The sequence below is a fragment of the Mustelus asterias genome, chromosome 6 (genome assembly GCF_964213995.1).
Source record: "Mustelus asterias chromosome 6, sMusAst1.hap1.1, whole genome shotgun sequence".
NCBI classification, from domain to species: domain Eukaryota; kingdom Metazoa; phylum Chordata; class Chondrichthyes; order Carcharhiniformes; family Triakidae; genus Mustelus; species Mustelus asterias.
The window spans coordinates 126646657-126790835 of record NC_135806.1 but is presented as its reverse complement, the minus strand read 5'-3'; the positions used below and the strand labels follow the sequence as shown (position 1 = coordinate 126790835).

General features: G+C 43.9%; 3 protein-coding genes across 4 annotated transcripts; 1 reads left to right on the top strand and 2 right to left on the bottom strand.

Annotated features, from left to right (window-relative positions):
* Window positions 1–2471: 2471 nt before the first annotated feature.
* Window positions 2472–49122, top strand: neil3 (nei-like DNA glycosylase 3). 2 transcript variants are annotated; one of them, XM_078215452.1, is made up of 10 exons: window positions 2472–2650; window positions 8996–9120; window positions 15785–15919; window positions 21034–21247; window positions 24456–24530; window positions 32456–32622; window positions 34695–34864; window positions 37307–37751; window positions 40567–40738; window positions 47350–49122. In XM_078215452.1, the coding sequence occupies exons 1-10, from the start codon at window positions 2558–2560 to the stop codon at window positions 47512–47514; spliced, it is 1761 nt and encodes a 586-aa protein (XP_078071578.1). In that variant the 5' UTR covers window positions 2472–2557; the 3' UTR covers window positions 47515–49122. The 2 variants fall into 2 exon arrangements, with proteins under 2 accessions (XP_078071578.1, XP_078071575.1); XM_078215449.1 differs by having other exon boundaries at window positions 2558–2650; window positions 34692–34864.
* Window positions 49123–58066: 8944 nt separating this feature from the next.
* On the bottom strand, window positions 58067–80965 carry LOC144495346 (N(4)-(Beta-N-acetylglucosaminyl)-L-asparaginase-like). The gene is given in 10 exon segments (XM_078215448.1): window positions 58067–59315; window positions 64065–64198; window positions 68516–68623; window positions 69692–69767; window positions 69894–69971; window positions 69974–70013; window positions 70151–70263; window positions 76140–76252; window positions 77143–77296; window positions 80830–80965. Coding segments are annotated over 10 exon segments (1029 nt in total). The 5' UTR covers window positions 80948–80965; the 3' UTR covers window positions 58067–59220.
* Window positions 80966–84330: 3365 nt separating this feature from the next.
* aga (aspartylglucosaminidase) lies at window positions 84331–117746 on the bottom strand. Its single transcript, XM_078215103.1, has 9 exons — window positions 117498–117746; window positions 113159–113312; window positions 104489–104601; window positions 97990–98102; window positions 97739–97856; window positions 96629–96704; window positions 94269–94376; window positions 88438–88571; window positions 84331–86204 (listed from the first exon to the last, which is right to left on the bottom strand). Exons 1-9 carry the CDS (start codon window positions 117613–117615, stop codon window positions 86110–86112), a joined length of 1029 nt encoding a protein of 342 aa, XP_078071229.1. The 5' UTR covers window positions 117616–117746; the 3' UTR covers window positions 84331–86109.
* Between the last annotated feature and the right edge of the window lie 26433 nt (window positions 117747–144179).

The window sequence follows — 144179 nt, the reverse complement described above, 5'->3', positions numbered from 1 at the left end:
GAATTTTGATGAGTGCTTGGAGCTGATGAGGTGCAAAATGGTTTTGATTGTCCTCAGAAGGTGTTCATCGCTTTCCCATTGAGATGGTTTTGCAAGACACAGCCTGGGCCCAAACCTGTTGAATTTTGCAAACAACTTGGAGTCTAAAATGTGTGCTGTCCATAGTGTTGTAATGGGTGGCTTTGTTAGCCAGGTCTAGCAGGGCCAGTTTTTGCATAACTAGTTTTGCCAAGACACATCGTCCTTTGTCTGCTCAAGCAGCTCCCAGATGGATTTGATGAGGCTGTGTATCTCTTTGTCTGTCAATGTCGTGATGTCTCGTTTGCAGCCATTTTAAGTCCATGTGCTTTGAAGCACAGAATTTTAAGTTTGTCTGTATTTCAGCCAGTTTTGTCCATATTCCACATATTGTCTTAATGTCCATTAAAAGGTGGATTTACCTCATCTTACAACTTATGACTGTGTGGCAAAATTCTGCTCCAACTCCACTTTCAAGTTTGCTGATGACACCACCGTAGTGGGTCGGATCTCAAACAATGACGAGACAGAGTACAGGAAAGAGATACAGAATAGGTGAAATGGTGCGACGACAATAATCTCTCCCTCCATGTCAGTAAAACGAAGGCGATAGTCATTGACTTCAGGAAGTGTAGTGAAGGACATGTCCCTGTCTATATCAATAGGGATGAAGTGGAAATGGTCGAGACTTTCAAGTTTCTAGGTGTCCAGATCACTAACAACCTGTCCTGGTCCCTCCATGCTGACACTATAGTTGAGAAAGCCCACCAGGAGGCTAAGGAGATTCAGCATGTCGGCTAGAAATCTCACCAACCTTTACAGATGCACCATAGAAAGCATTCTTTCAAGATGTGTCACAGTTGGGTATGGCCCCCACTCTGTCCAAGACCGCAAGAAACTACAAAAGGTTGTGAATGTAGCCCAGTCTATCACACAAACCAGCCTCCCATCCATTGACTCTGTCTACATTTCCCACTGCCTCGGAAAAGCAGCTAGCATAATTAAGGACTCCGTGCACCCTGGACATTCTCTCTTCCACTTTCTTTCATCGGGAAAAAGATACAAAAGTCTGAGAACACGTACCAACTGACTCAAGAACAGCTTCTTCCCTGCTGTTAGCAGACTTTTGAATGAACCTACTCGCATTAAGTTGATCTTTCTCTACACCCTAGCTGTGACTGTAACACTATATTCTGCACCCTGTCCTTCCCTTCCCAATGTACGGTATGTTTTGTCTGTATAGCGCGCAAGAAACAAAACTTTTCACTGTGTATTAATACATGTGGCAATAATAAATCGAATCAAATCAAATGATTTTTGTAGGAATAGTTGTGTTGAAGGCTAAACTATAGTCAATAAATAGGAGTCTGACATGTGTCCTTATTAAGTAACATGGGTGTTTGTATTGTTGGGTGGTTGCTGTGGCATTTTGCTTCTTGTTATTGTCAAGAGAAGTGTTTCTCAATTGATCTAGCTGCCTAAATAAAGGTTTAAACAAACAAATAAAAAAAAGTTTCATCTCATTCATCCATTTTTATCATCCTTCTTTTTCACTTCCAAATTTTTCCACATCTCCATTCCTGATCTCCATCTAACCTCCGCCCCCCCCCCCCCCCCTTTCAGGGACAATTGCCTTAATAATATGTACCTGTTTTGCCATTCACACATTCTGATCACTTAATGGACATTTTTAGCACCTACCTCAGCCTTCTTCATCCTAATTTACATTCCCTTTATCCAATTACAGCCCCCACCCCGCACGTCCCCCATACCATAAATCTCAGCTGATTATCTTTGTTCCTGGCTCTGACAAAGGGTGTTAACTGTCAGTACTGTGTTTATATTACAACTTGCTGGTTTACAGTCGTTATGAATCGTTTGCAACCTTGGAAGGCCAGTTGTGGATAACTTGCAATGCACATCATCTGTTTGTTATTGTGCTACGTTGACTAAAGATGGCATGTTAATTGTTGATATTGTGTTATATCGGGTGTTATTTTTATAATTTATTAGGGTGAGATTGTATTCTGGTTTGTAATTTGAAAGTGATATGTATTTTGTATTTGTGACCTGTTTAAATAAAAAGAATGGTTGAGTCAAAAGAAGGGTCATCTAGTCTCGAAACGTTGGCTCTGTTCTCTCTCCACAGATGCTGTCAGACCTGATGAACTTTTCCAGCAGTCTCTGTTTTTGTTTTCAGATTGCAGCACCCGCAGTATTTTGCTTTCAAAGTCCCGCCCCGCGCGCGCTCTCCCGCGAGTCCGTTACTTTCAAATCCGGCGGCGTTCCGAGCAGGAAGCACATGCGCAGATTCGCACTCTCCGGCAGCTTACTCCTTTTGCGCACGCGCATTGCCGGCACCCGCTCTGAGTGATTTTGGCTGTGCCTACGCGCACGCGCACTGCCGGCACCCGCCCTGAATGATTTGGCGGGTTTTTTCTCCTGGCGCAGGCGCAGTGCCGGTCTGCCTCCAGGTTGACTGTGTTTGTGCCGGGGTTTTTCTCCCCCTTCCTCAGCGCTCACCCAGTGAACCGTCGCAATGGTGGAGGGGCCTGGCTGTGCAATAAACGGCGAGAGAATCAGGAGCAATGTGAAGGAAGGACAGCGAGTTGTGGAGCTGAGAGGGAGTGCGGTGAGTCAAGATAGCGTTATAGCAGCACTAACACCATATAGAAAGTACAGATTCACACTGTCCATGTAGGAATTGTATAGACTCACACTATCAATATAGCCATTGTACAGGCTGCTCACAGAGCAGTTGCCCAGACTGCCAGCAGAGCAGTTGCCCAGACTGCCCGCAGAACAGTTGCCCAGACTGCCCGCAGAACAGTTGCCCAGACTGCCCGCAGAACAGTTGCCCAGACTGTCCGCAGAACAGTTGCCCAGACTGTCCGCAGAGCAGTTGCCCAGACTGTCCGCAGAGCAGTTGCCCAGACTGTCCGCAGAGCAGTTGCCCAGACTGTCCGCAGAGCAGTTGCCCAGACTGTCCGCAGAGCAGTTGCCCAGACTGCCCGCAGAGCAGTTGCATGGATTTATCCCAGTACCAAAGAAAAACCAAGCAGCGTGTCTTAATGACTATTGCCCAGTGGCTCTGACATCCATCATTATGAAGTGCTTTGAAACGTTTGTCATGGCACAAATCAATTCCGGCCTCCCAGATTGCCTGGATCCACTATAGTTTGTCTATCGCAGCAACAGGTTCACAGCAGACGTCATCTCCCTGGCCCTCCATTCAACCCTGGAACACCTGGATAACAAAGACACTTATGTCAGACTCCAATTTATTGACTACAGCTCAGCCTTCAACACCATTATCCTTGCAAATTCACCTCCAAACTCTGTGGCCTAGGGCTTGGTGCCTCCCTCTGCAGCTGGATCCTAGACTTCCTAACCCACAGACCACAATCAATAAGGATAGCCAAACTCCTCCACAATCATCCTCAGCACTGGTGCCCCGCAAGACTGTATCCTCAGACCCTTTGTACCCTCCTTATACACCTTTGACTGGCCAAATTCCCCTCCAACTTGATTTTACAAGTTTGCTGATGACACCACCATAGTGGGTCAGATCTCAAACAATGACGAGACAGAGTACAGGAATGAGATAGAGAATCTGGTGAACTGGTGCAGCAACAATAATCTCTCCCTCAATGTCAACAAAATGAAGATTGTCATCGACTTCAGGAAGCTTAGTGGATGATATGCCCCTGTCTGCATCAATGGGGATGAGGTGGAAATGGTTGAGACTTCCAAGTTTCTAGGTGTCCAGATCACCAATAACCTGTGCTGGTCCCTCCATGCCAACGTTATAGTTAAGAAAGCCCATCAATGCCTCTATTTTATCAGGAGGCTAAGGAAATTCGAACTGTCTGCTACGACTCACCAACGTTTACAGATGCACCGTAGAAAGCATCCTTTCTGGATGTGTCCTGCTCTGACCAAGACAGCAAGAAACAAAAAAGGGTTGTGAACAAAGCCCAGTCCATCACGCAAACCAGCTCCTCATCCATTGACTCTGTCTACTCTACCGGATGACTTAGAATAGAAGCCAGCACAATCAAGGACCCCACGATTCCTGGACATATCTTCCAGCTTATTTTGCTGGGTAAAAGATGAAAATGTCTGAGGTCACGCAACCAACTTAAAAGCAGCTTCCTCCCTGCTGTCATCAGATGTTTGAATGGACCTACTTTATATTAAGTTGATTTTTCTCTGTACCCTAGTTCTGACTGTAACACTAATTCTGCATCCTGTCCTTTCCTTCTTTTATGAACTGTATGCTTTGTCTGTATAGTGTGCAAGAAACAATGCTTCCACTGTATATCAATTTATGTAAAAATAATAAATCAAAGGTGCGGCATCTGGCTGGGACATAGCTGTATCCTGGGATCCAGCAGATCTCTGACTGTCCAATCCTTGGGATGTTCTTGTCTTCTGATGTGTAATAGGAGCAGTCTAATGCTCACCAGATAATGACCCAGAAGGGGAGGCGATGGCCTAGTGGTATTATCGCGTGACTATTAATCCAGAAACCCAGATAATGTTCTGGGGACCCGGGTTCAAATCCCCCCATGGCATTTGAATTCAAGACTGGACTTGCTCAAGTAAGGACTTGCCCAAGACTGCAAGGAACTATAAAAGGTCGTGAATGTAGCCCAATCCATCACGCAAACCAGCCTCCCATCCATTGACTCTGTCTACACTTCCCGCTGCCTCAGCAAAGCAGCCAGCACAATTAAGGACCCCACTCACCCAGGACATTCTTTCTTCCACCTTCTTCTGTCGGGGAATAGATGCAAAAGTCTGAGGTCACGTACCAACCACTCAACAACAGCTACTTCCCTGCTGCTGTCAGACTTTTGAATGGACTTACCTTGTATTAAGTTGATCTTTCTCTACACCCGAGCTATGATTGTAACACTACATTCTGCATTCTCCCATTTCCTTCTCTGTGAATGGTACGCTTTGACGACACAGTGGTATACAATCGGGAGGGAGTTGCCCTGGGAGTCCTTAACATCGACCCCGGACCCCATGAAGTCTCATGGCTTCAGGTTAAACATGGGCAAGGAAACCTCTTTCTGGTTACCACGTGCCGTCCTCCTTCGGCTGATGAATCAGTACTCCTCCATGTTGGGTTTAAGGTTGTAACTTGACTCCTCGTTGTTAACCTTTAGTGCTGATTAACCTAAAGTGCAACTAGATAACATTGGGGTTCCAAATGCTTGGAAAATGTTAACCTGTGCGAGGTTGAGGTGTATTACAGACTAATTTAAATATAGAGTGAGTATGTCAGGCTGTTGCTTGACCAGTCTGCGAGACAGCTCTCCCAATTTTGGCACTAGCCCCCAGATGTTAGTAAGGAGGACATTGCAGGGTGGACAGGGTGGCAAGGGCGCAAAATGTACTCTGGGTGGGGGATTTCAATGTCCATCACCAAGAGTAGCTCGGCAGCAGCACTACTGATCGAGCTGGTCGGGCCCTAAAGGATATAACTGCTAGGCTGGGTCTGCAGCAGGTGGTGAAGGAACCAACAAGAGGAAAAAACATACTTGACGTCATTCTTACCAATTTGCCGACTGCAGATGCATCTGTCCAGACAGTATCAGTAAGAGTGACCACCACAGTCCTTGTGGAGACGAAGTCCCATCTTCATGTTGAGAATAACCTCCATCGTGTTGTGTAGCACTATCACTGTGCCAAATGGGACAGATTTCGAACCGACCTAACAACTCAAGACTGGGCATCCATGAAGCGCTGTGGACCATCAACAGCAGTGGAATTGTACTCCAACACAATCTACAACCTCATGGCCCAGCATATCCCCCAGTCAACCATTACCATCAAGCCAGAGGATCAACCCTGGTTCAATAGGGAGTGCAGGACGGCATGCCAGGAGCAGCACAAAGCATACCTAAAAATGAGGTGTCAACCTAGTGAAGCTACCAAACAGGGTTACTTGCATGCCAAACGGCACGAACAGCATGTGATAGACAGAGCTAAGCTATCCCACAATCAGCGGATCAGATCTGAGCTCTGCAGTCCTTCCTCATCCAGTGACGAATAGTGGTGGACAATTAAACAACTCACTGGAGGAGGAGGAAGCTTCACAAATATCCCCATCCTCAATGATGGAGAAGCCCGGCACATCAGTGCAAAAGATAAGGCTGAAGTATTTGCAGCAATGTTCAGCCAGAAGTGCCAAGTAGATGATCCATCTCGGTCTCCTCCAGTGGTCCCCAGCATCTCAGATGCCAGTCTTTAGCCAATTGATATCAAGGAATGGTTGGAGGCACTGGATACTGCAAAGGCAGTGGGCCCTGATAACATTCCGGCAATAGTACTGAAGACTTGTGCTCCAGAACTTGCCGCTCCCCTAGTCAAGCTCTTCCAGTGCAGTTATAACACTGGCATCTACCCAACTATGTGGAAAATTGCTCAGATATGTCCTGTACACAAAAAGCAGGACAAATCCAACCTGGCCAATTACCGCCCAATCAATCTACTCTCGATCTTCAGTAAGGTGATGGAAGGGGTCATCTACAGTACTATTAAACAGCACCTGCTCAGCAATAACCTGCTCAATGATGCCCAATTTGGGTTTCCCCAGGGTCACTCAGCTCCTGGCCTCATTACAGCCTTGGTTCAAACATGGACGAAAGAGCTGAATTCCAAAGGTGAGAGTGACAGCCCTTGACATCAAGGCCACATTCAACCGAGTGTGGCGTCAAGGAGCCTGAGCAAAACTGGAATCAATGGGTATCAGGGGGCAAACACTCCACTGGTTGAAGTCATACCTGGCACATAAGATGGTTGTGGAGGGTCAGTCATCTCGGCTCCAGGACATCTCTGCAAGAGTCCCTCAGGGTAGTGTCATAGGCCCAAGCATCTTCAGCTGCTTCATCAATGACCTTTCCTCCGTCATAAGGTCAGAAGTGGGGTTGTTCGCCGATAATTGCACAATGTTCACCATTTGCAACTCCTCAGATACTGAAGCAGTCCACGTTCAAATGCACCAAGACCTGGACAATATCCAGGCTTGGACTGACAAGTGGCAAGTAACATTCGCGCCACACAAATGCCAGGCAATGACCATCACCAATAAGAAACACTCTAACCACTGCCCCTTGACATTCAATGGCATTACCACCACTGAATCCCCCACTGTCAACATCCTTGGGGTTATCATTGACCTGAAACTCGACTGGACTCACCATGCAAATACAGTGGCTACAAGAGCAAGTCAGAGGCTAGGAATATTGCGGCGAGTAATTCACATCCTGACTCCCCAAAGCCTATCCACCATCTACAAGGCATAAGTCAGCAGTGTGATGGAATACTCCCCACTTGCCTGGATGGGTGCAGCTCCAACAACACTCTAGAAGCTTGACACAAAAGGGGATGATGCGAGCTGGATGCCTAGTGGGTGATGACACCTGGCATATGTGCACCCAAGCAGGGAGGGGTTCTGTTGAGGGAAGGGTGAGATATGGTTTGAAGATGCTGAATCATAGAATCCCTACAGCGCAGAAGGAGGCTATTCAGCCCATCGAGTCTGCATTCACCTGCCTCTCCTCCACAGCATCCAGCAAGTGGCTGAGGGCTCCCTCCGTATATTTAGCAGCTAGTTCCTTACTGCCATTCTCCTGGCTTGAATCAGATCAAGTGCTGATTAGATCTGAGGTTGGCCTGAGAGGTAAAAGTGAGGTAAAAATACTCAAATTGGCTGGTTTTGACTCATGGTTCCTCCCCAAGAATCAGTATTGGAGTCTCAGCTTCTCACTGTGTTTACAAATGGCTTGTACAAAAGCAAGCTTTTTATCCAAGTTTGCTGATGACACACATTTGATGGCACGATAAAGATTCTAGATGCGCTCAGCAAAGAGACGTTGAAAGATTGTGACTCGGCAAAACTGACGAGTTCAAAGTAGGGAAGTGTGTGATCATTCCACGTTGGACCTCGACAATGGGATCGAAGTTAAATAAAGGATGGGATACTGCAAATTGTGCGAGACCAGAGAGATTTGTGCTACATAACTGTGTATAATTGAAAAGACTAATGGGATGTTAACCTTCATTTCAAGGGGCTCGACTACAAAGAGGGAGAATTTGTGCTCCAGTTGTGTAAAACTCTGGTTCGACTCCAGCAGGAGTGCTGTGTTTAGTTCTAGAGTATTTAAATAATTAAAGGATTTGGTAGCATAGTTATAGAGAAATTATTACCCTGCCCAGTGGTGCAGTTGAGGCTACCTCGTTGAATGTTTTTAAGGTAAAGATAGATTTTTTTGAACAGTAAAGGAATTAAGGGTTATGGTGAGCGGGCGGATAAGTGGAGCCGAGTCCACGAAAAGATCAGCCATGATCTTATTGAATGGCGGAGCAGGTTCGAGGGGCCAGATGGCCGACTCCTGCTCCTAGTTCTTACGTTCTTATGTTCTGCAGTGGGGAAGTCAAGAACAAGGGAAATTAGAAGTGGGCTGTTCAGAAAGTGTCAGGAAGTGCTTGCTCACAAAAGTGAATAAAAATCTGTTACTCCCTTCCCCTAAAAGGCTTTTGGGGGCAGGTAAATGGAAAATTCTTGAACAGTGATTGATAGATTTCTGTTTGACAAAGATAATCAGCCTGGAATCAAGGTGGAAAAATGAGGTTAAGTTTGTGATTTTAACTTGAAGGACTGCCACACCACAGTCCCTGTGTTCAAAAACCTTTGTTCTTGACTTTATAATTGAAAAATCATTTAAACATTAGGACAGATGTATACTTTTGAAATTGGGACAGCGTTAAGTTGCTTCATTCAAATGATAGGATAATTCAAAATATAGCATTTTGGAAGATGGATATATATTTTACTTCTAATATGGCAAATACCCAGCAGATCAGGCAGCATCTGGAGAGAGAAAGAGAGAGATTAAAACTTAACTTTTCAGGCCAATGATCTTTCATCGGAACTGAAAAAGATTTTTTTGCATTTCTCCAGGTCACTCAAGTAAACGGACAGGTTTCCTGTCAGCATGGAATCCGACTGCTCAAAGGAAAGATTTACACTGGGGTGAAGACATTGGGCAAGGAACTTTTTATATGTTTTGGCCTAACCACATTAAGGTAGCATATCTTGTTTTTTTTTCTTCATGAAATACATTCTTGTTGAAGAGTACATTTATTGTGGCAATTGCGTTCTGTAATAGCAACATGGGTAGAAAATTCAGGTTGAACGTTTCCTTGGCTAACTTAATTTTTAATGTCTCCACTAAGCCCACTGTGAAGGACAATTATTCGCTGATGGCTGTTGCTCCTGTTCATCTCCTAACCTGGAGGAGCCATAAGTAAGCAGCTGGACGTTTCAAAATGAGATATACAATTGTCTATACGCTGGCCCCATAAAATAAACAAAAAATGCTGGGGATTATCTAGTGAACAAGACATTTAAAATTGATATAAATGTTGCTGTGATGGATAGACGATAATGCTTGATGTGTTTGATTACTGAGCCATTAGGAATCCTAAATCAATGAGCATGTATGTGCAAGGTATTGCTGATTGTCGCTAGCAATAGCATAGGCATTTGTTGTTTGCCTCTTGCAATACCATAGGCATTGTTTTACTTGCAGTGAGTTAGTAAGAACCTGTTGTATCACTGAAAGAAACTTTGATAAAACCGTTCTTTGACGATGTACTTTAACTTCAGTGCCTACTGCAAGAACTTTTCCACAGTGATGCTGCTGATAGATGACATCTGGAATGTGTTTGCCGGCTAGTGCTTTTGGCTTATATTGAATTTAGATCTTAAATTTGCCTCTGGAACACCTGTAAGTAAAGTACTGAGATGTAGGTCAAACAGCATCAGTTCCAAAAGTTACCTAGCGTGTCTTTGATGTTGTGTGGTTTTAAGAACATAAGAATTAGGAGCAGGAGTAGGCCATCTGGCCCCTCGAGCTTGCTCTGCTATTCAATAAGATCATGGCTGATCTTTTCGTGGACTCAGCTCCACTTACCCGCCTGCTCACCATAACCCTTAATTCCTTTATGTTCAAAAATCTATCTATCTTTGACTTCGAAACATTCAACGAGGTAGCCCCAACTGCTTCACTGGGCAGGGGAATTTCATAGATTCACAACCCTTTGTGTGAAGAAGTTCCTCCACAACTCAGTCCTAAATCCTCCTTATTTTGAAGCTATGCCTTCTAGTTCTAGTTTCACCCGCCAGTGGAAACAACCTCCCTGCTTTTATTTTGTCTATTCCCATCATAATTTTATATGTTTTTATAAGATCACCCCTCATCCTTCTGAATTCCAATGTGTATTGTCCCAGTCTACTCGGTCTATCCTCATAAGCCAACCATCTCAACTCTGGAATCAACCTAGTGAATCTCCTCTGCACCCTCTCCCGTGCCAGTATGTCCTTTCTCAAGTAAGGAGACCAAAACAGTACTCCAGGTGTGGCCTCACCAGCAACTCACACAGCTACAACATCGCTTCCCTGTTTTCAATCTCCATCCATCTAGCAATGAAGAACAAAATTCCATTTGTTTTCTTAATTACCTGCTGCAAACCAACTTTTTGCGATTCATGCACAAGGACATCCAGGTCCCTCTTACCATTTAAATAATAGTCCATTTTGCTGTTATTCCTACCAAAATAGATGACCTCACATTTACCAACATTGTTCTCCATCTGCCAGACCCTTGCCCACTCACTTAAATTATCTGTATCCCTTTGTAGACTTTGTGTCCTCTGCACATTTTGCTTTAACACTCACCTTAGTGTCATCTGCGAACTTTGACATACTATACTTGGTCCCCAATTCCAAAACACCTATTAAATTGTGAACAATTCTGGTCTCAACACTGATCCCTGAAGCACACCACTAGTCACTGATCGCCAATCAGAAAAACACCCATTTACCCCCCCACTCTTTGCTTTCTGCCTTGTTCCACTGGACCTTGATAGTCTCCAATTGCAGCCTCAAACTATAAGAACATAAGAACTAGGAGCAGGAGTAGGCCATCTGGCCCCTTGAGCCTGCTCCGCCATTCAATAAGATCATGGCTGATCTTTTCGTGGATTCAGCTCCACTTACCCGCCCGCTTACCATAACCCTTAATTCCTTTACTGTTCAAAAGTTTCTCTGTCCTTGCTGTAAAAACATTCAATGAGGTAGCCTCAACTGCTTCACTGGGCAGGGAATTCCACAGATTCACAACCCTTTGTGTGAAGAAGTTCCTCCTCAACTCAGTCCTAAATATGCTTCCCCTTATTTTGAGGCTATGCCCCCTAGTTCTAGTTTCACCTGCAAGTGGAAACAACTTCCCTGCTTCTATCTTATTTATTCCCTTCATAATCTTATATGTTTCTATAAGATCTCCTCTCATTCTTCTGAATTCCAATGAGTCGGATTGCCGTTGTTTTGGGTTGCAATGTTTATTTAGGATGATATGACGATTAGTAAATATGAACTTTTAAGGCAACTTCTAACTTGGTTTTGTCTTTATAGAAAGGCAAAATCTACATTTCTAATAGACTGAGCCAGTGAACTGTTTCAGACAGCGGGGTGTTAAATAAGGTGAATTTGACCTTGGAAGGACCTTGGGGTCCGGGTCCATAGGACTCTAAAATCAGCCCCGCAGGTGGAGGAGGTGGTTAAGAAGGCTTATGGTGTGCTGGCCTTTATCAATCGAGGGATTGAGTTTAGGAGTCCGGGGATAATGATGCAGCTATATAAGACCCTCGTCAGACCCCACTTGGAGTACTGTGCTCAGTTCTGGTCGCCTCATTACAGGAAGGATGTGGAAAAGATTGAAAGGGTGCAGAGGAGATTTACAAGGATGTTGCCTGGATTGAGTGGCATGCCTTATGAGGATAGGCTGAGGGAGCTTGGTCTTTTCTCCTTGGAGAGACGTAGGATGAGAGGAGACCTAATAGAGGTATATAAGATGTTGAGAGGCATAGATCGGGTGGACTCTCAGAGGCTTTTTCCCAGGGTGGAAATGGCTGCTGCGAGAGGACACAGGTTTAAGGTGCTGGGGGGTAGGTACAGGGGAAATGTTAGGGGAAAGTTTTTCACACAGAGGGTGGTGGGCGAGTGGAATCGGCTGCAGTCAGTGGTGGTGGAGGCAAACTCAATAGGGTCTTTTAAGAGACTCCTGGATGAGTACATGGGACTTAATAGGATGGAGGGTTACAGGTAGGCCTAAAAGGTAGGGATATGGTCGGCACAACTTGTGGGGCCGAAGGACCTGTTGTGTGCTGTAGTTTTTCTATGTTTCTATGACCCTCCGCTCTCCATGACTCTTATAGCGGATTTCCTCCCCTAAAGGACATTAGTGAACCAGATGGGTTTTTCGAATAATTGATGATGGTTTCATGGTCACCAGTAGATTCTTAAATCCAGATAATTTTTGTTGAATTCAAATTCCACCATCTGCCGTGGCGGGATTCGAACCCACGTCCCCACGTCATTAGCTGGGTTTCTGGGTTAATAACCTAGTGATAATCTCTGGGCCATCACCTCCCCTAAATACAGTTAAGGGAAAACTAGATAACCACATGAGGGAGAAAGGAATACAAGGGTATCTTCAAAGAACACAGAAAAAAATCGCCGAGCAGAAACTGATAGCCAAGTTCCACATGCATGAGGACAGCCTCAACTGGGATCTTGGGTTCATGTCACACTACATATAACCCCCACCATTTTACCTGGGCTTGCAAAGTCTGACTAACTATCCTGGCTTCAGACAATTCACACCTCTTTAACCTGTGATTATCCCTCTCTCCACTCGCATCGTCTGTACCTGTAAAGACTCGCATTCCAACCATTATCTTGCAATTGCATCTCTGTCTACATATGCCATGTTTGTGAACTCAAATCTCCACTCACTTGAGGAAGGAGCAGCGCTCCGAAAGCTCGTGATTCCAAATAAACCTTTTGGACTTTAACCTAGTTGTGTCAGACTTCTTAAAGAAAGGTACAGCACAGGAACAGGCCCTATGGCCCTCCAAGCCTGCACCGATCATAATGCCGTATGCACTAACGGAATCCGTATCATTCCATTCCCACCCTATTCATGTATTCGTCAGGTTGCCCCTTAAATGCCGCTATCGTACCTGCTCCCACCACTTCTCCGGGCAGCGCGTTCCAGACATTCACCACCCTCTGTGTAAAAAAACCATTTGCCTCGCACATCTCCTCTAAACTTTTCCCCACGCACTTTAAACCTATGTCCCCTAGTACTTGACTTTTTTACCATAGGAAAGAGCATCTGACTATCCACTTTGTCCATGCCACTCATAATCTTGTAAACCTCTATCGTCACCCCTCAACCTCCATCATTCCAGTGAGAACAAACCGAGTTTACCCAACCACTCCTCCAGACCAGGCAACAGCCTGGTAAACCTCTTCTGTACCCTCTCAAAAGCATCCGCATCCTTCTGGTAGTGTGGCGACCAGAATTGTACACAATATTCTAAATGAGGCCTAACTAAGGTTCTGTACAGCAGCCGCATGACCTGTGAATTTTTATACTCAATGCCCTGACCGATGAAGCCAAACATGCCGTATGCCTTCTTGACTACCTTATCCACCTGCGTTGCCACTTTCAGAGATTGGTGGACATGTACGCCCAGATCTCTCTGCCTATCAATACTCCTAAGGGTTCTACCATTTACTGTATAATTCCTACATGAGTGACCTATCTCTGTGCTCTAAATACACTATAGTTATTAGCTCATGGAGGCATTGTCTTATGAGGAAAGGTTAAACAGGTTGGGAATCTACTCATTGGAACTTAGAAGAAAGAGAGGTGATCGCATTGAAACATAAAGGATTCTTAAGGGGCTTGACATGGTAAATGGTGACAGGATGTTTCCCCTCATGTAGGACCAGAGGGCATAGTTTCTGAATAAAGGGTTGCCAATTTAAGGCTGAGATGAGGAAGAATTTCTTCTGTGAGTGTTAAGAGTCTTTGGAACTCCTTACCACAGCGAGCTATGGAGGCAAAGTCCTTGGGTATATTTAAGGTTGAGATAGATTTTTGATCAGTAAGGGAATCAAGGATTATGAAGAAAGGGCAGTAAAGTGGACGGGAGGAACGTCGCAGACCTATTAAATGGCAGAGCAGACTCGTGAGGCCAAACAACTTGCTCTTTTTCCTATTTCTTAGTGTCTTATGATTTTATTGCTGTTTGTGGGAACTTGCTGTGTGCAAACTGACTGCTGCAGTTCCCACTTTACAATGGTATTGTTGGTTGTGAAATGCTTTGGGATTACTTGCATTCAAGAAAGCAGTGACAGAAATACAATTCTTTTTATATTTATCGTGCATCCTCTGAATTAGCAACCACATCTCTATCTTTGCTTCTCTCTCAATCTACAAATAAAGTTCAAATAATTGTAGGAATATATAACAAAATGTCTCCAGAATGCTTCATAAAATGAATTACTCTTGGAAATAGGATGATAATTATATGGTCTAAACTTGGAACTATGTCTGAAATACTTCTGGTTCCAGCCACTGAGGGAAGGGTAGAGCTTAATTTCACAAGTGAGACTAACCAACTAATTTACAAATAAAAACACATGACTGCAGAAGCCGCAGTAACAAAATAGAAATAAAAATATAAAATGTTGGATAAATGCAACAGGTCTGGCAGCATCTGTGGAGAGAAACAGAGTTAAAGTTTTGAATCTAAATAACCCTTATGCGGAATTACAGAGTAATTTATAAATACTGTTTGAACAAATGAGATGTAGGGTTAGTCCATAAATTAAGATTTTTAGATCAATACCTTTATATTATAAGTCAGTGTTTATAAATTACTTAACTTCTCCTGTGAAATTTCTTCAGTTGTTAAATTGAATGAGGTACTGTAATTATTTTGCTTGCTATTGGTGTACAATATAATCTGTCCCTTTAATGTTACAAGTAAAATTGTAAGAAGGCACACAATTTAACCAATGACAGGATAACTGAACTGTTGTTAAATTGGAACTCTACAGATCGGTAAATGTTTGCTATAGGTTAGAGGAACCGACATGAAATAAGTAATGTACATTAGATAGAAGAATGCCCACCTTTGAGGTGGAAATCAGGCCACTTTTTGGGGAATCTGAAATACGGGGACACATTCTCAGTTTAAGAGGCCAAGTATTTGGGACTGAGATGAGGAAAATTCCTTCACTGAAAATATATTGAATCTCTGGAATTCTCTCCCCCAGAGAGTTGTGGATGCTCCAACGCTGAATACATTTACGGCTGGGATGGACAGAGTTGTGGTCTCTCGGAATTGAAGGTATAGGGAGCGGCAGAAAAGTAGGGTTGAAGCCTTAAGATCAGCCATATTCATGTTGAATGGCAGTGCAGGCAAGCAATAGTCCTTCGCCTATTTCTTGTGTTCATGTGATCTCAGTGCCACCTTGAGGGCAACACGTGTGCACATGCAATTCCTTTAGTTCCTGCTTGATGTCCATTCTCCCGTGTGAAGCCTTCTAAAATGTTCCTCTGTATGTTGTTTAGCTGTTTTGGTTGGGGAGAGATGGGAAGAGACATGCAGACTAACTCCATTTAATTATCATTTCAAAGTTAGAGGACCATTTTTTTTTCTTTTTTGTTGGCACCAGCTACCCAGAATATAGGATTGCGATGAGCAAAGATTTTTGATATGACTTTGTCTTTAACTTTTGCAAGATCATCTGTAGCCATGTTCAAGGACAATTCTGGTGCACCCTTTGTTTGAAATAACTGTAACTATCTCATTTTAAATGCCATTCCAGGGTACATTTTGGTATGCACGGTTCAATGTGTATCAACTCATCTGGGAGAAAGCACAAAGATGGAGCCGCAGCAGTTCTAGAAATCCAGCTGACCAATGATTTGATTTGCTTCTTTGACTCCACAGTGGATGTCAGGTAAATGTGTATGAATTAATTTTCTGGTTCATTTCTGTGCTTTCTTTTTCACCAGTTTCTGTGTTGCCTTAATCTCTGGAAATAAATTACAAATGTGTTTTCAAAATGACTTTACTTCCAAGATTGGATTTCAAGTATGTGTCAGTACGTATTTTAATTTCTCCACATGTAGTGCACAGTGGCACAGCGGTTAGCACTGCTGCCTCGCAGCGCCAGGGACCTGGGTTTGATTCCCGGCTTGAGTCACTGTCTGCGCGGAGTCTGCACTTTCTCCCCGTGTCTGTGTGAGTTTCATAGAAACCCTACAGTACAGAAATAGGCCATTCGGCCCATCGAGTCTGCACCGACCACAATCCCACCCAGGCCCTACCCCCATATCCCTACATATTTTACCCGCTAATCCCTCTAATCTACACATCCCAGGACACCAAAGGGCAATTTGAGCATGGCCAATCAACCTAACCCACACATCTTTGGACTGTGGGAGGAAACCGGAGCACCCAGAGGAAACCCACGCAGACACGAGGAGAATGTGCAAACTCCACACAGACAGTGACCCAAGCCGGGAATCGAACCCAGGTCCTCCGGGTACTCCGGTTTCCTCCCATGCTGGTTAACTGCATTGACCCGAATAGGCGCCGGAGTGTGGTGACTCGGGGAATTTCATAGTAACTTCATTGCAGTGTTAATGTAAGCCTTACTTGTGACTAATAAATAAACTTTAACTATTTTGTTTCCTACATCCGGGTCTTAGTATGATCCAACAAGTCAATTTTGCAAATGTATGTCTGGTTTCTAAATAGTTATGCAGTAATTTGCAGCGTTAGTTAGTACTAACAACTGAGTGAACAATGGCGGCAGAATTACGTAGAAGTTACAACACGCATTTTTCCTCTGCATGTGCCATGTTCCCATTGTCCTGTCTTGCAATCACCTATTTGTCCTATTCTTAAATGTGTGCATTCCAAATTAGTGCATTCCCATAGCTCAATTGTTTTTAAGATTTTTTTTCTCTGTTTAAAGCTCTAGTCTTTAAAATTTTATCCAGTAATAGATGTTCCTTTGTTCTAGCCCTTCTATTAGTTTAAATCCCGGCTCGGGTCACTGTCTGTGCGGAGTTTGCACATTCTCCCCGTGTCTGCGTGGGTTTCCTCCGGGTGCTCCGGTTTCCTCCCACAGTCCAAAGATGTGCAGGTTAGGTTGATTGGCCAAGCTAAATTGCCCTTTAGTGTCCTGGGATGCGTAGATTAGAGGGATTAGTGGGTAAAATATGAGGGTTAGAGGGATTAGCAAGTAAATATGTAGGGATACGGGGATCGGGCCTGGGTGGGATTGTTGTCGGTGCAGACCCGATGGGCCGAATGGCCTCTTTCTGCACTGTAGGAGTTCTATGGTTTCTTTTCTAAATTGTCTTGTTTCTATTTACTATGCTCATATCGGCATAACTTTAAATGCTTGTCAAATCACCTGTTAACCTAGAAACAAATTCCTTCATACCTGGCAGTACCCTAGTAAACCTGCACTGTGAACAAAGAACAATACAGCACAGGAACAGGCCCTTCGGCCCTCCAAGCCCGCGCCGCTCCCCGGCCCAGGATTGAATCCTGAATCCAGGATCCCCGCCCAATTTTCCAGCCTATCTACATCCTAATATCCTATCCACCGAGCTGTCCCTCACAGCTACGATGCTTTGTTCATCACAACCTATTAACTCACCCCCACCCCCCCATTCCAGACCATGTGATCTCCAGGGAGAGGCGAAAACCCAGAGTGAAAACCCCAGGGCCAATATGGGGAAAATAAAATCTGGGAAATTCCTCTCCGACCCCCTGAGGTGATCGAAACGAGTCCAGGAGATCACACTGGCCCTGATCAGAAAATGCTTCCCAACCCTATTCATTTCCACTTCTGCTTTACGAACACCATCTGAATTCCCTGCTCCCGAGACAGGTTCCCAACTATCCGCAGTCTCGCTCTGTACTGGCACCAGCAAGATGATCATAGAATGAAGCCTTGAAACGAGAAACAAAGAACAATTAGCCCGCGCCGCTCCCTGGTCCAAACTAGACCACTCTTTTGTATCCTTCCATTCCCACTCCGTTCATATAGCTGTCTAGATAAGTCTTAAACGTTCCCAGTGTGTCCGCCTCCACCACCTTGCCCGGCAACACATTCCAGGCCCCCACGACCCTCTGTGTAAAATATGTCCTTCTGATATCTGTGTTAAACCTCCCCCCCTTCACCTTGAACCTATGACCCCTCGTGAACGTCACCACCGACCCGGGGAAAAGCTTCCCACCGTTCACCCTATCTATGCCTTTCATAATTTTATACACCTCTATTAAGTCTCCCCTCATCCTCCGTCTTTCCAAGGAGAACAACCCCAGTTTCCCCAATCTCTCCTCATAACCAAGCCCCTCCATACCAGGCAACATCCTGGTAAACCTCCTCTGTACTCTCTCTAAAGCCTCCACGTCCTTCTGGTAGTGTGGCGACCAGAACTGGACGCAGTATTCCAAATGCGGCCGAACCAACGTCCTATACATCTGCAACATCAGACCCCAACTTTTATACTCTATGCCCCGTCCTATAAAGGCAAGCATGCCATATGCCTTCTTCACCACCTTCTCCACCTGTGACGTCACCTTCAAAGATCTGTGGACTTGCACACCTAGGTCCCTCTGCGTCTCTACACCCTTTATGGTTCTGCCATTTGTCGTGTAGCTCCTCCCTACATTATTCCCACCAAAATGCATCACTTCGCATTTATCAGGATTGAACTCCATCTGCCATTTCCTTGCCCAAATTTCCAGCCTATCTATATCCTTCTGTAGCCTCTGACAATGTTCCTCACTATCTGCAATCCTCACCTTCTCCATTTTCTCCACAGTCTGTAATGTAGAGCCCATAACTCTATGGAAGTTCTTCAGCTGTGGTCTAATGAAGATTTTGTATAGATTCAGCATTATACCTTGGGCTGTAACTTCTGAACTCCCTAGCGTTGGATTTAAGAGATGTGCTGGGGAATTCCTCTTGAAACTTTCCAGATAAGGGCTTGCATGACAATTGCCCACAAGTGCCAACCTCTTCTGGGCAATTGCCCTGTGCTGGGAACCATTTGAAATTGCAATTTAAATTGCTCTTCTCTAACTCCACCCTCCCCCACCCCTTGCAGGCCTGACACCCCCCCCCCCCCCCCCCCAACCATGCACACACTTTATCCATTTACCTTAGACACTTACCTTCTCATTGACCTGTCAATTTGAATGGGACCTTTCTACTCACCTGGTTTACAACAGCTAATGTCCTAAAAAAAAAAGATGTGTCCTTCAATCCGATGCAATTGGACTTTGACGCTGGACAGCTGCGCTGCTTGGATCTCGCCCGACCTTCCAACTCAGGCCAGGAGAGACAGGCACGGAAGAAAATCTACACAGGTAAGTGGGCACAGAGTGGCAATCCCATGATGACTGCCACTCGGGGGAGGTTACAGCCCTTGTCTTTTTATATTCGATTTTTCTTCCCATAAAGGCACTAAACCATTAACTAAACCATTAGGGTGAACAGTTGGAAGCTTTTTCCCAGGTCAGAAATGACAAAGACAAGGGGTCACAAGTTCAAGGTGAGGGGGGCAAGGTTCAATACAGATATGCGGGGGACGTATTTTACACAGAGGGTGGTGGGGGCCTGGAATGCACTACCAAGCAAGGTGGTTGAGGCAGACACGCTAGGATCATTTAAGACTTATCTAGATAGCCACATGAACAGACTGGGAATAGAGGGATACAAACGGATGGTCTAGTTAGGAACACATGATCGGTGCAGGTTTGGAGGGCTGAAGGGCCTGTTCCTGTGCTGTATTGTTCTTTGTTCTTCTTTTGTTATGATCTTATTGTCTTAAGACACTGCTTTTAATATATTGCAAACATGAGCCCTAGATCTATCTGCTCTTCTGCATCATCTGACTTTCCAAGTGTAATTATTCCCATTTGAACCAAACATATTCCAATCACAAATAAGAATCTAAACTTAAACAAAGCCAATTATATAAGTATGAGGAGAGAGCTGGTTGAGGTTAATTAGATAAATAGACTATAAAAGATATGGTGGTAAATAAACAGTGATAAACACAAAGAAAAAAATCAATGTTCAACACAAATACATTTCATTGTAAAATAAAAACTCAGGAAAAATAGCTTATTTGGGCAGTTAAAGATAGTATTAGATTAAAAGAAGAGGCTTACAATGTATCAAAGAATAGTTCTATGTTTGAGGTTTTAATGTGTTGTAGAAACTAGCAAAGGCCAGTAGAACATGACAGTAAACTAAGCAGGAATATAAAACCAATTGCAAGAGCTTGATGTTCAGAGAGACTTGGGTACACTTGTACAAGGGACGCACAAAGGTAACATGCAGGTACAGCAAGCAATTAAGAGAGAAAAATACTTGTTGGCCTCAATTGCAAGGGCATTGGAGTACAATAGTAAAGAAGTCTTGCTACCATTGTACAGGGCTTTAGTGGTGACACCTGGAATACTGTGCAATTTTGGTTTCCATGTGTAAAGAGAAAATACTTGCATTGGAGGCAGTGCAATAAAGGTTGTACTAGATTGGTCCCTGGGATGAGAGGCTTATCCTGTGATGAGGAGCTCAGTAAATTGTAACTATGTTCTCTGGAGTTTAGAAGAATAAGAGGCGGTCTTATTGAAACATGTAAGTTTCTGAGGGGGCTTGCGAGGGTAGATGCTGAGAGGTTGTTTTCGCTGATCAGGAAATCTAAAACATGGGGGCACATTCTCAGATAAGGGGACAATCATTTCGGACTGAGATGAGGAGAAATTTCTTCGCTCAATGAGTTGTGAATCTTTGAAATTCTGCACCCCACAGGGTTGTGGATGCTCCGTCACAGAATATATTTATTTTGGTGTCTCAGTGAAACGGCAGGTATTCAGAGCGAATGGGAAAATGGAATTGGGAGGGCAAAAGGAACATTAAGTTTGAAGGAATTGAAAACTTGCTGAGATTGCAAGATTGTTATGCAAAAACACTGAGGCAATAAACACTTGATGTACGTTGAATGAAATTTAACGTTAATGTTTTCTATTATTTATCAGGAGCACATCAGAGTGCGAGCAGAAAGTAAAATTATTGGAAGAACTGGATGTTTGTTCAGCGAAATTCAATTGCTCCCGAGCAGAGAATGAATTGAAGCAACATGGTGCTCGTATGATCTGTGATGTGCTTTTGGATCAGACTGTGCTTCCTGGAGTGGGAAACATCATCAAAAATGAATCAGTGTTTGATAGTAGCTTCCATCCTGCAGTGAAGGTAAATGCCTCGTGTAGCAGAATCCATTTGAAACTAATCTGCATGTTTTAGGCCAAGAAAAATTAAATGAAGTAGTGACTTCATTTGAAAAGTCTTTTAAAGGCACAACTTAGTAATGCTCTCCCCTTACATATCTATGTATATTTGATTTTCTCTACTATTTCCTCCTTCTGTTGTTATGCGACAGGTATAGGGTGCCCCACTTTGAGTTTGAGGTTAGTGAGGCTCTGACCCTCAATTTTTGTGGGAGTCATTTTGAATTAGGCTCTCTGAGTTTCCAAAGCTAGGGAAACCCAGCACTTAGAGAGGCCGGAACAAACGGACCGAGTAAGTAAGTGCTTTGTGACAACATTGTTTGTGGGGCAGGAGGGCTGTCGTTAAATTTGGCAAGATCTCTGTCCTAAAGATTTATGGGTTTCACCCCACAAACACTGTTTCCCTGTAAGTATTGGCCATTGAGTTCTGTTGGGCAAGCAATCTTCCAATAGCTTGCTGAAGTAAGCTTGCTGCAGGGGCAGCACAGTGGTTAGCACTGCTGCCTCACAGCGCCAGGGATCCAGGTTTGATTCCTGGCTTGAGTCACTGTCTGTGTGGAGTTTGCACGTTCTCCCTGTGTCTGCGTGGGTTTCCTCCAGGTGCTCCAGTTTCCTCCCACACTACAAATATGTGCTGGTTAGGTGAATTGGCCATGCTAAATTCTCCCTCAGTGTACCCGAACAGGTGCCAGATTGTGGCGACTAGGGGATTTTCACAGTAACTTCATTGCAGTGTTAATGTAAGCTTACTTGTGACTCATAAATAAACTTTACTTTAAACTTTACGTAATCTGGCTTCAGACAACATTTCAACAGAGCTCCATGCATGCACTTTTCAGCCAGGGTTACTGGACAATGATCTAGTGTGACTGAGCATGGTAATCTATCCTCCTCATTCTTCTTGTTCAGTCTGCAACTTTTGGTATAATTTACTTATCCCTCTCCTTCAATTACTTTCTCTGTCTTAGCTGTCCAGTCATAGCCAAAGAAGCGCAAAGTATTCCCACTTACAACCCCCCAAACTTGATTTCTTCCCAAACTCTGCTACCCATATCTTAACTCGCACAAAGTCCAGTTCACCCATCACCTCTGTGCTCGATTACCTAGATTGGCTCCTAGCCCGACAATGCATCAATTTTGAAATTCTGAACCTTGTATTCAAATCCCTTGGTGCCTATGTCTCTTCCTATCTCTGTAACTTCCTCTCGCCCTACAATCTTCCTATGTTAGCATGACTTCGGATGCATGTGACATTGGCACCATTTCATAACCGCTGACCCAGATCTTAATTTTCCATCTTAGCTCTTCTCTACAGAAGCCCCAAGAGCTTCAAAGCTTTGGTGTTGGAATTATTCAACACTTCAAAATCTCCTTGGATGATGAATGTTACAGCCCTAGTTATGTATTCATTACAGTTCAGCAAAAAATGAGCCAGTTCCATTTGCCTTTTAATTAATTTGTTAATTCTGTGTCTCAAATGCAATTATCAAGAGTGGCATTCACATGCCATTTGTTAAACTTTTCAGTGTTTGGTTAACCACTTGTGAAGTCCTTCATGCACAAGCATGTTTGATTTCAAATACAAGCAAGCATTCTTGCCTTGGAAACTTGTGCAGACCTGTTTATAACCCAATTTTAGTTGATTCTAAAGTTTATTATTTTAGTCGGTCTTGACTTAATTCTGTATAGGTTCACGGAATTGAGGTTAAAGAGATTGTGAAACAAATGACGTTCCATATTTTTTAATACTTAGCAGTCAAGAATATTGCCAGCATGATCTTTTCCTTCTGAGTTCAAGTTGATTGCGGTAGACTATGTTATGGTTGTATAGATAACAACAACTTGTATTCGAGTAACACTTTTAACATAGAAAATGTCCCAAAGCAGAGCATGAAGAGCAAAGTTGCTTGTGGGCTCCGTGGAGGGGTGTGGGGCATAGGTGATGATGGTGGGAGGGAGGTGTGGCGGGGGAGGTGGGTTCCTTGGTCAAAGACACTTGGTGCGTGAATGAAGGACCCGGTGTCGGAAATGGGGGTGGGGGTCTCCTGCTGAGAGCCACCCCCCTGCCCTTGTGCCAACACCCTTCCTCCCACCCCCATTCTCCTCCGCAGACCCCACCTTGCACATCTCTCCCCCCCCCCCCCCTCCCAAAACCCCACCTACCATCGCTCACCTTTGGCCTGGGATCCAGCAGCGATACTAGGCCTTGGGTGGATGTCTTTCAGGTAGTAGCCAGGTGGCACTGGCAGTTCTCGGTGGGCAGGACTTCCACCTCCAGGGTCCATGATCCCAAGAAGGACCCACCTCTGAACAGTCAAGTGCCTAAATGGTGCTTCATACAGCCTTCCTTAAAAGATCCCGCGAGGCTCTTGCCAGATCTCCAGCCAGAGGGTGAAACTTCCGTTGCCTCCATTAAACACGCCCATTGTACAGATTTACCTGAGCTGAAAACCAGTTTATTCAGTACCTTTTAAAAGTGCACAACTACTAAATATTGCTTTTTATAAACTCAAATGCAAAATAATATAAACTTACAAAAGGGTGACAGTTAGAAACTAGAAACAGAAGTAGGCTATTCATCCCTTCGAGCCTGCTCCATCATTCATTATGATCATGGCTGATCATCAAGTTCAATATCCTGATCCCCCGCATCCCTTGATCCCTTTAGCCCCAAGAGCTATATCTAATTTCTTATTGAAATCAGACAACGTTTTGGCCTCAACTACTTTCTGTGGTAGTGAATTCCGTGCATTCACCACCCTCTGGGTGAAGAAATTTCTCCTCACCTCAGTTCTAAAAGGCATACCCCTTATCCTCAAACTGTGACCCCTAGTTCTGGACTCCCCCACCCATCGGTAACATTCTTTCTGAGTTCTACCCTGTTCGAATTTTATAAGTTTCTATGAGATCCCCTCTCACACTTCTAAACTCCAATGAATATAATCCCAAGTGACTTAGTCTCTCTTCATATGACAGACCTGCCATCCCAGTTTACTCACTAATTTCTGTATTTGACTTCTATCACCTTTTTTGCAAGGGTAGTCTCTGACCACTTTAGGTTGAGCTGGGCAGTGCAGTGTACATCCAGATTTTCAAAAGTGTAAAATCAAACATGACTTCTCACTGATTTCAAAAATTAAACCATTATCTGAGATGTATGTTCTTTCTCATAGATTTGGCGGTTATCAGATGAGCAAATTCACCACCTTGTAAAAGTGACACGTGACTTCACGATTCTGTTCTATAAAGTAAGAATGTGCATCCTTATTATTTGCAAAAATCAACTAAATTGTTACATTGTTTAACTCAGTTGCTCCCTGTAGTTGAAGTTGGCAAAACCTTCACTTCCACCTGAGCAACCTATTGCACAGTTTAAAAAAAATATTATTCAAGCAGAAAGCTCGGGCGTGTGTTGTAGTACGATTGAAGCAGAAACAATGTGACGGTTCACGTTTTTACTTTTCCACATATCTTTGCCAAACCATTTAGGTCAGAATTTAGCATTATTGAATCTTGCACAATGTAGGAATGATTTAGATAAAAAATGTTGAGTCGGCCTTGGGATTTAGATCTTGCCAAACAGCTGTTAAGCTGATTTCACGGACAAATTATAATCAATAGCAATAATTAATCATTTTGCTTAATTTCCATGGTTTTTGTTTGAAGCTTGGCAATTCAGAAGTTTATTCTTTCCTGATTTTCCTTCAGCTAAGATACCTAAATCTGCTGTGGAACATCTCATAACTAGATTTAGTAACCATAAGACATAGGAGCAGAACTGGGCCACTCGGCCCATCGAGTCTTCTCCGCCATTCAATCATGGCTGATATTTTTCTCATCCCCATTCTCTTGCCTTTTCCCCATAACCCCTTATTAATCAAGAACCTATCTAGGGTTAAGAGCCGCAATTACTTAACAATCTGATGGTTAGGGGACGTTATAGTAACAAAATATGAATTTGTTGATGGTTTTGAGTCCGGAGCAGGCAGAATCACTGATCACAGTTTTAAATTTAAGTAAGGCAAACTTCAAAAGGGGTGAGGAAATAAATGAATTACGGTAATCAGGGCTGAAAGGTTAATGAGTAAAATTGCAGCTAAAAATTAGGCATTATTCAAAGAAGTATAGCATAAAATATCCATTCATGCCCCTAAAATGCACAAGCTTCACTTATAAATATAGTAAGAGTTAACAGATCATATCTAGGTCAAGGGAAAGGATAGCACAATTGTACAAATAGTAGAAATTCAACATATTGGGAGAGTTATCAAAAACAACGCTAAAAGCTATGTGGAAATTGACTGTGGCATTTCCTGCACTGGCATAGTGCCGATGCTCCAAAAGTACCCTGTATGATTGCCTAAGGTTGCGAAAGGTTGTAAGAATGCAAGATTCTTTTTATTTTTTCAGGTGAGACTATAAGGAGAATAAGAAATTGGCAGAATTATTAAATTAATGCTTCTGTCACGGACCAGATCAAAAATTGTGAAGTTAGCCTAGACCCCAAGTTGATTTTTGGCATTAGTGCAAGAATAAGCTCCTGGTGTGATTCTGTTAACTCACTAGGAAGCTTTTATTAAAACAAATTTTATTTAACAACATAGTTAAAATATAACAAAAAGAATTAGCATAACTTTTACCAATTGAAATATTTAAACATGACAAGATATAATTCTTAACAGCTAGCTATCGCTATAGTTCCAATTTAAGCGATATACCCACAGACATGCCTCTTTCAGAATCAGTTAGCACAAAAAAAGTTTAGGTTCACATGGATGTTAGATTTCCAGCCTTTTAATCCCTCTGGACCGATATATAGCAGCCATAGAACCATAGAACATTACAGCACAGAAACAGGCCTTTTGGTCCTTCTTGGCTGTGCCGAACCATTTTTCTGCCTAGTCCCACTGACCTGCACCTGGACCATATCCCTCCACACCCCTCTCATCCATGTACCTGTCCAAGTTTTTCTTAAATGTTAAAAGTGAGCCCGCATTCACCACTTCATCTGGCAGCTCATTCCACACTCCCACCACACTCTGTGTGAAGAAGCCCCCCCCTAATATTCCCTTTCAACTTTTCACCCTTAACCCATGTCCTCTAGTTTTTTTCTCCCCTAGCCTCAGTGGAAAAAGCCTGCTTGCATTCACTCTATCTATACCCATCATAATTTTATACATCTCTATCAAATCTCCCCTCATTCTTCTACGCTCCAGGGAATAAAGTCCTAACCTCTTCAACCTTTCTCTGTAACTCAGTTTCTCAAGTCCCGGCAACATCCTTGTAAACCTTCTCTGCACTCTTTCAACCTTATCAACATCCTTCCTGTAATTAGGTGACCAAAACTGCACGCAATACTCTAAATTCGGCCTCACCAATGTCTTATACAACCTCACCATAACATTCCAACTCTTATACTCAATACTTTGATTTATAAAGGCCAATGTACCAAAAGCACTCTTTACGACCCTATCTACCTGTGACACCACTTTTAGGGAATTATGTATCTGTATTCCCAGATTCCTCTGTTCTACTGCACTCTTCAGTGTCCTACCATTTGCCTTGTATGTTCTACCTTGGTTTGTCCTTCCAAAGTGCAATACCTCACACTTGTCTGCATTAAACTCCATCTGCCATTTTTCAGCCCATTTTTCTAGCTGGTCCAAATCTCTCTGCAAGCTTTGAAAACCTTCCTCACTGTCCACTGCACCTCCAATCTTTGTATCATCAGCAAATTTGCTGATCCAGTTTATCACATTATCATCCAGATCATTGATATAGATGACAAACAACAATGGACCCAACACCGATCCCTGTGGCATACCACTAGTCACAGGCCTCCACTCAGAGAAGCAATCCTCCACTACCACTCTCTGGCTTCTTCCATTGAGCCAATGTCTAATCCAGTTTACTACCTCTCCATGTATACCTAGCGACTGAACCTTCCTAACTAATCTCCCATGCGGGACCTTGTCAAAGGTTTTCTGAGGTTTGAAGGTGTAGAGCCTTCAGAGAAAGATCTACCTTCAAACCTCAGAACTTTGGAATAAGAGATCTATTTTCTGGCAAGTCCGAGTCACCAATCTCCAGAGAAAGAAAGAAAGGGACAGAGAGCTACTTCATTCTAAAGATCCCAGCAAGTGAGCTTGTTGTCTTTCTGTGAGCCTAATTCTGCCCAGTCACGTGATTTTCTTGTCAATCAACCTAATCAAACCCTACTGTTGAAAAACACTAAAATAATAACACTGCATTAGCCCAGATTAAAACACACACTCCAGCAATTAGGATCAGTTATGCTTCTGCAGCATCAACGTGTAGGTTGCCAGTTATAGACAAAGTGGCATCAATAAATAGAATTGACTCCTAAAAGAATCATGCACAAGAAACATGACAAATATGTTTCTTAAAGGCACAGTATCGTCATATTTGGTTTCACTGTAGAGGAAAAGTACAAGAGCTTAAAAGAATGTCAAAAGAAGAAACATTTGAGATTTAACATAAGTAAACAAAATCACAATGGAACTTAAGATAGAGAAATCTCCAGGGCTTTATGGTTTACATCCGCAAAGTATTAAAAGAAATCGGTGAAGCAATTGCAAAATATACTAGGTATTATTTTCCAAAGATTCAAGAATTATGCAGTTATGTTAAAAGTTGCAAACGTCAGTTCAGCGTTTAAAGAGGGAGAAATCTGGAAACTGCAGACCTGTCAGTTTAACATTAGTTATGGGGAAGTATTAGAGGCAGCATGGTTGAGCCCTTAGACAGGTCTGAGATGATAAAGTGAACCAGCATGGATTTAAGGATAGGTTCTGCTTGATTAATTCAGTTGAATTATTTTGAGAACACTGATGTAGTAGATTTTGACTATTTTGGCCTTCAAAAGACATTTGTTCAGGTACTTTGGGAGGTTATTAGCAAAAGGTGAAAACACACAGATTTGAACCTAATCTTGTGACATGGGTTGGTAATTGATTGCAAAGTCCGAGGCAGAAAGAATGAATGAAGGACTCTGATTAATGTGATGTAATGTTGGTGTTGTGCAAGGATCTGTATTTGGGCCTTATATACTTGTCTAATCATAACCCCTGAGCCAATATAATCAAAGTAAGAAGTCTCACAACACCAGGTTAAAGTCCAACAGGTTTATTTGGTAGCACAAACCCCTAGCTTTTGGAGCGCTGCTCCTTCATCAGGTAAGTGGGAGTTCTGTTCACAAACAGGGCATATAAAGACACAAACTCAATTTACAAAATAATGGTTGGAATGCGAGTCTTTACAGGTAATCAAGTCTGAATGGTACAGACAATGTGAGTGGAGAGAGGGTTAAGCACAGGTTAAAGAGATGTGTATTGTCTCCAGCCGGGACAGTTACTGAGATTTTTCAAGCCCAGGCAAGTCTTGGGGGTTACAGATAGTGTGACATGAACCCAAGATCCTGGGTGAGGCCGTCCTCATGTGCGGAACTTGGCTATCAGTCACACCGATATAATCAACTCAGATTATCTAGTCATTTATGTCTCATCCTGTTTCTGGTAGCTTGCTCTGTATAAACCATGGTTACTGTACCAAAAACAAAAATGATCAGCTGTAAAGTATTTTAGAATAATCTGTGGATATGGTAGGTATTAAAATTTCCAGTTCCCCCTCTCTTTTTCACTGCCCGAGGGTGGCTTCACCTTTAGCTGCCACAATGCAGCCAACTCATCCGGCAATGATTTTCTTGGTTCCACTTCAAGCTTGCCCAATAGCTCCACTTTTGATTTCCCTTCTTCGCCCTGCCAACATTCAATGTAATAGCAGCCTGTGCTCAGTGATGGCACTGTTGGCTCTGAGATGGGCAGTCATGGGTTCATGATTTACTCTAGCAATTTGAGCATGTAATCCTGACTGATAGGAAATATACAGTAAATGGCAGAACCCTTAAGAGTATTGATAGGCAAAGGGATCTGGGTGTACAGGTGCACAGATCACTGAAAGTGGCAATGCAGGTGGAGAAGGTAGTCAAGAAGGCATACGGCATGCTTGCCTTCATCGGCCGGGGCATTGAGTTTAAAAATTGGCAAGTCATGTTGCAGCTTTATAGAACCTTAGTCAGGCCGCACTTAGAATATAGTGTTCAATTCTGGTCGCCACACTACCAGAAGGATGTGGAGGCTTTGGAGAGGGTACAGAAAAGTTTTACCAGGATGTTGCCTGGTATGGAGGGCATTAGCTATGAGGAGAGGTTGGAGAAACTTGGTTTGTTCTCATTGAAGCGACGGAGGTTGAGGGGAGACCTGATAGGAGTCTACAAGATTATGAGAGGCATGGACAGAAGCTTTTTCCCAGGGTGGAAGAGTCAATTACTAGGAGGCATAGGTTTAAGATGCGCAGGGCAAGGTTTAAAGGAGAAGTACGAGGCAGATTTTTTTACACAGAGAGTAGTGGGTGCCTGGAACTCGTTGCCGGGGGAGGTAGTGGAAGCGGATATGGTAGTGACTTTTAAAGGGCGTCTTGACAAGTACATGAATGAGATGGGAATAGAGGGATATGGTCCCCGGAAGGGTAGAGGGTTTTCGTTAAGTCGGGGCAGCATGGTCGGTGCAGGCTTGGAGGGCCGAAGGGCCTGTTCCTGTGCTGTAATTTTCTTTGTTCTTTGATATTTCAGTACATTACCGAGTGAGTGCCACACCATTGAAATTGCTGTCTTTATATGGATGACAAGGTCCTATTGGTCTCCTCAAGTGGACTAATTAAATCCCTTCACATTATTCTCTGGTGCGATGACAATCGTTTCCTCAATGTCAACAAAGCAAAGCAGATAGTCATCGACTTTAGGAAGTGTAGTGAAGGATGTGGCCCTATTTACATCCACAGGGACGAAGTGGAAATGGTCGAGAGCTTCTAGTTTCTAGGTGTCCAGATCATGAACAATCTGTCCTAGCCCCTCCATACCGATGCTGTAATTAAGAAAGCCAACCAACCTCTCTACTTTCTCAGGAGGCTAAGGAAATTTGGCATGTCCGCTATGGCTCTCTCCAACTTTAACAGATGCACCATAGAAAGCATTATTTCTGGTTGTATCACAGCTTGGTCTGGCTCCTGCTCTGCCCATGACCAAAGAAACTACAAAGTGTTGTGAACGAAGCCCAGTCCATCACACAAACCAGCCTCCCATCCATTGATTTTGTCTGCACGTTCCACTGCCTTCGCAAAGCAGCCAGCATAATCAAGGACCCCACGCACCCCGGACATACTCTCTTCCACCTTCCTCTGTTGGGAAAAAGATATAAAAGTCTGAGGACACGTGCCAAGTGCCTCAAGAACACTTCTTCCCTGCTGCCATTAGACTTTTGAATGGACCTATCTCGTATTAAGTTGATCTTTCTCCACACCCTAGCTTTGACTGTGACACTACATTCTGCACTCTCTCGTTTCCTTCTCTATGTACAGGATGCTTTGTCTGTACAGCGCGTAATAAACAATTATTTTCACTGTATACTAATACATGTGACAAATCAAATCAAAAAGATCAGGGTACTTCTCATGTTGTAGGCAATATTTATTCCTTATCCAACACATTGATGTTCTTGGGATCTTGCAGTAGATAGAAATTGACTGCCATTTTTGCTTTGGGACATCTCAAGGATAGTTAAGGTGTTGTATAATTGCAGAGTTGATTTTTCACAGTTCACATACCCAATCACATCATCTACAAATCTCTCATTTGGCCTATCTTCTCGATCATAAACACTCTTGTATTCAGGGATGTGGCCTCCTTTATGTCCTCATTTATCTTCGCTTCATTTTTGGATTCAGTTCCTGCCCAAACCCACGGCATCCAAAAGTCCTTCAGTCAGTGGCGTGTATTCAAGTATGGTCACTCTTGCGAAGTGAGCAAAAACGGCAATGAATCTGCAGACACCACTGTCTCATAAACAGCAGTGAGATAATAACCAGATCACCTGTTTTAGTGACGTTGGGCGTTAACGCGGATACACAAAATTTCCCATCCTTCCTTCAAGTCATGCCAGGGGATCATTTGCATATAACTGAGAAGAACAATTTCCCACTTGAAGGATAGCACCTCCATATTGCACTGGCATGTCAACCTCGATTATTTAAGTCTGCAGTGGGATCTCAACCTGCAATTTTCATCTGAAACCGATGTCTGGAGTATTCTATTCAAGTCCCTCTGTCTTACTAACTAATCCCTTCAGAAACCTCTTCAAAACCTTTCTATTTGCAATTTCCTCCTCATTGTCACCATGGCTATTTCTTGGAACTCCATGGGTTGGATTTTGTGTTTATTGGAGGGGGTAAGGGAGGTAGAGCAGAAAATGAATGGTTCATAATCATCCCTGCCCCCACCATCTCCGTCCGTTCAATCGAGCATCAGATGACCAAATAGTGGCCGTTTGGCTGGAAGGAGGCCGGCCGATTAGAGGAGGGAAGTTGGAGGTGGGCTGGGGCTCCGCACCCGATTGGCATTGTGGGACAGGATGTCATGCTGCAGAGGGACAAATGCTGCATACTGAAAGTCGGTCACAGCTGGAATTGTAAAGCCCCTTGCTCTCTGCATCAATCTTTATTTTTTGTTGAAGGGTCCAAACGAATTGTTCAAAAAGACTTTTAGTAAATGACTTTAAAAAGCCTTAAGATTGCTGCCACCTTCCCAACCATTTTTGCTGGTACATCCAGCCATAATCCCTTGACAGGCCTTTTATCCACCTTTGTGCTGCCTTCTCATAGCTATTGTAAAATACTCCCAAACTTCTTCACAACCTGCACCCGAAAAATGCAGGAGGAAATGAAAATTGAAATTGATTGGGTTGTTGACGAGCTTAATAGCTTGTTAATTAGTAATTTCAAAATGGCCAATTTAGGCATCCGTTTTCCTTCCGGGAGACTGGTGGTGTAATGTAATATTGTGTGGGGTGGGAGGGTGGTAATGCTGTCTTCAGGTGTTTACGTGAGAATCAAATATGAGAAAAAAGTGAAAGCTTTAATTATGTAGTGAGTATTAAAATCTTCACTTCAGATTATAGACTACTATCAAGCAAACCCACTGGAGGTTGCATGTAATTGGTACAATTTGAGCGCTTGTATTAAACACTGGAAAGAGATTTGGTTTTTCACCATCAGACAACTTATACTCTGTTCTGATATAATTCTTTTTCCTGCATTTTAGTGTCGTAAGATGGGCTCAGCCTTGTTTAAGCATTACAAAGTATACAAGCGTTCCTCATGTGGACAGTGCAATGGCAACATCACTGTCTGCCGCCTGGGTGAGAATAAGCGAATGACATATTTCTGCTCGCACTGTCAGAAGGAAGATCCCTGTCAGGTTGACATCAGGTATGCATTGCTTATGTACAACGTTTATGAAAGTGCCATGTATGTCAGACACACGTTTGGAAAGCTAAGCTAAAACAAGGCAATGTGAACTTCCTTACCATTGTGAAATTGTATTTTAGATCAGAACACACAACACTTTGTGAGCTTGGCTAATTTGAATTTTGTTACAAATTTATTTTCCCTTTTGACTTTGAATTAAGAAAGTTAGAGCATTCCTTCAATTTATAGTTATCTTCTGAACTCAAATTAACAGATCAAAATCCTGGAATCTTCATCCATATTTCTCGTTCCCTACTACTTTGTCACTTTGACTGCACTTTTTTGTCTTCTGGTTATTTCTGGTCACTCCCAGTCTCTCTCTCTCTCTTGTGTACTCTATTGTTTCAGGCCAGAATTGCCTCCCTTAGCCTTCTATCTTGTCTTTTATCCAACATTAATCTAGACTTGTTCTGACCATATTTTGAGGCCTGTCCAATTGTTGCAAATTTCAATTTATGATATAAAAATTTGATTGTGACATCACATGGGGACAGTCTGACCAGACCAGCTTTATCAATTGTTTTTCTTTCCTTTTTCTCCTCCCTCCTCAGTTTAATTATTTTCCTCTTGCTATTCGGTTATCATCAGGGGCTGAATTATTACCTAAATCAACGGGGTGAACAGGTTACACAATTATTTTTCATTTTCGGTCTGCTGTCACTGGCACAGTAAGGTACAAAGTCACATCACAAGATAAATATAGATGGGATGTTTCCATTGTCCTATTTTAGTTCATCAGAAAGAGCCTATTGTCTCCTCTCCCCCTTCACTGCAACATCTGTTTCTTAAATGCTTCAAGTTGCACTTCTGCTTCTTTACCTGGTAGAATATTCGATATATTGATCGCACCGTGTGAAGAGAAACTCACTGAACTCTCTGCTGCATTTAAAGTTAGCTATGTATTCTATTTCTGCATATAAATGGGTGTTGCTGGTGTCTGTGGCACGTTTGGGAAATTTGCAGACAACACAGTGAGGGTGGATAGTGTAGAGGATAGCTGTAATCTCAAACGATATTGTTGGGTTGGTGGAGTGGGCAGTAAAGTGGCAGATGGATTTTAACACCGAGAAGTATGAGGTAATGCATTTAGGGAAGTCAAACGGTTATAAGGAATACACAATGAATGGGAATATACTAAGAGGGGTAGATGAAGCAAGAGATCTTGACATAGGTCCCTAAAATTCAAGTCGACAATGTTATAAAGAAGTCATATGAAATGCTGTCCTTTGTTGGCAGAGGAATAGAATGTAAAAGTAAGGATATAATATTGGAATTGTATAAAACAGTGGTGAGGCCACAACTGGAGTATTGCGTGCAGTTCTGGTCACCACATTGCTCTGGAGAGAACAAAGAACAAAGAAAATTACAGCACAGGGACAGGCCCTTCGGCCCTCCAAGCCTGCACCGACCAGTGCAGAGGAGGTTTGCAAGAATGTTGCCAAGGCTAGGGAACTGTAGGTTGGGTTATTTTCCTTGAAACAAAGAAGGCCGAGAGGTGATTTGATTGAGGTGTACAAAATTATGAGGGGAAGTGATTGAATGGGCAGGATATGTCCTTTCCCTTGAAGGAGAATTCTAAAATCTGGAGACATAGATTCAAGTGGCAGAAGGTGCAGAGGGGACATGGAGAAGAACTTTTTTATGCGGAGGGTTGTGGGTGTGTGGAATTCGCTGCCCAAGTTGGTGGTGGAGGCAGAGACCCGAAACTCTATGGGTCAGATAAGAAAGGGGACCTGAGTGTCCTCAAGCTGGCATTGACAAGATGGGCCAAATGGCCTCCTCCTGTGCTGTAGCTTTTCTATGGTTACCGTAATTTTATCTTTATCTTAATTAGCAGTTTGTATATATATATATATATATATATTTATGTGTGTAAAAGCAACACATACATTTAGGATATAATTCTAGGAAATCTTGATTCCAATTACCTCTACATTGTAAGTGGCATATTGTATTTTTATTCTGAAAAGTTCTCATTTGATTACAATTAAACTATAATTTCTCATTCTTTCAATTATCTTATTTTTAAGTAGTAATTTGCCTAAACGGAATAGCCTAATAGGCTGGGCACATGGCTTTGGAAATCATTCTACTGACACCGTTGCCAAAAAAGAGGAGGAAGAATGGACATGTCCACTGTGCACATTAATAAATGCAGCGTCAACCATGTCATGTAATGCTTGTTTGACACACAGGCCTGTCGGTAAGTATGGTCTTCAGCAAGTGGGCCAAAACAATATCACTTAGTATCAAGTTCATTTAACATTTGTGATTTTTGTCTCAATTTCTTAAGTCCCTGTGGCATAGTCAGTGTATGTCGAGAAAGATATATTACTGTTGGAAGTATGACACGAAACTTTGCATGAACTTGGCCACAACGTTAAAAATGTCAATTATATTTGTGTTGTCGAATTTTATTTACTCATGAACAAAATATTAATGACTGTTTATGTATTAATGACAATTTCCTCCACCTCTGGGACCTAGATTTACTGCTCCGCTCCCAGGACTGAGCTCCATTGTGGATACAATAACAGTTTTATTAGTGTATGGTACAAGAACGTAAATTAACATTGTAAACTGTTCAAATTGCAACTAAGGCTTTTTCTTACCTTTTGTTGAACTGAGTTTAACACTAGTGAGCATCTTGCTCACAACTAAATTGATGCATTTATACAATCCTTTTGCCACCTCATAAGTAAATACAATGTTCAGCTTGCAGAAGAGAGCTTAAAAAGCTCACTTTAATGATATTTGTTGATGGACAAAATTAACTGTCCAGTTGCTTTTGGACTTTGTCCCCTGCAAGTGACCAGACAAAGGATTTAGATTAAAATCGGCCTTTGTTACGAGCTATTGCTAGGGCTCCAGTACACTAGGTGGTGGTGCAACCAAGAGCCCTGAATACTGCATCATACAGACAGATACTTCCAGATTCAATTACAAGTAATTAGCATATACCAATCTGAGATATGTGTTTGCATAGAAGTTACCTATATCCATTCACAACAATCGATTAGGATTAAATAAGGCATAAAGTATGAATACAACTAACCAATTACAACCTGTGCACATCTACTTGATTATAATATCCAATCAATCAGTAATTAAATATTACACTGATTGGAGAGCATGTACAAGCTATCGTCCATGCTATCTAGTCTGATTTACCACTGGCTACAGTTTGTTCTTAACATAGCTTGCGTCTGACTTGTGGATATCAGTTATTCTCCTGATCTAAGGCTCCTGGTGCTTAATGAATTCTCTCAAGCTAGGGACAAACAAACTCTTATGTTCAAACAGTAGATAGGATTGCCTCCCCATATTATCTTTTGACCATTGGTTGGCAAGGCAAATGGTAGAGCAATCTCACATTGTTTTTACGATCTCTGAGACTTAACTACAGGTTGCAGTTTGGGTCCTTGCTCATATTTGGGTCCTTTTTGTTCAGCAATGTTAACGCTGCGTTCTTTATAAAATATTAGAGTCATAGAGGTTTACAGCATGGAAACAGGCCTTTCAGCCCAACTTGTCCATGCCGCCTTTTTTTTAACCACTAAGCTAGTCCCAATTGCCCATGTTTGCCCAAAGCCTTCTATACCCATCTTACCCATGTAACTTTTTAAAAGACAAAAATTGTACCCGCCTCTGCTACTACCTCTGGCAGCTTGTTCCAGACACTCACCCCCTCTGTATGAAAAAATTGCCCCTCTGGACCCTTTTGTATCTCTCCCCTCTCACCTTAAACCTATGCCCTCTAATTTTAGACTCTCCTACCTTTGGGAAAAGATGTTGAATATCTAGCTGATCTATGCCCCTCATTATTTTATAGACCTCTATAAGATCACCCCTAAGTTCTCTACGCTCCAGTCTATCCAGCCTCTCCTAATTCAAACCATCAAGTCCTGGTAGCATCTGAGTAAATCTTTTCTGCACTATTTCTAGTTTAATAATTTCCTTTCTATAATAGGGTGACCGGAACTGTACATAGTATTCCAAATGTGGTCTTACCAATGTCTTGTACAACTTCAATAAGACATCCCAACTCCTGTATTCAATGTTCTGACCAATGAAAGCAAGGATGCTGAATTGCCGCCTTCACCACTTTGTCCACCTGTGACTCCATTTTCAAGGGGCTATGAACCTTACCCTAAAATCTCTTTGTGCTATAACTCTCCCCAGCACCCTACCATTAACTGAGTAAGTTTTGCTCTGGTTTGATCTACCAAAATGCATCACCTCACATTTATCTAAATAAAACTCCATCTGCCATTCATCAGCCCATTGGCCCAATTGATCAAGATCCCGTTGCAATCATAGATAACCTTCTTCACTGTCCACTGCACTGTACCACCAATCTTGGCGTCATTTGCAAACTTACTAACCATGCCTCCTAAATTCTCATCTAAATCATTAATATAAATGACAAATAACAGTGGACCCAATACCAATCCCTGAGGCACACCGCTGGTCACAGGCCTCCAGTTTGAAAAACAACCTTCTACAACTACCCTATGTCTTCTGTCATCAAGCCAATTTTGTATTCGTTTGGCTACCTCACCCTGGATCCCGTGCGATTTAACCTCATGTTAACTCTGCGTTCTTTCGAAAATGTTAACTCTGCGTTCTCCATCTTTTTTTAAAGAGGAACCTGCTCTTCAGTCTGATTTTGGCACCGATCTCATAAAATACCCATGCAATAGTTTTGGTAAGCCGCTGGTGGAGTGGAAGGTGAATCGGAAAGCAGCATTTGGTACGACAACACTGGTTCTCACGTCACTCAGGAGCCCTGGAGAGAGTGACAGGTCCACTTTCTCAGCAGGCAATGAAATGAGAAGGAAGACGCCGTCAGCACTTAGAAATCCTTCACGTCAACCCTTGTCTTCGATTAACGATAATTCTGCAAATGGAGTGAACTCAAACCTCTGGATGAATGGTCCCTCTGTTAACAATGCAAAACAAATGGCCAGCAATCCAACGTCATTTGGTTGTACCAACCAAAGTTTATTTCATCAACCTCCCAAAAGAATGAAGAAGGATCATCATTCATCACTTGATTCCAAATCAAGTACTACAGTTTCTGTTTTCAGGTGCGCCCGTAGACTTATCTGTTTAAAATGGAACTGCAGGCGGCAGAAAGTTGATGCGGAATGTCAGTAGTAAAGTAAGCTGCTTGCTTGGTAGGAGTGGCTCGCTGTTCACACCTTCAGCAATATTCTTTTGAAGATAAAAGGCTGCCTGTCCTAACAGAGCTTTTCACTGCTGCCTTTGATCAGATACAATGGTGGCTACGTGATTGCATCTATCCTTTCGTAACTTGATTTTGTGAAAAATGAATCAAGATAGTGTCCTTAATTAGCAAACTTAGCTAATGTCTGAGCAACTTTTAATTTAAATGGCACAGAATCTGACAAGCTGACTTTCGTCCTTCCATACACGCACATTACCTGCATGTCAGATTTTAGCAACTCTTGTGTTTTATAAATGGGCACTTTTAATTGCAGATATATTTCATATGTTGGCAGACGTATTGGATGTTCTGTCGGCCGTATGTTAAAACATTATTACTCTTTATTAAAAGTACATTTAGAAAATGACAGTTCTATGCTTTAAATAAACTGAAGAGCAAATTAAGAGCAGTTTTCAATTGTGCTATCGTAGCAGAAAAGCTTATACAATCTTCATTTTCAAGATAAATGTCTGTTAAATGAAAGCTTGCTTGATTAGCTCAGACTAAATGGACTACATGGGAGATGATGAAAGAGCTTGCAGTCATACCACAGCCTTCTGGTGTCCAAAGCACTACACCAGAAATAGATTACTTGTAATGTTCTCTTGCAGTTTTGCAGGTAAATGTGAGCTGATTTCAATACAGCAAGGTCGCAGGACAAAAAATTAAATAAACATTTCTTTTGGGGAGTCTGAGGAAGAAAGATGGATCAGGAAACGAGGAGAATTCCTGTTTTCAAATAGTGATGAATATAGAGAGTCTCAAAGCAGACAGACAGGTCCTTTAGTTTGTGCCTCATCCAAACGATGGCACTTCAGGCAATAGTGGGGCCCCATGGTTTGTAGTGTGACTTCAATCCATAATCCTCTGACTCAAACTGAATCAAATGGACTCTTGATGCAGATTGGGTTGTTCCCAGGTTTGGACCCTGGTCTGTGCAAAGATAACTGATCTCAAATAAACAGCTATTGAAGAACTTGACAGTTGTTCTTGGATATCTCTTGGCAAATAGCAAGAAGGATTAATACAAAGGAACATCTTGACCTAAACTGAGACAATCGTCACAGTTTTACAATGGAGATATCATGCTTATATAATTTTTTGGATTATTTTGAGGAGGCAACAGAGTCATTGATGTGGGCCCAGACAGTGGATGTTATCTATGGGATTTCAGGAAAACACCCACCTGACAGACTATTACTGAAGGGGGAGATGGGAGAGTAGTGGCAATGTTACTGGACTCCTAATCCAGAAACCCAAATTAATCATCCGGGTGGGAGCGGAGGGTTCAAATTGCACCATGGCACCTAATGGAATTTAAAATCAACTTTAAAAACAAATCTGGAATTGAAAGCTGGCCTCAGTAATGAAAGTATCATTGATTGTTGTGTTTTAAAAAAAATTGGTTCACTAATGTCATTTAGCGAAGGAACTTTGCCATTCTTACCTGGGCTGATCTACACGTGACTCCAGCCCCACAGGGATAAGCAACAATTGCTGGGCCTACGAGCAACATCTACATCCCATTCCTTTTCACTAAGATCAAGTGTGTTGGATCAAGCCCAAGGTGGGGTGCAATGCCTTATCTAGTCAGCTTGGGTCTTGTTTGCCTCTCTTCTGGGGGCCATGAATTGGATTCAATTTGAATTTGGTTTTTGGAGCAAGCAAGGAATGGATTTGGGTTTGCCCAGTCCACTCTGAGCACTGGCTTTGTAACTTTAAGGATGGAGTAACAAAAATTGTTAAAGTTGATGGCAAATGGTTGGTAGCCAACCATGATTAGCAGTACCTGGACAGGTTATTAAAAGTACATCAAGGGAATGCACAGAATAAAAGCAAAACTACTGCAGATGCTGGAATCTGAAACTAAAAAAAGGAAATTCTGGAAAATCTCCGCAGGTCTGGCAGCATCTGTAAGGAGAGAAAAGCTTTGACAAAGGGTCATCTGGACTCGAAACTTCAGCTCTTTTCTCTCCTTACAGATGCTGCCAGACCTGCTGAGATTTTCCAGCATTTTCTCTTTTGAATGCGCAGGCTAGCTGGACTAGATGGGCTAAAGATTCCCTGCTTGGAACTGTTCCTATGTAAAAGTCTGACTAGGCTCCAACCCCCTACTGCAATTTATTGATCTCCAGATTTATGTGGCTATTGCTCAAGGACTGATCAAACCTGAATGTGACTCAGCTCAGGTATATTGAAGACATCATAGATACTGCAATTTTATGTTATTTCAGAATTAATGTTTTACATCAATCTCCAAGCATTATGATTTCAATAGCAGAGATATGGATGAAGATTACTGAGAGATCTGATATTTTCCTCCAGTTACAATTGAACTAGTTTTAACAGGCAGGAGAGAAATGACTATCGGAGTTGCTTTTAACATCAAGGGTTTGCAAAACAGAAGATGAATTTGTTTTCTTTGCCATCACCTATCAGTAAATCTGAATGACAAAGTAATAACTTTGGCTGAATAGTTCTATAACGACATATCATTGCAGAATTATTTGCAGTCCAGTGATTTCATACTGCAAATAGTGATATTTATCAAACTTCCACTTGCAGTCTGGTTGCCCAGCGGACATTAAGCCCTGAAATCACACAGAAAGCAGTTTATGTCGTGATTTTGATAAGCAATGTGGTTGGATTAATAACAGAGAGTCTTGTGTTCATAGGGACTCTGTTAAGATGAATGACGCTGCTGCTGCTGCAAATCCTGAAATCCCAAGTTGCAAAGAGCACGGTCGACCCTGCGCGTTGAGAGTGGTCAAGAAAGAAGGTGACAACAAGGGGAGGCAGTTCTATGCATGCTCCCTACCTCGACAATCCCAGTGTAACTACTTTCAGGTGTGTATGTTACTGTACTCCAGTGGAGTGGTCATTACCTGACATGGAAGTGACATACCTGGGTGACTGAGACCCCAAATAATCTGCTGATAGCTGCGATCATTAAGTATGCTGCCACCATCCACTTTATTATTAGTCACAAGTAGGCTTACATTAACATTGTAATGAAGTTACTGTGAAAATACCCTAGTCGCCACACTCCGGCGCCTGTTTGGGCACACTGAGGGAGAATTTAGCATGGCCAATGCACCTAACCACCACATCTTTCAGACTGTGGGAGGAAACTGGAGCACCCAGAGGAAACCCACGCAGACACAGGGAGAACGTGCAGACTCCGCACAGACAGTGATCCAAGTGGGTATTGAACCCGGGTCCCTGGCGCTGTGAGGCAGCAGTGCCAACCAATGTGTTAGCCCGAAGGTTTCCTACATAATCGCCTTGTGACTCGAGTCACTGGATCCACCATCATTTGAAGAATGACACCAATATGCTTCCCACAGTGACAACCACAGCCCCACTTTTTCAAAGCTGGTACTGCATTCAACGTGCGCTCTGCCGAGCAGTACAGCACCTCAGTTAAACAAGTGGGTGCAGTGCCGATTTTCAAATCAACTGCTCCACTAAGATCAGCACTGCAGAGGCTGCTCACACAAGCTTGTTGCACGTGAGCATGCACTGCTTTTAGCACTCCTTGTAGCTCTGGATCAAGGTGTTGGCTACTGAGAGGATACTGCAACCAATATATGGCTGATGTTCTCAGCTTTGTGTCAGATTTGACTTGTAATTGCAGGGACAAGTTAATTAAAATCAAAAAATGCTGGATAAACTCAGCCTGTCTGACAGCATCTGTGTAGAGAAAAAAACAGAGTCCGTATGACTTCTTCAGAGCTAGGGAGGGAGAAATGTGGTGGGTTTTATACTGTTGGAGAGGCGATGGAGCAGGTGGAGAAAAATAAGTCAGGGATAGGTGTATGGAGAGCTTTCAATTGTAAGAACAGGAGAGCTCGGATGAAAAAATGCCACTGATTCTCAATCCTGCTGGCCATCAATTTTCTGTGAAAATCTTACAAATAATCATGAATACTAGAAATGAGGTTTCACTGTATGGCATCATCAATTTGAGTAATGCAGTCAGATAAATAACATTGTCACATCAAAGCAATAACCATTCTAATATTAGCAGTTTTGTTTCATTAATCTAAATAAACATGAAAAAGAGTCTATTAACTTTATCAATAATTATAGATGTCCTGAACTGAGTATAGAATCATAGAATTTTACAGTGCAGAAGGAGGCTATTCAGCCCATCGAGTCTGCGCCAATCACAATCCCACCCAGGCCCTATCCCCATAACCCCACGCACTTATCCTAGCTAGTCCCTCTGACATTAAGGGGCAACTTAGCATGGCCAATCCACCTAACCCGCACATCTTTGGACTATGGGAGGAAACCGGAGCACCCAGACACAGGGAGAACGTGCAAACTCCACACAGACAGTGAGTGACCCAAGCCGGGAATCGAACCTGGGTCCCTGGCGCTGTGAGGCAGCAATGCTAACCACAGTGCTATCTGAGTACTGCCTGAAACTTTTCAAAATAAACGTCCATATATTACCATGTTACAACCCTAATTCAGTTTAATCTCAGTTTAACGCAGATTCAGCCTTGATGTGTTCAATAGTTACCATTGTACTAAATGGCCTCAAGAGGGCACTTCAACACCGTCCAAACACTTGAAGGCGAATCACTGCAATATTCGGATTTGCTGTGACTTGTGTCCTCCATTAGACACATTTCTACACCATTTGCTTTAAACATCAGTGGCACTGTAGTTTGACTGTTGAATTGAACTATTTAAAATGATTCTGAAATTGCAGTAATTGCTATCTCCCTGCTTGGTAATGAATATAGTTGGATAATAGATGACAGTACATGGGTGTGAAGCAGTGTTTCAACTATTTATAATTTAATTACATTTGTTCAGTTTAGTTGCACATGATTTGTATAATAAGCCTGCAAATCAAAAGGATTTTACTAATTAGCTGAACACAATAATTATAATTGTGCACTTAAGAAGATGTTTTGATACATTTGGGATTGTGCTGTAATCAGCTATGTGGCTGTATCAGCCGTTATGCAGAATACTTCCTTGGACCCCAAAATTAAAAATATAAAGAATTGATCAATTAAAAATAGTTCTCTGCAAAACGTAATTATTAATATGTTGGAGGTACAGTAACATCATAGAACATAGAACATAGAACATTACAGCGCAGAACAGGCCCTTCGGCCCACGATGTTGCACCGACCAGTTAAAAAAAAACTGTGACCCTCCAACCTAAACCAATTTCTTTTCGTCCATGAACCTATCTACGGATCTCTTAAACGCCCCCAAACTAGGCGCATTTACTACTGATGCTGGCAGGGCATTCCAATCCCTCACCACCCTCTGGGTAAAGAACCTACCCCTGACATCGGTTCTATAACTACCCCCCCTCAATTTAAAGCCATGCCCCCTCGTGCTGGATTTCTCCATCAGAGGAAAAAGGCTATCACTATCCACCCTATCTAAACCTCTAATCATCTTATATGTTTCAATAAGATCCCCTCTTAGCCGCCGCCTTTCCAGCGAAAACAATCCCAAATCCCTCAGCCTCTCCTCATAGGATCTCCCCTCCATACCAGGCAACATCCTGGTAAACCTCCTCTGCACCCTCTCCAAAGCCTCCACATCCTTCCTGTAATGTGGGGACCAGAACTGCACACAGTACTCCAAGTGCGGCCGCACCAGAGTTGTGTACAGTTGCAACATAACGCTACGACTCCTAAATTCAATCCCCCTACCAATAAACGCCAAGACACCATATGCCTTCTTAACAACCTTATCTACTTGATTCCCAACTTTCAGGGATCTATGCACACATACACCTAGATCCCTCTGCTCCTCCACACTATTCAAAGTCCTCCCGTTAGCCCTATACTCAACACATCTGTTATTCCTACCAAAGTGAATTACCTCACACTTCTCCGCATTAAACTCCATCCGCCACCTCTCGGCCCAACTTTGCAACCTGTCTAAGTCTTCCTGCAAACTACGACACCCTTCCTCACTGTCTACCACACCACCGACTTTGGTGTCATCAGCAAATTTGCTAATCCACCCAACTATACCCTCATCCAGATCATTAATAAATATTACAAACAGCAGTGGCCCCAAAACAGATCCCTGAGGTACACCACTTGTAACCGCACTCCATGATGAATATTTACTATCAACCACCACCCTCTGTTTCCTATCCGCTAGCCAATTCCTGATCCAATTTCCTAGATCACCCCCAATCCCATACATCTGCATTTTCTGCAGAAGCCTACCATGGTGAACCTTATCAAACGCCTTACTAAAATCCATATATACCACATCCACTGCCTTGCCCCCATCCACCTCCTTGGTCACTTTCTCAAAAAACTCAATAAGGTTAGTAAGGCACGACCTACCTGCCACAAAACCATGCTGACTATCACCTATCAATTCATTACTCTCCAAATAACTATAAATCCTATCCCTTATAATTTTTTCCAACATCTTGCCGACAACAGAAGTGAGACTCACCGGTCTATAATTCCCGGGGAAGTCTCTGTTCCCCTTCTTAAACAATGGGACAACATTCGCTAACCTCCAATCTTCTGGTACTATACCAGAGGCCAACGACGACCTGAAGATCAGAGCCAGAGGCTCTGCAATCACTTCTCTTGCCTCCCAGAGAATCCTTGGATAAATCCCATCCGGACCAGGGGATTTATCTATTTTCAGACCCTCCAGAATATCCTGCACATCCTCCTTATCAACTGTAATACTGTCTATTCTACTCCCTTGCAACCCAGTGTCCTCCTCAGCTATATTCATGTCCCCTTGCGTGAACACCGAAGAGAAATATTGGTTCAATGCTTCACCAATCTCCTCCGGTTCCACACATAACTTCCCTCTGCCATCTATAACTGGCCCTAAACTTGCCCTAACCAACCTTCTGTTCTTGACATACCTATAGAACGCCTTAGGATTCTCTTTAACCCTATCCGCCAAAGTCTTCTCATGTCCCCTTTTAGCCCTTCTAAGCTCGCTCTTCAACTCCCTCTTAGCCAATCTAAAGCTTTCTAGTGCACTACCCGAGTGCTCACGTCTCATCCGAACATAAGCCTCCTTTTTCTTTTTAACCAACAAAGAAACTTTTTTGGTGCACCACGGTTCCCTAGCCCTACCAATTCCTCCTTGCCTGACAGGGACATACCTATCACAGACTCGCAGTAGCTGCTCCTTGAAAAAACTCCACATGTCGGACGTTCCCAGTCCCTGTAATCTCCTAGTCCAACCTATGTTTCCTAATTCTCTCCTAATAGCCTCATAATTACCCTTCCCCCAGCTAAAACCACTGGCCCGAGGTTCATGCCTATCCCTTTCCATCACTAAGGTGAACGTAACCGAATTGTGGTCACTATCACCAAAATGCACACCAACTTCCAAGTCTAGCACCTGGTCTGGCTCATTTCCCAGCACCAGATCCAATATAGCCTCACCTCTAGTTGGCCTGTCTACATACTGAGTCAAAAAACCTTCCTGCACGCTTTGAACAAAAACTGACCCCTCTAACGAGCTAGAGCTATAACAATTCCAGTCAATATTAGTCAAGTTAAAATCCCCCATAACAATTGCCCTATTACTTTCACTCCTAAGCAGGATTGACTCCGCAATCCTTTCCTCAACCTCTCTAGAACTTTTAGGAGGTCTATAAAAGACTCCCAACAGGGTGACCTCTCCTCTCCTATTTCTAATCTCCGCCCATACTACCTCAACAGATAAGTCCTCATCAAACCTCCTCTCTGACACTGTGATACAATCTCTGACCAATAATGCTACCCCTCCCCCTCTTCTACCTCCTTCCCTACTTCAACTAAAACATTTGAACCCCGGGACCTGCAGCATCCATTCCTGCCCCTGCTCTATCCATGTCTCTGAAATAGCCACAACATCGAAGTCCCAGGTACTGATCCACGCTGCAAGTTCACCCACTTTATTGCGAATACTCCTGGCATTGAAGTATACACATTTCAAACCCTGCTCCACCCCACCTCTGCAATGCCGTGCATTGCAGTCCCCATCCATGCATCCCTCACTTTCAGCCCCACTACTCAGGATCCCTCCCCCCCCCCCCCCGAATCAGTTTAAACCTCCTTGCATGGCCTTAGCAAATTTACCCCCCAGGATATTGGTCCCCTTCTGATTAAGGTGTAGACCATCCTTCTCATAGAGGTCACACCTTCCCCAGTACGAGCCCCAATTGCTTAAGTACCTGAACCCCTCCCTCCTGCACCATCCCCTCAGCCATGAATTCAAACCTTCCCTCTCCCTATTCCTCTCTAAACTATCCCGTGGTACAGGCAAGAGTCCAGAGATAACCACTCTGTCAGTCTTGGCCTTTAGTTTCCACCCCAACTCCATAAATCCCTGCCTAATATCCCCTTCCCCTATCCTCCCTATGTCGTGTGTCCCCACATGTACAATAACTTGTGGTTTATCTCCCTCCCCCCTAAGAATCCTGAATACCCTGTCAGACACATCCCGGACCCCAGCCCCTGGTAGGCAACACACCAACCCTGAGTCCCTACCTTTAGTTCCGACCCTCCTATCTGTCCCCTTAATTGTGGAGTCTCCAATCACAAGGCCCAGTCTTTTACAGCCCCTAACCACCTGAGCTTTCTCACTCGGCTCACCCCCAGAGATCTGCTCTCTATGCTCAGTTGATTCCTCCTCAACTGTAGCCTCCAGCACCGAAAACCTATTATGGAGGGGAACCGCCCCAGGGGATTGTCTTCCCGATTGCTTCTTACCCCTCCTCCTGGCATTGACCCAAGCCTCATTTCTAGGAGTTACTATTTCTCTATAACTCCTATCAACTTCCACCTCCGCCTCCCGAATTATGCGGAGTTCCTCTACCTCCCCCTCCAGCTCCTTTACACGCTCCTCCAGAAGCTGCAATCTAATGCACTTCTTACAACTAAAATCTCCTGAAACACTACTGGATTTCCTCACCACATACATCCCACAGGAGATGCAGCATACTGCCTGAACTGCCATCCCTGAAGCCATTACCAGCAAGAAAAAAAGAAAACAAAAAAAAAAAAAATCAGGATAACAAATGCTATAAATATTCTAAAATTGGGATGAGAATTCTAAAATAGATGCATTGTTGAAACTAGTGCTATTGTAGGTCAGCAAGCATTTTGGGTATTATTTGTTAAATGTTGATGGTAATCGTAACCTTTGCAAAATCCCATGGGGCTGCTAGTACTCGGAATGACTTGTGTCTGTGGCATGTTTTTTTGTAGAAAAATGCAGAAGTCAATTACAGTTAGTACACCTGTATAAATTTGTGTCACGCAGTTATTTTTTTTTTGTATAGCAATGTGTATAGAGATTGGCACATAGTAATTACTTGAAGTATTTCCAATTGATTTTGTAAACTTTAATGTCATTGGAGAGATTCTAGTAAACGGAACTACAAGTCAACTGTTGTATGCAAACTGTGGAGAGCACTAAAGCTGCTTTGTATTTCACAGTGGGCTGATTTACATTTTCCATTCTGCAATCATGGAAAGCGATGCCTCATGAGGACAGTGCTGAAACTTGGGCCGAATAATGGACGTACTTTCTACGTGTGCTCACAAGGAGTGGACAAACAGTGTAATTTTTTTCAATGGGCGAAGAATGGACCAGGCATCTAGATCATTCCAGGCTGCTGAAAGTCGGCCCGTGTTGCTGAGGCAAGCAGTGCTTCACTGATCCAAGCACTGGAAAATGAAGAAACCTTAGAATTACAAGTTTTAAGTGTTTTCACAAAAGTGTAGAGCTGAATCTGATTTTGCTGAATCTTTGTTTTGAATTAAGATTATGATAACCCTCCCGGTCTCCACCACCACCACCACCACTCAAATAACCTGCTGATAGCTGCTATAATTGTTAAGTAGGCTGCCACCATCCACTTCCACACCTCTTCTCTTCCTCTATCTGTTAGCTCGAAGGTTTCCTACATAATCTGCTTGTGATTCAAGTCACTGGAACCACCATTGTTTGAAGAATGACACCAATATGCTTCCCACAGTGACAACCAGGGCCCCACTTTTTCAAAGCTGATGCTGTATTCAACGTGCGCTCTGCCGAGCAGTACAGCACCTCAGTTAAACAAGTGGGTTCGGTGCTGATTTTCAAATCAACTGCTCCACTAAGACCAGCACTGCAGAGGCTGCTCACAAGACTGTTGCATGTGAACATGCACTCCAGTAATGAAACTCGGGCCTTGGAATTCTGTACTTGGGGTTTGATATGCATTGGCCTCGGATCCACTCCATAACTAATGAGCAGCAGATACTGATACATTGTCCGCAGTGTAATCGAGCACAGTTCACTGCAAACTTTAGAGCTTTTTGTCACGGATGGGTGTGCAAATGGATGGTTGTGGGATGTGGTTAGGAGGTAGTGAAAGCAGACGGCAAAAATGTAAGGGTCATATAGGGAAAATGCTTCATAAAGTTATTTTTACTGGTAAATTTTCCATGCTTACCAGTTACATCTTGTACATCTGCTAAGACTATGATGGAGTTAGTCACTTTGGGCTCCACAGAGACACCAATGCCTCAAGCTACATCACATTTGACAGCAAATCTAGATGGAAACTATTGTCATTGACTATTGTAAATGTCTGAATAGGAGAACCAAACATAGTGACCACAGTGGATGAGGTTTGTAAACAGAATATATGTCTGTTTTAAGCAAAATGTGTTAACATGGCAACAATTTCTGGACAACATAATATTTTCTTTTCCACACAGTACTCAAATCAGGAAATTATAAATGTAACTATGCTTTAACACAGCCATTGTCCATGCCTGCTAATTTAGTCATTTTTGTGAAACTGTTTAAAAAGCTAATTATTTGAATTAAGAGTATAAATTTAATGATTGAAACTTTAAGTCATTTGGGTTAAGAGGATATTTTATATGGGTAATTAGGCAATTGTTCAAATAGTAAGCTTAAATTATATCTTGCTTTCTGTTGTCTTCAAAGGATTTGGCATTACTTGGATATTTAGTGCAAATGATTCTTTTCAAAACCACTTTCCGTGTCTATAAAATTTTGAAACTGCAACAGTTTTCATTCAGCATAGCAAGAGAATTCTTCAAAGGTGGCTCATTTTAAATTAATGTTTTGTTTTCCTTGTTCTATTTTTATGTCACTGATGTGTTTCAATAATTGATGTGATCCTCTGTCACCTGTCTTTTCTATGTATCTTTGCAAATAAGGATTAATAAATTGGAGAAAGAGTTTTACACACCATAATTGTTTAGGTTATTAATAAGTTTAATAAGCAGTAGGATGTGAGAACTATCTCAACTTCTGTGTCTCAAGTTTCAGATCGTGGCTTAATTCGGGAGTTACGTACATCTGGAGTTTTGTCGATTTTGTCCAGCACCTCCTGTATACAAAAGCAGGGATGTACTGCTGAGGCTTTTATAAGGCTCTGGTGAGACCACATTTAGAATATTGCGAGCAATTCCGTATTCGAGAAAGGATGTGCTGGCCTTGGAGAGGGTCCAGAGGAGGTTCACGAGAATGATCCCGGGAATGAAAATCTTGACATATGAGGAGTGTCTGAGGACTTTGGGTCTGTGCTCAATGGAGGGAGGGAGGATCTCATTGAAACTTACAGAATAATGAATACCCTGGATAGAGTGGACATGGGAAGATATTTCCATTCGTAGGAGAGATAGGATCCAAGGGCACAGCCTCAGAGTAAAGGGACAACCCTTTAGAACCGAGATGAGGAGGAATTTCTTCAGAGGGTGGTGAATCTATGGAATTGATTGCCACAGAAGGCTGTGGAGGCCAGGTCTTTGAGTGTATTTAAGATAGAGATAGATAGGTTCTTAATTGGTAAAGGGATCAAAGGTTAGAGGGAAGAAGCAGGAGAAAGGGGTTGAGAAACTTACCAGCCATGATTGAATGGTGCAGCAGGCTTGATGGGCCGAATGGCCTAATTCTGGTCCTGTATCTTATGGTATGATCTTATAGATTTAGTTCAGAAGGGTCTTCCTCAGCTTTAACTAGAGCATATGAACTTTAGTCCAACTTGTCAGATGAAATTCCTGTCTTCATTTCCCCATCATAAATTATTTAAAGCTCCAAGTGTGAGGCACAAGTACAAAAGAATTCTTTGGTCTTGTGAAAGGATTTCTGTCTGAAATTAGTTTGGGATAGAACTATATGTAATAAAATTTATCTAACACACCAATTGAACCTCTTTGTGAAAGGAATATGAAATTTAAACTGTTTTATATTGATACGTCATTGTCGTAGAGTCATAGAGGTTTACAGCATGGAAACAGGCCCTTTGGTCCAACTTGTCCATGTCGCCCATATCCCTCTATACCCATCTTACCCATGTAATTGTCTAAACACTTTTTAAAAGACAGAATTGTACCCGCCTCTACTACTACCTCTGGCAGTTGTTCCAGATCCCACCCTCTTTGTGAAAAAATTGTCCCTCTGGACCCTTTTGTATCTCTCCCCTTTCACCTTAAACCTATGCCCTCTTGTTTTGGACTCCCCTACCTTTGGGAAAAGATATTGACTATCTAGCTGATCTATGCCCCTCATTATTTTATAGACCTCTATAAGATCCAAGTCTCTCACGCTCCAGGGAAAAGAGTCCCAGTCTATCCAGCCTCTCCTAACTCAAACCATCAAGTCCCGGTAGCATTCAAGTAAATCGTTTCTGCACTCTTTCTAGTTTAATAATATCCTTTCTATAATAGGTGACCAGAACTTTACACAGTATTCCAAGTGTGGCCTTACCAACTTCAATAAGACGTCCCAACTCCTGTATTCAATGTTCTGACCAATGAAACCAAGCATGCTGATTGCCTTCTTCACCACCCTGTCCACCTGTGACTCCACTTTCAAGGAGCTATGAACCTGTACCCCTAGATCTCTTTGTTCTATAACTCTCCCCAATGCCCTACCATTAACTGAGTAAGTCCTGTCCTGGTTCAATCTACTAAAATGCATCACCTTACATTTATCTAAACTCCATCTTCCATTCGTCAGCCCACTGGCCCAATTGATCAAGATCCTGTTGCAATCCTAGATAACCTTCTTCACTGTCCACTATGCCACCAATCTTGGTGTCATCTGCAAACTTACTGACGTTCCGGGGTATAGATGTTTCAGTAAGTGTAGGGAAGCTGGTAAAAGAGGTGGAGGAGTAGCATTGTTAATCAAGGATAGTTTAACGGCTGCGGAAAAGCACTTTGAGGGGGATATGCACACTGAGGCAATATGGGCTGCAGTTAGAAACAGGAAAGGAGCGGTCACGTTGTTAGGAGTTTACTATAGGCCCCCAAATAGTAATAGAGATGTGGAGGAAGAAATTGCTAAGCAGATTATGGATACGTGTGGGGGTCACAGGGTAGTTGTCATGGGGGACTTTAACTTTCCAAATATTGATTGGAACCTTTGTAGGTCGAATAGTTTGGATGGGGCACTTTTTGTGCAGTGTGTGCAGGAGGGTTTCCTGACACAATATGTGGATAGGCCGACAAGGGGTGAGGCCACATTGGATTTGGTACTGGGAAATGAACCGGGCCAAGTGTTAGATTTGGTTGTGGGAGAGAACTTTGGAGATAGTGACCACAATTCTGTGTCTTTTGTTATTGCAATGGAGAGGGATAGGGCCGGACGGCAGGGCAAGGCTTACAATTGGGGGAGAGGTAATTATGATGCGATTAGGCAAGAATTAGGGGGCATAAGATGGGAACAGAAACTGTCAGGGAAAGGCACTGATGAAAAGTGGAACTTTTTCAAGGAACAAATACTGGGTGTCCTTGATAGGTATGTCCCTGTCAGGCAGGGAGGAAATGGCCGAGTGAGGGAACCGTGGTTCACAAAAGAGGTGGAATGTCTTGTGAAAAGGAAGAGGGAAGCTTATGTAGGGATGAGGAAACAAGGTTCAGATGGCTCGATTGAGGGTTACAAGTTAGCAAGGAATGAGCTGAAAAAGGGGCTGAGGAGAGCTAGGAGGGGACATGAGAAGTCCTTGGCGGGTCGGATCAAGGAAAACCCCAAGGCTTTTTACTCTTATGTGAGGAATAAAAGAATGACCAGGGTGAGGTTAGGGCCGGTCAAGGACAGTGGTGGGAACTTGTGTATGGAATCAGTAGAGATAGGCGAGGTGATGAATGAATACTTTTCTTCAGTGTTCACCAAGGAGAGGGGCCATGTTTTTCAGGAAGAGAAGGTGTTACAGGCTAATAGGCTGGAGGAAATAGATGTTCGGAGGGAGGATGTATTGGCAGTTTTGAATAAACTGAAGGTCGATAAGTCCCCTGGGCCTGATGAAATGTATCCGAGGATTCTTTGGGAGGCGAGGGATGAGATTGCAGAGCCTTTGGCTTTGATCTTTGGGTCCTCGCTGTCCACGGGGATGGTGCCAGAGGACTGGAGAGTGGCAAATGTTGTTCCTCTGTTTAAGAAAGGGAATAGAAATGACCCTGGTAATTATAGACCGGTTAGTCTGACTTCGGTGGTTGGTAAATTGATGGAAAAGGTCCTTAGGGATGGGATTTACGACCATTTAGAAAGATGCGGATTAATCCGGGATAGTCAGCACGGATTTGTGAAGGGCAAATCGTGCCTCACAAATTTGATAGAATTTTTTGAGGAGGTAACTAGGTGTGTTGATGAAGGTAGGGCGGTTGATGTCATATACATGGATTTTAGTAAGGCGTTTGATAAGGTCCCCCATGGTCGGCTTATGATGAAAGTAAGGAGGTGTGGGATAGAGGGAAAGTTGGCCGATTGGATAGGTAACTGGCTATCTGATCGAAGACAGAGGGTGGTGGTGGATGGAAAATTTTCGGACTGGAGGCAGGTTGCTAGCGGAGTGCCGCAGGGATCGGTGCTTGGTCCTCTGCTCTTTGTGATTTTTATTAATGACTTAGAGGAGGGGGCTGAAGGGTGGATCAGTAAATTTGCTGATGACACCAAGATTGGTGGAGTAGTGGATGAGGTGGAGGGGTGTTGTAGGCTGCAAAGAGACATAGATAGGATGCAAAGCTGGGCTGAAAAATGGCAAATGGAGTTTTACCCTGATAAATGTGAGGTGATTCATTTTGGTCGGACTAATTTAAATGTGGATTACAGGGTCAAAGGTAGGGTTCTGAAGACTGTGGAGGAACAGAGAGATCTTGGGGTCCATATCCACAGATCTCTAAAGGTTGCCACTCAAGTGGATAGAGCTGTGAAGAAGGCATATAGTGTGTTAGCTTTTATTAACAGGGGGTTGGAGTTTAAGAGCCGTGGGGTAATGCTGCAACTGTACAGGACCTTGGTGAGACCGCATTTGGAATATTGCGTGCAGTTCTGGTCACCTCACAATAAGAAGGATGTGGAAGCGCTGGAGAGAGTGCAGAGGAGATTTACCAGGATGCTGCCTGGTTTGGAGTGTCGGTCTTATGAGGAAAGGTTGAGGGAGCTGGGGCTGTTCTCTCTGGAGCGGAGGAGATTGAGGGGCGACTTAATAGAGGTTTATAAAATGATGAAGGGGATAGATCGAGTGAACGTTCAAAGACTATTTCCTCGGGTGGATGGAGCTATTACAAGGGGGCATAACTATAGGGTTCATGGTGGGAGATATAGGAAGGATATCAGAGGTAGGTTCTTCACGCAGAGAGTGGTTGGGGTGTGGAATGGACTGCCTGCAGTGATAGTGGAGTCAGACACTTTAGGAACATTTAAGCGGTTATTGGATAGGCACATGGAGCACACCAGGATGGTAGGGAGTGGGATAGCTTGATCTTGGTTTCAGATGAAGGTCGGCACAACATCGTGGGCCGAAGGGCCTGTTCTGTGCTGTACTGTTCTATGTTCTATGCCTCCTAAATTCTCATCCAAATCATTAATATAAATGACAAATAACAGTGGACCCAACACCGATCCCTGAGGCACACCACTGGTCACAGGCCTCCAGTTTGAAACCTCTACAACCACCCTCTGTCTTCTGTCCTCAAGCCAATTTTGTATCCATTTGGTTACCTCATCCTGGATCCTGAGAGATTTAACCTTCTGCAACAACCTACCATGCGGTACCTTGTCAAAGGCCTTGCTAAAGCCCATGTGGACAACATCAACTGCACTGCCCTCATCTACCTTCTTGGTTACCCCTTCAAAAAACTCAATCAAATTTGAGTGACGTGATTTTCCACTCACAAAGCTAAGCTGACAGTCCCTAATCAGTCCTTGCCTCTCTAAATGCCTGTAGATCCTGTCTCTCAGAATACCTTCTAACAACTTACTCCTACAGATGTGAGGCTCACCAGCCTGTAGTTCCCAGGCTTTTCCCTGCAGCCCTTTTTAAACAAAGGCACAACATTTGCCACCCTCCAATCTTCAGGCACCTCACCTGTGGCTGTCGATGATTTAAATATCTCTGCTCGGGGACCCGCAATTTCCTCCCTCGCCTCCCACAATGTCCTGGGATACACTTCATCAGGTCCCGGGGATTTATCCAACTTGATGCGCTTTAGGATTTCCAGCACCACCTCCTCTGTTATATGTACACTCCTCAAGACATCACTATTTATTTCCCCAAGTTCCCTAATCCGTCCTCTGCAGATTAAGTCAATTTTTTAAAGTAAGATTTTGGTGGCCATTGATTTCTCTCAATTATTCATATTCCAGTGGATTTTTATTGGAATCAGTGAGTATCACTCTCTAGAATGTGCGGTAACTTTTGTTATTTGCTTAACCCGATCACTCAACATCACACTTGTATGCCTAATTCAGTATTTATTGATATATTGTGTTCTGATCTGTCTAACCCTTGTGGCAGCAAACCAGGAAGACAAACTTTAAGCTTAAAATCTGCCACTTCATAAAGATTTTCATCAGCCCTCCTCCTTTGGGGCAAAGTTTGCCTAATTATTGCTTTGGATATTTAACTGTTACTGTTGCTATCTAAATGTAAATCTATTTAGAAATATAACTCTTGAGCATCCCATGACTGGGAAATGAGTTCTAGAGTTCATTTCTTTGTAGTTTAGCTTCTTGAGTACCATGAGAAGAGAGTTTGTGTATTAGACCAGAGATTTCCAAACTATGGGACGTGACCCAGATTAAATTTTGGGGTCACAAGTCCCAGGCAGCGATGGCTGCTTTCTGACCACTGCAAGGCCTCTTTAAATTTTCGTTTCTTTGTTGGTGGCCATGACTTAATGGATTAAACTCTGAGGTCTGGTGGCTGAGGCTGCAAAAAAGCCTGTGAATCAGTTGAATTTTTTGGGGGGTTGTGGGGGAAAGGAAAGAAACCGGAGCACCCAGAGGAAACCCATGCCGACACGGGGAGAATGTGCATACTCTGCACAGACAGTGACCCAAATCGAACCCGGGTCCCTGGCACTGTGAGGCAGCAGTGCCAACCACTGCCACCCCGTGCCGTGTTCACAACGGAAGGAAGTTTGTGAAGTACTGAATTAGACCTTATGTGAATAGTTTCTCAAATTAGTTTGAAGAGTTGAAATTAGTTTGATGCTCCTGCACAGCAACAGTTCCTTTTTGTATCTACCTGGTAATTAGGATACGTATTCAGTGTATTGATTTTCCAAGTCAAATTCTCATTACTCACTGTTACTTATCTTTCATACTTTGGTATGATGATACAAAAGGCTTTCCTCTGATTGAGTGCCTAAGTTGCTTGTGAAGTTTATTCGGTTTCTTTGTTATAGTTATAAAAGAACTGAAGCTTGAAGGTCAGCAGGGAACCATTTACATGGTGGGACATGGGAACTGAAGAAATGATTATGTTTTTCCTTCTATTCATGGTTCCATTGAAAGAATTTTCTATTAGTTGTGGGGTGAGGCTCCATGAATGGGAGTGACTGCAATTAAGGAGAGTAGAATGAGATTGAACGCTAATACAATAGCAAAATACTGCAGATGATGGAAATCATTGTACTTGTACAATTATAGTATATATTGGAGAATTGATGTGAGAAAGCATGGAGGGTTAAAAATACTGGAGCTTTATCCACAAGGTGTGTTCACTACATGGCGGCTGCTTCACTCTGGCAGTTTTCCGCGCTAGCGATTTGCCATAATTTATGGTGAATACATAAATATATCAATACACATTCCTTACTGCAGCTAGCAAGAATCAATATTAATACATAACATGTCATCCCCCTTTAAATTGATTGTCCCCAACAAATTCAAACAAGTGTAACATGGACAGTAATCAATAAATTTGGCATGTTGGCTATGACTCTCACCAACTTTTACAGATGCACCATAGAAAGCATTCTTTCTGGTTGTATTCTTGGTATGCTCTGCCCAAGATCGCAAGAAACAAGGGCCGTGAACGAAGCCCAGTCCATCACGCAAACCAGCCTCCCATCCATTGACTCTGTCTACGCTTCCCGCCACCTTGGAAAAGCAGCCAGCGTAATTAAGGACCCCGCACCCCCCAGACATACTCTCTTCCATCGAGAAAAAGATACAAAAGTCTGAGGTCACGTACCAACCGACTCAAGAACAGCTTCTTCCCTGCTGCCATCAGACTTTTGAATGGTCCTACCTCGCACTAAGTAAATCTTTCTCTACACCCTAGCTATGACTGAAACACCACATTCTGCACTCTCTCCTTTCCTTCTCTATGAATGGCATGCTTTGTACAGCACGCTAGAAACAATACTTTTCACTGTATATTAATACGTGACAATAATAAATCAAAAAGTCAGTCTGGAGGTTATCCCTCTGATAATGATTGATGGTGAACCTTTGGTGTCTTCATCATGGCACCAGTTGTAACCTCTAGCATTTTTCTCTTTGCACAAACATCATCAGTGGTTGATTTGACCAGTGTGGACATTATAACTAGAAGTTGACTGTTTTTGGTGTCTAGGCGAAGTGTTGCTTCAACAGTGTCTGGCTGTGTCAGGGATGCAGCAAGGTTCAGGTCAGGACTTTGTACAGTTGAATTCAGATTTTCAGCAGGTTCCATTTATATATTGTGGATTGGTTCTTCTCGCCAACAGCTGGTCCAGATGCCTCCTCCAGATGACAATCTCTGGTTTAGACAGTACACGAGATAGGAACATGGCAGGAACACATTTCTCTCCTGTGGAATAATTCCTGCCAAAACTCCTTCCCTTGGTGGAAGACACAATGCTTTGCTTTCCTGCCATTGTATCTGTCGTTGTTGTTACTGTGGTACTATTTCATTTTTGGAGGTTTCAGTAAGTCGAATGACTAACGTTAGTGTCTCTTAGCTGGATATAATGCAGTTGGAGCCAAGACACCAGGGACTGAACATCTCTCAACTCTGCCAGGAGAAGCTGGGAGTATTAAAGATGTAAGTTTCCTAAGGAACAAGTTACAGATAACCAGGGAATTGGGCAGAAAGAATGTTGTAAGGCGACTGAATTTACAAGAACAGAAACCAAGGTATTATTCAGAAGAATTCAAGGAAAACTAAACAATGTGTTCTGAATTAAAGAGACAATTGCAGTAGGCAGAGTTAAAGTGGGGCAGCAGTCTTCAGAGGTAAGTGAAAGTTTTAATGCCATTTTACAAGAGTCTGGGGCAAAAGGAGTTGCTATAAATGCTGGACTGGTATCACTGTTAAAAGTAGAGCAGAAGCTTTGTTATAAAATGCAAACTGCTAATAAATGCATTATTGTGAACAAAGATTTTAAAGCATGTTTTTTTGGAAACTCATGACAATTATCTGGGGGGGAATTCTGAGGAGAAATCCCGACACTAACTTGGGTTCAGAGTAGTGTGTGTGTATTTAATCAGTGCAGAAGGAGGCCATTGGCCCATCAAGCCCGCACCGACAACAATCCCACCCAGGTCCTGTTCTGTCCCCGTAACCCCACATATTTACCCTCCTAATCCCCCTGACATTAAGGGACAATTTATCATGGCCAATCAACCTAACCCACACATATTTGGACTGAGAGGAAACCGGAGCATCAGAAGGAAACCCACGCAGACACAGGGAGAATGTGCAAACTCCACAGAGACAGTGACCCAAGCCGGGAATCAAACCTGTGTCCCTGGCAGTGCTAACCATTGTGCCACTGTGTCGCTCCAATTAAGATGTACTTTGTAATCAGTGTTAATCTTGTTATGCTAAGGGGTAGTGAAGGCATATTGTATAATAATCCAACTTTGTGTTGTAAATGATTTTTTAAAAATAAAAATAACGAGTGATCATGTGACTCTGCTCCTCCATGTTTATTTTTAAAAATAGTCTTTTGAGTCAGGCTTCCACCTTACAGGTCCTTCGTGCCACACAATGTTAACAGCCCATAGTTAAGATTAGGGGAGTGCAGGACTTTGGGCCTCGGTCCTCAATATAGATGTCAGCAGTGGTGTTAACTGCCTTAGTGCAAAGTTACTGCAAAGCAGGTGCTAGACTAATTACACATTCAAATAAGGGGCCTAATATCTGCTCAGATGTGGGTAAAGAATGCCTCTTATTTGTTCTATACACTCTCTGCACCAGCACCTTGGATCCCATCTTTTTCAACCTTGCATGACCACACTAGTGTCCAAAAAGGCTGCTGTATAACTTCATTTAGCTACCTAAACGATGGATTTTTTTATTTTTCTGATCCCTATCCTGCTGTTCGGATGAAACTTGGGTCAGGAACCTGGAAATGCCAGCCGTGGGAACCAGAGGGCGATTTGGAGGCCGCCAGCCACTTAGGAGGCCACCTCATGGAGTTCTGTTCAATTAAGGATGGTAAGGAGGGTTCTGAATCTCATCTCTGCTCCAATGGAGGTGTGCAAGGCTCTGGGTGGCCAGCAGGAGAGATGCCCATTTAGAAGGAAGAACGAGAGGGTGGCTCGAGATGGAGGCGACCTCTGAAGAATTTAGCGTTTAAGAATAAAATGTGGCCACAACTGCCAAGCTTAGCACTGTGATCCTTTAGTAATTGTGGCTGTGGGGGGAAACGGAATAGAAATTAATTGAGGCATCACTGCCCCCACCCCTGGGAGGCTACCTCCATCTATCCAATGGTCTTCAACCTTAGCCAGGGGGCCCTAATGCTGCCTGGAAAAAGTGCCATAAATAGGCTACCCATACAGGAGCACACCAGTCAACAGGCCAGCCAGTCGTGCAAAGTTTCCTGTCTGCCCAACTCCGAACCAACCAACTTCACAAAATGACCATCTCGCCTAAATGTTTACAGTACAGCTGTGAAACTTATCTCTATAGTCTATCAACATCACTGTACAATTTCCATAGTGCATTATCAACAACGTTCTGCATTAAATTTAGCAGATTGAGAGTTGCCTTTTAGATTCACAATTAATTGTAAACTCTTGGTTTTAAGCCCTTAAAGGTCTGCAAACAACACATCTCAGAAGCTTTAAATGCAGTCCACGATTTGTTCAGAGGCCATGAATGGATTGTACACCATGAAATGAAACTGGTCAAATCCTGGAGACTTACTGCACGCAGCACCTAGAAGAAAAGGAGAACAAGTTCAGGAAAACCCAGTTATGGTTAATGTAACTCATCAGAAATATGGGTCTGTTACCTTGAACCATGTTATACTCTAAAATATTACTAATAGTGTTATGTGGTAAATATTTCTAAATAAATTGAAGTGAATGAATGTCTGCTTTGTCACAGAAAAAGTGACTGTTTCTTGAAAAAGGGAAACATAAGTAAAGATAACATCGCAGTTTGAGATCTTATCTTCCCCTTCATTCAAACAATTTTCAAGAGTCCTACTGCTCCCATTTTAACACATTCAAAACCATCCACTTAAATGGAGTTAAAATCAGGCCCAGTGTCTTCCCTTTGAGTAAATGTATTAGCTTCAATGGTAATCTTACCTAAAATTAAAAAGTAGATGTAAAATGGACAGCACTCCTTAATAATTAAATAATCTTCTTTTAATGAAATACTGAACTGTTCAAAACTATAACTTCGCAGAAGACTCAGATGGCATTGAACAAAGAAAAGTACAGCACAGGAACAGGCCCTTCGGCCCTCCAAGCCTATGCCAATCATGATGCCCTAACTAAACTACAAAAAACAACTTCTGCCCTTACTTGGACTGTATCCCTCTATTCCCTCCCTCTTCATGTACCCATCCAGATGCCTCTTAAATGTTGCTGATGTGCCCGCTTCCACCACCTCCTCTGGCAGTGTTCCAAACCACTCTCTGTGTGGAAAAGCTTCCCCCGCACATCTCCCTTTAATTTTCCCCCTCTCACTTTGAACCTGTGCCCCCTTGTAATTGACACTTCCACCCTGGGAAAAAGCTACTGGTTTTGTGACAGATTTACTTAGTTTTTCCAGAACTCTCATGAATGAAGTGTTCTTTTAATTTATTTAACAAGCTAGCCAATAAAAAACAAAATCAGAAGATGGTCCAGTGAAAACATTCGATTTTACATTCAGAACATCATGCTGCCAAAAATAACTCTCTGGCAACATCTCTATTAATCAGACTCCAGCATCGACTTTATTTTTTGATAAACCTACTTACAAAAAGTATCACCCCGAGAAAGACGTATCAAAATATTTGATTTTCCAATTCCAAAGTACTCTATCCTACAGCGGTGCTGCAGGACATTAATGCACAAATGCCTGTATGCTTGTAACAGACTCCCAGCGGAGAGCGAATTGCACGAGACAAAACTAATCTAGCCAGCCGATTACAAATTCAAATCGTTTCATTTCCAGGTTTCCTTACCAGGCATTTCTCTCCTGTGTTTCAACCTTGTGCCTTGGAAGTATTTTGTAGAAGAACTATAATAGGTTTGCAGTTCTCTACTGAAAACAAAATTGCACTTGCACATTCCTTCGTACAGAGAGTTACACCTGCTGAATTATGCATCCTTCCTTGCAGATCAGAATCTCATTTCAGAAAACCAGTGGGATTATCCACTTTACTGTGTTTGTGTTTACCTCACTGGAGTGCAACTTATTTTTTCCAACTGAAATGATCCCTAGCTTGAGGAAATGGTTACATTCCCAAGTTGTCCAAACAAACAATCATAAAGAGGAACCCTGATATAAGTGCTTCCATTATATAAATGTTGAACTTGAACTAAAATAGATTTTTCAAATTTGAGTACAATTCATAAGGCTTTTATTTGCCCAAAATTGTAGCTATAGGTTTTGTGTCAGACTGTGAATGCAATGCCGTACTTGCTTTGCCTGACTATGACTTGGCTCAGTTGTAGCATTCTCTCCTCAAAATCACAGGTTTAAAACCTGATGACTCACCTGATGAAGGAGCAGCGCTCCGAAAACTCGTGATAACAAATAAACCTGTTGGATTTTAACCACCTTACTGTGAAAGATTCAAGAAAGCAAACACATTTATGTGGACCCTTTCATAACGTCCTAAAACTCTTCACAGCCAATGAAGTACTTTTAAGTGTAGTTAGTACTTTTGTACTGGAGGGAATTTGGTTATTTACCTGATTTTGTTTGAGAAATATCATGGCGACTACTAAACGTACATACATCAAAAATACTTTTGACAGTAATGTACTTGGAGATCATGAGATCAGGAAAGACACTAATGTTATTTATAAGTTCTTCTGGGTGGTTTCCCAAGCATGTCCATCTTCAGCTGCTTTAATCAGAAGTGAGGATGTTAGTTAATGATTGCACAATGTTCAGCACCATTTGCAGCAGCTCAGATACTGAAGCAGTCTGCGCCTCCATGCAACAAAACCCCGACAATATTCATGCCTGGGCAAACATGCAGGCAATGACCATCTCCAACAAGAACATTTTCCCCTTGACATTCAACAGCATTACTATTGCTCAATCCCTCACCAGCATCAGCCAGGGGGATACTGTTGACCAGAGCTTAATTTCACCAGCGAGCCATATAAATACAATGTTACTAGAGCAGGTCAAAGGCTGGGAAATCTGTGGTAAGTAACTCTCCACTATCTACAGGGCACAAGTCAGGAGTGTGATGGAATACTCTTCGCTTACTTGAATGAGTATAGTTCCATCGACAAGTTTGACACCATCCAGGTCAAAAGCAGCCTTCTTGATCAGCACTTTCTCCACCACCTTAAACATTCACTCCCTGTACCACCATCACACAGTAGCAGTAGTGTGCACCATCGACAAGATGTATTGCAGCAAGTTGCTAAAACTCCTTTGGCAGCACCTTCCAAACCTCTGATCTCTAACATCTGGACAAGGACAGCAGTAGCATAGGAACACCACCATCTGCAAGTTCCCCTCCAAGTCACATACCATCATGAATTGGAACTTTAGCTTGGTTCCTTCAAGGTCTCGGGGTCAAAATCCTCCCCAACAGTGCCATAGGTGTCTACACCACATGGACTGCAGTGGTTAAGAAGGAGACTTCCACCACTACCTCGACAGCAATTAAAGTTTTTAAAGTTTATTTATTAACGTCACAAGTAGGGTTACATTAACACTGCAATGAAGTTACTGTGAAAATTCCCGAGTCGCCACACTCCAGCACACTGAGGGAGAATTTAACATGGCCAGTGCACCTAACCAGCACATCTTTCGGACTGTGGGAGGAAATCACCCGGAGGAAACCCATGCAGACACAGAGAATGTGCAGACTCCGCACATACAGTGACCCAAGCAGGGAATCGAACCAGGGTCCCTAGAGCTGTGAGGCAGCAGTGCTAACCACTGTGCCACCATGCTGCACCAAGAATGATCAACAAATGTTGGCCCTGCCAGTGAGGTCACGTCCCATGAATGATGAGTGAAATAACTTGCAATTTATGTATTTTAGTGATAATCATCAATGCAATTCATGCAAAGGTTCTTTACAGCTCTCCAGTTTTGCAAACCTCAACTACCAGTTAATTATTTTCAACTGCTAAATGAATGATTACGTAAATGATTAGTATTACAGCTAAATGATAGGTAGTCTTAGGTAACAAAGAGTCAAAGCTCAAATTGCTTCAAAGTGCATTTCAAAGTTCAGATTTATTAAACTATCTCCAGAATGATGCATTGTCTTAGAATAATTTCAAAAATATTTGCAAAGTCACAATTTAATATCTTGCTGCATCTAGTCATCAAGGTTTTTATGACAATTTAAATCTTGTAACTACTTTCCGTCAAACTATCTGAACTCAATCCCTTTTTCGCTTTAACCGTTGGATTCATTCAAAATACTCATCGACTTTCTTCCAGTTACAGTATCAGCATAATAAACACAGTTAACCTGAATGTACAATTCCACTAGTCACCTTCACCTTCTGTGACACCAGCCTTTCCATCTTTTTACCCTAACAACTTGCTGGTTTCCGTGAGCCAGTACCTGGGCTGTAGTCAACCCTTCTTGATAGTTATTGTTCAGAGCTCTGTACGTCTTCAATATGAACTCAACGACTTGGCAATACACTCCACGTTCTGTTCCTTGTGTTTCCTAGCTTCACAATGTTTGGATGCGGTGAACACTCGTCTACTGGTACCTTTAGGTGTCTCAGTGTACCCATAGCTATTTATACTTCCAATATCATCTGCCTTTCATTGTCCATTGTGAATTTCATTAACCACAGTTCAACCTGACAGAGCCTTCTTTCAAAGAGCTTGACTGATTTCTCCAATCCATCGGAGACCCATGGATATCCACTTAATAACCCGTCAATATTTCAATCTAGATTCCCTTACACTTACCCTCTTTAACCTTTCTATCAATCCTACCCTTCATACCGAATTGATCTTTGTTTAAGGAAAAAAAGCACTGCCACATGTTTCGCAGCAGTGGAGGAAGTCCGCCACTGGCCGGCGACCATGGTCGACCAAGTTTCCCATTGAATGCAACCCTCGGCGCCGGGAAATCCAAGCCTTTGCAGACTTTTGCAATATGAATTATTTTGCAGATATTCTACACAATGTAGTTAAGTAGATGTTTCTTCAAGGTGGTTTATTTCTTGTATGGCCTTTCTCTCCAGAAACCAGTTTCATAGAGTCATAGAGGTTTACAGCATGGAAACAGGCCCTTCAGTCCAACTTGTCCATGCCGCCCTATTTGTTTAAACCCCCAAGCTCTTCCCAATTGCTTACGTTTGGCCCATATTGTACCCGCCTCTACTACTGCTTCTGGCAGCTTGTTCCAGACACCACCCTCTGTGAAAAAATTGTATCTCTCCCCTCTCACCTTAAACCCATGCCCTCTAGTTTGAGACTCCCCTACCTTTGGGTATTCTTTTAACAGATTTTGTTCTGAAGACTTACCATAACCGCCAGTTCTGTTGGCACAGACAAGTGCACCAAAAAACCGTGGGTAATACTTCTGAATTCTTGCAATAGCCTTCTGACAAGCCATGGCTGGTTCAATCCCCGTTCTCATAAACTCCACTGCTTGGTAACTAAATTGAGAGACAAAAACATTAAACTTAAGATGACGCCCATGTTTAAAAAAAATACTTGAGTAGCAAACAAAAAAAAATACAGAACAATGTGGGGAGGCGATAGCCGAGTGGTATTATCGTGGACTATTAATCCAGAAACCAGCTAATGTTCTGGGGACTCGGGGTTCAAATCCCACCACGGCAGATGGTGGAATTTGAATTCAATAAAAAAATATCTGGAATTAGGTATCTACTGATGACCATGAAACCATTGTCGTTTGTCGGAAAAACCCATCTGGTTCACTAATGTCCCTTAGGGAAGGAAATCTGCCGTCCTTACCTGGTCTGGCCTACATGTGACTCCAGAGCCACAGTAATGTGGTTGACTCTGAACAAGGGCAACTAGGGATGGGAAATAAATGCTGGCCAACCAGTGACGCCCGTGTCCCACAAATGAGTAAAAAAAAAATCTGACCAAGCGTATTTTCTGCAAAATAGGCAACAAGTATTAATGCAACATTTTTAAAATGTCGAACAGTCTAAAAAATTATTTTAAAGATTCTTCAGGTGGAATTTTATGGCCCTATAATATGTGGCAAGCTTATTAAAATGCCATTGACCTTGTCAGGACCGGAAGATCCCACTGGCGGGAGGGACTGTATAACTCTGATCGAGATGTTCACCATACAGAACTGAGGTAATATCTATCACAAAAGATCAGTAAGGCTTGGATTCCTACTGAAGGGTGACTTAGAAGTCCTTAAGATTATGAAAAACAGTTTCAGAACGGTTGCTTCTTGTGGGTGTCACCAAAACCAGCACCCATAAGTATAAGACAGTCACCACTGAATGCAAAGAAAAACTGAATTCAAGAGAAACTTCTTTACCCAGAGAGTGGAACACACTACCATACAAAAACAAGATGTGGAGTTGCCGGCATTGGACTGGGGTGGGCACAGTAAGAAGTCACACAACACCAGGTTAAAGTCCAACAAGTTTATTTGGTAGCATGAGCTTTCGGAGTGCTGCTCCTTCATCAGGCGAGTCCAGGATCCTGCACTCACCTGGTGAAGGAGCAGCGCCCCAAAAGCTCGTGCTACCAAATAAACCTATTAAAAAAAAAACAAGCATTTGAAGTGAATAGCATCGAGATGCTTTTATGCCAGACAACCACAAGAGGAAGGATCAGACGCTTATGTCAGTGGGATTGCGAGGTAGAGAATGCAAGCAGACGCATGCTTTGCATAAATACTGGCCTGAGTCTGTTGAGCCAAATGGCCAGTTACTGGTTGTAAATACTTGGCTGCACTTCCCAAAGACTGGGGGATCATATCAATCAGCATGCCCCTTCTGCTGTTCGCAATGGGCAAAGTACAGATCGTACCCAACCAGCCTGTGCTTACAAATCTCTAAACAGTGTCCAAGATTAGATGAGATTCCGCGATTGGACAACATTTGCTAAATAATCAGTGTGCTAAGAGTTATGTTGTCAGCCAATTTAAGATTGTCAGTCAAACTTGCGGTGTGGTATTTTTGCATGTACTAGAAGCTACATTAGTAAATGGGGCCCTATTCTTTGCAGACAGAAATAACATGTACACATTTATATCTGTTTTAGCGAAACAAAGTGACAGCCATTCACGGATTCATTCCTCAGTAAAATGCCTTGACTATTTAGAGTCAAGCTGCCTGGTATAAATTTCAAACAATGCTTGGCAGTTAATTGTCAGTTACTATCAACTGGTTCATGATCAACTGGTGCATTCACCATGGCGATGCCTTTACCAATCATTCAGTACTCTGAGTAAATTTGTTGATTTCCCTTATATTGTACTCTTGCAAATGTCCTGATGAGTGGAAAATGAAAAGTTTCAACAAAATGTATTTTTTAGCAATATTCAAATACTTGGTAATTATACAATAGCTAGAAACCTCAACCATATTTCTCTTTAAACACGTCAAAGATCAGGTTCTCTTCCCCAACTTATATCTCCTCTGAAAGTTAGGACACAGTTCCATTCTAGCGGGCAGGGGACGGACCATGTAAAGGTCCATTGAAGTCGGGCAGGAATCTCCGGTTTACAGGCGAGCGCAGTCGGAGAATCCCGCCCGATGTTCTATGGGGCTGAGAAGAAACAAAGCAAGTTCAATGCAGCACTGGTGACCATAATATTGGGGGGGGGGGGGGGGGGGTGGCACGGTGGTTAGCACTGCTGCCTCACAGCGCCAGGGTCCTGGGTTTGATTCCTGGCTCGGGTCACTGTGCGGAGTTTGCATGTTCTCCCCGGTTTCCTCCGGGTGTTCCGGTTTCCTCCCACAGTCCAAAAATGCGCAGGTTAGGTACATTGGCCGTGCTAAATTCTCAGTGTATCCGAACAGGCGCCGGAGTATGGCGACTAGGCGATTTTCACAGTAACTTCATTGCAGTGTTAATGTAAGCCGACTTGTGACTAATAAATACATTTTAAAATGACTGAGTGAGAGAGAAAAAATGAGCAAGAAAATGCGGGAGAGGAGCCTTGAACTTTTTAACCAGAACATGTTGTGCTGGAGTCTTTGGCTTTATCGGGAATCAAACTAAAGTTGGAATATTATGTGGTGATTGTAAACTTTCAGCTGTGGGTGGGTCCTCGGAAATCATGTAGTGCACACTATTCCCCGAGATGCGCATCCAGTCATCACTGTTTCCCACTGGTGGTGAGATCGCCGAATCAACACTAACAGAATCATAATGGTGCAGAAGGAGGCCATTTGCCCCACCGTGTCTGCAGCGGCTCTCCAAATGAACATTATGGCTTAGTGCCATTCCCCATTCCTATTCAAGTAGTCAACTAATGCCCTCCAAAGATGTTTGGGTTAGGTTAATTGGACACGCTAAATTGCCCCTTAGTGTCAGGGCGACTAGCAGGGTTATGCTGATAGGGCCGTTGGGATTGTTTAGGAATAAAACAAACATCTGATCTTTAACTAATTATAACTCAGTTAAGATCAGAAAGTGAGCCGTTGGCAGAGAAAGTGCAGTCACATCAGAAGGAACAGAATAGCAATCAGAACAGGTATCCTTTGCAGGGAAATGAATGGGGAAAGATCTAATAGAGGGCGAGAACCTATTTAAAAAAAAGACATGCAGTAAGAGAGAAAAGGGAAGTCACAGCAGGCAGATTTTGTAAGCGGTATGACAAGTAACTGGATGGTGTCCAACTTACAGCATATCGGAACCACAGATACAGTGCAGGACAGTTACTATCTATTTCAAAGTAGCATCTGTGTTCATTGCATGCAAGAGTCAAGATATACATTATTGATCCTAAGGAGTTATATCAAATCTAAAATTAGGTTCAAGAAAATATCAGCATGAATATTGTGGGCTAGCTGCAAAAGCCTACAGTCAAGCACAGGACAAATTATTCTGGAAGTATTAAAATGGAGCCCGTTGTGATTACGAGGGCAGGCATTCAACTTGATGCTAGGTGACAATTATTCCTCCTTGCACACTGAAGCAGAGTGGATGATGCACAGGCCAATATACTGAACCTTCTCAGGGACTAAAATTATATTCTTTTTTGATTTGATTTATTATTGTCACAGGTATTGGTATACAATGAAAAGTATTGTTTCTTGCGCACTATACAGACAAAGCATACCGTTCATAGATAAAGAAAGGAGTGCAGAATGTAGTGTTACAGTCATAGCTAGGATGTAGAGAAAGATGTGCGGATACTTGGGTGCAGACTTCCTAGTCCTCCATGGTGCACCATTTTAGTACACCAAAATCCAATGACTCTTCGAATACCCATTACTCACCTATGACATGGTTACATCATAACATTTCCTTCTTAAGGTTTATTTATTAGTCACAAGTAGGCCTACATTAACACCGCAATGAAGTTACTATGAAAATCCCCTAGTCGCCGCACTCCGGCGCCTGTTTGGGTACACCGAGGGAGAATGTAGCATGGCCAATGCACCTAACCAGCACGTCTTTCAGACTGTTGGAAGAAACCCACACAGACACGGGGAGAACGTGCAGACTCTGCACAGACAGTGACCCAAGCCGGGAATCGAACCAGGGTCCTTGGCGCAGTGAGGCAGCAGTGCTAACCACTGCGCCACCTTGCCATCCCCACAGTTAATGATGATCGTAGCGCAGAAAATGTGACACTTACAAAAGACTACCGCTGCTATTACTGTACTAAGGGGGATCTATGTTGCAAATAGAAGGCATATTCTAAACATCTGACTACTTGTTATTGCTCTAAACGTTGAAACTTCAGTCACCTCTATTATATTTCACAAGCTTTAGAAATACAAGCAAATCTGACAGGAGTGGCGTACCTCGGGAGAAACCGCATCATAATATCTCCCACTCCAGTGGCAGCTGCTGCTCCAGCTGTGCTATCAGCGTAAGCACCGGCTCCAGCTATTGGCGAATCTCCCACACGGCTGGCAGAAATACAAAATAAAATGTCCAGTGATCAATATCAGTTTGAACAAATATACATCTGAATTGACTCTAGGGTTTGGATTCCCTGTCACAACATATGACAGCTTTATCAATCAGCAACACCAAAGCGGGGGCGGCAGGGTGGCACAGTGGTTAGCACTGCTGCCTCACTGCTGCCAGGGACCCGGGTTCGATTCCAGCCTTGGGTGACTGTGTGGAGTTTGCACATTCTCCCCGTGTCTGCGAGGGTTTCCTCTGGGTGCTCCAGTTTCCTCCTACTGTCCAAAGATGTGTCGATTAGGTGGATTAGCCATGGTAAATGCGCAGGGTTACTGGGATAAGGTGGTGGGGGTGGGTCCTGGATAAGAAGCTTTGAGAGCCGGTGCAGACTGATGGGCCAAATGGCCTCTTGCTGCATTGTAGGGCTTCTATGGTTCTACAAGGCACATAGCAGGCTTGTAGCAACCCCCACCCCCTCAACCATTCTCCAATATTCACTAGTCTCTTTGGGGAAGTACCAAATAGACACAAGGGTTCACATTTAGCAATTTGAGACTCCTGTCTAACTTTCTGTGGCGCTACAGATGGTTTCTAAATATAAAAGGATGACATTTTCATGTTCTTTTGCAATTGTTCGACCATTATTATTGAATGTTTTATAATGGGCAATTAGGAATGGGCAACAAAAGTGCTGGTCGAGCGGCAGCGATGTCCACATCGCGTGAGATAATTTTTTTTAAAAGTTGCTTCTGAAAAAAGGCAACACTAAAGATTGAGAAAGAGGTTCACTCAAAATTGCTAACATTAAGATATCAGGGATATTCGCTGGAACTCTACCATCTCGCCCACCATGGAATTGGAGCGGACGAGGGTCCAACAATGGAAATCTCCATTGACCCCGCGCAGGAATTTCCGGTCTCGCTCGAGCGAGGCCATTGTCTTAGATGGGTTAAAGAACCTGGGGGAAAAAAATAGACTGCCCAAATGATATCTATATAAAAATCTATTGTGTAAGAGACACAAAAGGGAGATTTTTCACGACAAGGTCAAAAGACAAGAATACATACCCTGGGATTTTATGCGTTAGGCCATTAGTAGAAGTCCCCGCAGCTATACTTCCACTCTTATCAATTACAATCATACCTAGATTCAAAACCAACAACTGGAATCACACACAAATCCTCAACTCCTCAGAGCAGCATCAAGTGTTAGCACGCCAGCTTTCCATAGGTACACAACACATCTACATTGACCAAAACAAGGACTTACCAATGGTGTCATGGTTGTGGACATTAATCACCGCTGCTGGCATGCCACGCTTTTTGGACCGTAGCCCCTTCACTGGATATTGTACGGCCCACAGGAAGTTTCAGCATTTGGTAAAACATTCTGTGAAATCCAGATGATTTTTTTTTTGCCAGTATTAGCTGACAGTAATGTAAAATTCTCATTTCACACCTGGCAACACATCTTAAAAGCATCTAAAATATTTAGTAACATTTGCCCTTTGCAGTGGCCACACTCACCTTCCAGTAGTTGGGCTGGCAGTTTTTAGTCAGCCATTCTGCATGCATGGACAGAGATTTATTCGTCATTAAGTCTTCACTTCGGAAACCCATATCCTGAGCAAATATTGATGCTGTTGGAAAAATGTTGTAAATATGTGAAAAGTTCAGTTGTCTGCATGCATCAATAGTCAAATACACACAACATATCACTGTTGTCATGAATCTTCTGTGGTTAGCACTACTGCCTCACAGCACCAGGGACCCGGGTTCGATTCCCGGCTGGGGTCACTGTCTGGAGTTTGCACGTTCTCCCCATGTCTGCGTGGGTTTCCTCTTGGTGCTCTGGTTTTCTTCAAAAATGTGCGGGTTAGGTTGATTGGCCATGCTAAATTGTCCCCGAGTGTCTGGGGGCTACGACTGTAAATATGTGGGATTACGGGGATGGGACCTGGGTGGAATTGTTGTCGGTGCAGGCCCGATGGGCCAAATGGCCTCCTTCTGCACTGTCGGGGTTCTATGATTCTGGACAACGGACCCCGGCTGAGGAGAGGGCCGCACAGACCACATTGATTGAGTTACTTTGAATAATCACCGTGTCTCCTGCCAAAGCAAGATGGCCACCAATACTCGTCGGCGCATGCGCACTGGTCCGCAAATGCATGGAAATCCAATATCACTCCACTGCACCCCAGCCTGTCAGTACACTCTGCTTATGCCACCCTGAACATACACTGCTTGTTTGTTTCTGGGAAAAATGTCATTGCAATGAAATGATGTGCTTAATATTCTTGCCACAAAAGTTTTTTTTGTTCACAGAACAAAGAACAAAGAACAGTACAGCACAGGAAACAGGCCCTTCGGCCCTCCAAGCCTGTGCCGCTCCTTGGTCCAACTAGACCAATCGTTTGTATCCCTCCATTCCCAGGCTGCTCATGTGACTATCCAGGTAAGTCTTAAATGATGTCAGCGTGCCTGCCTCCACCACCCTACTTGGCAGCGCATTCCAGGCCCCCACCACCCTCTGTGTAAAAAACGTCCCTCTGATGTCTGAGTTATACTTCGCCCCTCTCAGCTTGAGCCCGTGACCCCTCGTGATCGTCACCTCCGACCTGGGAAAAAGCTTCCCACTGTTCACCCTATCTATACCCTTCATAATCTTGTATACCTCTATTAGATCTCCCCTCATTCTCCGTCTTTCCAAGGAGAACAACCCCAGTCTACCCAATCTCTCCTCATAGCTAAGGGTTTTTTTTCACTCAGACTTTTAATTTGTCACATACACTTTTGTAAAATATGTACAATTTCACGTAATATAAATCTAATACAAAGTTCTATTATTGAACTTGCAGTCATCAAACAATGGCCTCAACTCTAACCTGGTTTCTGGTGCATACATTCAATTCTTGGCCAACCTCACCCGATAATATCTCTTGGCAGGATTTAAACATCTGACCTGAATGGCACGGCTAATTTGTGGAACAACTGGACTAGAGCATATAGCCATTAGTCAATAAACACTACATTTCTTGCTTATTCCCCCAGATAAGCAGATTTTGGACTCCGTGTCCATATTTGATTTGATTTATTGTCACATGTATTGATATACAGTAAAAAGTATTGTTTCTTGTGCGCTATACAGACAAAGCATACTGTTCATAGAGTACATAGAGGAGAGGGTGCAGAATGTAATGTTACAGTCATAGACTGTATGACTCTAGGGTGTAGAGAAAGATCAAATTAATATAAGGTAGGTCCATTCAAAAGACTGATGGCAGCAGGGAAGAAGCTGTTCTTGAGTCGGTGAGTATGTGATCTCAGACTTTTATATCTTTTTCCGATGGAAGGTGGTGGAAGAGAGTAGGTCCGGGGTGCATGGGGTCCTCGATTTAATTTATTGTCACATGTATTGATATAGTGAAAAGTATTGTTTCTTGCACGCTGCACAGACAAAGCATAAGGTTTATACAGAAGGAAAGGAGGGAGTGCAGAATGTAGTGTTACAGTCATAGCTAGGATGTAGAGAAAGATCAACTTAGTGCGAGGTAGGTCCATTCAAAAGTCTGATGGCAGCAGGGAAGAAGCTGTTCTTGAGTCAGTGGGTACGTGATCTCAGACTTTTTTCCCCAATGGAAAAAAGTGGAAGAGTATTTGATTATGCTGGCTGCTTTTCCAAGGCAGCGGGAAGTGTAAATGGAGTCAATGGATGGAAGGCTGGTTTGCGTGATGGACTGGGCTTCATTCACAACCCTTTTGGGAGAGAGGCATCCATCTGGGTGATCATTTTATATAATTCCTCTTTATGTGAATAATTTCTCATGATTAACTCTTCGACTTTGGACATTATAGAAGGATTGTGAGCAAGGTGCCCACGTCCTCTTCAATCTGCTGTCAGGTCAGGCTTGAGTGCAAGATTCAGGTTGTGTTTGCACAAATCACAACAGCATGAAGCAAAACCTCCTAACACTGATGCTGTAGCGCTAAGGTAGTCGAATCACAGAGCAATATGTTACAACAAAAGCCCAAGCATATTCAGTTTGCATCCTATTATCATCACATTGTGTCATTAATGTATTTTCTTCCAATATTAGCTATCCTGTAGAAAGATCTTTTTCATGTTGTTTAACCTTCATGGGCTTTACCCTTCCTTGAGGCAGCTGTGTGCTAAATGGAAATAAGCTCCTCAGATCAAGAGCAGTTCCCTGTCGGCTATTCAAAATGTTTCCGAGATGAATTTGTAAACTGAATTAACTAATTCAGTTACAGAGCAAGGCATTCGAAAGTGAAGAGAAAACAAGACCAGTAAGATATATCAAGCTGCCTAAAGCACAGCAGTAATGATTTGAGCAGCACCATCTTGCTCCTGGTCATCACAATTCTGATGATACTGTGCCTTTAAGAGATATATTTAGAATGTGTTCCTTGTAAGGTGTATGTTTAAAATTCAGCCCTGTTTCATATGATGCCAATTTGTTTGAGAACCAGGCAGCGCACATGCTGAGAATGTAGGCCAATGATTGATTTTAGCTAGGATGTGTTTGTGTTAATCAAGAGTTAATGCATTTTTATTTCGTTTTTCCCCTGGGGTTTCAGAGCAAGGTTTTGATTCAGCTGATTGACCGAGTCATGTGCTTACAGGGAAAAGCAGGCAGTTACTATAGGGAGGTAAGCCTATGTTGTTTGCGAACTGATTTTGAAGAGGAGTTTAAGTCTATAAGAGGAATATTGCTTGAATTGGAACTAATAGAGATAGGTTAGCAGTTAAGAATTGTATCTTGTCATATTTAAGTCATAGAGTCATAAAGGTTTACAGCATGGAAACAGGTCCTCTGGCCCAACTTGTCCATGCCGCCCTTTGCTTTTTAAAACTCCTAAGCTAATCCCAATTGCCCACATTTGGCCCATATCTTTCTATACCCATCATACCCATGTAATTATCTAAATACATTTTAAAACACAAAATTGTACCCGCCTCCACTACTACCTCTGGCAGCTTGTTCCAGACACTCACCACCCTCTGAAAAAATTGCCCCTCTGGTCACTTTTGTAACTCTCCCCTCTAGTTTTAGACTCCCCTACCTTTGGGAAAAGTTATTGACTATCTAGCTGATCTATGCCCCTCATTATTTTATAGACCTCTATAAGGTGACCCCCTCAGCCTCCTACGCTCCAGAGAAAAAAGTCCCAGTCTATCCAGCCTCTCCTTATAACTCAATCTATCAAGTCCCGACAGCATCCTAGTAAATCTTTTCTGCACTCTTTCTAGTTTAATAATATCCTTTCTATAATAGGGTGACCAGAATTGCACACAATATTCCAAGTGTGGCCTTACCAATGTCTTGTACAATTTCAACAAGACATTCCAACTCCTGTATTCAATGTTCTGACCGATGAAACCAAGCATGCCGAATGCCTTCTTCGCCACTCTGTCCACCTGTGACTCCACTTTCAAGGAGCTATGAACATGTACCCCTAGATCTCTTTGTTCTGTAACTCTCCCCCACGCCCTACCATTAACTGAGTAAGTCCTGCCCTGGTTCAATCTACCAAAATGCATCACCTCGCATTTGTCTAAATTAAACTCCATCTGCCATTCGTCAGCCCACTGGCCCAATTGAACAAGATCCCGTTGCAATTGGAGATAACTTTCTTCACTGTCCACTATGCCACCAATATTAGTGTCATCTGCAAACTTACTAACCATGCCTCCTATATTCTCATCCAAATCATGAATATAAATGACAAATAACAGTAGACCCAGCACTGATCCCTGAGGCACACCGCTGGTCACAGGCCTCCAGCTTGAAAAACAACCCTCTACAACCACCCTCTGGCTTCTGTCAAGAAGCCAATTTAGTATCCATTTAAATATCTCACCCTGGATCCCGTGAGATTTAACTTTATGCAACAACCTACCATGCGGTACCTTGTCAAAGGCCTTGCTAAAGTCCACGTAGACAACATCAGCTGCACTGCCCTCATCTACCTTCGTGGTTACCCCTTCAAAAAACTCAATTATATTTGTGAGACATGATTTTTCACACTCAAAGCTATGCTGACTGTCCCCAATCAATCCTTGCATCTCTGTGTGTGGAGTTTGCACATTCTCCCCGTGTCTGCGTGGGTTTCCTCCGGGTGCTCCGGTTTCCTCCCAAAGTCCAAAGATGTGCGGGTTAGGTTGATTGGCCATGTTACATTGACCCTAGTGTCAGGGGGATTAGCAGGGTAAATGCGTGGTGTTACTGGAATAGGGCCTGGGTGGGATTGTGGTCGGTACAGACTCGATGGGCCATGCGCCAAATGGCCTCCTTCTGTACTGTAGGGATTCTAATGTGTAATTCTTGTGTCTTGAATTTACCATTTTTTAAAAAAAGATCAATCTTTATTATTTGTTTCTCACAGTGTTAGCCATTGGGTGGCACAGTGGTTAGCACTGCTGCCTCACAGCGCCAGGGACTCGGGTTCAATTCCTGGCTTGGGTCACTATCTATGTGGAATCTGCACGTTCTCCCCGTGTCTGCGTGGGTTTCCTCCAGGTGCTCCGGTTTCCTCCCACACTCCGAAAGCCGTGCTGGTTAGGTGCATTGGCTATGCTAAATTCTCCCTCAGTGTACCCGAACAGGCGCCAGAGTGTGACGACTAGGGGATTTTCACAGGGGCAATGTTATTGCAAGCCTACTTGTGACACTAAGAAATAAACTTAAATGCCTCAGTAACCAACAATCTCAACAATGGGTTCAAGGCTGAAGCACACAATCCAAGCTGACACTCTAGTGTTGTCTGAGAGGTGAATACTGGCACCATGTCTGTCCACAGCAGGACATAAGAGAGAGAAGGGTAGTTCTTCCTGTCCAATATTAATCCCTTAATCAATGCGATAATCCGAGTATATCGATTTGATCTATTATTATCACATGTATTAGCGTACAGTGAAAAGTATTGTTTCTTGCATGCATACTGTTCATAGAGAAGGAAATGAGAGAGTGCAGAACGTAGTGTTATAGTAATAGCTAGGGTGTAGAAGAAGATCAATTTAATGCAAGGTAGGTCCATTCAAAACCTTGGTGGCAGCAAAGAAGCTGTTCTTGAGTCTGTTGGTACGTGACCTCAGACGTTTGTATCTTTTTCCCGATGGAAGAAGGTGGAAGAGAGAATGTCTGGACTGTATGGGGTCTTCAATTGTGCTCACTGCTTTGCCGAGGCAGCGGGAAGTGTAGACAGAGTTAATGGATGGGAGGCTGGTTTGCATAATGCATTGGGCTACATTCACGACTTTTTGTATTTTGTTGCAGCCTTCTTGGCAGAGCAGGAGCCACACCAAGCTTTGATACCAGAAAGCATTCTTTCTGGTTGTATTTGGCTGTTACCGTATCTCAATTTGTGGACCTGGCTGTGCACATTTCCCTCATTGGCGATGAAGCGCTTTGGAACATTTTCAGGTCATGAAAGTAACAAATAAAATCAAAGCATTTTCCCCCTCTCTCAAAGAGGGACAAGGACCAATGATTACCTGACTCCCCCACCAGCAGAGAATGACTGCTGTGTTCCATCACTGCTCGAGCAACGCTGATCGCACTTTTAATTCTTCGAAGTTGCCCAACTCCTCCAACCTCGATAGTGTTGCTGAACAGTTTAAAAAGAAAGCAATAATGACAAATCTCAATGTCAGCAATTAGAATAGGTGTAACTTTTCACTCCCCTTCATCCCCAGCCACGTTGATGTTTATGTCTGTTGCATTCACGTTTAAACCATCATTTTACAATTATATCACAACTTGAAATCTAGCGTACAAATCACATGGCCAGAAACTGAACTGGTCTAGCTATACAAATACTGTGGCTACCAGCTTAAGTCAAACGTTGTGAACTCGAAGGTGAGTAACTCACCTCCTAACCCAATCCCCAAAGCCTGTCCACCAGCCCAAAAAGGCACAAATCAGAACAAAGAAAATTACAGCACAGGAACAGGCCCTTCAAGCCTGCGCTGACCACGCTGCCCGACTGAACTAAAGCCTCCTACCTTTCCGGGGACCGTATCCCTCTATTCCCATCCTATTCATGTATTTGTCAATAAGAAGTGCAATAGAATGTTCTTCTGGATGCTTATGATTCCAAGATTTACTTCAAAACGCGAGTGCAACCTTCTCCAAGAGGAGGGAGAACGTCAGGGGCAATTTTGAGATTTGAAGAGGGAAGACATATCCTCATTACAAATGGACCCAAGAGTCAGGTCCCTGGCTTCAATCTCCCTTGAAGACAGTGGACAGCACAAAACTGAGTCTACAATGGGCACAGGGCCAGCCAGCTCTATAAGTGGAAGATAAGGGTCGACCCCCAGTTGTGTGATTGTGGCCATGAATCCCAGGAACGCAGCACTAAGATCTGCACGAGGCATACAAAAATAGCAATTGTACAAAGGGCCTGTCATGACAACAAGCGTTAATTCATGGGTTAGTTCGCAAAGCAACTTTGTAAATAGATTAATTTCCCGGTGTGCTGCAGTAGTTAATTACCCATTCATAATCATAGCATCTAGTGTTGTTTCTCCATGTTCATCGGGGCTTCCCCCATATCCCACAGTGCCACGGCACTGATCTACCTCGCACTGACTGCAACCTTTCTCCACCGCATCCAATGCCGAACCTCCAGACTTCAGAGTGTCCCATGCTAAAGAACGTAAAACAAGAATAAACTTTCAGGGCTACGGGGATAGATGGAGGTGGAATCATACTAAATGGATGCCCTGCAGCAAGCTGATGTGGACTCAATGAGCCGAATGGTCTCCTCCTGTTTTCCATAATAAGCACAGACTGGATATTGAGAAATTTGGATTATTTTTAAAAAAAATATACATTTCATTAAAATTTGTGAAAATACATTGCCTAACAGTTCAAATTTGGCATTACACGAAGTGTGATACTTTCAACTTAGTAAGTGACACACTCAGGTGCCTCATCACACCTAAAAGTTATATTTATGTGTATGTTTCATGTCAAGCATTCTCTGGTGCATGTAGCCTGCGGGGTTTTACAAGGGTTCCAGCCCCTCAGTGTACTGCAGCAGGAGGGCATTAGATAATAACCTTTCCAGGAGCTGCCCCAAGCCTGAGTGTGTTCCTCAATGCGTAGTTCTGGACTGTGGAGTGTGCCAGGCTGCTGGACTCGGTCATGAGCAGCTTTTCGCACCGGAGGACCAATAAGCTTCAGGAAGACTAAAAATGTCTTTCACCGAGTTGATCGTCCTCTGGCCGCAGTTGCTGTTTATCTCTGTGTGCGTCCCTGGGAAGAATCCATGGAGCAGAATCCTGCGTCACAAGGCAGCTCGGGATGAACCTTGACAAAAACCACTATCTTATCGTGACTTTCCAGGCACGTTCCAGAAGAAGGTGGGCAATAGTTGCAGAACCACAGAATAGTAACAATACAGAAGGTGGCCATTTGGCCCATTGCGTCTGCACCGACTGAAGCAATTCACTTAGTGCAATCTCCCACCTTCTCCCTGTAACCCAGTTTCCTCCCACAGTCTGAAAAATGTGCTGGTTAGGTGCATTGACCCGAACAGGAGCCAGAGTGTGGGCGACTAGGGGAATTTCACAGTAAGTTCATTGCCGCGTTAGTGTAAGCCTTACTTGTGACCAATAAATAAACTTTACCGTAACCCTGCCCATGTTCGTTCATTGTTAGAAGTCTCACAAAACCAGGTTAAAGTCCAACAGATTTATTTGGTATCACTAGCTTTGGGAGTGCTGCTCTTCCGTCAGGTGAACTTCAGGCGAGCTCTGAAAGCTCGTGGTAACAAATAAACCTGTTGGACTTTAACCTGGTGTTGTGAGACTTCTTACTGTCCCCACCTCAGTCCAACGCTGGCATCTCCACATCATTTCTGATCACTAGCACTGGATGAGCAGAAATTTCCTCCAATTAAATATTGGGGAAGACTGAAGCCATTATTTTCAGTGATTGATATATTATTGCCACATGTACAAGCATACAGTGAAAAGTATTGTTTCTTGCGTGCTATACAAAGCATACTGTTCATAGAAAAGGAAAGGAGAGAGTGCAGAATGTAGTGTTGCAGTCATAGCTAGGGTGTAGAGAAAGATCAACTTAATGCCAGGAAGGTCCATTCAAAAGTCTGACAGCAGCAGGAAAGAAGCTGATCTTGAGTCGGTTGGTACGTGACCTCAGATTTTTGTATCTTTTTCCCGACGGAAGAAGGTGGAAGAGTGTATGTCTGGGGTGAGTGGGGTCCTTAATTATGCTGGCTGCTTTGCTGAGGCAGCGGGAAGTGTAGACAGAGTCAATGGGTTGGAAACTAGTTTGAGTGATGGACTGGGCTTCGTTCACAACCCTTTGTAGTTGCTGAACTTATGCAAGATACTAGTTAGACTTAAGGTGGAATATTGCAACCCACTCTTAACTCTGTTCATTCGCTAACGAATCCATTCTTCTCCCTGACAATAGTCTGAGATGCAGCCAGTGTGGTCATAACCTCAGTGTCACAGTTGATGCTCAGATGAACTTCTAACCTTGCATTCATGCCATCACTAATGCTGCCCGTCTACATCTCGGAAAAAATGCCTGAGCTCGCCCCTTGGTTTATTTGCCACTGAAACCCTCATTCACGCCTTTGCTAATCTCTCGACTATTCCAATGTACTTCTGGTTGATGTCCCACAATCTAACTCTTATAAACACGGTCACCCAGAACTCTCCTATCGCCGGCCTAACCTTCACTAAGTCCGGTTCACCCTTCACCCCAAAGCTCAAAGAGCTGCACCAGCTCCTCATCGAGCACCTTAATTTAAAAAACTTCACATCCTGCTCTTTAAATGCCTCGTGGCCTTGCCTTGGCCTGGGGGGAGATGCTCCTCGCAGTATGGGTGCAGATTCACTGATCGAATGGCCAAATTCTGCACACTAGGGATTCTATGATTCGGGTCCACGCCATTGCCAAAGTGACCTTTAAAATTTTCCACCAGGAGTCGGGTACCTTGGGTACAAGGTGTGGGAATGATCGATCAGCCATAATATCCCTCCCCGCCCCCCCAATGCTCAGCAGCAACCAACAACACGGAGTTAAGGGAATAGCGGCATTTATGCTTAACAATAACTGCTGGCACATCCGCAGCGACACAGATTTAAGGGAATAGTGCCATTTTTTTGCATTCATAGAATCCCTAAGAGCAGAAGGAGACAATTCGGCGCAACAAGCTTGCACCAACAACAATCCCACCAGGCTCTATCCCCGTAACCCCACATATTTACCCTGCTAATCCCCCCGGACACTAAGAGGCAATTTAACATGGCCAATCAACCTAACCCGCACAGTGAAGTTTATTTATTGATCAGAAGTAGGCTTACATTAACACTACAATTAAGTTACTGTGAAAATCCCCTAGTCGCCACACTCTGGCACCTGTTCGGGTACACGGAGGGAGAATTAAGCACGGCCAATGCAACTAATCAGCATGTCTTTCAGGCTGGGCCATAGATCAGCTAGATAGTCAACATCTTTTCCCAAAGGTAGGGAAATCTAAAACTAGAGGGCACAGGTTTAAGGTGAGAGGGGAGAGATACAAAAGGGTCCAGAGGGGAAATTTTTTTCGCACAGAGGGTGGTGAGTGTCTGGAACAAGCTGCCAGAGGTAGTAGTAGAGGTGGGTACAATTTTGTCTTTTAAAAAGCGTTTAGACAGTTACATGGGTAAGATGAGTATTGAGGGATATGGGCCAAATGCAGGCAATTGGGACTAGCACAGGACTTAGTGTTTAAAAAAAAGGGCGGCATGGACAAGTTGGGCCATGCTGTAAACCTCTATGAGTCTATGACTCTGACTGTGGGAGAAAACCGGAGCACCAGGAGGGAACCCAGGCAGACAGAGGAAGAACGTACTGGCTCCACACAGTGACCCAAGCCAGGAATCGAACCCGGGTCCCTGGCGCTGTGAGGCAGCAATGCTTGTATTGTATTGTACTTGTACTTTGGACTGGCATTTATAAAAAAAAATAACTGCTGTCACATTACCCACTCCCAACCTCATACTTGGCTAGTGTTGAGCATGGTCAGAATTTAACTCCCCCAAAATAACTGGACTAAAATGTTCGCTTTTAAAATGAGCAAACAGTGCAGCAGCTGGCAGTAACTCATTGACTGCAGCAATGCAAACACACACAGACTTTGCAGCGCTTGCTGCCACTCACCTCGCTGCACGGCGTCATGGTAAGGCCAGGTATTGACGACAAGGGGCAGCCGGGCGGCCGCCGGGAAGCAGCAGGCGCTGAGTGTCAGCACCAATGGAACGCAGCCCGGGAATCCCATTGCAACACCGAGCCCGGCTCCAATTCACAAAAAAAAAACCCAGCCCCATTCACAGAAAAACTCCCATTTACTACTCAGCCCGGCAGGATCGGGACTTCCTATCACACCCACATACGGTGGCTGCGAAAGGACGGGGAAGGAAGTCTGTTAGAAATAAAATCAAACTGGCTGCTCAGTCACTATTTAACTGCAATTTGCTCCTCCCCAATCTGTCATTGTTTCTAACACCACTCCTATTCCCCCCTGAATTGATGCAACTTCCATGTTATTTCCTTCAAGTTGTCCTTAGCCCGTTTCCCCCAAACTCCCTTTAGTGACTGATTTTAAACTTTATTTATTAGTGTCACATGTAAGACTTGCATTAACATTGCAATTAAAATTACTGTGAAAATCCCCTAGTCGCCACACTCCAGCTTCTGTTTGGGTACACTGAGGGAGAATTTAGCATGGCCAATGCACCTAACCAGCACATCTTTGGACTGTGGAAGGAAACCAGAGCACCAGGAGGAAACACACGCAGACACTGGGAGAATGTGCAGACTCTGCACAGACTGACATTTGATTTTTAATGCAAATAATAGGACTCTTCTGGTTCTTTGAGTTAATCAAATTGTGCATAATCAAATCCAGCGTGATGCCATCATCAAAAACATCTTCCTTTCACTCCCTCTGTCAGCATTCCGCAGAGACCGTTCCCTCCAGGATAACCCAGTCCGCTCCTCCACTATTCCCAACACCTCTCCCATCACCCATGGCACCTTCCCATGCAATCGCAGAAGGTGTAACACCTGTCCCTTTACCTCTTCTCTGTTCACCATCCAAGGTCCAGAACACTCATTCCAGGTTAAGCAGTGTTTCACTTGCACCTCTTTCAATTTGGTCTGTTGCATTCACTGCTCCCAATGTGGTTTCCTCTTTATCGGAGAGACCAAGTGTAGACTGGGTGATCGCTTTGCTGAGCACCTTCGGTCTGTGTGTAATCAGGACCCTGACCTTCCCGTTTCTTGCCATTTTAACACACGATCCTGCTCCCATGCCCACATGTCTGTCCTTGGCCTGCTGCAATGTTCCAGTGAAGCTCAACGCAAACTGGAGGAACAGCGTCTCATCTTCCGGCTAGGCACATTACAGCCTTCCAGTCTCGACATTGAATTCAACAATTTCAGGTGATTTGCTCGACCTCACCTCTCCCCCTTTGTTTTCATTTTATTTAATTTTGAACTATTCTCTACCTTTTATTTCTTTATTGTTTTTATTTTTCTTCCCCCCACTCTTTCCCCCTATTTTATCCGCCCTTTCCTTTCCTCTGCTTTTGCTTCCCCTTCCTCCCTTTTTCTCAATTTTACTTCTGTCCCACCCATCTCCCCCCACATCTACATCTATCACAGCTTACCCTCTGATTTTAGCTTCTCTGTCATTTGGCCATTCACATCTTTTATTCTCTCTACGGACCGGCATTAGCATCTCTTAGCATTTCCCCTTGTTTTTGTGGCTATGACACATCTTTCATTCCCTCACCCTACAGTATAAATATCTCCCATGTTCTATGCCTTTTAGCTTTGTAAAGGGCCACCTGGACTCGAAACATCAGCTCTTTTCTCTCCTTACAGATGCTGCCAGACCTGCTGAGATTTTCCAGCATTTTCTCTTTTGTAATCAAATTGTTTTTGTAATGACTCAGGAAGCCTGACTAGAAACGAACAGAGTTTATTTCAGAATGCTAAGTTAAGCCACTACAGTGGTATACACACCAGTGCTACATACACTAGTCCCTGCCTGGGACTGCAGTACAGCAGGCACAGCCCTGGGCCTGCCTTACAAAAGGCTCAGGTTCTGAGCTCCAGCTGGGCAGGCCACTGCCTGTTACCAGGGGAACTCATACGCAACGTGCCCCACAGGGAGATCAATTAGTGATTCCCCATGGACCTCATGGAGGTTATCACATCCCTCCCCTCTCCCCACCCCCCCTTCATTCGGCCCATTGGGTCTGCACTGACTCTCCAACAGAACGTCTTATCCAGGCCCACCCTCCCCCCTATTGCTGTGTCTCACAGTGCCACACACCTGGGCTCAATTCCAGCCTTGGGTGACTGTATGGAGCTTGCATGTTCTCCCCAATTCTGCATGGGTTTCCTCTGAGTGCTCTGGTTTCCTCCCGTACTGCTGTACTGCAGTCCCAGGCAGGGACTAATCCAAAGATATGTCGGTTGGCTGGATTGGCCATGCTAAATTGCCCCTTAGTGTTAGGGGGATTAGCAAGGGTAAACATGTGGGGTTATGGGGATAGGGCCTGGGTGGGAGTGTTGTCGGTGCAGCTCGATGGGCCAATGTCCTCTTTCTACACTGTAGAGATTCTATAATTCTATGAACTGAAGCTTGAAAGCCATCAGAAGATCATTCACGTCCTGAGGCAGGGAAACCATATGAATTTCTACCAGAAGAAAATATTAATAGTGACTTACATGTTTGTTCTCATCTCTTTTGCAGCCCCTGCTCCATTCCTAAAATCCCCAATTACACACAGGGTGGGGAAGCTTCCCAGAAAGGGAACGATTGCAGCAAAAATGAGCTGTCACAGGGGAAGCTGAACGAGGCTGCAATGTCCCACTCAGCAATGCCTCCAACTCAAAACTCTAATTTTTCAAATGTCTCATTGCCTCGAAGACATCCCCATTCTGTAATCTCTTCCAACCTCAGATTTCTACACTCCTCCAATGTGTCCTCAATATTAATCACTCCTGAATTCAACTGCTTAAGCCCAAGCTTTGGATTTTCCTCCCTATCCCTCTCTGCCTCACTTCTCCTCTCTTCTTCTTTGAAACACTCATTGGAACTCTTTGGCCGAGCTTTGGGCATCTGTCCCCATTATTTCTCATGTGGCTCGGTGTCAAAAGTGTGTTCACTAAAGCTCCAACCCAGTACCTTGGGACATTTTTACTCTGTTAAAGCTGCTGTGTAAATGCGAGTTATAAGGGAGGTGGTGGCAAAGTGGTATTGTTGCTGGACTAGTAATAAAGAGACCCAGAGTAATGCTCTGGGGACCCGGGTTCGAATACCACCATGGCAGATGGTGAAATTTGAATTCAATAAAAGTCTGGAACTAAAAATCTAATGATGACCATGAAACATTGTTGATTGTCGTAAAAACCCATCTGGTTCACGAATATCCTTTAGGGAAGGAAATCTGCTGCCCTTACCTGGTCTGGCCTACATGTGACTCCAGATCCACAGTAATGTGGTCGACTATTACCCATTCCTGAGGGCATTTAATAAATACTGGCCCAGCCAGCGATGTCCACGTCCCATAAATGAATTTTAAAAAGTTCTTGTTTTTGACTCATGGAAAATGTTCATAAAAGCAAAATTATCCTCCACAAAAATGTAAATTAGTCTCAACAATTAAACGTTTTAATATCAATTACTGTATAAATCATTTTAATCCATCTTTTTGTCTGCTGATTGGCAATCGTTTTAATTCTGGAGTTAATACAGAAGACCAGCTATAATCTTATTGAATGGCAGAGCAGCTCGAGGGGCCATACTACTGCTACTGCTCAAGTTACATGGGCTGAGGTTACACTAACGTGGCAAAAATAAGACAGATTATTCAGATAATGATAGCGGGAGAATTGCTTAATTGCAGCTTAACAGTTGGAAACGTTAGTGCTGTAAGAGTTCCAAAAGTGCAGTGTGATAGCCACACTGTTGTGCAACACAACCAGTTCAGCAACTTCTCAATTCTTGCTACTTAAAAGCAAAACTCTTACACATAATGATACTCACAGCAACATTTGTAGGAGATGCTCTTACTAGCAACTATTCATCTCCAGCCTGTATCTGCAAGATGCAGAGTTCAAATGAAAAGTCACACTTGGGGGACCTTCTCCAATGAGTTCTCTCTCAACTGATTTGTGTATGTATCCCAGAGTCCTGCTCACAGGCAACTAGTTTCTAAGTGCTACAGCCAGTGTAATGGAGTATCTTTCTTTTTAAACATGAACAATTTTAAAGTGATTCCTTCAGTCAACATTTGTGAGATGTAGCTTTTTACTGGGTGGAAGTGATGGTGTACCCAGCACAACACACAGCAGCATCTGATTCTTTCACTGGGGGATGGTCTTGAATCTCATTTACATACAATTCACAGTCCTTTAGTGCACTCAGGCAATAGGGGCTGTTCGGAGATACCTTATTGCCACCATACTGATGCAGGTCTGAAACTGCGGCTTTTCCTATATTAGCAACATTATGGTTATACCGACCACCCCCTCCCCCTCCCCACCGGCTGCCCAAGAGGCTGCTGGATCAAGTGAAACTTTCAAAACTGGGGATCAATAAATTGTTAGGTATGAGGTTAAAGCAAACATGATGAATCAAAAGCAAATGGGTGAAGTTATCTGATTAAACGGTAGATTTAAAACTGAGACGAGGAGGAATTACTTCTCAGAGGGTGGTGAATTTTTGGAACTCGCTGCCCCATAGCACGATGGCTTCTGAATCATTGAAAGGCTTCAAGAAGGAGATAGATATATTTCTAATAAAAAAAAGGGTTAAAGGAATGTGGGGAACATGCGGGGCGGTGGATTTGAGACCAGGAAGAGATCAGCCATGATCTGATTGAATGGCGGAGCTGGCTCGAAGGGCAGAGTTTGCCAACTTCTGCTCCTAATTCCTATGTCCCGATGTAAACAGCAAAGCAGTTTTTGAGGAGCTGAAAGACCAACTCCTGTTTTCATGGATTTTCAAACGCACCCACGATTGGCTGCTTCTAGTAAAATTTTAGGGTTCTCCAATTACTCCTGGTCTTCCTCAAGATTCAAAATAATTTACAAAAGATCAAAAGGTGGGTAAATGGAGTTATCGTACAGATCAATCATAATACAAGAGTGGCAGAAACCTGGGGGCCTGAAGGCGCCACTGTCTCTGTGTGCGCACACAAAATGTAAAAAGAGTTAATTTAATTTACAGTGCACCTCGGAAATTGAATATGCATTCACTTAATTGGCAAATCATCATGGCCCAAGTCCCATCGCACACATTGTTGATAATGCTCCATATTAAGATTGCAGCTGAATTCGAGAGTTGACATTTAGGTTCACACTTTTTGAGTGTGAACAGTCACAAGCTCTTAAAGTCTTTGAAAGTGATGTATCTCATCAGCTTTAAATGCAGTCCACGGTCTGTTCAGAGGTCTTCAACGAATTGTGAACCATGAAATGAAACTGGTCAAATCCTGGAGATTTACTGCACGCCGCACCTAAAAGTAAAGGAAAACAAGTTCAGAATAACCCAGCTTTGGGTAACGTAATTAATCAGAAATAGTTTGTCATCTTGAGCCACGTGGTACTTCTTTCATTGAAGGTGTAATGAGTAGTGTGCCACAGGGATCAGTGCCTGGGCTTCAACTGTTTACAATTTATATAAATGACTTGGATGGAGCGATGGCTGCTAAAATTGATGATGACATAAAGATAAGTAGGAAAGTAAGTTGTGAAGAGGACACAAGGAGGCTACAAAAGGAGGTCGATCGGTTAAGTGAGTGGACAAAGATCTGACAGAGTATAATGTGGGCAAATGTGAAATTGCTCGTTTTGGCAGGAAGAATAAAACAGCCTATTATCTAAATGGTGAGAGATTACAGAGCCTGGAGGTGCAGAGGGATCTGGGTGTCCTAGTACATGAATCGCAAAAGGCTGGTACAGCAAGTACTTAGGAAAGTTAATAGAATGTTATTGTGTGGGAAATTGAATCCAGAAGTAGGGAGGTTATGCTTCAGTTACACAGGGCACAAGCGACACCACATTTGGAATACTGTGTACAGTACTGATCACCTTATTTATGGAAGGATGTCAATGTGCTGAAAGCAGTTCAGTAAAGGTTTCCCAGACTAAAACCTGGAATGGGTGGGTTGTCTTATGAGGAAAGGTTGGACAGGGTAGGCTTGTATCCACCGGAGTTTAGAAGAGTGAGAATTGACTTGATTGAAACATACAAAATCTTGAGAGGTCTTGACAGTTTGGATGTGAAGATGATGTTTCCTCTTGGCGGCACGGTAGCACAGTGGTTAGCGCTGCTACCTCACAGCACCAAGGACCCAGGTTCGATTCCCGGGCACAACCTCAGACCAAAGGAATTTCTCCAGGCAGAGAGTGGTGAATCTGTGGAACTCTTTGCTGCAAAAGGCGGTGGAGGCCAGGTCATTGAGTGTCTTTAAGATAAAGATAGATAGGTTCTTGATTAATAAGGGGATCAGGCATTATGGGAAAAAGGCAGGAGAATGGGGATAAGAAAAATATCAGCCATGATTGAATGGTGGAGCAGACTCGATGGGCTGAATGGCCAATTCCGCTCATATGTCTTGGGTCAGTTTCTATGCGGAATCTGCACGTTCTCCCTGTGTTTGCGTCGGTTTTCTCTGGGTGCTCCAGTTTCCTCCCACAGTCCTAAAGACATGTTGGTTAGGTGCATTGGCCATGCTAAATTCTCCTTCACTGTACCCGAACAGGCGCTGGAGTGTGGCAACAAGGGGATTTTCGCAGTAGCTTCATTGCAGTGTTAATGTAAGTCCACATGTGACTGATAAACTGTAAAAACTCTTGTGGGGAATCTAGAATTTGTTTAAAAGTATGCGGTCACCTATCTTCAATAGAGATGAGGAGAATTTTTTTCTATCAGAGGGTTGAGTGTCTTTGGAATAATCTTCCTGAAAAGATGGTGGAAGCAGAGTCTTTGAATATTTTTCCACTCACCTGATGAAGGCGTAGCGCACCGAAAGCTTGCAATTCCAAATAAACTTGTTGGACTTTAACCTGGTGTTGTGAGACTTCTTATGTGCCCACCCTAGTCCAATGCTGGCATCTCCACACTATGAATATTTTTAAGGCAGCGGCGAATAGATTTTTAGTAACCAGAGGGGGTGATAGGTTATCGAGGGTAGGCAGAATGCAGATTTGAGTCCATCACCCATTATCTTATTCAATGGTGTACCAGGCCCAAGGGGCTGAATGGCCTACTTCTTGTTCATGTGTGTTCCTGGACATTCCTGAAGCAAGGCCAGTAAAACAGCCTATTGTCGAAAGGAGATTCAGGAATACTGATAGACTGGAAACCACCTTACTCCACACAAGATAAACCAACAGACAAATGAAGCACATTTACATGTTCCACCTTTTCCAACTAAACAAATGCTTGGGGGACAGCTATTCCCCTGGTTCATTCCCCATGGGTAGGCTTTGACTATAGTAGATTTACCTGGTTTGAATTTGAAACAAAACCTTGGCGGTTAACTGTTCTCTGCTGCAATTTCCATGGCAATACCCTACCAGAATCCACTTGCCAACCAATCAGCAATCTCTTCTCATGAAGTATAAATTGTTGCTCCCTTTACTGTTGGCATTCTTGCAAATTGCCTTGATGAGTGCAAGATGAGAAGCTTGGACATTTTATGTCTCTTTTAAGCAATTTTGAGAGCGTTTGTTTCAAATACTTACCATAACCCCCAGTTCTGTTCGCACAGATGATGGCACCAAAAAACTTTGGGTAATATTTTTGGATTCTGTTAATAGCCTTACGACAAGCTGTGGTTGGGTCAACCCCCAATCTCATATATTCCACTGCTTGGTAACTAAATTGAGACAAAAACACCAAACTTAAAGAAAGGTCCACACTAAAAAAATCAAAAAGCAAAAATCATTTATTTTACACAATCTTTCCAAGCATTTTTGTTTGCAATATGAGCAATGTTTATCATTATAAGGACTTTTAAAATGCTAATTGATTTTAATAAACCTACTCATCAGGAACTGCTAATTTCTCTGCGACACGGCAAGAGATACTGTATACAGAACTGAGAGGTTAGACCCATCAGGAAAGATTGAACAGGCCAGGCTCTTCAGGAAAGAGAAGACAGAGATAAGCTTGTGGAGGTTTTCATGGTAGGTTGTTGCATAAAGTTAAATCTCACGGGATCCAGGGTGAGGTATCTAAATGGATACAAAATTGGCTTCTTGACAGAAGTCAGGGGGTGGTTGTAGAGAGTTGTTTTTCAAACTGGAGGCCTGTGACCAACGGTGTGCCTCAGGGATCAATGCTGGGCCCACTGTTATTTGTCATTTATATTATTGATTTGGATGAGAATATAGGAGGCATGGTTAATAAGTTTGCAGATGACACCAAAATTGGTGGCATAGTGGACAGTGAAGAAAGTCATCTCCAATTGCAACGGGATCGTGATCAATTGGGCCAGTGGGCTGACGAATGGCAGATGGAGTTTAATTTAAACAAATGCGAGGTGATGCATTTTGGTAGATTGAACCAGGGCAGGGCTTACTCAGTTAATGGTAGGGCATTGGGGAGAGTTACAGAACAAAGAGATCTAGGGGTACATGTTCATAGCTCTTTGAAAGTGGAGTCACAGATGGACAGAGTGGTGAAGAAGGCATTCGGCATGCTTGGTTTCATCGGTCAGAACATTGAATACAGGAGTTGGGACATTTTGTTGAAATTGTACAAGACATTGGTAAGGCCACACTTGGAATACTGTGTGCAATTCTGGTCACCCTATTATAGGAAGGATATTATTAAACTAGAAAGAGTGCAGAAAAGATTTACTAGGATGCTACCAGGACTTGATGGATTGAGTTACAAGGAGAGGCTGAATAGACTGGGACTTTTTTCTCTGCAGCGTAGGAGGCTGAGGGGTGACCTTATAGAGGTCTATAAAATAATGAGGGTCAGAGACAAGGTAGATAGTCAATATCTTTTCCCAAAGGTAGGGGAGTCTAAAACTAGAGGGCATAGGTTTAAGGTGAGAGGGGGGAGATACAAAAGTGTCGAGAGGGGCAATTTTTTCACACAGAGGGTGGTGAGTGTCTGGAACAAACTGCCAAAGGTAGTAGTAGAGGCGGGTACAATTTTATCCTTTAAAAAGCATTTAGATAGTTACATGGGTATGATGGGTATAGAGGGATATGGGCCAAATGCGGGCAATTGGGATTAGCTTAGGGGTTTTAAAACAAAAGGGCGGCGTGGACAAGTTGGGCCGAAGGGCCTGTTTCCATGCTGTAAACTTCTATGACTCTCTATGATTATGTACGGGTTTTATAGAAAGGGCACAGAAGATGTTTCTACTTGTAGGCAAGACCAGACCCAGGGGCATGAATATTTCATAGAGTCCCAAAAGTGCAGTGGGAGGCCATTTGGCCCATTGGGTCTACACCAACTCTACGACAGAACATCTTACCCAGAACCACCCACCCCCCCCACCCCCCCGCCCCCATGAGCCTGTGCATTTACCCCAATAACCCGCTAACCTACACATCTTGGGACACTAAGGGGCAATTTTGCATGGCCAATCCACCTAACCTGCACATCTTTGTACTGTGGGAGGAAACCCACGTAGACCCAGGGAGAATGCGCAAACTCCACACAGACAGTCACCGATTAACTGCAGGGAGTTGAAAACCGATCTGGCTCCGGAATTCGTTTGGAATCGAACCGGGTCCCTGGCACTGTGAGGCAGCACTGCCAACCACTGTGCCACTATGTCACCGCTATTATATTAATATTAAACAGTCCACAATCTACAAGGAACAAGTCAGAAGTGTGATGGAATACTCTCCCCTTGCCCAAATGAGTGCAGCATCAACAAGATGCTCGACACCATCCAGCATAAAGCAGCCCACTTGATTGCTACCCCTTCCATAAACATTCACTCCCTCCACCTCCGACAAACAGTCGCAGCCATGCATTCTAGCTAGAAGATTCACTGCAGGAACTCACCAAGGCTCCTTTGATAGCGCCTTCCAAACCCACTACCATCTAGAAGGACAAGGGCAGCGGAGACATAGGAACATCATCACCACCTCGAAATTTCCCTCTGAGTCATTCACCGTCCTGACATTGAAAAATATCACCATTCCTTCACTGTCGCTGGGTCAAAATCCTGGAACCCCCTTCCTAACAGCACTGTGGGTGTACTTATAACACACGGCTGCAACTGTTCAAGAAAGTGGCTCACCACCACCTTCAAGGACAATTAGGGACGAGCAATAAATGCTGACCTAGCCAGCGACACCTACATCCGGTGAAATATTTTTAAAAGTACCTGGATGAGCACTTGGCACATCATAACATTCAAGGCTATGGGCCAAGTGCTGGTAAATGAGAGTAGGTGGGAGGTCAGGTGCTTCTCACATGTTGGTGCAGACTCGGTGAGCTGAAAAGCCTCTTCTGCATTGTATGATTCTAAAAGAAGCTCATCTAGACTTGGTTTACAGACGAAGATGCCCTGTAAAAGTTCTACGCTGAAATAAATACTGGTTAGTGGAAGTCTGCACTTTTGAAGAAGATGTTATGTTCTCTTGTACTACAAGGGCCATTCTTTCATTGCTGATGGCAAAATCCAAACCATTGTCCTAGGAGCAGGCACATCTCAGCAATCATTTTTCACATGCAATGTGCATTTACATATATGTGCCTCACACCTATCTTAGACAGCCTCATGTCTGATCTTTCTTGTTTCTGACCTACAGCTCCAATAAAATGAGACAGAGTACAGGAATGAGGTAGAGAATCTGGTGAACTGGTGCGGCAACAATAATCTCTCCCTCAATGTCAACAAAACAAAGGAGATTGTCATTGACTTCAGGAAGTGTAGAGGAGAACATGCCCCTGTCTACACCAATGGGGACGAAGTAGAAAGGGTTGAGAATTTCAAGTTTTTAGGTGTCCAGATCACCAACAACCTGTCCTGGTCCCCCCATACCGACACTATAGTTAAGAAAGCCCACCAACGCCTCTACTTTCTCAGAAGACAAAGGAAATTTGGCATGTCAGCTCCGACTCTCACCAACCTTTACAGATACACCATAGACAGCATTCGTTCTGGTTGTATCACAGCTTGGTATGGCTCCTGCTTTGCCTAAGACCGCAAGAAACTACAAAAAGGTCACAAATGTAGCCCAATCCATCACGCAAACCATTGACTCTGTCTACAGCTGTGCGGGACCTAGTTGCTAAGAAAAGGAAAGCATACAAAAGGTTCAGAGAGCTTGGCGAAGATAGGGATCTCGATGAGTATATGGCTTGTAGGAAGCGACTAAAGGAAATTAGGAGAGCCAGAAGAGGTCACGAGAAGGCCTTGGCAGGTAGGATTAAGGAGAACCCTAAGGCATTCGATAAATATGTGAAAAGTAGAAGGATGAGACATGAAGGAATAGGGCCTATAAAAGGTGAAGGCGGGAAAGTCTGTACGGAACCAGTAGAAATGGCAGAGGAGCTTAATGAGTATTTTGCCTCGGTTTTCACAGAGGAAAAGGACATGGGTGGATGTACTGCGGGCTTGCGGTGGACTGGAAAGATTGAGTATGTGGACTGTAAGAAAGAGGTTGTGCTGGAATCTTTGAATGGCATCAAGATAGATAAGTCACCGGGTCCAGATGGGATGTACCCCAGCTTACTGTGGGAGGCAAAGGAAGAGATGGCAGAGCCTCTGGCGATGATCTTTGCGTCGTCGATGGAGACGGGAGAGGTGCCGGAGGATTGCGGATGTGGTTCCTATTTTCAAGAAGGGGAATAGGGATAGTCCAGGAAATTACCGACCGGTGAGTCTAACCTCAGTGGTTGGTAAACTGATGGAGAAGATCCTAAGGAACAGGATTTGTGAGCATTTGGAGAGGTTTAGTATGCTCAAGAATATTCAGCATGGCTTTGTCAAAGGCAGATCGTGCCTTACGTGCCTGGTGGAGTTCTTCGAAAATGTGACTAAACACATTGATGAAGGGAAAGCAGTAGATGTGGTTTATATGGATTTTAGCAAGGCATTTGATAAGGCTTCTAGAAAAAGTGAGAGGGCATGGGATCCAAGGGGCTGCTGCCCTGTGGATCCAGAACTGGCTTGCCCAAAGGAGGCAGAGAGTGTGTATAGATGGGTCTTTCTCTAAATGGAGATCGATCACCAGTGGTGTGCCCCAGGGATCTGTTCTGGGACCCTTGCTGTTTGTCATTTTCATAAATGACCTGGATGAGGAAGTGGAGGGATGGGTTGGTAAGTTTGCCGACGACACGAAGGTTGGTGGGGATGTGGATAGTCTGGAGGGATGTCAGAAGTTACAGAGGGACATAGATAGGATGCAAGACTGGGCGGAGAAGTGGCAGATGGACTTCAACCCAGATAAATGCGTAGTGGTCCATTTTGGCAGGTCAAATGGGATGAAGGAGTACAATATTAAGGGAAAGACTCTTAGTACTGTAGAGGATCAGAAGGACCTTGGGGTCTGGGTCCATAGGACTCTGAAATCAGCCCCGCAGGTGGAGAAGGTGGTTAAGAAGGCGTATGGTGTGCTGGCCTTTATCAATCGAGGGATTGAGTTTAGGAGTCCGGGGATAATGATGCAGCTATATAAGACCCTCGTCAGACCCCACTTGGAGTACTGTGCTCAGTTCTGGTTGCCTCATTACAGGAAGGATGTGGAAATGATTGAAATGGTGCAGAAGAGATTTACAAGGATGTTGCCTGGATTGAGTGGCATCCCTTGTGAGGATAGGCTGAGGGAGCTCGGTCTTTTCTCCTTGGAGAGACGAAGGATGAGAGGAGACCTAATAGAGGTATGTAAGATGTTGAGAGGCATAGATCGGGTGGACTCTCAGAGGCTTTTTCCCAGGGTGGAAATGGCTGCTACGAGAGGACACAGGTTTAAGGTGCTGGGGGGTAGGTACAGGGGAAATGTTAGGGGGAAGTTTTTCACACAGAGGGTGGTGGACGAGTGGAATCAGCTGCCGTCAATGATGGTGGAGGCGAACTCAATAGGGTCTTTTAAGAGACTCCTAGATGAGTACATGGGACTTAATAGGATGGAGGGTTATAGGTAGGCCTAGAAGGTAGGGATATGTTCGGCACAACTTGTGGGGCCGAAGGGCCTGTTTGTGCTGTAGTTTTTCTATGTTTCTACACATCCCGCTGCCTCGGCAAAGCAGCCAGCATAATTAAGGACCCCACGCACCCCAGACATTCTCTCTCCCGCCTTCTTCCGTCGGGAAAAATATACAAAAGTCTGAGCTCACGTACCAACTGACTGAAGAACAGCTTCTCCCCTGCTGCCATCAGACTTTTGAATGGACCTACCTTACATGAAGTTGATCTTTCTCTACACCCTAGCTATGACTATAACACTATATTCTGCACTCTCTCGTTTCCTTCTCTATGAACAATATGCTTTGTCTGTATAGCGCGCAAGAAACAACACTTTTCACTGTATGTTAATACATGTGACAGTAATAAATCAAAATCAAATTAAAAGCAAATTTGGTGAGAATGGCGTACCTCGGGAGAAACCGCATCATAATATCTCCCATTCCAGTGGCAGCTGCTGCTCCAGCTGTGCTATCAGCATAAGCACCAGCTCCAACAATCGGGGAATCTCCCACACGGCTGGCAGAAATACAAATAAAACAATGGTCATCAAATTGAACAAATAAACATCTGGATTGCGCCAAGAAATTAGATTTCACTGTTGAAAATATTGTACAATCACCAAGCTGATGCACCAAAGGATTCATCAGTGAACAGGTTTCTAACAGCTCACACCGTATGATCAGCTAGCTGTTGTAGGGTATTGGATACCACTCGGTAGGTCTGAATGAAAGCTTCATTGTCTTTATTAGGTTAACTGTATGTATTTATTAATTACAAGAACTACGTACATATATACAGGAAAAGGATCAAGCTCATTGCTTTCTCCATGCCTGCTGCTGCAAATGCGGCATGGTGGCACAGTGGTCAGCACTGCTGCCTCTCAGCACCAGGGACCCGGGTTCAATTCCAGCGTTGGGTGACTGACTGTGTAGAGTTTGCATGTTCTCCTCGTGTCTGCGTGGGTTTCCTTTGGGTGTTCCGGTTTTCTCCCACAGACCAAAGATATGCAGGTTAGGTGGATTGGCCATGCTGAATTGCCCCTTACTGTGCCAGGATGTACAGGAAGATGAATTGGCCATTGGAAATGTGAGAGGTTACGGGGATAGAGTATGGGAAAGGGCCTGGGTAAGGTACTCTGTCAGAGAGAGTCGATGCAGACTCAATGGGCCGAATGGTCTCCTTCAGCATTGTAGAAATTCTAGGATAGCTCTGTCCAACACTGGACAGATCCTTTGGCATGAGCCTTGTGTTCTTTTACATCAGGGTGTGGGCAGTACTGTGCTCAGTCCCATGCTAACCCTATATGTGCCCAGACCCTTGTATCATACGAAATAGAGAGGCAATACCTCTGATATGAGCTGGACTAAATGATGAAGCATCAAATGGACTAGACTTGGTGTGTGTCATAGAATCATAGAAATCATAGAAACCCTGCAGTGCAGAAGGAGGCCATTCAGCCCATTGAGTCCGCACCGACCACAATCCCACCCAGGCCCTACCCCCATATTTTCCCCGCTAATCCCTCCAACCTATGCATCCCAGGACTCTAAGGGGCAATTTTTTTAACCTGGCCAATCAACCTAACCCGCACATCTTTGGATTTGTCATATTTAATGAACTTCTGACACATTAAAACTAACTCCATTGCATTCCCTGACTAATTCCTGCTTCAGTTTAGCAGCCGTCAAAACCATCATCCATGCCTTTGTTACATCTGGACTTAACTCTTCAAATGTACTCTTGGCCGATCTTCCATATTCGCTCTTCCATAAACTAAAGCTCATCCAAAAATCTGATGTCCAGACCCTAACTCACTACTCGTCACGTTCCCCCATCACCATTATGCTTGCTGATCCACACTGGTTCCAGATTAAGCAATGCCTCGATTTTAAAATATTCATCCTCGTTTTCAAATCTCTCCAAAGCCTTGCCCCTCCCCAATTCTTATTTCCAGCAGCCCTGCAACCCTCCAATTCTGTCCTCTTGCAGATCCCAATCATATGCACTCCAACTCAAGTGACAGTGCCTTCAGCTGTCAATGGCCAGCACCTCTGCAAATTCCTTCCTCACACCTAACTTCCTCCTTTAAACCAAAACTCTGCATCTGCCTTAATACCTTATGTGGCTTGATGATAAACTCTGTTTGATCATGTTACCTTGAAGCAACTTGCATTCGAGGCCCTTATAAATACGACTTGTTGTGGTTAACAAGCTGTCAGGACGGATTAACATAGTTTTAAAATAAAATTCTTCAATTGCCATGCTACAGATGCTGCAACATAGAGATAGTGCAAGGTTGCTTTCAACCCAATTTGAGGAGGTGCAGTGTTATCTATTGAACTGTTGGAAACACATTTTAAAACATATGTCAAGACCAATAAACAAGCATCTGTTAAACCGTCTGAGCATTACATAATGGGAGTAATTTTCAACTTCACTGCCTGGCTGGTAATATAGCGAAGCGGATTGTCCACCAGATTTAATTATCCTATCAATTTAATCTTAAATTTCCACTTAACCACAGCATTATGCCAGCTGTACCAAATGTACAAAGTAAAATAAAATGCATGATTGAAGCAACACACTTAAAATAACAAAAATAAGTAATCTTACTGGAACCCATCATCCAAAAATGAATGATATTTGGCAACAACAATTCTCAAGTCACAAATATTAGTCTGGCCCTTTGTTATAACTTTACACTAACATGCAAGATAAGAAGGGAGAGGTATTGTTCACTAGCATCTTAGAAACATAAGAATACATACCCTGGGATTTTATGCTTTGCACCATTGGTAGATGTTCCAGCCATTACACTTGCACTCTTATCAATTACAATCATACCTAAAAATTCAATTAAACAAAGTCATACATGAATCCGCAACTCTTTACAGCTGCAGAAAGTGTCTTAAAAGACCTGTTTACGTTGATGCTACTGCTTCTTGGTCACAACAATTAAAGTAAGAAGTCTCACAACACCAGGTTAAAGTCCAACAGGTTTATTTGGAACCACGATCTTTCAGAGCGCTGCTTCTTCATCACTCACCTGATGAAGGAGCAGCGCTCTGAAAGCTCGTGATTCCAAATAAACCTGTCGGATTTTAACTTGGTGTTGTGAGACTTCTTACTGTGCTCACCCCAGTCCAACGCCGGCATCGCCACATCATGACAACAATTAAAGAGAAGTGACACCATTGCACAAATAAGATATAGAATGAATAGACTAGGAGACAGCCCAATGCCACACTTAATAAAAACACAAATAGTATGGAAATTGAGAATTTAATGAACTCAACTGAGTAACTTATGATCTGTAGACTTTAACACAAAACTTTGATTTGATTTATTATTGTCACATGTATTAACATAGTGAAAAGTATTGTTTCTTGCGCGCTATACAGACAAAGCATACCATTCATAGAGGAGGAAATGAGAGAATGCAGAATGTAATGTTACAGTCATAACTAGGATGTAGAGAAAGATCAACTTAATGCAAGATAAATCCATTCAAAAATCTGATGGCAGCAGGGAAGAAGCTGTTCTTGAGTCGGTTGGTACGCGAGCTCAGATTTCTGTATATTTTTCCCGTCGGAAGAAGGTGGGAGAGAGAATGTCTGGGGTGCGCAGGGTCCTTGATTATGCTGGCTGCTTTTCCAAGGCAATAATGTTCATAACTGTGCAATCCTATTCTTTTTACTTCATTTTCATTGGAATGATCGTCTACAACTCTTTGATGAACTAGAATGTGGATCACTTATTTTATTTGTATCGTCATCACAATTCAGCTCCTGCCACCATGATGACTTTTCAATAAACCAGTTATCTATCTATCCACATTCTATACAAGACATATCAATTGAAATCAGGAAAGAACTCACCAATGGTGTCATGGTCGTGAACATCGGCCACCTGCGCTGGCTTTCTACGTTTTTTTGACCAGTGTCCCTTCAGCGGTTTGTACGGCCCACAAGACGTTTTAGCGTTAGGTAAGACGTTCTGTGAAAATTCAAATCCAAATTATTTTCACAGTAGCGGGCAGTAATGTAAAGCTTCATTTCAGAGCTGGCAGTCTGTCTGAAAAAAGGTAAAATATTTAGTAACATTTGCCGTTTGCAGTGGCCACACTCACCTTCCAGTAGTTGGGCTGGCAGTTTTTACTCAGCCATTTTGCGTGCATGGACAGAGATGTATTCGTCATTAAGTCTTCACTTAGGAAACCCATATCCTGAGCAAATATTGATGCTGTTGGAAAAAATGTTGTTGTGATGTGAGAGGTTTAAAGAAATCTGGATGCATGGATGTTAATATAAGTCACATAAGCACGGCATGGTAGCACAGTGGTTAGCACTGCTGCTTCACAGCTCCAGGGTCCCGGGTTCGATTCCCGGCTCGGGTCACTGTCTGTGTGGAGTTTGCACATTCTCCTCGTGTCTGCGTGGGTTTCCTCCGGGTGCTCCGGTTTCCTCCCACAGTCCAAAAGATGTGCAGGTTAGGTTGATTGGCCAGGTTAAAAAAAAAAATTGCCCCGAGATGCGGAGGTTAGAGGGATTAGCAGGTAAAATATGTGGGGGTAGGGCCTGGGTGGGATTGTGGTCGGTGCAGACTCGATGGGCCGAATGGCCTCCTTCTGCACTGTAGGGTTTCTATGATTTCTATGATAAAAGTACAGAACTAGAGCGTTGCTTAAAAAAGGAGACATGCTGTCAAAGCCTTTTCTTCTTGGAGTCATCAGGACAGACGCAAGAGTAACAAATTTCAAAGGGAACAATTTATACTGCATGAGGAAAGGGTGCAGGTTGGTTGACAAACAGACTCTGATTAGTAAAAGTGTTGCCATGGAGAATGCACCAGGGAACTATTGTGTCTACCCTTCCCCCCCCAAAACCTTTAGCATGGCCAATGCATTTAACCAGCACGCCTTTCAGACGGTAGGAGGAAACCGGAGCACACCCATGCAGACATGGGGAGAACGTGCAAACTCCACACAGACAGTGACCCAAGCCGGGAATCAAACCTGGGTCCCTGGCGCTGAGAGGCAGCAGTACTAACCACTGTGCCACCGTGCTGCCTGTCGATATGTTCCTTTTACCTGCAAAGGACAGGTCTCTAAGTTTGAATATATGAAGCTTCTAGCAAGCATAAACAAAGCACTGTGTGCCTGATGGATAAGCTTAAATTGGTTTGTTTGCAATGAATATATAGCAACTGCTATCCAATTACAGATTCACATCTACCATTAGACATTGTGCTCTGAGTTTTACAAGCATGGGCTGGTTAAGTAGAGTCAGCACTCACTCTGCCTACAGCCAAAGAGATACGCTGTTTGATCGACAATCAAAACTCATTTGAATTAAACAGAAGCATGGCTGACAACAGTTCCCTAGTGTATTCTCCATGGCAAAGCCGTGACCAATCGGAGATGGCTTGTTAGCAGTACAAATTGTTGTTCCCTTTGAAATTTGACAATCATACATTTGTCCTGATGAGTGCAAGACAAAAAGCTTTGATAGCATTTTTTCTTATTTTTAAAGTTTATTTTATTAGTGTCACAAGTAGGCTTACATTAACACTGCAATGAAGTTACTGTGAAAATCCCCTAGTCGCCACACTCCGGCGCCTGTTCGGGTAGGCTGAGGGAGAATTTAGCATGGCCAATGCACCCAACCAACATGTCTTTTGGACTGTGGATAGGAAACTGGAGCACCTGGGGGGAACCCATGTGGACATGGGGAGAATGTGACTATTCTATTCCCAAGCCGGGAATCAAACGCAGATCCCTGGTATTGTGAGGCAGCAGTGCTAACCACTGTGCCACCCACATGTCTCCTTTTTCAGCAATATTAATTAATTATTAAACAAAGACTACTCATTGTTTGATGGCACTTCCACCACCCAAAAGCCACCCCTTTTACTCAAGGTTTTAGTCTAAAACAAGTTACAATTTCTAACAATGTCAATTTTCTTCCCTCCAAGGCGATCCTGGAGTCAAGCTTTGGTTGTCTGTCATGTTCCCAGTGAACATCTCGGAGTATTAACATAGGATATGGCAGGGGACATGATTTCATGTGGGCCCATAGGAGCCAATTCAGACCTCCAAATTCTCCAGGTTGCATTTGGACTTCCTGGGGTCGGGCTGAAAACAAGTTGCCTTCCAAATGAAAATCAAGGCATTTGTGTTTCTATGGATTCAATGTCAAAATGGCATGGATTGGTACTTGGGACTACGATGTTGTGGCCATTACGGAGACGTGGGTAGAACAAGGACAGGAATGGTTGTTGGACGTTCCGGGGTACAGATGTTTCAGTAAGTGTAGGGAAGCTGGTAAAAGAGGTGGAGGAGTAGCATTGTTAATCAAGGATAGTCTAACGGCTGCGGAAAGGCACTTCGAGGGGGATCTGCACACTGAGGTAATATGGGCTGAGGTTAGAAATAGGAAAGAAGCGGTCACGTTGTTAGGAGTTTACTATAGGCCCCCAAATAGTAATAGAGATGTGGAGGAAGAAATTGCTAAGCAGATTATGGATATGTGTGGGGGTCACAGGGTAGTTGTCATGGGGGACTTTAACTTTCCAAATATTGATTGGAACCTTTGTAGGTCAAATAGTTTGGATGGGGCAGTTTTTGTGCAGTGTGTGCAGGAGGGTTTCCTGACACAATATGTGGATAGGCCGACAAGAGGTGAGGCCACATTGGATTTGGTACTGGGAAATGAACCAGGCCAAGTGTTAGATTTGGTTGTGGGAGAGCACTTTGGAGATAGTGACCACAATTCGGTGTCTTTTGTTATTGCAATGGAGAGGGATAGGGCCGTACGGCAGGGCAAGGTTTACAATTGGGGGAGAGGTAATTATGATGCGATTAGGCAAGGATTAGGGGGCATAAGATGGGAACAGAAACTGTCAGGGAAAGGCACTCATGAAAAGTGGAACTTTTTCAAGGAACAAATACTGGGTGTCCTTGATAGGTATGTCCCTGTCAGGCAGGGAGGAAATGGCCGAGTGAGGGAACCATGGTTCACGAAAGAGGTGGAATGTCTTGTGAAAAGGAAGAGGGAAGCTTATGTAGGGATGAGGAAACAAGGTTCAGATGGCTCGATTGAGGGTTACAAGTTAGCAAGGAACGAGCTGAAAAAGGGGCTTAGGAGAGCTGGGAGGGGACATGAGAAGTCCTTGGTGGGTCGGATCAAGGAAAACCCCAAGGCTTTTTACTCTGATGTGAGGAATAAAAGAATGACCAGGGTGAGGTTAGGGCCGGTCAAGGACAGTAGTGGGAACTTGTGTATGGAGTCAGTAGAGATAGGCGAGGTGATGAATGAATACTTTTCTTCAGTGTTCACCAAGGAGAGGGGCCATGTTTTTGAGGAAGAGAAGGTGTTACAGGCTAATAGGCTGGAGGAAATAGATGTTCGGAGGGAGGATGTACTGGCAGTTTTGAATAAACTGAAGGTTGATAAGTCCCCTGGGCCTGATGAAATATATCCTAGGATTCTTTGGGAGGCAAGGGATGAGATTGCAGAGCCTTTGGCTTTGATCTTTGGGTCCTCACTGTCCACGTGGATGGTGCCAGAGGACTGAAGAGTGGCGAATGTTGTTCCTCTGTTTAAGAAAGGGAATAGAAATGACCCTGGTAATTATAGACCGGTTAGTCTTACTTCGGTGGTTGGTAAATTGATGGAAAAGGTCCTTAGGGATGGGATTTACAACCAATTAGAAAGATGTGGATTAATCCGCGATAGTCAGCACGGATTCGTGAAGGGCAAGTCGTGCCTCACAAATTTGATAGAATTTTTTGAGGAGGTAACTAAGTGTGTTGATGAAGGTAGGGCAGTTGATGTCATATACATGGATTTTAGTAAGGCGTTTGATAAGGTCCCCCATGGTCGGCTTATGATGAAAGTAAGGAGGTGTGGGATAGAGGGAAAGTTGGCTGGTTGGATAGGTAACTGGCTATCTGATCGAAGACAGATTGTGGTGGTGGATGGAAAATTTTCAGACTGGAGACAGGTTGCTAGCGGAGTGCCACAGGGATCAGTGCTTGGTCCTCTGCTCTTTGTGATTTTTATTAATGACTTAGAGGAGGGGGCTGAAGGGTGGATCAGTAAATTTGCTGATGACACCAAGATTGGTGGAGTAGTGGATGAGGTGGAGGGCTGTTGTAGGCTGCAAAGAGACATAGATAGGATGCAAAGCTGAGCTGAAAAATGGCAAATGGAGTTTAACCCTGATAAATGTGAGGTGATTCAATTTGGTAGGACTAATTTAAATGTGGATTACAGGGTCAAAGGTAGGGTTCTGAAGACTGTGGAGGAACAGAGAGATCTTGGGGTCCATATCCACAGATCTCTAAAGGTTGCCACTCAAGTGGATAGAGCTGTGAAGGCGGCCTATAGTGTGTTAGCTTTTATTAACAGGGGGTTGGAGTTTAAGAGCCGTGGGGTTATGCTGCAACTGTACAGGACCTTGGTGAGACCACATTTGGAATATTGTGTGCAGTTCTGGTCACCTCACTATAAGAAGGATGTGGAAGCGCTGGAAAGAGTGCAGAGGAGATTTACCAGGATGCTGCCTGGTTTGGAGGGTAGGTCTTATGAGGAAAGGTTGAGGGAGCTAGGGCTGTTCTCTCTGGAGCGGAGGAGGCTGAGGGGAGACTTAATAGAGGTTTATAAAATGATGAAGGAGATAGATAGAGTGAACGTTCAAAGACTATTTCCTCGGGTGGATGGAGCTATTACAAGGGGGCATAACTATAGGGTTCATGGTGGGAGATATAGGAAGGATATCAGAGGTAGGTTCTTTACGCAGAGAGTGGTTGGGGTGTGGAATGGACTGCCTGCAGTGATAGTGGAGTCAGACACTTTAGGAACATTTAAGCGGTTATTGGATAGGCACATGGAGCACACCAGGATGATAGGGAGTGGGATAGCTTGATCTTGGTTTCAGATAAAGCTCGGCACAACATCGTGGGCCGAAGGGCCTGTTCTGTGCTGTACTGTTCTATTCTATAATAAAAAAATCACTCCAATAAAAACCACATCTAAACTCTATCTGGTTCTTTTATTTTGGACTCGTCAATCCATCTATTCAATTATCACGTTTATATTGTGTTTTGTTTCTGTCTTGAACTTGCCGTTTGTTTGCAATTGTCTTATTTAGTTGCTGCTCAGGATTTAGTCACGGCTCAGTGACTTACACACTTTAACCTCCCAGTCACAAGGTGGCAGGCTCATGTTGCTCACTACAGGCCAGAGTGCAACATATCGGCTGACATTAATGCAGTGCTATTGGGAGGGCTGACTTCCAAATATAGAATGTCTTGCATTTATATAGTGACTTTCACAAACAGTGGCCACCTCCAAACGCTTTGCAGCCAATGAAGTACTTTTCAAGCACAGTTACTGCTGGAATGTAGGAAATGTAGCAGCCAGCTTGTGATGGTGAATGAGGGATTTTTTTTTTATTCATGGGACATGGGCGTCACTGGCTGGCCAGCATTTATTGCCCAACTCTAATTGCCCAAGGGCAGATGAGAGTCAACCACATTGCTGTGGCTCTGGAGTCACATATAGGCCAGACAAGGCAAGGACGGCAGATTTCCTTCCCTAATGGACATTAGTGAACCAGATGGGTTTCGACAATGGTTTCATAGTGATCAGTAGACTCTAAATTCCAGATTTTATTTTTTATTGAACTCAAATTCCACCATCTACAGTGGTGGGATTTGAACCCAGGTCCCCAGAACATTAGCTGAGTTTCTGCATTAATAGTCTAGAGGCGATACCACTAGGCCATCCCATCCCCATAATTTTCCAAGATACTGGGCTTGTCTCCCCTTTCTTCAAAATAGCACCATTTGATCTCTTGCATCCACCCGAGGGGGCAGGTGGGGCCTTGGTTTAATATTTCATCCAAAGACAGCATATCTGACAGTGCAGCACTCCACTGGAACCCCAGCATTGATTTTTGCAATCAAATCCGAGAGCAAGGCTTGAACCCGAATCACTCAAGAGGTACAAGTGCTGCCAACTGAGCCACTTCAAATTGATGTGCAGATGAGATTTTAAAACTAATGTGCACATAACACGTGGGGTGGCACAGCAGTTAGCACTGCTGCCTCACAGCGCCAGGGACCCAGGTTCAATTCCCGGCTTGGGTCACTGCTTGTGCGGAGTCTACATGTTCTCCCCGTGTTTGCGTGGGTTTCCTCTGGGTGCTCCAGTTCCCTCCCACAGTCCAAAATGACGTGCTGGTTAGGTGCATTGGCCAAACTAAATTCTTGCTCAGTGTCCCCGAACAGGCGCCGGAGTGTGGCAACTGGGGGATTTTCACAGCAACTTCATTGCGGTGTTAATGTAAGCCTACTTGTGGCACTAATTAATAAACTTTCAAAATAACAGATCCCAAGTCACTATTTTGAGCAGGGGAATTCTTCCTGCTCTCCTGACCAATGTTTATTCCTGAGCCAACAAATGACAAACAACTTGGCCTGGTCATTATCATGTTCCATGTTTCCTTTTTAAAATGTACATTCACCGTGAAGCACTTTGGAACATTCAAAGTTATAAAAGGCACCAGATTGACACAAGTTTTTTTCTTCTTCAATGAACATCAGGAAAAATCATTGGGATTACCTGACTCCCCGACCAGCAGAGAATGACTGCTGTGTTCCATCACTGCTCGAGCAACGCTGATCGCACTTTTAATTCTTCGAAGGTTGCCGACTGCTCCAACCTCCATCGTGTCACTAAAGACATAAATTAAGTAACAGTGAGGAATCCCAATATATTTTTCAAATATGATATATGTTGTATGGCTTCATTTTCCTGACATCTTCAATTAAATTCAATATTTACATTCATGGCGCTCTCTCTAAAAGTATTAAATATTACACTGCAACTTGAAATCTAGGCCAGAATCTCCGCCAAGTCAGAAGGGCCTTAGCCAAAATGGTGCAGAAGCCTGGAATCCGGAGATCCCACCCCGTTCTGTGCACAGAAGGTTCACCAGGATGTTGCCCAGTCTCGAGGGTGTTGGCTATGAGGAGAGGTTGAATAAACTAGAATTGTTTTCACTGGAAAGACGGGAGCTGAGGGGAGACCTGATAGAAGTCTACAAAATTATGAGGCACAGACAGGGTGGATAGTCAGAGGCTTTTTCCCAGGGTGGAAGTGTCAATTACAAGGGGGCACAGGTTCAAGGTGAGGGGGGTGGGGGGAGTTTAAGGGAGATGTGCGGGGGATGTTTTTCCACACAGGGAACGGTGGGTGCCTGGAATGCATTGCCAGCGGAGGTGGTGGGAGCAGATACATCAGCAACATTTAAGAGGCATCTGGATGGATACATGAATAGGGAGGAAATAGAGGGATACAGTCCAAGTAAGGGCAGGTTTCTTTTGTAGATTAGTTAGGGCATCATGATCAGCACTGGCTTGGAAGGCTGAAGGGCCTGTTCCTGTGCTGTACTTTTCTTTGTCCTTTGTTTATTAGGCAACCATCATTTTCGCCATGAGGGAAAACGGGGGTAGGAGGTATTTCACACATCCATGATTCATGGTGGCAGCAGCACATATTAAAACAGCAATTTTGGTCACCCAGGTTCCTGAAACAGGACTTGAGGACAAAATATTTGAAGAAGTAACATATGCTTTTGGAGAGGTAAGGTAGTCCATTAGGATTGTTCAGAGTATATAGTCATGTGCATAAAAAGTGGATATCATCTTTAGAGCTGTCAAGGTGTCATTTTAAATCCCCTGCTCTTTAAATTTTGTGGAAAAAAATTAGCCGGCCTGCAGTTGAAAAAAAAACTGGTTTAAATTCCAATCGATGTTTGTTCACATAAACCGGAGGGATATCAATGTGGGATTAGTGCTGCTTGACAGCTTCAACAACCTATCATTCTCATAGTGGAAGACCGGTCAGTTTAAAGTTTGATTGACAACTCAGAGGTAATAAAAGCATTAGCTATCTTTGATGCATGAATGCAACTGTTGGTTTTTATAAAGGATTTAGTACTTGAAGGAATTTAAATATATTGAATTGACATGTATCAATGAGATTGATTTTTTAAATATAGCGAAGTCTGCAATAGACACTTAGAACTGTATCTTATTTTCTCTCAGCATGGCTCCTGAGGTCTGCCCATGGTGGTACTAGGTGAGTTGATATGGAGAGTGTGAAGCAAAGGCTCATGGGTTGACACGAATAGGCACCAAGTTAACATGGGGCTACAAAAATCTATGGGGATGACTTGGGAGCCATTGGTTGGCATGAGATGGCATAGGAGCTATAATGGGTTGACATGGAGTGTATGTCAGTCATGGGGACAGGTAAAGGGACATATCTTAGCAGAGAAGGTTATAGGAGCCAACAGTGTGGATGGGGGCATGAGTTGGCATGGAGGCATAATAGGGAGTTTGCAGGGGATGCGGGGGTGAAGGCATGTAGGGGCTGAAGACATGCAGATGCTGAAGGACAGTGAGCCTTACTTCTTATATTACAACTAGTACAATGTCCCAGAGCACCAAAGTGGACATTCAAACAGTCTGTTTTCGCATCTGGTAGCCCCAGTGGCTGCCTCCACATGGTTTCCAGTGGCAACAAGCCAGATTCCAGATAGAACCCATCCCCAGAATGATATTGGACCTCTTGGGGCACTCTGCACACCTGCCAAGTTAGGTTTGGGGAGTTGGGAAATTTCCCGCCTCAGGAGTGAAAATTTGATGTACAAATCATAACTACAGCATTCAACATCCTGAACTGCCCAAAATTCTGATTCTGCTGTAGAGCAGGGTCGGACAAAGAGCAAGCGAGCAGCAGTAATAGGGGACTCACTAGTTAGAGGCCCAGACAGGCGTTTCTGTGGCTGTGATCGAGATGCCAGGAAAGCCCAATCAAGATGGCGCCGGACCGAGGCGAGTTCTTGCAAGCTGTGCCCAGCATACCTTCTAATTCTATCTTTCACTCTCGTTCTATGCTTCTAAAACTTCATTCTAACTCTTTAAAACTCTCTAACGATGCTTTAATGCAATTTCTTACAGATTTAGTGATCCTTAGGACCCTGGAGACACCCAACCTGACTGTGAGTGTGTAGAAGACTGTGTGCCAAAAAAGCAAATCTGTGTGTTCCCCAACCGGAAACCATGGATGAACAGGGACATCCACTGCTTGCTGAAGTCCAGGTCTGAGGCGTTCAAGTCAGGCGACACTGACCTATACAAGAAAGCCAGATATGATCTAAGGGGATCCAACAAAGTTGCCAAAAGACAATACCGGACCAATCTAGAGTCCCAGGCTAGCCACACTGACCTCCGCTGACTATGGCAAGATCTGCAAGACATAACAGGCTACAAGATGAAGGCATGTAAAATTGCCAGCTCCAACGCACCCCTCCCTGATGAGCTCCATGCATTCTACGCCCGTTTTGAACAAGAGGTCAGCAAGAGCATGCCCTCTACCCTGGAAGCCCTGGTTGAACCTGTATCTGGGATCACCATTGCAGATGCCAGAGCAGTTTTTTCGAAGGTCAACCCACGGAAAGCAACTGGCCCGGATGGGGTACCCGGACGTGCACTCAGATCCTGCGCGGATCAGCTAGTGGAAGTGTTCGCAGACATCTTCAACCTCTCTTTACAACAATCTGAGGTCCCTATCTGTCTCAAGAAGACAACCATCATCCCAGTACCTAAGAAAAACCAAACAGTGTGCCTTCATGACTATCGGCCGGTGGCTCTGACATCTATCATTATGAAGTGCTTCAAAAGGTTAGCCATGGCATGAATCAATTCCAGCCTCCCGGACTACCTGGATCCACTATAGTTTGCCTACCAACAAGTCCACAGCAGACGTCATTTCTCTGGCCCTACACTTAACCCTGGAACACCTAGATAACAAGGACACCGATGTCAGACTCCTATTTATTCACTACAGCCCAGCCTTCAACACTATTATTCCCACGAAACTCATCTCCAAACTCCATGGCCTGGGCCTCAGCGCCTCCCCCTGTGACTGGATCCTGAATTTCCTAACTCACAGACCACAATCAGTTAGGGTAGGCAACAACACTTCCTCCATGATCATCCTCAACACCGGTGTCCCACAAGGCTATGTTCTCAGCCCCCTACTATACTCCTTATACACCTATGACTGTGCGGCCAAATTCCCCTCCAATTCAATTTTCAAGTTTGCTGACAACACCACCGTAGTGGGTCGGATCTCAAACAACGAGACAGGAATGAGATAGAGAATCTGATAAACTGGTGCGGCAACAATAATCTCTCCCTCAATGTCAACAAAACAAAGGAGATTGTCATCGACTTCAGGAAGCGTAAAGGAGAACATGCCCCTGTCTACATCAACAGGGACGAAGCAGAAAGGGTCGAGAGCTTCAAGCTTTTAGGTGTCCAGATCACCAACAACTGTCCTGGTCCCCCCCATGCCGACACTATAGTTAAGAAAGCCCACCAATGCCTCTACTTTCTCAGAAGACTAAGGAAATTTGGCATGTCAGCTACGATTCTGACCAACTTTTATAAATGCACCATTGAAAGCATTCTTTGTGGTTGCATCACAGCTTGGTATGGCTCCTGCTTTGCCCAAGACTGCAAGGAACTACAAAAGGTCGTGAATGTAGCCCAATCCATCACACAAACCAGCCTCCCATCCATTGACTCTGTCTACACTTCCTGCTGCCTCGGCAAAGCAGCCAGCATAATTCAGGACCCCACGCACCCCGGACATTCTCTCTTCCACCTTCTTCCTTCGGGAAAAAGATACAAGTCTGAGGTCACGTACCAACCAACTCAAGAGCAGCTTCTTCCCTGCTGCTGTCAGACTTTTGAATGGACTTATCTTGCATTAAGTTGATCTTTCTCTACACCCTAGCTATGACTGTAACACTATATTCTGCACTCTCTCGTTTCCTTCTCTATGAACGGTATGTTTTGTCTGTATAGCGCGCAAGAAACAATACTTTTCACTGTATGTTAATACGTGTGACAATAATAAATCAAATCAAATGGTGTTGCCTCCTTCATGTCAGGGTGAAGGACATGTCTGAGTGGTTGCAGGACATTCTTAAAGGGGAGGGTGAGCAGTCAGATGTCATACATATTGGTACCAACAATAAAGGAAGGAAAAGGGTTGTGGTCCTGAATTGTGAATATACAGAGTTAGGCAGAAGGCTAAAGTGCAGGACATCGAGAGTAGTAATGTCTGGACGACTACACTTGGTGCCACGTGCTAGTGAGAGTAGGAATAGGAAGAGGAGGCAGATGAATGCGTGGCTGGAGAGCTGGTGCAGGGGGCAGGGATTTAGATTTGTGGATCATTAGGATCTCTTCTGGGGCAGGGGTGACCTGTTCAAGAGGGACGGGTTACACCTGAACTGGAGCGGGACTAATATCCTGGCGGAGAGGTTTCGCAGAGCCACTTGGGAGGGTTTAAACTAGTTTGGCGCAAGGTGGGATCCAAAGCAGTAGCAAGACAGAAGAGAAGGTTGAGAACAGCACAGAAATTAAAGAGAGCATGGTAAATAGTAAAGGTAGTGTCAGTAATCCAAGTACTAGACAGGTCAGACAAGAGCAGGGTGGAGAGCAAGGGAAGTCTAGATTAAACTGCAATTATTTCCAAGCAAGAGGCCTGATGGGCAAGGCAGATGAACTCAGGGCATGGATGGGTACATGGGACTGGGATATTATGGCTATTACTGAAACATGGCTAAGAGAGGGACAGGATTGGTAGCTCAATTTTCCAGGGTACAGATGTTATGGGAAGGATAGAACAGGAGGTAAGAGGAGAAGGAGAGTTGCGTTTTTGATTAAGGAAAACATCACGGCAGTACCAAGAAGGGATATATCTGAGGATTCGGCCACTGAGTCTACATGTGGAGAACTGAGAAATAAGAAGGGAGGAAATCACTTGGCTAGGTTTGTACTATAGGCTCCAAAATAGTCTGTGGAAATGGCGGAGCAAATATGCAAGGAGATTACAGATAGTTCCAAGAAAAATAGGATGGCAATAGACTTTAATTTTTCCAACATTGACTGGGACAAAGTGTTAGGAGTTTGGATGGTGAGAAATTTGTTGAGTGTATGCAGGAGGAATTTCTCATTCAGCATGTGGATGGCCTGAGTAGAGAGGGGGCAAAACTTGAGCTGCCCTTGGGAAATAAGGGCAGGTGACAGAAGTGTTAGTGAGGGATCATTTTGGGACTAGTGACCATAATTCCATTAGTTTTAAGAAAGTTATGGAGAATGATAGGTCTGGTCCAAAAGTTAAAATTCTAAATTGGAGCAAGGCCAACTTTGATGGTATTAGACAGGAACTTTCAAAACTTGATTGGCAGGCAAAGAGACGTCTGGTAAGTGGGAGGCTTTCAAAAGCGTGTTAACCAGGGTTCAGGGTAAGCACATTCCTTTTAGGGTGAAGGGCAAGGCTGGTAGAAGTAGGGAACCCTGGATGACTCAGAAAATTAAGGCACTGGTCAAGAAGAAGAAAAAGAAGGAGGCACATGACATGCAAAGGCAACTGGGATCAAGCGGATCCCTTGAAGGGCATAGAGGTTGTCGGAGTCGAGTTGAGAGAGAAATCAGGAGGGCAAAAAGGAGACATGAGATTTTTTGGCAGATAAGGCAAAGGAGAATCCAAAGAGCTGCTACAAATACATAAAGGGCTAAAGAGTCACAAGGGAGAAAGTAGGGCCTCTTAAGTATCAACAAGATTATCTATGTGTGGATCCACAAGAGATGGGTGAGATCCTAAATCAATATTTCTCATCAGTATTTACTGTTGAGAAAGGCATGGATGTTAGGGAACTTGGGGAAATAAATAGTGATATCTTGAGGAGCATACATATTACAGAGAAGGAGGTGCAGGAAGTCTTAAAGTGCATTAAGGTAAATAAATCCCTAGGATCTGATGAAGTGTATCCCAGGACATTGTGGGAGGCTAGGGAGGAAATCGTGGGTCCCCTAGCAGAGATATTTGATAGCCACAGATGAGGTGCCTGAAGATTGGAGGATGGCAAATATTGTGCCTTGTTTTAAGACAGGCTGCAGGGAAAAGCCTGGGAACTAAAGGCCAGTGAGCCTAACATCTGTAGTGGGTCAGTTGTTAGAAGGTATTTTGAGAGACAGGATCTACATTTAGAGAGGCAAGGACTGATTAGGGACAGTCAGCATGGCTTTGAGAGTGGAAAATCATATCTCAGGAATTTGATTAAGTTTTTTGAAGGGGTAATGAGGGCAGTGCAGTCAATGTTGTCTACATGGACTTTAGCAAGGCCTTTGACAGGATACCACATGGTAGGTTTTTGCATAAGGTTAAATCTCACAGGATCCAGGGTGAGGTAGCCAATTTGATACAAAATTGACTTGATGACAGAAGATAGAGGGTGGTTGTTCAAACTGGAGGCTTGTGACCAGCAGTGTGCCTCAGCAATCAGTGTTGGTCTGCTGTTATTTGTCATTTATATTAATGATTTGGATTAGAATTTAGGAGGCATGTTGAGTAAGTTTGTAGAGGACACCAAGATTGGTGGCACAGAGGGCAGTGAAGACGTTATCTAGGATTGCAATGCAATCTTGATCAATTTGGCCAATGGGCTGATGAATGGCAGATGAAGTTTAATTTAGATAAATGCGAGGTGATGCAATTTGGTAGATCCAAACAGGGCAGGACTTACTCAGTTAATGGTAGGGCATTAGGGAGTGTTATAGAACAGAGATCTAGGGGTACAGGTTCATCGCTCCTTGAAAGTGGAGTCATGGGTGGACAGAGTGGTGAAAAAGGCATTGGACATGCTTGGTTTCATTGCTCAGAACATTGAATACAGGAGTTGGGACTTCTTGTTGAAGTTGTACAAGACATTGGTAAGACAATACTTGGAATACGGTGTACAGTTCTGGTCACCCTATTAAAGGAAGAATATTATTAAACTAGAAAGAGTGCAGAAAAGATTTACTAGGATGCTACCGAGACTTGCTGGTTTGAGTTATAAGGAGAGGCTGGGTAGATTAGGACTTTTTTCCTTGGAACGTAGGAGCTTAGTGATGACCTCAGAGGTCTGTAAAACAACAAGGAGCATAGATAAGGTGGATAGTCAATATCTTTTCCCAAAGGTAGGGGAGTCTAACACGAGAGGGCATAGGTTTAAGGTGAGAGGGGAGAGATACAAAAGGGTCCAGAGGGGCAATTTTCACCAGAGGGTGAGTGTCTGGAACAATCTGCCAGAGGTAGTAGCAGAGGCGGGTACAATTTTATTTTTTAAAAAGCATTTAGACTGTTACATGGGTAAGATAGGTATAGAGGGATATGGGCCAAATGCGGGCAATTGGGACTAGCTTAATAGTTAAAACTGGGCGGCATGGACAAGTTGGGCCGAAGGGCCTGTTTCCATGCTGTAAACCTCTATGACTATTTAAAAAAAGGCGTATAAGCAATTCTGTGATTTGGAACAGGGAGACATAACCCATTCCCAAATAATTTGGGAATGCGGGTAAATGTGCAAAACACATCCTCCTCATGCTGTCCGATAATTGTAGCTACACCGAGAACCACCATTAAAACGTGGTGGACCAAAGCAATGAATTTGCAAACTAGATTTTACTTTCCCCAAGGGAATTTATGGAATGTTGCAGTGTTAGCACAATATGTTATCATAAAATATATTTCACTCCCTTAGGTTCAAGCAAGTACAATTTGTAAACAGGTAAAGTTGCCAGTATTCTTTTATTTTTCATTTAGTGTCCATGGGCATAACTGGTTAGGTCAGCATTTATTACCCATCCATATTGCCCCTCAGAAGGTGGTGGTGAGCTGCCTTTCTCAACTGCTGCAGTCTATGTGGTGTAGGTACATCCACAGTGCAGTTTGTGGCAGCGGTATAGGTTCTAGGATTTTGATACCACAACAGTAATACATTTCCAAGTCAGGATGGTGAGTGGTTTGGAAGGGGACTTGCAGGCAGTGGTTGTCTCGTGCATCTGCTGTCCTTGTCTTTTAAGATGGTGTATGCCGTGGATTTGGAAGGTGCTGTCAAAGGAGCCTTGGTGAGTTTCTGCAAAGCATCTTACAGATGTTACACACTGCTGCCACTTGTGCGTCGGTGGTGGAGAGTGGATGTTGGAGGTGGCGAATTGGGTGCCAATCAAGTGGGTTGTACTTTGTCCTGGATGGTGTCGAGCTTCTTGAATGTTGTTAAAGATGCACTCATTCAGGCAATTGGAATGGACTCCATCACACTCCCGAATTGTGCTTTGAGGATGGTGGACAGGCTTTGGGGCAATGGTCAGGCATCTGACTTACCCATTCATAATCATAGCATCCAATGTTGTCTCTCCACGTTCATCTGGGCTTCCTCCATATCCCACAGTGCCATCACACTGATCAACCTCACACTGACTGCAACCTTTCTCCACTGCGTCCAATGCCGAACCTCCAGACTGAAGAGTGTCCCATGCTAAAAGAAACACCCAATTTAATTCAAAAAGAGCTAGGTTACGCATCCTCGATAAGTTTCAACTTCTTAAGTGGGGAGAATAAATCATAGCCAAAATTTTCTGGCCTTTCCCGCCAAGCAGAATCTTCCAGTCCACCAGTGGCGACCCCTTGCCATCTGTTCCCTGGTGACTGAGGATGTGAACAATGGGCAAACCCATTGATATCGGCAGGTCCGGATGATCCCATCGCAAGCCAATGGTGGACCACCTTCAGAATAAAAAAAAAGGGTGGGGGTGTTGGAGACAGAAACCCCACCCCATGTCTTATTTTTCACACTTCTTAGAATAGAATCATAGAATCCCTACAGTGCAGAAGGAGGCAATTCGGCCCATCGAGTTTGCACCGAGCACAATCCCCCCCAGGCCCCCACATAACCCCACTTATTATTTATCCTGCTAATCCCCCGACACTAGGGTCAATTTAGCATGGCCAATCAACCTAAGCCGCACATCTTTGGACTGTGGGAGGAAACCAGAGCACCTAGAGGAAACAGCGAGGCAATATGGAGAGAGTGAGGTAATGCATTTTGGAAGATCTAATACAGATGCAAAATATACAGCAAATAGAACACTTAAAGAGTTAATAGGCAGAAGGATCTGGGTGTACAGGTACACAGGTCACTGAAAGTGGCAACATAGGTGGAGAAGATAGTAAAGAAGACCTGTGGCATGCTTGCCTTCATCGGCAAGGGCATTGAGTTTAAAAATTGGCAAGTCACGTTGCAGCTTAATTCGACCACACTTGGAATATAGTGTTCAATTCTGGTCGCCACACTACCAGAAGAATGTGGAGGCTTTGGAGAGGGTACAGAAAAGATTTACCAGGATGTTGCCTGGTATACAAAGAACAAAGAACAATACAGCACAGGAACAGGCCCTCCGGCCCTCCAAGCCTGCACCGATCATGTGTTCCTAACTAGATCATCTGTTTGTATCCCTCTATTTCCAGTCTGTTCATGTGGCTATCTAGATAAGTCTTAAATGATCCTAGTGTGTCTGCCTCAACCACCTTGCTTGGTAGTGCATTCCAGGCCCCCACCACCCTCTGTGTAAAATACATCCCCCGCATGTCTGTATTGAACCTTGCCCCCCTCACCTTGAAGTTGTGACCCCTTGTGTTTGTCATTTCTGACCTGGGAAAAAGCTTCCAACTGTTCACCCTATCTATGCCCTTCATAATTTTATAAACTTCTATTAGGTCGCCCCTCAACCTCCGTCTTTCCAGGGAGAACAACCCTAGTTTACTCAATCTCACCTCATAGCTAATACCCTCCATACCAGGCAACATCCTGGTAAACCTTTTCTGCACTCTCTCCAAAGCCTCCACATCCTTCTGGTAGTGTGGCAACCAGAACTGGACGCAGCATTCCAAATGTGGTCTAACCAACGTTCTATATAACTCCAACATCATATGCCAACTTTTGTACTCTATGCCCCGTCCAATAAAGGCAAGCATGCCATATGCCTTCTTTCACCACCTTTTCCACCTGTGCTGCCACCTTTAAGGATCTGTGGACTTGCACACCCAGATCCCTCTGTGTGTCTATACTCCTGATGGTTCTGCCATTTATTGTATCGCTCCCCCCTGCATTAGATCTACCAAAATGCATCACTTCGAATTTATCTGGATTAAATTCCATCTGCCATTTCTCCGCCCGATTTTCCAGCCTATCTATATCCTGCTGTATTCTCTGACAATGTTCATCACTATCCGCAACTCCTGCAATCTTTGTCGTCCGCAAACTTACTAATCAGACCAGCTACATCTTCTTCCAAATCATTTATATATATCACAAACAGCAGAGATCCCAGTAAAGAGCCTTGCGGAACACTACTAGTCACAGACCTCCAATCAGAAAAAGACCCCTCCACTGCTACCCTCTGTTTTCTATGGCCAAGTCAGAGTTTTAACAACACCAGGTTCTATGGCCAAGCCAGTTCTGTACCCATCTAGCTAGTTCACCTTTGATCCCGTCAGATTTAACCTTTTGCACCAGCCTGCCATGAGGCTCCTCGTCAAATGCTTTACTAAAGTCCATGTAGACGACATCCACGGCCCTTCCCCTGTCAATCATTTTTGTCACCTCCTCAAAAAACTCAACCAAATTTGTGAGGCATGACCTCCCTCATACAAAACCATGTTGTCTATCGCTAATGAGATTATTCAGTTCTAAAATGTGTATAGATCCTATCTCTAAGAATCTTCTCCAACAATTTCCCTACCACGGACGTCAAGCTCACTGGCCTATAATTAACCGGGTTATCCTTGCTACCCTTCTTAAATAACGGGACCACATTTTCTATCCTCCAATCCCCTGGGACCTCACCTGTGTCCAATGAAGAAACAAAGATTTCTGTTAGAGGCCCAGCAATTTCATCTCTTTTTTCCGTCAGTAATCTAGGACAGTTGCTATCTGGCCCTGGGGATTTGTCTACCTTAATGCTTCCCAAAACACCTAACACTTCCTCCCTTGTAATTGCGACTTCCTCCCTTGTAATTGCGAGGGCATTAGTTATTAGAGGTTGGAGGAACTTGGTTTGTTCTCATTGGAATGACGGAGGTTGAAGGGCAATCTGATGGAAGTCTATATGATGAGGGGCATGGACAGAGTGGGTATTCAGATATTTTTCCCAGGGTGGAAGAGTCAATTACTAGGGGCCATAGGTTTAAGGTGTGAGGGGCAAGGTTTAAAGGAGATTTTTTTTTTTACACAGAGGGTGGTGGGTGCCTGGAACTCGCTGCCAGGGAAGGTGGTGAAAGCAGATACGATAGTGACCTTTAAGGGGCATCTTGACAAATACATAAATAGGATGGGAATAGGGGGAATATAGTTTCCAGAAGGGTAGGGTTTTTTAGTTTAGACGGGCAGCATGGTCGGTGCAGGCTTGGAGGGCTGAAGGGCCTGTTCCTGTGCTGTTAATTTCTTTGAAATCCAGACCAACACATGGAGAATGTGCAAACTCCACACAGACAGTGACCTGAGGCCCGAATTGGACCTGGGTCCCTGGTGCTGTGAGGCAGCAGTGCTGACCACTGTGCCACCATGCCACCCCAGAACTGCACTTGGTACGTCATCACTAAGAAAAACAGTTAAGATCCAGCTTCAATAGGGAAGACCAATTTCCACAGTTGTGACAATAGGAGCCTGGTTTCGAGACCCATCTCCTTGGATGAACACATTGGTGGCTTGAAACAATACAGAAAACAATGCAGGTCAGTTTGTAGCCACCCACTCACTCACAGAAACCACCCTCACTCCCCTATACGCTTCACAAAATGACCCTCACTCTCTCATACATATCACCATCTCCCATAACCAACCTCAACAGCCTCATAGCCACCCTCTCACCTCCTTCACCACTACCGCCCACCTTGGTAACGTGTTTCATATCACAGAATCAATGCAGAAGAGGCCTTTCAGCCCATCGAGTCTGCACCAACACATGAGAAACACCGGACCTACCTATCTAATCCCATTTACCAGCACTTGGCCCATAGCCATGAATCTTATGATGTGCTAAGTGCTCATCCAGGTACTTTTTAAGGATGTGAGGCAACCCATCTCTACCACCCTCCCATGCAGCGCATTCCAGACCATCACCAGTCTCTGGGTAAAAATGTTTTTCCTCATATCCCCCTAAACCTCCTGCCCCTCATCTTGAACCTATGTCCCCTCATGACTGACCCTTCAACTAAGGGGAATAGCTGCTCCTTATCCACATCTCTCATAATCTTGTACACCTCGATCAGGTCGCCTCTCAGTCTTCTCTGCTCCAATGAACACACCCCAATCTCTCTCTATAACTTAAATGTTCCATCCCAGGCAGCATCCTGGTGAATCTCCTCTGCACCCCATCCAGTTGAAGGACAGTAGATTGATGGAAAAGCAAAATACTGCGAATGCTGTAGATTGATGGGAATGGTCATTGGTCAGTGTGGATTTGTACTGCTTTGTTTGTGGACAGGACATACCTGGGAATTTTCCACACTGCCGGGCAGATGTGGCCTGGGTGTATTGGAATTAGATCTAAAACGGAATTAGACTGAAAGCCGACAGAAAAGGCCAGTACAGGAGTGTGCGATAGCTCTCCCTGTGCACGTACAGGTCACCTCGAGAGACACATTTCTGAATGTTGCCACTCACCTCTCTGCGTTGCCTGTTTAAAGGGCCAGGTATTGATGACAAGGGGCAGCCGGGCGGCCGCCGGGAAGCAGCAGGCGCTGAGTGTCAGCACCAATGGAACGCAGCCCGGGAATCCCATTGCAACACCGAGCCCGGCTCCAATTCACAAAAAAAAACCCCAGTCCCATTCACAGAAAAACTCCCATTTACTACTCAGCCCGGCAGGATCGGGACTTCCTATCACACCCACATACGGTGGCTGCGAAAGGACAGGGAAGGAAGCAGTACTTCCCTGTTAGAAATAAAATCAAACTGGCTGCTCAGTCACTATTTAACTGCAATTTGCTCCTCCCCAATCTGTCATTGCCTCTAACACCACCCCTATACCCCCTGAATTGATGCAAATTGCATATTCCTTCCCTCACGTTGTGCTGAGCCCGTTTCCCCCACACACAGCAGTTTTTTCAATCTCCTCGCAGTGACTTTTTAAAGTTTATTTATGAGTGTCGCAAGTAAGGCTTACATTAGAACTGCAATGAAGTTACTGTGAAAATCCCCTAGTCGCCACTGTTTTTGTCTTTGACTTGTAGAAAATGTTCATAAAAGCATCCTCCACAAAAATGTAAATTAGTCTCAACAATTGAACGCTTTAATATCAATTACTGTATAAATCATTTTAATCCATCTTTTTGTCTGCTGATTGGTAATAATGTTAATTCTGGGGTTAATATTGAAGATCAGCTATAATTTTATTGAGTGGCAGAGCAGCTGGAGGTACTGTACTGTTGCTATTGCTTAAGTTACATGGGCTGAGGTTCACAGAGTGGCAAGAAAATAACAGATTATTCAGATAATGGTGGCAGGCGAACTGCTAACTTGCAGCTTAACAGTTGGAAACGTTAGTGCTGTAAGAGTTCCAAAAGTGCAGTGTGATAGCCACGCTGTTGTGCAACACAACCAGTTCAGCAACTTCCCAATTCTTGCCACTTCAAAGCAAAACTCTTTCACATCAATGATTATGAGGAGAGACTGAGCAGATTGGGTTTGTATTCGTTGGAATTTAGAAGGCTGAGGGGGGATCTTATAGAGACCCATAAGATAATGAAGGGGCTGGATCGGGTAGAGATGGAGAGATTCTTTCCACTTAGAAAGGAAACTAGAACTAGAGGGCACAGCCTCAAAATAAAGGGGGGGGGGGCAGTTTAGGACAGAGTTGAGGAGGAACTTCTTCTCTCAGAGGGTGGTGAATCTCTGGAATTCTCTGCCCACTGAAGTGGTGGAGGCTACCTCGTTGAATATGTTTAAATCACGGATAGATGGATTCCTGATCGGTAAGGGAATTAGGGGTTATGGGGATCAGGCGGGTAAGTGGAACTGATCCACTTCAGATCAGCCATGATCTTATTGAATGGCGGGGCAGGCTCGAGGGGCTAGATGGCCTACTCCTGCTCCTATTTCTTATGTTCTTATGTTCTTATACACACAGCAACATTTGTAGAAGATGCTCTTATTAGCAACTATTCATTTCCAGCCTGTATCGGTAAGATGCAAAGTCACACTTGGGGGCCCTTCTCCAATGAGTTCTCTCTCAACTGATTTGTGTATGTATCCCAGAGTCCTGCTCACACACAGCTAGTTTCTAAGTGCTACAGCCAGTGTAATGGAGTATCTTTCTTTGTAAACATGAACAATTTTAAAGTGATTCCTTCAGTCAACATTTGTGAGATGTAGCTTTTTAATGGGTGGAAATGATGCAGCTGCTATTCCGGGAAACTGTTGTTTGCCTGCAATGTGTACCCTTCAGGAATGCAGTCAATTACTAGCTAGGTCATCATGCCTCCTGATTCCACATGTAGTCAAGTTGGCTACAATTCTTCAGCTTAGCAGAGCTAGCTAACCCCGACAGCCTAGCATTTAAATGTAATTGTGCATAGGCAGGAATATCTTAAAATTAAGTACACAGGATCCCTCATCAATCATGATATAACAGTGGCAGAAACCTGGCGGCCTGAAGGGGCCACTGTCTCTATGTGCGGCATTGAGTTTAAAAATTGGCAATGGGTGGGTTGTTTTATGAGGAAAGGTTGGACAGGCTAGGCTTGTATCTGCTGGAGTTTAGTAGAGTAAGAATTGACTTGATTGAAACATACAAAATCTTGAGAGATCTTGAGAGTTTGGATGTGGAGAAGATGGCTGGAATTTTACCGCCTCACCGGCCCCAGAATTGGGGCGGGCGAGGCTCACAGAACAGCATTCTCCGTTGGCCTTGGGCGGGATCCTCCAAGCCTCGGGTGGGCGAGACAGTGAAATTCCGGCAGATGTTTCTCTTGTGAGAGATTCGAGAACATGTTTCAAAATAAGTGGTCACCTATCTTAAATAGAGATGAAGGGATTTATTTTTTCTCTGGGGGTTGAGTGTCTTTGGAATTCTCTTCCTGAAAAGGCAGTGAAAGCAGAGTCTTTGACTACTTTAAGGCAGAGGTGGATAAATTCTTGCTGAGCTGGGGGGGGGGGGGGGGCGGGGGGTGAAAGATTATCGAGGATAGACAGAATGCAGATTTGAGGCTATCAGCCATGATCGCGGAGGTGGTGGCATGGTGGTATTGTCACTGGACTAGTAATTCAGAGATCCAGGGTATTGCTCTGTGGACCGGGCTTTGAATCCCACCACATCACATGGTGAAACTTGAATTCAATAAAAATTTGAAATTAAAAATCTACTGATGACCATGAAACCATTGTTGATTGTAGTAAAACCCATCTGGTTCACTAATGTCCTGGAAGGAAGGAAATCTGCCATCCTAACCTGGTCTGGCCTACAGGCGACTCCAGACCCACAGCAATGTGATTGACACTTAAATGCCCTTAGGAATGAGCAATAAATGTTGGCCCAGCCAGTGACGCCCACATCCCATTGACGAATTAAAAAAAACTCTTATTAAATGGTGGACCAAGCTCGAGGGGCTGAATGGCATATTCCTTGTTTATATGTATGTTGAAGCTTTATAGAACCTTAGTTAGGCCGCACTTGGAATATAGTGTTCAATTCTGGTCGCCACACTCCCTGAAGGCTTTGGAGAGGATACAGAAAAGGTTTACTAGGATGCTGTCTGGTATGGAGGGCATTAGCTATGAGGAGAGGTTGGAGAAACTTTGTTTGTTCTCACTGGAACAACGGAGGTTGAGGGATGACTTGATAGAAGTCTACAAGATTATGAGTGGCATGGACAGAGTGAATAGTCAGAAGCTTTTTCCTAGGGTGTAAGAGTCAATTACTATGGGGCATAGGTTTAACGTGCAAGAGACAAGGTTTAAAGGAGATGTACGAGGCAAGTTTTTTTTTTGCACATAGGGTGGTGGGTGCCTGGAACTCGCTGCCAGGGGAGGTAGTGGAAGCAGATGCGATAGTGACTTATAAGGGGCATCTTGACAAATACATGAATAGAATGGCAATAGAGGGATATGGTGCCCGGAAGAGTAGAGAGTTTTAGTTCAGTCGGGCAGCATGGTCGGTGCAGGCTTGGAGGGCCGAAGGGCCTGTTCCTGCACTGTAATTTTCTTTGTTCTTTGTTAATATATGCAGTGGTTTCTTCACCGTATGCTACAGCTCTGACTTTGTTTTGGACAGCATTCATTTCAAGAACAGATATGTCTTGGGATATTCCCCCCCAACCCTTAAATCATAACTTGCTCATGTTATTATGTTTTTGAAAGATAAAGTCCCTCCCCAGCCCCTGTAAAATTCTATTTAATAAAAAATGATTCTAATGAATGCCAATCTCCGTAAAACTTCATTAGTTCTGCAGAAGAGTTTTTTGATGTGGAGATGCCGGCGTTGGACTGGGGTAAACACAGTAAGAAGTTTAACAACACCAGGTTAAAGTCCAACAGGTTTATTTGGTAGCAAAAGCCACACAAGCTTTCGGAGCTCTAAGCCTGCACCGACCTCTAAATTCTGACAGAATTCCCACTCACCTGAAGAAGGGGCTCAGAGCTCCGAAAGCTTGTGTGGCTTTTGCTACCAAATAAACCTGTTGGACTTTAACCTGGTGTTGTTAAACCTCTTGAAGAGTTTTTTGGCAGTATTGTTTTTTTAAGGAAAGGAGTTATTTGAAATAAAAGATGTGTCTAGAGGAGGTGTGAATGGCTGAATGAAGAACAACCATTATCTTAAGCAAAAAAAAAATTAAAGACAGAAAAACACAAAGAAAAGACAACAAATGGGAGCAGTGATTATGGCCTGAAACCATAGCACTCAACATTGAGTCTTGAAGCTTCAAATACTGAATTGAGAGATGATTACACCCATTTCCTTTTTATTCACTAGCTTTAAGGCCATACCTTAACCAAATAGCTTACAGTTGTTTGGTAGTACAGAATTTGATTTGATTTTTTATTGTCACATGTATTAACATACAGTGAAAAGTATTGTTTCTTGCACGCTACACAGACAAAGCATACTGTTCATGGAGAAGGAAACGAGAGAGTGCAGAATGTAGCATTACAGTCATAGCTAGGGTGTAGAGAAAGATCAACTTAATGCAAGGTAGGTCCACTCAAAAGTCTGATGGCAGCAGGGAAGAAGCTGTTCTTCAGTTGGTTGGTACGTGACCTCAGACTTTTGTATCTTTCGACGGAAGAGCGAATGACCGGAGTGCATGGAGTCCTTAATTATGCTGGCTGCTTTGCTGAGTCGGCGGGAACTGTAGACAGAGTCAATGGATGGGAGGCTGGCTTGACTGATGGATTGGGCTATATTCACAATCTTTTGTAGTTTCTTGCGGTCTTGGGCAGAGCAGGAGCCATACCAAACTGTGATACAACCAGAAACAGTGCTTTCTATGGTGCATCTGTAGTTGGTGAAATGCACCATAGAATGTGAGCACTGCTGAAAGAAAGAAGACAAGACATTGAAGCTTTCTTGTCTTGTACCCATCAGGAACTACACAAGATAACTTAACAGATAAATTGAGCATGTCCAAGCATTCCACTTTTTCCAGCTAAAGAAATGCTTGGGGGACAGCCTTTTTCCTGGTTCATTCCCCATGGCTATGCCTTGACCAGACCAGACCTGCCAGGTTTGAATGTGAAACAACAGCTTGATATTTAACTGTTCTCTGCTGCATTTTCCATGGCAATACCTCTACCAATCAGAGTCCACTTACCAACCAATCAGCAATCTCTTCTCATGAAGTATAAATTGTTGCTCCGTTTACTGGTGGCATTCTTGCGAATTGCTTTAATGAATGCAAGGTGAGAAGCTTGGACATTTTATGTCACTTTTAAGCAATATTTAGTCTCTTGAGATTGTGTGTTTCAAAGACTTACCATAACCATAACTGTTCTGTTCGCACAGAGATGGCACCAAAAAACTTTGGGTATTATTTTTGGATTCTGTTAATAGCCTTTCGACAAGCTGTGTTTGGGTCAAACCCCAATCTCATATATTCCACTGCTTGGTAACTAAACTGAGACAAAAACACCAAATTAAAAAAAATCCACATGAAAAAAAATGGTCAAACAGCAAAAATCATTCACTTTTACACAACAATCTTTCCAAGCATTTTTGTTTGCAATAAAAGCAATGTTTATCATTATAAGAATTTTAAAAATGCTAACTGATTTTAATACTCATCAGGAACTGCTCATTTCTCTGAACCACAGCAAGATATACTGTCTACAGAACTGAGAGGTTATACACATCAGGAAAGATTCAACAGGCGAGGCTCTTCAGGAAAGAGAAGACAAAGGTAACCTTATGGAGGTTTTCATAATTATGTAAGGGTTTGATAGAAAGGGCACAGAAGATGTTTCTACTTGTAGGCAAGACCAGACCCAGGGGCATGAGTATTTCATAGAGTCCCAAAAGTGCAGTGGGAGGCCATTTGGCCCATTGGGTCTACAGCAACTCTCCAACAGAGCAGCTTACTCAAGTCCCCCCATCCTATCCACATAATCTCATGCATTTACCCGACTAATCCCCCTAACCGACACATCTTGGGACACTAAGGGACAATTTTGCATGGCCAGTCCACCTAACCTGCACATCTTTGTGTTCGCGAATTTCACAGGCTCACCACACACTGGGTGAAGAAATTTCTGCACAACTCTGTCCTAAATGATCTACTCCGTATCTTCAGCCTGTGACCCCTGAAGCTGGACACCACCCACCATCGGGATCATCCTTCTTGCATCTATCCTGTTTAGTCCTGTTAGAATTTTATAGGTTTCTATGAGATTCCCCCCCTCATTCCTCTGAACTCCAGCAAGTTCTTATCATACATCAATCCTGCCATTCCAGGAATCAGAGTGGTAAACCTCTGCACTCCCTGTTGTAAAAATATTCTTTCTCAAATAAGGAGACCAAAACTGCACACAATACTCCAGGTGTGGCCTCACCAAGGCCCTGTATAATTGCAGAAAGGCATCCCTGCTCCTGTACTCGAACCCTTTCGCTATGAAGGCCAAAGTACCATTTGCCTTTTTAGCTGGCTGCTGCACCTGCATGCTTGTCTTCAGTGACTGGTGTATGAGGACACCCAGGTCTTGTCACACATTCCCCTCTCTTAATTTATGGCCAGTCAGATTGTAATCTGCCATCCCAATTTTGCGACCAAAGTAACTCACCTTGTGCAAATAAACATGTGTACTTATTGAGTAAATGGCCTCAGCACATTTGATGATCTTGAGTTCTGTTTGCCTCAGTTCCAAACAGAATATATAGCACAGAAGCCTGCAATTTGGCACTGTGTTTTTGTTCTATTTGTGCTTCTTCCCACCCTCTTGCATGTAACTCTATCAGCAGAACGCTCTTATTCCCTTCTCCAACATATGCTTATCTAATTTTCCATTGAATGTACCTCTATTATTCACCTTGACTAATTCTGTTTAATAGCATTCACACCACAAACTCTGTAGGTGGAACTGTCCAGCCCTAACCTCCGACAGGACTTACTGGTCCTGTTGAAGGTGACCCCCCTGCGTGGCTTCCCCAGTCGCGGGATGGGTGAGCCATACAAACCGCCATAGACAATGACAGGACAGAAGATGTGTTGCTGGAAAACACGTCATGAGGGGGGGCACAGGGGTGTATGTGTGTTTGGGGACATGGGGGTGGGATGGGGAGGGGGTGCAGTGGGCAAAATCCTACCCTGTGTTTCAGATGCAAATACAGAGATGGATTTCTTTCATTTGTTCATGGGATATGAGCTTTGCTGGTTGGGCCAGCATTTATTGTCCATCCTTGATTGCCCATGAAGGGGCTGTTAAGAGTCAACTACAATTCCATGTATCTGGAGTCACATGTCGGCTAGACCGGGTAAGGACGAGAGATTTCCTTCCCTAAAGGACATTAGTGAACCAGACAATTGACAATGGTTTCATTGTCAGCATTAAACTTTTAATTCCAGATTTTCTTTAATTGAATTCAAATTTCACCATCTGCCGTGGTGTGATTCGAACCGTGGTCCCTAGAGAATTGCCCTGCATCTCTGGATTGCCAATCCAGTGACAATACCATGACACTAATGCCTCCCCATTTGGTTTATACTGCTACATGTATGAGCATTGTCCTGTTCTGTGTATGAATGCAGGAACTGAAAGGCCCTCTTTGTAAAACATAAATGAACAAATTAATACTTTGAATTATAAAATCCCTACAGTGCAGAAGGAGGCCATTCAGTCCATCAAGTCTACAGCGACTCTCTGACAGAGCATCTTATAGCCCTATCCCCGTAACCGCAAATATTTACCCTGCTAATTCTCCTAAACTATACATTTTCAGACTTTAAGGGACAATTTACCATGACCAATCCACTTAACCTGCACATCTTTGGAGGGTGGGAAGAAACCGGAGGAAACCCATGCAGACACAGGGAGAACATGCAAATTCTACACAGTCACTCCAGGCTGGAATTGAACCCAGAACCCCAGCGCTGGGAGGCAGCAGTGTTAACCACTGTGCCACCATCCACCCAGGACTCACCAGAACAATTCTGTACTCTTCAGAATATGTTGCTCATGTCAATGAGTAAAAGAACTGAAAATACATTTCCCATATTCTTCATTAAGATTTCATGCTTTTTAACTCAAATCTGTGATAATTATTTCAAATAATGGCTTGTTCATTAACAGAAAAATGAATCTGCAATGCTACCTTTGATGGAAATACCCAAACGTTCAGGAAACCATTGAGGAGAGAAACAGGGTTAAACTTTTAATCAATCAATCGGGAATGTTAATTCTGTTTCTGGCACTGTTGGGTAATGTTCATAGAATCATCATAGAATCCCTGCAGTGCAAAAGAGGCCATTCAGCCTTTCGAGTGAGCTTCAACACTCTGACAAAGCATTTTACTCAAGCCCTCTGCCTCACCCTATCCCTGTAACATTTACCAGATCTAATCCATTTAATCTTGGGACGACACTGAGGGATAATTTATCTTGGCCAATTTCCTAACCAGCACATTTTTGGACTGTCAGAGGAAACCGGAGCACCCGGAAGAGGCTCACGCAGGCATGAGGAGAATGCGCAAACTCCACACAGACAATCACCCAAAGCCAGGATTGAACCCAAGTCCCTGGTTCTGTGAAGCAGCAGTGCTAACCACTGTGCCATTGTGCTGCCCTTATTTTGAATGTTTTGAACATTTCTGATCTCCAGCATCCAGAGCATTTTACTATTTTTGAATGTTGAAAATGGCACAAGTATTAATTATTCTTATATTTAAATCCTCTGCCTGTGGCAGAAGTCGGGCTGAAGTTGGCAGAGAATTGTTTCATGATGTTGCTGTGAATTGCCTTGCGATGTTTCATTACATTTCAGGTATATTAATATAATACATTGGTGCTGTGATGTTGATGGGGCTTTTTCTTTAGCTTTCCTTTAACTGGCTTCAATAACGACTGTCACCAACTTTTACAGATGCACCAAAGAAAGCATTCTTTCTGGTAGTATCACAGTTTGATATGGCTCCTGCTCTGCCCAAGACTGAAGAAACTACAAAGGGTTGTGAATGAAGCTCAGCCAATAATTAAACTGGCCTCCCATCCATTGACACTGTCTACACTTCCCGCTGCCTGGGAAAAGCAGCCAGCATAATTAAGGACCCCACGCACCCCAGACATTCTCTCTTCCACCTTCTTCCGTCGGGAAAAAGATACAAACTCTGAGATCATGCACCAACCGAGTCAAGAGCAACTTCTTCCCTGCTGCCATCAGACTTTTGAATGGACCTATGTCGCATTAAGTTGATCTTTCTCTACACCCTAGCTACGACTGTAACACTACATTCTGCACCCTCTCCTTTTCTTTTCTATGAACGGCATGCTTTGTCTGTATAGCGCAAGAAACAATACTTTTCACTGGACACTAATATATGTGACAATAATAAATCAAATCAAATTAAACAGTGGGCAGGATTCATCACACAATCTGCACACATTTCGCAGTGGCGGGTGGCAGTCCATCATTGGGCGATGGCAGGATCTTCTGGTCCTGCCATTGTCATCGGGGTTTCCCATTGAATGCAACCATCGCTGCCATGGAAACCGCAGCGGGGATGCGCAGTCAACGGGACCGGAAGATCCCACCGGCGTGAACGCCCAGAAAGTTCCGGCCAGTGACTGTAAAAGTTACCATGGAAACACCAACTCGTTCACTAAAGTCTTTGAAAAAAAGAAAGCTGCCGTCCCTACAGATGATTTTAGTTCATTTTATGTGGTTCAGACCCATCACCACCTTCTTAAGGTAACTAAACATGTAGCATTGGCAATATCACCCACATCTGAAAAGCAAACAAAAATTACATTTAAAGCAGCACGGTGGCACAGTGGTTAGCACTGCTGCCTCTCAGTGCCCGGGACCTGAGATTGATTCCTGGCACCGAGTGACTGGCTGTGTGGAGTTTGAACGTTTGCTAGGGTGGCACAGTGGTTAGCACTGCTGCCTCACAGAGCCAGGAATCGGGTTCGATTCCTGGCTTGGGTCACTGTCTGTGTAGAGTTTGCACATTCTCCCCGCATCTGCGTGGGTTTGCTCTGGTTTCCTCCCACAGTCTGAAAGACGTGCTGGTTAGCTGCATTGACCCGAACAGGCACTGGAATGTGGTGACTGGGGGAATTTCACAGTAACTTCATTGCAGTGTTAATGTAAGCCTTACTTGTGACTAATAAATAAATTTTAACTTTACTTTAAACAATTTAAAACCTAACTTTCTTCAGAAATTAACAGTTTTTTAATATACATATTTTCAAAACATGTCTCTTTTTCAGCCAATCATCATAAGAAAATGATTTTGAATGGAACTTTCCCCACCAGCATTTAGTTTGCAAAACCCATTGAAATGCATTTTTATTTCATGTAATGGGCGGCACGGTAGCACAGTGGTTAGCACTGTTGCTTCACAGCTCCAGGGACCTGGGTTCGATTCCCGGCTTGGGTCACTGTCTGTGTGGAGTCTGCACATTCTCCTCATGTCTGCGTGGGTTTCCTCCAGGTGCTCCGGTTTCCTCCCACAGTCCAAAGATGTGCGGGTTAGGTTGATTGGCCGTGCTAAAATGACCCCTTAGTGTCCTGAGATGCGTAGGTTAGAGAGATTAGTGGATAAATATGTAGGGCCTGGGTAGGATTGTGGTCGGTGCAGACTCAAAGAACAATACAGCACAGGAACAGGCCCTTCGGCCCTCCAAGCCCGCGCTGCTCCCTGGTCCAAACTAGACCATTTTTTTGTATCCCTCCATTCCCACTCCGTTCATGTGGCTATCTAGATAAGTCTTAAACGTTCCCACCTTGCCCGGCAGCGCATTCCAGGCCCCCACCACCCTCTGTGTAAGATACGTCCTTCTGATATCCGTGTTAAACCTCCCCCCCCCATATGGGCTAAATGGCCTCTTTCTGCACTGTAGGGATTCTATGATGATAATTTGATTTTGTTATCTCAGCAATTATCAATATTGCATCTTGTTATTCACTCTGATTGAAATCGGAGTGATGGGTGGCGATAAGCTCGCTATTCAGTGGAGTGACTGAACTCAGCTTTCCACCACAAGAACTGTGTAAACTGCTGCAGTGGCAATGTGGCGCCTATCACCCAATCACACCTTAGTCTTCGTGGTAATTCCACTAATGCTCCCAGCACTTTGGAGAATTTCACTTTGTTCTTTAACATTTCATTCTTTATCACCTCTGCCAATCCCTACAGTGAGTGCAGAAGGAGACCATTTGGCCTATCAAGTCTGCACCGACTCTCTGAAAGAGCATCTTACCCAGATCATTCCCTGCCCCGCCTTATCCCCATAATCACATGCATTTTACATCCCCCTGGCCTAAACATCTACAGACACTAAGGGGCAATTTAGCACAGCCAATCCATCTCACCTGGATTGTGAGAGGAACACAGTAAGAACATAGAACATAGAACAGTACAGCACAGAACAGGCCCTTCGGCCCACGATGTTGTGCCGATCTTTATCTGAAACCAAGATCAAGCTATCCCACTCCCTATCATCCTGGTGTGCTCCATGTGCCTATCCAATAACCGCTTAAATGTTCCTAAAGTGTCTGACTCCACTATCACTGCAGGCAGTCCATTCCACACCCCAACCACTCTCTGCGTAAAGAACCTACCTCTGATATCCTTCCTGTATCTCCCACCATGAACCCTATAGTTATGCCCCCTTGTAATAGCTCCATCCACCCGAGGAAATAGTCTTTGAACGTTCACTCTATCTATCCCCTTCATCATTTTATAAACCTCTATTAAGTCTCCCCTCAGCCTCCTCCACTCCAGAGAGAACAGCCCTAGCTCCCTCAACCTTTCCTCATAAGACCTACCCTCCAAACCAGGCAGCATCCTGGTAAATCTCCTCTGCACTCTTTCCAGCGCTTCCACATCCTTCTTATAGTGAGGTGACCAGAACTGCACACAATATTCCAAATGTGGTCTCACCAAGGTCCTGTACAGTTGCAGCATAACCTCACGGCTCTTAAATTCCAACCCCCTGTTAATAAAAGCTAACACGCTGTAGGCCTTCTTCACAGCTCTATCCACTTGAGTGGCAACCTTTAGAGATCTGTGGATATGGACCCCAAGATCTCTCTGTTCCTCCACAGTCTTCAGAACCCTACCTTTGACCCTGTAATCCACATTTAAATTAGTCTTACCAAAATGAATCACCTCACATTTATCAGGGTTAAACTCCATTTGCCATTTTTCAGTCCAGCTTTGCATCCTATCTATGTCTCTTTGCAGCCTACAACAGCCCTCCACCTCATCCACTACTCCACCAATCTTGGTGTCATCAGCAAATTTACTGATCCACCCTTCAGCCCCCTCCTCTAAGTCATTAATAAAAATCACAAAGAGCAGAAGACCAAGCACTGATCCCTGCGGCACTCCGCTAGCAACCTGCCTCCAATCCGAAAAATTTCCATCCACCACCACCCTCTCTCTTTGATCAGACAGCCAGTTACCTACCCAACCAGCCAACTTTCCCTCTATCCCACACCTCCTCACTTTCATCATAAGCCGACCATGGGGGGACCTTATCAAACGCCTTACTAAAATCCATGTATATGACATCAACTGCCCTACCTTCATCAACACACTTAGTTACCTCCTCAAAAAATTCTATCAAATTTGTGAGGCACGACTTGCCCTTCACGAATCCGTGCTGACTATCGCGGATTAATCCGCATCTTTCTAAATGGTCGTAAATCCCATCCCTAAGGAACTTTTCCATCAATTTACCAACCACCGAAGTAAGACTAACCGGTCTATAATTACCAGGGTCATTTCTATTCCCTTTCTTAAACAGAGGAACAACATTCACCACTCTCCAGTCCTCTGGCACCATCCCCGTGGACAGTGAGGACCCAAAGATCAAAGCCAAAGGCTCTGCAATCTCATCCCTTGCCTCCCAAAGAATCCTAGGATATATTTCATCAGGCCCAGAGGACTTATCGGCCTTCAGTTTATTCAAAACTGCCAGGACATCCTCCCTCCGAACATCTATTTCCTCCAGCCTACTAGTCTGTAACACCTTCTCTTCCTCAAAAACAAGGCCCCTCTCCAGTTTAACCTGGAAGTTTAACAACACCAGATTAAAGTCCAACAGATTTATTTGGTAGCAAAAACCACACAAGCTTTCGGAGCTCCAAGCCCCTTCTTTAGGTGAGTGGGAATTCTGTTCACAAACAGGGCATATAAAGACACAGACTCAATTTACATGAATAATGGTTGGAATGCGAATACTTACAGCTAATCAAGTCTTTAAGACACAAACAATGTGAGTGGAAAGAGCATCAGGACAGGCTAAAAAGATGTGTATTGTCTCCAGACAGGACAGCCAGTGAAACGCTGCAGGTCCAGGCAAGCTGTGGGGATTACAAATAGTGTGACATGAACCCAATATCCCAGTTGAGGCCGTCCTCGTGTGTGCAGAAATTGGCTATCAGTTTCTGCTCAGCGACTCTGTGCCGTCGTGTGTCGTGAAGGCAGCCTTGGAGAACGCTTACCCGAATATCAGAGGCCGAATGCTCGTGACCGCTGAAGTGCTCCCCAACAGGAAGAGAACAGTCTTGCCTGGTGATTGTCGAGCGGTGTTCATTCATCCATTGTTGCAGCGTCTGCATGGTTTCCCCAATGTACCATGCCTCAGGACATCCTTTCCTGCAGCGTATCAGGTAGACAACATTGGCCGAGTTGCAAGCGTATGTACCGTGTACCTGGTGGATGGTGTTCTCACGTGAGATGATGGCATCTGTGTGATGCCAACACAGATGCCATCATCTCACGTGAGAACACCATCCACCAGGTACACGATACATACGCTTGCAACTCGGCCAATGTTGTCTACCTGATACGCTGCAGGAGAGGATGTTCCGAGGCACGGTACATTGGGGAAACCATGCAGACGCTGCGACAACGGATGAATGAACACTGCTCGACAATCACCAGGCAAGACTGTTCTCTTCCTGTTGGGGAGCACTTCAGCGGTTACGGGCATTCGGCCTCTGATATTCGGGTAAGCGTTCTCCAAGGCTGCCTTCACGACACACGACGGCACAGAGTTGCTGAGCAGAAACTGATAGCCAATTTCCGGACACATGAGGACGGCCTCAACTGGGATATTGGGTTCATGTCACACTATTGGTAATCCCCACAGCCTGCCTGGACCTGCAGAGTTTCACTGGCTGTCCTGTCTGGAGACAATACACATCTTTTTAGCCTGTCTTGATGCTCTCTCCACTCACATTGTTTGTATCTTAAAGACTTGATTAGCTGTAAGTATTCGCATTCCAACCATTATCCATGTAAATTGAGTCTGTGTCTTTATATGCCCTGTTTGTGAACAGAATTCCCACTCACCAAAAGAAGGGGCTTGGAGCTCCGAAAGCTTGTGTGGCTTTTGGTACCAAATAAACCTGTTGGACTTTAACCTGGTGTTGTTAAACTTCTTACTGTGTTTACCCCAGTCTAACGCTAGCATCTCCACATTGTGAGAGGAAACCAGAGCACCCAGAGGAAACCCACGCAGACATGGGAAAGATGTGCAAACTCCACACAGACAGTGACCTGAGGCCGGAATTGAACATGGGTCCCTGGCACTGTGAGGCAGCAGTGAACAAAGAACAAAGAAAATTGCAGCTCAGGAACAGGCCCTTCGGCCCTCCAAGCCTGCACCAACCATGCTCCCCGACTGTACTAAAACCCCCTACCCTTCTGGGGACCATATCCCTCCATTCCCACCCTATTCATGTATTTGTCCAGACGCCCCTTAAAAGTTACTATCGTATCTACTTCCACTACCTCCCCCAGCAGCGAGTTCCAGGCACCCACCACCCTCTGTGCTAACCACTGTGCCACCTATCTTTTAATCCTTTCATTTATCCTCACAGCCTATAATTACCCAATCTCTGAGTGAAAATTCCGGACCATGTCCCTAGAAAATGTCTGGTTAACCACTGTTGAATTGTCAAAGAAGTCCTCAATAAAAAGGAGCAGTTGGAGGCAACCGGGGTAGAGCCAACTCCTGAACATGGTGACATGGTTAGTGAACAGGCTCTTGATCCAGCACAGTCGAAGGCATTGCGGATGATGACTGCCGTTATTATTAAAGCTATCAGCGAGAAATTCTGCCTTTTGGCACAGAATATCAGTGTTCAAACTGTTGAACTGCAGAGCATTGATAAGGAGTTTGATGAACTGAAGAATCCTTACTGTCGAAAATGCAATTTCTTCAGTTGAGGTCTGCTTACAATCCTTGGAAAGCCAGCTATGTAGTATGTTAGGTATCCTGATTGATCTGGAGAACTGACCGTGGAGGAAGAATATCCGTGTGATCAGTTTTCCAGAAGGAGCTGAGGGTAAGCTCCGAGTTAAATTTTTTTGAGAGCTGGCTGCCATGCTTTATTAATCTTGATATGAAAGCTGGGCGTATTAAACTTGAAAGGCCACATTGTCTCCTGCCTTCGAAACCTAGGGACAATCAACCACCCCCCACCGCCCCCCCCCCTCCTCCCCCCAGTGATTAAAGTTTATTTATTAGTCACAAGTAGGCCTACATTAACACTGCAATGAAGTTACTGTGAAAATCCCCAAGTCACCACTCTCTGGCGCCAGTTTGGGTACACTGAGGGGGAATTTAGTCTGGACAATTCACCTAACCAGCACACCTTTTAGACTGTGGGAGTAAACTGGAGCACCTGGAGGAAACCCACGCAGTCACACAGGGAGACAAACTCCAAACAGACAGTGACCCAAGGCCGGAAATTGAACCTGGGTCCCTGGCGCTGTGAGGCAGCAGTGCTAACCATTGTGCCACCGTGCTGCCCCATGCATTATCATGCATTTTCATAACTTCAGAGATCACCAAAGGGTGGCACGGTGGCACAGTGGTCAGCACTGCTGCCTCACAGCGCCAGGGACCTGGGTTCAATTCCGGCCTTGGGTGACTCTCTGTGTGGAGTTTGTACTTTCTCTTCATGTCTCTGCATGGGTTTCCTTCGGGTGGTCCGGTTTTCTTCCACAGTCCAAAGATGTGTGGGTTAGGTGCATTGGCCATGCTAAATTGACCCTAGTGTCAGGGGGATTAGCAGAGTAAATATGTGGGGTTGCAGGAATTGGGCCTGGGTGGGATTATGCTCGGTGCAGGATTAATGGGCCGAATGGCCTCCTTCTGCACTGTAGGGATTCTATGATATTGGAAGTAGCCAGACATGGTGGGGCCTTGCTCCATAATGGAAAAAAGGTCTCACTCTTCCAAGACTTCTCATTGCTGATATAACAAAGGCACGGAGGTTTCAATGAAGTTAGAAACTATCAGAGAGGTCTCGGAATGCAGAATGCCCTCCTATATCCTGCAACTATCAGGGTTACATACAACGGATCCTCAAGGGCATTCGATAATCCTACTGAGGCTTTGGCCTTTCTAAACTCCATGGAAGGCAATGATTTGGAAACACAATCTGCAGTTCATTGTTAATCCTGGGACTTTATCCCTTGCTGTTACATTTCCTTATTAATCCTATGTTGTTACTTATCATGTTGACAGGGGTGATCCAGTGAATGACCTGAGGTGAATTTCACTTGTTATCCTTTTGAAACCAGGGAGGTCCATTTATCTTTAATTTGATATGTTTCTCTGTTATGAGATCCCCCCCTCATTTTTCTGAACTCCAGCGAATGTAATCCTAACCAACTCAATCACTCTTACGTCAGTCCCACCATCCTAGGAATCAGTCTGGTAAACCTTCTCTGCACTCCGTCTATAGCAAGAACATCTTTCCTTGGATAAGAAGACCAAAACTGCACACAATATTCCAGGTGAGGCCTCACCAAGACCCCTTTTAACTGCATTAAGATACCACTGCTCCTGTATTCAAATTGTCTCACTATGAAGGCCAACAGACCATTTGTCTTTATTACTACCTGCTGCACCTACATGCTTCCCTTCGGCAAATGGTGTACAAGGACACTAACGTCTTGTTGCACATTCCATTCTCCTAATTTATAGCCATTTAGATAATAATTTGCCTTCCTGTTTTTGCTACCAAAATGAATAACCTCACATTTATACACATTATTCTGCATCTGCCATGCATTTGCCCACTTACTCAACTTGTCCAAATCACACTGAAGCATCTCCGCTTCCTCCTCATAGCTCACCCTCCCATCCAGCTTTGTGTCACCTGTAAATTTGGAGATATTACATTTAGTTCCCTCATCTAAATCATAAATATATATTGTGAATAGCTAGAGTCATAGCACTGATCCCTGCAGTACCTCATTAGTCACTGCCTGACACTTGGGAAAATGACCCACTTATTGCTACTCTTTGTCCCCTGTCTGTCAACCAGTTTTCTGTCCATCTCATTACAATACCCCCAATCCCATGCACTTTAATTCTAAACACTTATCTTTTTTGACAGTCCAAATAAACCACATCCACTACACCCTCCCCCACCCCCATCAACTTACTAACTGCATCCTCGAAGAATTCCAATGGATTTGTCAGGCATGATTTCCAATTCATAAATCCATGTTGACTCTGTCCGATTCTGCCACTGTTTTCCAAGTGTTTTACTATAAAATGCTTGATAATGGACTTTGGAATGATCCCCACTGTTGATGTCAGGCTGATTGGTCTGTAATTCCCTGTTTTCTTTTTACCTTCCTGTTTAAATAGTGTGGTCACAGTCGCTATCCTTCAATCGATAGGAACTGTCCCAGGGTCTGTAGAATCATGGAAGATTACCACCAATGCATTCACTATTTCTAGGGCTACTTCCATAAGTATTTTTGGATGGAGATTATCAGGCTCTGGGGATCTACTAACCTTCAATCCTGTCAATTTGTCCAACACCATTTCGCTACTAATGCTGATTTCCTTCAGTTTCTCCCTCTCCCTTCTCCCTGTGTCACCAGCATTTCTGGTACGTTATTTGTGTCCTCCTTTGTGAAGGCAGAACCAAAGTATATATTTCGTTGGTCAGCAATTTATTTGTTTCTCATTATAAGACATTTATCTCCACCATTTCTTTTCTGTTCACATACTTATAGAAACTTTAGTTCTCAGCTTTTAATTTCCCACAAACTTATTTTCGTATTAACAAAGAATAAAGAACAGTACAGCACAGGAATAGGCCCTTCGACCCACCAAGTCTGTGCCGACAAAGATGTCTCTCTAATCTAATATTTTCTTGCCTCCACATGGTCCATATCCCAAATTCCATGCCTATTCATGTATCTATCCAGATGCCTCTTGAAAGTTGTTATAGAATCTGCTTCCACCATCTCGTCTGGCAGCATGTTCTAGGCATTCACCACTCTGTGTGAAAAACATGTCCTTTACATCTCTTTTAAACGTTCCCCCCTCACTCTCAAACCTATGCCCCTGAGTAATTGACCTTTCAACCCTGGGAAAGAGACACTGACTATCCACTCCATCTAAAACCTGCCATAACCTTTTAAACCTCTATCAGGTCCCTTCTCATCATATTTTCCCCTTTGTAATCAGTCCCTTGGTCCTCCTTTGGTGAATTCTACACTGCTCCCAATCTTCAGGTCTGTTCTTTTCTGGCCAATTTTTATGCCTTTCCCTTGGATTTAATATTATCTCTAATTTCCCCTGCAAGCCATAGTTTGGCCACCTTTCCCATTTTATTCTTGCTTCAGACATGAATAAACAATTGCTGCAGGTCACCCATGCACTCCTTGAATGTTTGCCATTACCTATCCACCGTCATCCTTTTAAGTAATGTTTCCCAATGTAGCATAGCCAACTTGCGCCTAATTATCTTTATTAAGACTCAGGATCTTAGTCTCAGAATCACTCCTCGTCTTGATGAAGAACTCTATAATGTTCTGGTCACTTATCCCCAAAGGGTCTTACACCTAGACTGCCAATTATTCCTTTCTCAATACACAATGCCAAGTCTAGGATGGCCTGTTGGTTCCTCAACATATTGGTCCAGAAAACCATCCCATATACACTCCAGGAATTCTTCCTCTATGGCATTGTGACTAATTTGATTTGCCCAATCTGTATGCGATGAAGGTCACCCATAATTACAGATGTTCCGTTATCCTATGCAGCTCCAATTTCTTATTGAATGCCATCCCCAACATCACCACTATGGCTTGGAGGTACAAATACCACCCCCACTAATATTGTTTGCACCTTAGTGGGCCTGATTTTACCATTTTCATTCTAAGTGCTGAATCTGGGCGCAATTCAGATCCGACTTGGAACTCTTCTGTCAGGCGCTCCCATACGCACTTAGCCTGAAAAAGAAATCGCGGGTCTGAATTGCGCGGGGCTTAGCGCACCTGAAACAAAACGATCAGCGCTCTGAACTGTGCATGCACAGTTAGTAAAAATTTGAAAAAGCGCGCCGCTATCACATCACCCCCGGGCCGCAAAAAGTGGATAAAGCGGCCCGGGAGCGAAAAGCGAGAGCGATGGTCCCCACAGACATCACCCCCACCCCAACAATGTAACTGTCCCCTTATCCATCCCCCCCACTACCCAGACCAATTGCGATCCCCTGCCTCCTTCCCCCACGCTGATCGCCCACAGAGTGGCAGCGGACCCCCCCTGCACCCCCGTTCCCCCCACCCTACCAGAGATCCATCTAGCCTCCCCCCCCCTCCCCAGAGAATGATCTGGCCGCTCTCATCTCCCCGCCCCCCCCCCCCCTCCCCAGAGAATGATCTGGCCTCCCTCCCCTCCCCTCCCAGAGAATGATCTGTCCTCCATTAACCCTCTCTCCCCCCACACCACCCCTTCCCCCCGCACCAGAGATACATCTGACCCGCCTCCTCCTCCCTCCCCACCAGACAACAATCGGGCCTCCCTCCTCCCTCATCCCCTTCACCAGAGAATGATCTGACCCATCTCCCCCACCCCACCCCCCCCACCCCACCCACCCACCACCGATCTGAGTTAGAGAGCCATTAGAAGCTCTGAACATACCCCTTTAGCAGCTGGAGTACCCGAAACAGACCTTTGCCTGAGCATGTCTGTTTCGTGCCGAATCTGGATGCGTGAACGCGATGGTAAAGGGGGACGTGCTGATAAAGTTGGGCGGGCAGTTCATTAATTAAATTTAAATGCATGCAAATGCATTTAAATCACCGTTGCGCCCATTTTGGGCGCGAATCGGGTCGCAGCCATTCCCGGGCCTTGGTAAAGTGGTTATCTGCGCGGATGCAGCTAGCAAACAACATGCCACCTCCCGTCAGCAGGAAACACGCGACTGGGAGGCTGAAGAATCTCGCCCCATAAACTTGAATGCCTCCAATTTCCCAAATCCACTTTTGGACTGAGTGGAAAACCGTTCTGCTGAGATGCTTAACTCCATCAGGAAGGGTTTTTAATCACTATTTGAAGACCAAACGGTGGTCTTTTTCGAAAGAAGGGAAGATTGCTTTTCACAATCTCAGGACATTGCAAAGTGATTTTAAGCTAATTAATTACTTTTTAAAATGGGGTCACTGTTGTAATGAAGAAAATATGGCAGCCAATGTGCGCACAAGATCCCACAAATTGCAACTGAGTAAAATGATGGAACCATACCATCCGTACAGTGCAGAAAGAGGTCATTCGGCCCATCAAATCTGCATCAACAACAATCCCAACCAGTTTCTATCCCCATAACTCCATGTACTTACCCTGCCGGTCCCTCTGACACTAAGGGGCAATTTCGCATGGCCAATCAGCCCAATCCAGACATTTTTGGATTGATAATCTATTTTCAGTGGTGTTAGCTGAGGGATTAACATTGGCCTGTATACTGCAGATTGTTTCTGGTGACCACATGATTACTCAGCTGCAAAATGAAAGATTTATATTTTCATAGTGCTTTGCATGGTGTCAAGGCACTTTACATCCAATAAAGTACTTCTAAAGTATCGTCATCAGTGTAAGGTGGATCATGCGGCAACTAATTTGCAAACAGCAAATTCCCACAAACAACAATGCAATGATGACAGATCATCTACTTTTGGGATGATGAAAGGAGAAATGGGTATTGCCCAGGACACGGGGCAGTACGGTAGTACAGTGGTTAGCATTGCTGCCTCACAGCGCCAGGGACCCAGATTCAAATCCACCCTTGGATCTCCATCTGTGCGGAGTTTGCACATTCTCCCTGTGTCTGCGTGGGTTTCCTCTGGGTGCTCTGGTTTCCCCCACAGTCCAAAGATGTGTGGATTAGGTTCATTGACCATGCTAAATTGTCCTTTAGTGTCAGAGGGATTAGCAGGGTAAATACATGGAGTTACAGGGATAGGGCCTGGGTGGAATTGTTGTCGGTGCAAACCCGATGGGCCAAATGGTCTCCTTCTGCACTGTAGGGATTGTATGGTTCTATGAACTTCCCTACTCTCCTTCAAAATACTGCCCGAGGGGGGTCTTTAACATTCGTCTCAGCAGGAAGTTGGCGCCTTGGTTTAACATCCCAACTGAAAGACGGCAGCTCCAACAGTGCAGCCCTCCCTCAGGACTTAGCGTCATAGAGTCATAGAGGTTTACAACATGGAAACAGGCCCTTTGTCCCAACTTGCCCATGCCGCCCAGTTTTTACCACTAAGCTAGTCCCAATTGCCCACATTTGGCCCATATCCCTCTATATTGTAACTGTCTAAATGCTTTTTAAAAGTCAAAATTGTACCCACCTCTACTATTACCTCGGGCAGCTCATTCCAGGCACCCTCTGTGAAAAAATTGCCCCTCTGGATCCTTTTGTATCTCTCCCCTCTCATCTTAAACCTATGCCTTCTAATTTAGACTCCCCTACCTTTGGGAAAGGATGTTGACTATCTACCTTATCGATACTCCTCATTATATTATAGACTTCTATAAGATCATCCCTAAGCCTCCTACACTCCAGGGAAAAAGATCCCAGCCTATCCAGCCTCTCCTTATAACTCAAACCATCAAGCCCCGGTACCATCCTAGAAAATCTTTTCTGCACTCTTTCTAGTTTAATAATATCCTTTCTGTAACAGGGTGACCAGAACTGTACACAGCATTCAAAGCCTCGCCTTACTAATGTCTTGTACAATTTCAACAAGACATCCCAACTCCTGTATTCAATGTTCTGACCAATGAAACCAAGCATGTCGAATGCCTTCTTCACCATCCTGTCCACCTGTGACTCCACTTTCAAGGAGCTATGAACCTGTACTCCCCGATCTCTTTGTTCTATAACTCTTCCCAGTGCCCTGCCATTAACTGAGTAAGTCCTGCCCTGGTTCGATCTACGAAAATGCATCACCTCATATTTATCTAAATTAAACTCCATCTGCATTCATCAACCCACTGGCTCAATTGACCAAAAGCCTGTTGCAATCCTAGATAACCTTCTTCACTGTCCACTATGCCACTAATTCTCATCCAAATCATTAATATAAATGACAAATAACAGTGGACCCAGCACCGATCCCTGAGGCACACCGCTGGTCACAGGTCTCCGGTTTGAAAATCATCCCTCTACAACAACCCTCTGTCTTCTGTCATCAATCCAATTTTGTATCCAATTGGCTACCTCACCCTGGATCCTGTGAGATTTAACCTTATGCAATAACTTACCATGCGCTACCTTGTCAAAGGCCTTGCTAAAGTCCATGTAGACAATGTCGACTGCACTGCCCTCATCTATCTTCTTGGTTGCCCCTTCAAAAAAACTCAATCAAATTTGTGAGATATAATTTTCCACTTACAAAGCCATGCTGACTGCCCCTAATCAGTCCTTGTCTTTCCAAATGCCTGTAGATCCTGTCTCTCAAAATATCTTCCAACGACATACCCACTACAGACGTGAGGCTTACCAGCCTGTAGTTCCCAGGCTTTTCCCTGCAGCCCTTCTTAAACAAAGGCACATCATTTGCCATGCTCCAATCTTCAGGTACCTCACCTGTGGCTATCGATGATTCAAATATCTCTGCTAGGGGACCCACAATTTGTTCCCTAGCCTCCCAAAACGTCTTGGGATACATTTCATCAGGTCCCGGTGATTTTTCTACCTTGACGCGCTTTAAGACTTCCAGCACCTCCTTCTCTGTAATATATACACTCCTCAAGATATCACTATTTATTTCCCCAAGTTCCCTAACATCCACGCCTTTCTTGGACGTCACTGGAATGTCAGCCTTGTTTCTTGTGAGACAACATAAGTGGTGACAGGAAATGACCATGGCGACATGTGATCTCTGCCCAAGTTAAAATCTTGGTTTAGTTGCCCTTCAAATATGTAATCAGAAAGAAAATAAAGGAACAAAATGTACACTGAATACTTGCTGTGGGTCAGAAAGAATGAAAGAAATATCGAGGCCTGCAACCTTTGGAAAGGGGAACCTGTAACCATGAGGGGAGACAGAAATATTAAAAATGAATTTGTATGAATAATAAATGTAAGCAAATTCTTCTGCTGATTCAATCATTGCTCTTATGAAATTATGCAGGCACAGTACTGTACGGGTGTTATATTATCATATATCACAGGAAATGTTCTGACCTTTAGAAGTGCAATGTAGCAAGTTCCATGGGAAATGACTCCACTTGTTAATAGGGATACTGTAGTGGCTCATAATGAATATATGCAATGCAAGCCTGAGGAAAAATGAGTTCATATTTTGCAGGACACTTGTTCAGTGACTAAAATGCGGCTTTCCTCTCCACATTATCTTGATGAATGATAAATTGTAATTACTGTAACATTGCAGGGGTATGGAACTGTAATGGTTAGGGTACTGGAGTAACAACTCCAAGGCTGCCCGTTCAAATCCCACTGTAGCCAGTTGCTCAATGGAATAAATCATGAATAGTGACCCTGAAAACACTCTTTATTTCTGAAACAGAAGCTCAATTGGTTCATTCATGTCCTTCAGGGTAGAAAAGACAGCATTCTTTCCTGAAATAAAAGCAGAAATTGCCGGGTAATCGCAGTAGGTCTGGCAGCATCTGTGGAGAGAAACACAGTTAACCGCCAAAATCTTGTTCCCGTTCACTCCGGCGGGATCTTACTGTCCTGCCGATGACGTACCCCTGTCATGGGTTTCCCGGTGGTGAGGGGTGCGCTCAATGGGAAACCCTGTTGACAACAGTGGGACCAGGAGAGCCTTCCACCAGCGAGTAGTGAGCTGCTTCCCACTGCTGGGAAACACACCGCGGAGACAGAGAAATTTTCCTCTCAACGTTTTGAGTCCAAATGACACGGTAGCACCGGGGCGGCATGGTAGCACAGTGGTTAGCACTGCTGCTTCACAGCTCCAGGGGCCTGAGTTCGATTCCCGGCTTGGGTCACTGTTTGTGTGGAGTTTGCACATTCTCCTTGTGTTTGCATGGGTTTCCTCCCACAGTCCAAAGATGTGTGGGTTAGGTTGATTGGCCATGCTAAAATTGCCCCTTAGTGTCCTGAGATGCGTAGGTTAGTGGGATTAGCGGGTAATTGTGTAGGGATATGGGGTAGGGCCTGGGTGGGATTGTGGTTGGTGCAGACTTGATGGGTCAGATGGCCTCTTTCTGCACTGTAGGATTCTATGATTTCTATGATTCTATGACACATCTAGTGAACTGAAGAAACATAGAAATGTAATGAGTTATATAGGAGGAGAGGTGGGTGGAGGAGATGGGGCAGAATAGAAGAACAAGGACACGTTGGGGCAAAGCAGAGATTGACAAAGATGTCATGGATATCAGACAAAGGGGAATGCTAATGGTGCCTTTAGGGCATGAAGAGTGCTAATAGTGGCAAAATGTAAGCTAGCTGAATGTGCTGATGGGAGCAAAACTGAACAACAAGGGAAAGGTGGCCGTGCGCAGGGCAAGGAAACTGAAAAACAGCAAACTACAAAAAGGTGGTGAGGAATGAAGGTGGGGAGGGGAAAGATCACAGCCTAAATTTGTTGAACTCAGTGTTGAGCCCAGAAAGCTGCAAGGTGCCTCATCAGAAGATGAGGTTTTGCTCTTCCAGTATACATTGAGCTTCGCTGGAACAGTGCAACAGGACTAGGTCAGTCCTGTAGACATGAGAGCAAGATGCTGAGTTGAAATGGCAAGCAACTGGAAGATTGGGGTCATGCTTGTGGACTGAGGGATTGTGTTCTGCAAAGCGGTCACCCAGTCTGCGTTTAGTCTCCCCAGTGAAGAGGAGACCACTTTGGGAGCAGTGACTACAGTAGACCAAACTGAAGGAGGTGAATGTGCAATGAAATATTGGGGAGGTGATGGCCTAGTGGTATTATCGCTGGACTATTAATCCAGAAACTCAGCTAATGTTTTAGGGACCTGGGTTCGAATCCCGCCACGGCAGAAGGTTGGAATTTGAATTCAATAAACAAAAATCTGGAATTAAGAATCTACTGATGATCACGGAACCCGTTGTTGATTGTCGGAAAAACCCATCTAGTTCACTAATGTCCTTTAGGGATGGAAATCTGCCATCTTTACCTGGTCTGGCCTACATGTGACTCCAGAGCCACAGCAATGTGGTTGACTCTCAACTGCCCTCAAGCAACTAGGGATGGGCAATAAATGCTGGCCAGCCAGTGACACCCATGTCCCACGAATGAATAAAACATGAATAAAACAAATGCTGCTTCACCTGAAAGGATTGTTTGGGCCCTTGGACAACAAGGTGGGAGGAGGTAAAGGGGTAGATGTTGCACCTTCTGCAATTACATGGAGGAGTGGACCAAAGTGTCATAGAGGGAGTGGTCCCAGTGGAATGCAGGTGAGGTGGAGGGGGGGAGAAGGTGCAGGGCATGGGGGTGGTGTTGAGGGGAAGATCTGTTCTTCAAGTGTTCCACATAACACACAAAAAAGGCTTAACCAGGGTGCATATGGATTCACAAAGCCACATCTTTTCTTTGCAGGAAGTGAGACAAGTTAAAGGAGAAATTATTGACAGGTGGAATAGTTTCAGCCAGACAAGGATAGTAGTGGTCACAGATGGGGGTTGTTCAGGCCTCTGCTTAATGAAGTAGTGGAGAGGTCTGAGACCATCCTGGTGGGGGATGGAGGTGCAGTGGGATTGGATTTCTATAGTGATGGTGAGGGCTGGGAGACTGGGAATTGTTGATCTGATGCAGGGCATCAGAGGGATCACAAACATAGATGGGAAGGGACTGGACAAGAAGAGTAAGGATGGACTCAGAAGAGGAAGAAATGAGTTCAGTGGGGGCAGGAACAGACTAATACTATGGGCCTACCTGCTCATTCCAGTTTGTGGATTTTGGGAAGCAGGAGGGGCCAGCGGGCTGTGCAGAGTTGATGGAGAGTGAGATTGGAAGCTGTAGAGGGAAGATTATTAGAGGCAGTGAGAACAGTGACATGGATGCTGCCAGACCTGCTGAGCTTATCCAGCATTTTCTGTTTTTATTTTGGTGGTTGACTCGTAAAGGTCTCGGACTGTTGAACCACTTTTAAATGATCACTTCAAGAAAAGGGATCAGCAGCATCTTCCACAGCTAATTAATAATTAGCCATAAAGGTCAGATAGTCCAGATCCTGAAGTCAAATACAAAAAAAAGTATAATATTTTTCAGATGGTTAAAATTTAATTAATATGCAATAATACTGAATAAAGTATACTTTATATACTTAATAAAGTATATTTAATACTTTATATACTTAATAAAGTATACTTAATAAATATAAATAAATAAGGGGATTGGTTGGGGAGGAGTTCATTAGGTGT

Bases quoted from the DNA above. Each gene is read 5' to 3' on its own strand.
- neil3 (XM_078215449.1), top strand. From the start codon at position 2,558: ATGGTGGAGGGGCCTGGCTGTGCAATAAACGGCGAGAGAATCAGGAGC. The intron at 15,920-21,033 runs GTAAATGTGTAT...ATTATTTATCAG, and splicing joins GACTCCACAGTGGATGTCAG to GAGCACATCAGAGTGCGAGC. The intron at 21,248-24,455 runs GTAAATGCCTCG...TCTTTCTCATAG, and splicing joins GCTTCCATCCTGCAGTGAAG to ATTTGGCGGTTATCAGATGA.
- aga (XM_078215103.1), bottom strand. From the start codon at position 117,615: ATGGGATTCCCGGGCTGCGTTCCATTGGTGCTGACACTCAGCGCCTGC. The intron at 98,103-104,488 runs GTAATCCCAATG...TTTTTCCAACAG, and splicing joins TCTGCTGGTCGGGGAGTCAG to CATCAATATTTGCTCAGGAT. The intron at 97,857-97,989 runs GTGAGTGTGGCC...GAATTTTCACAG, and splicing joins GCCAGCCCAACTACTGGAAG to AACGTCTTACCTAACGCTAA.